Raw genomic sequence first — 144179 nt, forward strand, 5'->3', positions numbered from 1 at the left:
GAGCTTTAACCCTTAAAATAACGGAACCGGAGCCGTTTTAAAATTTAACCCCTATACAGTCCCAGCTATAGTCTTTGCTGAGACCCAACCAAGCCCAGAGGGGAATACAATACCAAATGACGCCTTCTAGAAGCTTTTTTAGTGATTCTTAGATCCTCACACATGCATCTGCATGCCCTGCTCTCCAAAAACAACTGCGCAGTAATGGCGCGAAAATGAGGCTCAGTCTATAACTAGAAAGGCCCCCTGACTGAAAAAGGTGTCCAACACAGTGCCTGCCGTTTTATAAACGTTCCCCAAGATTATAAATGCCAATTGTTAGCCTAAATCTGAATAATATGCCCAAATAAAGCAATCGATTTAGCCCATAAAAATGTCTACCAGTTTTTTAGCCCTTATTAAGCCCTTTATTCTTTTCTGTTTGACTAAGAAAATGGCTTACCGGTCCCCATGAGGGGAAATGACAGCCTTCCAGCATTACACAGTCTTGTTAGAAATATGGCTAGTCATACCTTAAGCAGAAAAGTCTGCTAACTGTTTCCCCCAACTGAAGTTACTTCATCTCAACAGTCCTATGTGGAAACAGCAATCGATTTTAGTTACTGTCTGCTAAAATCATCTTCCTCTTACAAACAGAAATCTTCATCCTTTTCTGTTTCAGAGTAAATAGTACATACCAGCACTATTTTAAAATAACAAACACTTGATAGAAGAATAAAAACTACATTAAAACACCAAAAAACTCTTAACCATCTCCGTGGAGATGTTGCCCGTGCAACGGCAAAGAGAATGACTGGGGTGGGCGGAGCCTAGGAGGGACTATATGGCCAGCTTTGCTGGGACTCTTTGCCATTTCCTGTTGGGGAAGAGAATATCCCACAAGTAAGGATGACGCCGTGGACCGGACACACCAATGTTGGAGAAAGATGCGCTATGGATAACATTAAAATCTGAGATGGGAAATAGGGAATTCCCAGATGCACTGTTCTGGGATACCATACCTACATTCAAATCAATCAACTTATACAACCCTACAAATACAAAAAAGGAACAGGCGCAGCCGCAACTCAAAACATTACTTTATTCAGTCAGACACCTGACAATAAATATTGCACTTACACAATAAACTAAACAAAAAGGCCTCAATGTTGCACTTATATGCTCCAAACCCTCCTGGCTGTAAATCTCCGTTTGATGTCAGTACGGACTGCCGTCAGTTGTTTAGTATGACACCGCTATGGGATTCTTGCCACAAACTGGAGATCACCCGGGTAATGAGTCAGCTTTGAGTATACTGCTACAAATATGCTCCTGGACGCGTTTGTCTACACCCGGGCAGACTTTTTCAACAGCTTATACAATCCCCCCACCACAGACACCTCAATTTATATATGGAACAAAGTAGTTAAAAAGATTAAACTCTTACCCGATAACCCTACACTAATGCCAATCAGATATCTACTAGATGAAGACTGCCGGAAACTCGTGAGTAAATGGGAGAATAAGGGATTATATAGGGTGGCAGATCTATTAGACAAAGGTTTGATTCTCACATTCTCACAACTACAATCCAAACTGGGAACACTCAAACTCCATTGGTTTTTATACCTACAAATTACGTCCTCTTTTCACAGGTTTTTTAAGAATATACATAACCATAATTCCACAACCATAGAAAATCTAAGCCTCTCACCCAACAGACCGAAACAAGCTATCTCTAGACTATATATCACCATTCAGAACACACAAGCCAAGGCCAAAACCACAAGTATGCTTAACTGGGAAAGAGATCTGGAAATTACTATGGAAAAGGAGGCGTGGGAAGACATATTTAGTGTACCCAATAAGGGACTTTTGAGCACGAATCTCAAAGAGAATTCTATTAAGAAAATGTTCTGCTGGTATCTGACCCCTATAAAAACCTCACATATGTCCCAAAATGTCTCCAGATACTGTTATAGGGGATGCAAATTGGGGACTTATAGAAACGTGGTGGGATTGCCATAAAATACAGACAATTTGGAAATCCCTATCTTCACTTATGAATTATTATATTATTATATATATATCAAACTTACTATTACACAAGCCCTTCTCCATGAACACATAAAAAATTACAATAATTCCATCAACACATTTATAAGGATTTTATGCATAGTCACCAGAGCCTGCATCGCAAAATATTGGAAAACAGGTACAATAACATGGACAGAAGTTGTAAACAAGATAACAATGACCCATACTATGTATGAATCGGCAACATGGTTCTTAGATAATAGAGAAACAGTTAACAAGATCTGGTTCTCAACATAAAGAGTATAATATACAGCGCCAGAAGAGTGTACACACAAGCTCATTTAAATGTAAAGGATTACCTAACTTAATCGGTAAAAATATATGAAGGGGGTGTAAAGGAGCGCCAGAGACCGGCTAAAGTGTGTAAACAGGAAATAGGTGATGCAATTGTAAAAGAATTAGTACAAAAAAACTGAAAAAAATATAGAAAAAAAATATATCTGAGGAAGTGTCCAAAATGGGTATAGTGTGTCCCAAAAATTGTATTCCAATATGAAGGGATACAATCCTGGAAAAAGGGAATATAGCGAGACCAGGAGTAAAACTGAAAGTAATGTCTATGTCCCGGAATAGAATAAATGAATTCCAAAGTGTGAGGCTAATGGAAGGGACGTCCAAAATGGATTAGGTGAGGTGTCCTTAAATGAGGTTTCCTTAAAAGACTTCTACTTATGGTGAATCTTTAGCTGCCTCATTTCTGACACCCTTAGTGTTTAGACACAGGCACTGTATTTCAACTGAGTTCACAGATTGTAGGCATGCTCCAGCAGATCATTACTGTTCACTTTTGCATTCTACCAAAACAATAATATATATAGATACAGCCATAGAAGGAAATGTGTAGGGGTATTTAGACCTTTGCAATTCGGAAACTAGAAAGAAAGGGTTAATGGCGAGGCACTGCAGTATACATTTGCAGGTAAAGTAATTAAAGTACATATTATTATATTTTGTCTCTATCCCAACTTGTTTTATGTCTCAGATTATTGTTATTATGTCCTGATGATTGTTATGTCCTGATATGTAAAACCATATAATTCAAGGAAGGTGTACTTTCTTTTTTGCATTACTGTATGTAAGATAGATTCTAGAAACATTTTAGGGTTTTATATGAATATTTCAGAATTTTAAGAGTTTATCAATCCTTTCACACCTTACTGAGACATTATACATTTTTCTAGTGAATTTGTTTCAAGTAAAAGAGTGCATTTTGTTTTAAGCTTTCAAACTATGTCACTGTCTGCAAGTGAAGCAATAGGAAAAAGATCAATTTATCAGCCAGTGGGCATTCAGGTATTAAAGAGACGCTGCAATTTTCTCTCCTTAATCTGTTCCTAATCCCTTTTTATACCAACTTCAGGTTATTGAATCTATCTATCTATCCATCATCTATCTATCTATCCATCTATCTGTCTATCTAACACACAAGAATAAGGATAGTGCACACTCACGCTGATGCACACAAGTTTAATTTAGAATTAAGAATTTGTTATAGCATTTGACAAAACAGTGATAGGCTTAGGCGCAACATTAAGGCCCCGCCATACTTGAGTCCCTATCCTATAGTAATACATCAAGCATGCTTTATATCAGAACAAGCCTGATGTTTGTGTACAACTTAAACCAAATGTACTAATGGCTAGAAATGGAACAAGATAAACTGGGCAGAATTAAAGGGACACTAAACCTAGGCCATTTATAGAGATAGTAAACTCTCCCACCTTCTGTTTATATTATTACCTTATACAAAATTTCCAACCAAATTTTTTCTTTTATGATTCAGATACAGCATACAATTTTAAGCAACTTTCTAATTTACTCCTATTATCAATTTTTCTTCATTCTCTTGCAATCTTTATTTTAAAAGCAAGAATGTAAGTTAAGAAGCCTTAACCATTTTTGGTTCACAACCTGGGTTGTTCTTGCTGATTGGTGGGTAAATGTCAGCCACCATTAAACAAGTGCTGCCCAGGGGCTGAACCAAAAATTGGCTGGCTCCTTAGCTTAGATGCCTTCTTTTTCAAATATAGATAGCAACAGAACAAAGAAAATTTGATAATAGGAGTAAATTAAAAAGTTGCTTAAAATGTCATGCTCTATCTGAATCATGAAAGAAAAAAATTGGGTTAAGTATCCCTTTAAGTTAAAATATAACTTTTATTAAAGCAATTAAAAAATGGAAACAAATTAAAAACACAAGGAAACTCAGCTGGATGTAAATTTTATATAAGGTAATAATATAAACAGAAGGTAGGAGAGTTTACTATCCCTATAAATGGCCTAGGTTTAGTGTCCCTTTAATTCTGCCCAGTTTATCATGTTCCAATTCTAGCCATTAGGAAATTTGGTTTAAGTTGTACAGAAACATCAGGCTTGTTCTGATATAAAGCATGCTTGATGTATTACTATAGGATAGGGACTCAAGTATGAAGGGGCCTTAATGTTGCGCCTGGGTCTAACACTGTTTGGTCAAATGCTATAACAAATTCTTAAAGGGACAATGAACCCAAATTTTTTCTTTTGTGATTCAGAAAGGGCATGCAATTTTAAGAAACTTTCTAATTTACTTCTATTATCAAATTTTCTTCATTCTCTTGGTATGTTTATTTGAAAAGCAAGAATGCAAGTTAAGATGCCGGCCCATATTTGGTGAACAAGTAAGTTAAAAAAGAGATTATAAGGAGCGCTCACACAGGCTAAAAACAAATTACTTTATTATTACCACACATAAAAATCATAAACTTTAAAAATAGAGTGCGCACTCTTAAACACAAATTGTATTGAAATTAGGTTACATAAATTATTCTTATTAAAATGTTCTATTAAATGACCTTTAAAATGACTCAGTCTCTTTACTCCCTTTATGTAAACAGCATGAAACTTTATAGGGAGGTTGAGCTTTATATCACTCAGTTCCTTGGACACAATTATGTCCTCTATTGGTCAATAGGATTTCTCTATTATCGTTGTTTGTTATATTCAAATTGTAACGTTTTTTTTCTAATTGAAACAATGTATTCCAAAAAACAGTGTTCGTTTTAAAGTATCCCAAATATGTTCTGCCTAGGACTTTTTTACCTTGATCTTTTAATCCTTTGTTATGCGAGCGTCACTCTGTTGCAGAACTTAACAGGGTAGGTTTTTGTTGCAGCTCTTAACAGCTGATTCGCTTTTATGTTTCCAATGCACGGCAAAAACACGATCCCTGCCTTCCGATGACAAAGAGTGTCTTACTTCTCTTTTGTCTCCAGGCTCAAAGAAGGATCTCTTTGCTCTCTCCTTAATTTGGGTAGGTTTTACTATTACCCCGCTCTAGTCCTCGATAGCCCGAACAGATCTTTCACAGCTCATATAGTATAGCTGTCGGCTCCGGGAAGTTCCGGTTTCTTTGCCCTTTACGTTCGGCTGGGTCTCTCAGTGTCAAGTTCTTTGTCTTATCATCAACGCGTTTCCGCTCACAATGAGCCTTTTTCAAGATGATTTCTTAGGGTGGATCTTACCTTTTTATAGCTTAGGTAATTGACTTCTAATTGCTTCCTTAAAGGGATATTTTTTAAGGTCGTATTTATTAAACCTGTGTCACATATAGATACATAACATAAAAACATTTTTCTATATATACTTAATTTAAAATAAGAAACTGAATTTTTTTTTTATAAAAAAGAGATAAGAAACAATCTAATATATACAGTGATTTTGCTCAATATTAAAATCTTTATATTCTACTTAAACCAATTATTTTACTTTTTTTTTAAAAATTAATTAAAGGGATATTTTTCTTTTCTTAAAGAGATTTTTTATATTAATAATCTATAATTCTGGGGATAATATTGCCAATTATTCTTTAAAAGACTTAAATTTTTATATAAAGAAATAATCTTAACCTAATGTATGGTATTATTATTTTTAATTTTATAAACTTTTAAAATTAGATATTAAAACATTATAGATATTATAAATAAATAAAAATTATATAAACAGTTAATAAGTCAGTTTAAAAAATTGTCAGTTTAAAAATTTTTGTTTAAAAAATTATTATTTAAAAAAATGTTTTTTTTATATATAAAATACTTTTAAAATGTCATCTTCTATGAATTAAAGGATTAATATCTAACTCTGCATTTAGTCCTAGGGGGTGAAGTGTTTTAAAATTATATATAAGTTCAGCTTCATTATATAATAAATCCTCTTCATGATTTCCTCCCCTCCAATTTTTCTTTACCAACTTTATGCCCCAAAATTTAAAACCTGATGTACTCTAATTGTGTTTTTCTTTAAAATGCTTTGATAAAAGATGTCCTTCAAATCCATTTTTAATATTGTTTAAATGTTCACCTATTCTGTCTCTTAATGGTCTGCTCGTTTGACCTAGGTACTGTTTTAAACATGAGCATTGGATTAATTAGATTACATCTTTGTCCCTACATCTAATCATGTCTTTTATTTTATATTCATGTCTTTTATTTTATATTCTTTAGACGTAACTGTTGATTTTACTTCTTTTGTTTTGGAACTGTATTTACAGGCTGTACATATATGACAGGGATAAAACCCTGATAGGCTTTTATTATATAAATCTACTTGTTTTTTAATATTTCTTTGTTTGAATTCACTTGGACATAATATGTTTTTAAAATTTTTTGCTTTCTTAAAAATTAATCCTATATCATAGGAAAAATTACTCAAATGGAAATTTTAACAAAGAAAAAAGATACACAAAATAAAAAGGAATCAAAGATATTTGTACCATTTATAACTACCTATAACAACCAACACAATATATTAAATAAAATTTTAAATAAACATTGGAATATTTTAAAAATGGACCTGATTATGGGGAAAGAACTGAATGATAGACCACAATTAATTTTTAAGAAAGCAAAAAAATTTAAAAACATATTATGTCCAAGTGAATTCAAACAAAGAAATATTTTATATAAATTTTGGGGCATAAAGTTGGTAAAGAAAAATTGGAGGGGAGGAAATCACGAAGAGGATTTATTATATAATGAAGCTGAACTTATATATAATTTTAAAACACTTCACCCCCTAGGACTAAATGCAGAGTTAGATCTTAATCCTTTAATTCATAGAAGATGAAATTTTAAAAGTATTTTATATATAAAAAACATTTTTTTAAATAATAATTTTTTAAACAACAAATTATTAACTGTTTATATAATTTTTATTTATTTATAATATCTATAATGTTTTAATGTCTAATTTTAAAAGTTTATAAAATTAAAAATAATAATACCATAAATTAGGTTATGATTATTTCTGTATATAAAAAGTCTTTTAAAGAATAATTGGCAATATTATCCCCAGAATTATAGATTATTAATATAAAAAATCTCTTTAAGAAAAGAAAAATATCCCTTTAATTAATTTTTTAAAAAAAGTAAAATAATTGGTTTAAGTAGAATATAAAGATTTTAATATTGAGCAAAATCACTGTATATATTAGATTGTTTCTTATCTCTTTTTTATAAAAAAAAAATCAGTTTCTTATTTTAAATTAAGTATATATAGAAAAATGTTTTTATGTTATGTATCTATATGTGACACAGGTTTAATAAATAAGACCTTAAAAAATATCCCTTTAAGGAAGCAATAAGAAGTTAATTACGTAATCTATAAAAAGGTAAGATCCACTCTAAGAAATCATCTTGAAAAAGGCTCATTGTGAGCGGAAACGCGTTGATGATAAGACAAAGAACTTTACACTGAGAGACCCAGCCGAACGTAAAGGGCAAAGAAACCAGAACTTCCCGGAGCCGACAGCTATACTATATGAGCTGTGAAAGATCTGTTCGGGGCTATCGAGGACTAGAGCGGGGTAATAGTAAAACCTACCCAAATTAAGGAGAGAGCAAAGAGATCCTTCTTTGAGCCTGGAGACAAAAGAGAAGTAAGATACTCTTTGTCATCGGAAGGCGGGGATCGTGTTTTTTGCCATGCATTGGAAACATAAGAGTGAATCAGCTGTTAAAAGCTGCAACAAAAACCTACCCTGTTAAGAGCTGCAACAGAGTGACGCTCGTATAAAAAAGGATTAAAAGATCAAGGTAAAAAAGTCCTAGGCAGAACATATTTGGAATACTTTAAAACGAACACTTTTTTTGGAATACATTGTTTCAATTAGAAAAAAAAACTTTACAATTTGAATATAACAAACAACGATAATAGAGAAATCCTATTGGCCAAGGAACTGAGTGATATAAAGCTCAACCTCCCTATAAAGTTTCATGCTGTTTACATAAAGGGAGTAAAGAGACTGAGTCATTTTTAAGGTCATTTAATAGAACATTTTAATCAGAATAATTTATGTAACCTAATTTCAATACAATTTGTGTTTAAGAGTGCACACTCTATTTTTAAAGTTTATGATTTTTATGTGTGGTAATAATAAAGTAATTTGTCTTTAGCCTGTGTGAGCGGTCCTTATAATCTCTTTTTTAACTTACTAGTTGGTATTTATTAACTGTATACAGGTTCAGTTTTATATGAGGAGTTTGACAATTTATTAACCTACTAAACGTTTTCTATAATTTATACACATTGCTTCTGACAGCCGCAGGGTTGACGGTCACCCCAGGCTGAGGATCACCTGGTAGTCACTGAAATGGTAGTCTTCGGCTATCAGCCAGCATGTTATATTCAATGTCTGCTTTTAACTGGATACTGATGTCAGACTAAATAGGAAAATGCTCATTGTAGTTAAACAAGATTTGTAGGTAACAGTAACGTATAATTGCATCTTCATACACCAATGTAACAGATTGCACGATATAGCAAAGCAGATATAGCAGATCTCTTCTGGCTCCAGTAAAGCATCTTTTGATCTCCGGTGTAGGCATATGCAGATATAACAGCACCACCCAATTTTAAATGCAATGCAATTTAATTCCTTTAGTAAACCCAAAGGGCTAGTCCATTTTTGCAAAGCCCTGCAACCGCTTAACACTGTATGCTCTGATCGTTTTGCTATAGCGTGCAATCTGTTACATTGGTGTATGAAGATGCAATTATACGTTACTGTTACCTACAAATCTTGTTGAACTACAATTTTCCTATTCAGTCTGACATCAGTATCCAGATAAAAAGCAGACCTTTAATATAACATGCTGGCTGGCAGCTGTTGACTACCATTCCAGTGACTACCAGGTGATCCTCAGCCTGGGGTCAACCCTGCGGCTGTCAGCAGCAATGTGGTAATTTAAGTCATCAGAAGCACAGTGGTCCCACAGCAGTTGGAGTTGTAAGAACTGCTGTGGGACCGCTGTACTTCTGATGACTTAAATTACCACTCCAACTGCTGTGGGACACTGGTGAGCCGCATAGAACAACAACTGCTATGGTACTGAGCGGTTTGTTTTCTTCCTGACTCCAAAATCGGCACTTTGCGCATGCGCGAAGCACAGGAACGAGCAGGATCGACTTGGAACACTCAGTGGAGCTGGAGGGTGACGTCAGGACAGGAGGGGTCAGGCGGCCATTTCAAAACGGCCCAAGGTGAAATAGTAAGTGGTTTTACTTGCAAACGATATTTAGATCATAATTGGCCTACAGTTTGCTGTTAACATCTTAAATACATTATCTAAATATGTAATAATAATTTTTAGGTTGACTTACCTAGTATGTCAGATAAAGACTGAAAGGTACCTGTTGCTAGATCATCTAGAAGTAGTTATATTCTTCAAACGTTGTAAAGAGAAATATATTATTAAGTGCACATTGCAAAAAAATAAAAAATAAAAAATCAGAAAAATAAATAATAATAATAATAATAATAATAATAATAATAATAATAAAAAGTGAATACTGAAGTAGTTACACTTTAATAACAGCAGTAACAAAGTAACTAAGTAAATGGCCTTGGACTTGATTTTTCAGGCAATATAAAATAAAGACAAGATGAAAACATTCTATTGGACTTGACGTGTGATACAGTATTATCACAGATCACATAGATTACATTGGAATTCCTGCAGGGGGTACAATTTGTATTTATAAATCACATGTGCCTGATTATACATATCTAACCCAAATTGAATGTACCCCACTTAAAGGGACAGTTTACACCAGAATTGTTATTGTTTAAAAAGATAGATAATGCCTTTACTACCAATTCCCCAGCTTTGCACAACCAACATTGTTATATTAATATACTTTATAACCTTTAAACTTCTAAATGCCTGCCTGCTTCTAAGCCACCAAAAGACAGCCTCTTATCACATGCTTTTTTATTTGCTTTTCTCAACAGAGGAGTGCTAGACAGTTCATGTGAGACATATAGATAACAGTGTACTCACTCTCGTGGTTTGTGGCAGACAATGCACTAATTGGATAAGATGCAAGTCAATAGATAATAAATAAAAAGGCATGTGATCAGGGGGCTGTCAGAAAAGGCTTACATACAAGGTAATCACAGAGGTAAAAAGTGTATTAATATAACCAAGTTGGTTATGCAAAACTGGGGAATGGGTGATAAAGGCATAATCTATCTTTTTAAACAATAACAATTTTGGAGTAGACTATCCCTTTAATGGTTAACATAAATATAACTAAAATGTGAAGCATTCCCTTTTTTGCACTGCCTCAGTTTTTGACAGATTAAGAATGAGTTGTAATTGTAATCAATAGATTTAGAATTAATCTAGACAGTCTAGGATTTCAGCAGGCTGTCCAGTAAAATCTATACAAAACAATGGAATATTTTGTATCATCTCCTGAGTAACAGTACACTTGTTCCTGCCCTGCTAATATTGGCTGCCCAACAAATCACTGGTTGATCTCCTGATAGTGTCCCTCCAGGTGTAATTTCCAAAAATGCTACTGCAAGGGAGGTGGAATCACTGGGTGTGTTACAACCAGAGGTAACATTAAACATTTAAGCCATGGATCGGTTGTGAAAATTATATGTGGCACAAACAATCAATAGTGGGGCCAAAGGTAGAGCTTTGGGGAGCGGCAATTTTGTGTCCCACACCTACAACCTGGGTCCAGTTATCTACAGCTCACCCAGTATTTTTTACTGGAGTCAAGCTATCAGACAGTTTAAAAATCCAAGTCAAGCTATCAGACACTGTTTTGGAGCTATCAGACAGGTTTAAAACAGTAGTCAGACACTTATTTGTTAGTACTTTCTTAAGACTATTAAAGGCTGTACCATACATATATGCTAATAAGAAATGTTTTAATGAATACCACAAGCATTTTTGTTATAAATGTCACTCAAATGTAAAAAAAAAAAGTCATATTCCAGCATTTCTCTAAGCGTTAAAAACAAAATTCCCTATTGTGCCACTACATTTTTTTTTTTTTTTATATATTTTTTATTGAGGTTCAGAATGAGGCATACATATAATGTAATAAACAAAACATCACAGTAAAAAATAACAGGTGGATTATGACATCTGTTTGAGAAGAACACAGTGCGTACCTGAAACAATAATGCAGACTGGTATTGTGAATGTACAATGCCTAGTAAACTGTAGGCTCCCTAGAAGGTAACAAAGGCCGCTCTTGGGCCACAGCCAGCAGTGTATGGTCATATATAGGGGGCTATTTCAAGTATAAAAGACCACTTTTGGATCTTCAGATGAGAACCTCTTTTTTTTTTTTTTTTTTTTGTGGAAATATAGTAGAATACGATAACAATTAACTGAAAAAAGGACACAATAAACTTGGTGTTAACCCTTATTGTATAAACAAACTGGTTGGTTAATGCAAAGATACTTGTTATGGACAAGGGATATAATTATGGTCCTGGAGATCCCAAATTTGACACTGGAGAATAAGGAGCATCTAAATTCCAAGCATATGGGCTTCATATGTTAAATGGGAATTTGAATTTACTTAAAATTTCTGGGGGACTGAGTAACTACTAGTCCATAAAGCATGTTAGTGAATGCACTGACTATTCCTGGGAAATTAACCCGCTGACCCTGGACTCTATGAGAAGGGTACAAATATTTTAGTGTACTCCCCTAAGTATATCTGACAATATATAGTTGACTGAACCTCCTTCATTAACAGTAATGGTCAAAAACCTTAAAAGATAAGATATACATATTACTCAGATCTGTTATAGGTGGTGCAAACCTCATATAGCTCAAAGGAGTGTAATATTTGAAGGACCAGCCTTCACTGAAAGGTTACATTATTATGAGATAACAGTTATAGTAGACCATATAAAAAGCTAGAGCTTCAGAGTACAAATCTCAGTGTATGCGATGTCAGAGCATAGTGAATACAGGACTGCAATAGATTCATATGTAATGGTGATTGGCAAATCAGTCTACCAGATATACAAACAGCTATACAGAGATACAACAGGTTAATGGAATATAAATACCCAGGAGAGATACATTATGTGCGATACTGTGTATAAACATAGTGTTCATAGCTAAAGTTTCAGAGGCTCTTATATGCGTGTGGCAGGAGCAGTAATTATAAAAACTAGAGCTTCAGAGTGCAAATCTCAGTATATGTAATTTCAGGACATAGAGAGTTTAACACTACAACAGATTCATATGTAATGGTGATTAACAAATCAGTCCACCGGATACACAAACAGCTATATAGCGATGCAACTGGTTAATGTAATATAAATATCCAGGAGAGATACTGCGTGTGCTGTGTTGAGTATAAACATAGTGTTCATAGGAAAAGTTGCAGAGGTTTTTATGTGCATGTGACAGGAGCGGTAAGTATAATTTGGAGTGGCGATATGTTGAAAAGTCACCTTATCGCTAAAGGAAAAGCAGTGTCCTCATTGCGCCAAGTCGTCAGCAGCCACCTTCCAAGGCTAAGAAATCTGAAAAGTGCCCCTCCAATACTCCCACAGAACGGAGGTCCCGGGTCCCAGGAGAGGCGTGGTTGCAAGTATGGCCATAATATTACAGGTCTATGCGAAGCTGTATCCCTTAGGAGCTCACCCTGTCTCATTACCTCTTGCATAGAAGGTACTAAATGCCGGGCAGGGGTCACATCGGCGCGGTTTAACTTGTGTCCTGAGAGTGAGTGGCGAGAGTTCTCAGCTATCTTCAGCTCCTGCTGTACTTCAGACCGGAACTTTTGCAGCTTGCTAGCGTGAGGTAAACTAGTAAGGGTCTGTAAAGTAAGCGCTGCTTCTAAGTCCGTCTTTACATCAGAGCATTCTGCTGCTCTCATAATCTCCGGCTCCCCATCTGTCACTGAAGTACCAAGGGTAGGGCATAGGCGCCGGGGCCCCAAAGCACCCACACCCCCCCCTTCTGCTGTGTGGGTCACGGGTCGGGAGTCCTTGTGGACCAATTCATTTTTAATACAGTCGAATGCCATAGCGAGCTCAGCTTCTAATGTAGCATGATGATTCCTAAGTAAGATGCACAGCTCCTCCATAAAGCTCGGCGGGAACTCCATAGTGAATAAGTTGTAGTTTACAACAAATAAAGATACAACAAGCAATGTAGCTCTAGGTATATATTGTGTCTTGCGAGAAAAGAAATATGCAGTGTCTTGCGGTGCTCACTGCTTCATAACGACAGAGGCACATCCATGCCCTGCCGGGGGGTTAGAATGATGATAGGCCGCAACCTCTAATTCACTCCGGTTCGGTAAATACTGTTGCTGTTCCAAAGATATTTACATATCCTGAGAGAACTGGCTTTACTGTATGTCCTCAACTCAAACTATATGTAGGATGGTATATTGGGAAGGAGATTTCACATAGATTCCTTTGTAGAGATGAAGGAGCTGATGATTAAGCGACCTGTCATGGCCGCCACCCGGAAGTTCCCCCGTGCCACTACATTTTAACCACAGCTAGTTCAAACAATGACCCCACTAAGATATCACAAAGTATGGAAACTTTTGAGTGTGGAATTTTAAAAATATAGGGCCCCAAACGCCCCTCAAATTGCAAAAATCATCACTTTCAAGCAATTTCACTTAGGGATAAAAGCAAAATCTCCCATTGTGCCACTACATTTTCACCACAGCTAGCTCACACAATGACTCCTCTACGATATCATAAATTTTGGAGAGTTTTTACTGTGGAATTTTAAAAATATTGGGCTCCAAATGTCCCTCGAATTGCATAAATTGGCCCTTTTCAGCAAATTCACTTAGGAATAAAAAAGAAATCTCCCATTGTGCCACTAAAATTTCACCACAGCTAGCTCACACAATGACCCCTCTACGATATCACAAAGTATGGGGTGTTTTTACTGTGGAATTTTAAAAATATTGGGCCCCAAATGTCCCTCAAATTGCAAAAATAGGCACTTTCCAAAAATTTGACTTTGGGATAAAAAAGAAATCTCCCATTGTGCCACTAAATTTCCATCACAGCTAGCTCACACAATGACCCCTCTACGATATCACACATTTTGGAGAGTTTTTACTGTGGAATTTTAAAAATATTGGGCCCCAAATGTCCCTTGAATTTCATAAATCGGCCCTTTTCAGCAAATTCACTTAGGAATAAAAAAGAAATCTCCCATTGTTCCACTAAAATTTCAACACAGCTAGCTCACACAATGACCCCTCTACGATATCACAAAGTTTGGAGACTTTTTACTGTGGAATTTTTAAAATATTGGGACCCATATGTCCCTCGAATTGCATAAATAGGCCCTTTTCAGCAAATTAACTTAGGAAAAAAGAAATCTCCCATTGTGCCACTAAAATTTCACCACAGCTAGCTCACACAATGACCCTTCTACGGTATCACTAAGTTTGGACCATTTTTACTGTGGAATTTTAAAAATATTGTGCCCCAAATGTCCCTCAAATTGCATAAATAGGCCATTTTAAGCAAATTCACATAGGGATAAAAGCAAAATCTCCCATTGTGCCACTAAATTTCCAACACAGCTAGCTCACAAAATGACCCTCTACAATATCACAATGTATGGGGTGTTTTTACTGTGGAATTTTAAAAATATTGGGCCCCAAATGTCCCTCAAATTGCAAAAATAGGCACTTTCCAAAAATTTGACTTTGGGATAAAAAAGAAATCTCCCATTGTGCCACTAAATTTCCACCACAGCTAGCTCACACAATGACCCCTCTACGATATCACACATTTTGGAGAGTTTTTACTGTGGAATTTTAAAAATATTGGGCCCCAAATGTCCCTTGAATTTCATAAATCGGCTCTTTTCAGCAAATTCACTTAGGAATAAAAAAGAAATCTCCCATTGTTCCACTAAAATTTCACCACAGCTAGCTCACACAATGACCCCTCTACGATATCACAAAGTTTGGAGACTTTTTACTGTGGAATTTTAAAAATATTGGGACCCATATGTCCCTCGAATTGCATAAATAGGTCCTTTTCAGCAAATTAACTTAGGAATAAAAAAGAAATCTCCCATTGTGCCACTAAAATTTCACCACAGCTAGCTGACACAATGACCCTTCTACGGTATCACTAAGTTTGGACCATTTTTACTGTGGATTTTTAAAAATATTGGGCCCCAAATGTCCCTCAAATTGCAAAAATAGGCACTTTCCAAAAATTTCACTTTGGGATAAAAAAGTAATCTCCCATTGTACCACTAAATTTCCACCACAGCTAGCTCACACTATGACCCCTCTACGATATCACACATTTTGGAGAGTTTTTACTGTGGAATTTTAAAAATATAGGGCCCCAAATGTCCCTTGAATTTCAAGAATCGGCCCTTTTCAGCAAATTCACTTAGGAATAAAAAAGAAATCTCCCATTGTGCCACTAAATTTCCACCACAGCTAGCTCACACAATGACCCCTCTAGGATATCACAAATTTTGGAGACTTTTTACTGTGGAATTTTCAAAATATTGGGCCCCAAATGTCCATCAAATTGCAAAAATAGGCACTTTCCAAAAATTTTACTTTGGGATAAAAAAGAAATCTCCCATTGTGCCACTAAATTTCCACCACAGCTAGCTCACACAATGACCCCTCTACGATATCACACATTTTGGAGAGTTTTTACTGTGGAATTTTAAAAATATAGGGCCCCAAATGTCCCTTGAATTTCAAGAATCGGCCCTTTTCAGCAAATTCACTTAGGAATAAAAAAGAAATCTCCCATTGTGCCACTAAAATTTCACCACAGCTAGCTCACACAATGACCCCTCTATGGTATCACTAAGTTTGGACCATTTTTACTGTGGAATTTTAAAAATATTGGGCCCCAAATGTCCCTCAAATTGCAAAAATAGGCACTTTCCAAAAATTTGACTTTGGGATAAAAAAGAAATCTCCCATTGTGCCACTAAATTTCCACCACAGCTAGCTCACACAATGACCCCTCTACGATATCACACATTTTGGAGAGTTTTTACTGTGGAATTTTAAAAATATTGGGCCCCAAATGTCCCTTGAATTTCATAAATCGGCCCTTTTCAGCAAATTCACTTAGGAATAAAAAAGAAATCTTCCATTGTTCCACTAAACTTTCACCACAGCTAGCTCACACAATGACCCCTCTACGATATCACAAAGTTTGGAGACTTTTTACTGTGGAATTTTAAAAATATTGGGCCCCAAATGTCCCTCAAATTGAAAAAATAGGCACTTTCCAAAAATTTGACTTTGGGATAAAAAAGAAATCTCCCATTGTTCCACTAAATTTCCACCACAGCTAGCTCACACAATGACCCCTCTACGATATCACACATTTTGGAGAGTTTTTACTGTGGAATTTTAAAAATATTGGGCCCCAAATGTCCCTTGAATTTCATAAATCGGCCCTTTTCAGCAAATTCACTTAGGAATAAAAAAGAAATCTCCCATTGTTCCACTAAAATTTCAACACAACTAGCTCACACAATGACCCCTCTACGATATCACAAAGTTTGGAGACTTTTTACTGTGGAATTTTTAAAATATTGGGACCCATATGTCCCTCGAATTGCATAAATAGGCCCTTTTCAGCAAATTAACTTAGGAAAAAAGAAATCTCCCATTGTGCCACTAAAATTTCACCACAGCTAGCTCACACAATCACCCTTCTACGGTATCACTAAGTTTGGACCATTTTTACTGTGGAATTTTAAAAATATTGTGCCCCAAATGTCCCTCAAATTGCATAAATTGGCCATTTTCAGCAAATTCACATAGGGATAAAAGCAAAATCTCCCATTGTGCCACTAAATTTCCACCCCAGCTAGCTCACAAAATGACCCCTCTACAATATCACAATGTATGGGGTGTTTTTACTGTGGAATTTTAAAAATATTGGGCCCCAAATGTCCCTCAAATTGCAAAAATAGGCACTTTCCAAAAATTTGACTTTGGGATAAAAAAGAAATCTCCCATTGTGCCACTAAAATTTCACCACAGCTAGCTCACACAATGACCCCTCTACGATATCACAAAGTTTGGAGACTTTTTACTGTGGGATTTTAAAAATATTGGGACCCATATGTCCCTCGAATTGCATAAATAGGCCCTTTTTAGGAATAAAAAAGAAATCTTCCATTGTTCCACTAAACTTTCACCACAGCTAGCTCACACAATGACCCCTCTACGATATCACAAAGTTTGGAGACTTTTTACTGTGGAATTTTAAAAATATTGGGCCCCAAATGTCCCTCAAATTGAAAAAATAGGCACTTTCCAAAAATTTGACTTTGGGATAAAAAAGAAATCTCCCATTGTGCCACTAAATTTCCACCACAGCTAGCTCGCACAATGACCCCTCTACGATATCACACATTTTAGAGAGTTTTTACTGTGGAATTTTAAAAATATTGGGCCCCAAATGTCCCTTGAATTTCATAAATCGGCCCTTTTCAGCAAATTCACTTAGGAATAAAAAAGAAATCTCCCATTGTTCCACTAAAATTTCACCACAGCTAGCTCACACAATGACCCCTCTACGATATCACAAAGTTTAGAGACTTTTTACTGAGGAATTTTAAAAATATTGGGCCCCAAACTTAGTGATACCGTAGAGGGGTCATTGTGTGAGCTAGCTGTGGTGAAATTTTAGTGGCACAATGGGAGATTTCTTTTTTATTCCTAAGTTAATTTGCTGAAAAGGGCCTATTTATGCAATTTGAGGGACATATGGGTCCCAATATTTTTAAAATTCCACAGTAAAAAGTCTCCAAACTTTGTGATATAGTAGAGGGGTCATTGTGTGAGCTAGCTGTGGTGTAATTTTAGTTGAACAATGGGAGATTTCTTTTTTATTCCTAAGTGAATTTGCTGAAAAGGGCCGATTTATGAAATTCAAGGGACATTCGGGGCCCAATATTTTAAAAATTCCACAGTAAAAACTCTCCAAAATGTGTGATATCGTAGAAGGGTCATTGTGTGAGCTAGCTGTGGTGGAAATTTAGTGGCACAATGGGAGATTTCTTTTTTATCCCAAAGTCAATTTTTTGGAAAGTGCCTATTTTTGCAATTTGAGGGACATTTGGGGCCCAATATTTTTAAAATTCCACAGTAAAAATAGTCCAAACTTAGTGATACCATAGAGGGGTCATTGTATGAGCTAGCTGTGGTGAAATGTTAGTGGCACCATGGGAGATTTCTTTTTTATTCCTAAGTTAATTTGCTGAAAAGAGCCTATTTATGCAATTTGAGGGACATATGGGTCCCAATATTTTTAAAATTCCACAGTAAAAAGTCTCCAAACTTTGTGATATCATAGAGGGGTCATTGTGTGAGCTAGCTGTGGTGAAATTTTAGTTGAACAATTGGAGATTTCTTTTTTATTCCTAAGTGAATTTGCTGAAAAGGGCCGATTTATGAAATTCAAGGGACATCTGGGGCCCTATATTTTTAAAATTCCACTGTAAAAAAACTCTCCAAAATGTGTGATATCGTAGAGGGGTCATTGTGTGAGCTAGCTGTGATGGAAATTTAGTGGCACAATGGGAGATTTCTTTTTTATCCCAAAGTCAAATTTTTGGAAAGTGCCTATTTTTGCAATTTGAGTGACATTTGGGGCCCAATATTTTTAAAAATCCACAGTAAAAATGGTCCAAACTTAGTGATACCGTAGAGGGGTCATTGTGTGAGCTAGCTGTGGTGAAATTTTAGTGGCACAATGGGAGATTTCTTTTTTATTCCTAAGTTAATTTGCTGAAAAGGGCGTATTTATGCAATTCGAGGGACATATGGGTCCCAATATTTTTAAAATTCCACAGTAAAAAGTCTCCAAACTTTGTGATATCGTAGAGGGGTCATTGTGTGAGCTAGCTGTGGTAAAATTTTAGTGGAACAATGGGAGATTTCTTTTTTATTCCTAAGTGAATATGCTGAAAAGGGCCGATTTATGAAATTCAAGGCACATTTGGGGCCCTATATTTTTAAAATTCCACAGTAAAAACTCTCCAAAATGAGTGATATCGTAGAGAGGTCATTGTGTGAGCTAGCTGTGGTGAAATTTTAGTGGAACAATGGGAGATTTCTTTTTTATTCCTAAGTGAATTTGCTGAAAATTGCTGATTTATGAAATTCAAGGGACATTTGGGGCCCAATATTTTTAAAATTCCACAGTAAAAATGGTCCAAACTTAGTGATACCGTAGAGGGGTCATTGTGTGAGCTAGCTGTGGTGAAATTTTAGTGGCACAATGGGAGATTTCTTTTTTATTCCTAAAGTAATTAGCTGAAAAGGGCCTCTTTATGCAATTCGAGGGACATATGGGTCCCAATATTTTTTAAATTCCACAGTAAAAAGTCTCCAAACTTTGTGATATCGTAGAGGGGTCATTGTGTGAGCTAGCTGTTGTTAAATTTTAGTGGAACAATGGGAGATTTCTTTTTTATTCCTAAGTGAATTTGCTGAAAAGGGCCGATTTATGAAATTCAAGGGACATCTGGGGCCCTATATTTTTAAAATTCCACAGTAAAAAAACTCTCCAAAATGTGTGATATTGTAGAGGGGTCATTGTGTGAGCTAGCTGTGGTGGAAATTTAGTGGCACAATGGGAGATTTCTTTTTTATCCCAAAGTGAAATTTTTGGAAAGTGCCTATTTTCGCAATTTGAGGGACATTTGGGGCACAATATTTTTAAAATTCCACAGTAAAACCACCCCATACTTTGTGATATCGTAGAGGGGCCATTGTGTGAGCTAGCTGGGGTGGAAATTTAGTGGCACAATGGGAGATTTTGCTTTTATCCCTATGTGAATTTGCTGAAAATGGCCTATTTATGCAATTTGAGGGACATTTGGGGCACAATATTTTTAAAATTCCACAGTAAAAACACCCCATACTTTGTGATATCGTAGAGGGGTCATTGTGTGAGCTAGCTGTGGTGGAAATTTAGTGGCACAATGGGAGATTTCTTTTTTATCCCAAAGTGAAATTTTTGGAAAGTGCCTATTTTTGCAATTTGATGGACATTTGGGGCCCAATATTTTGAAAATTCCACAGTAAAAAGTCTCCAAAATTTGTGATATCCTAGAGGGGTCATTGTGTGAGCTAGCTGTGGTGGAAATTTAGTGGCACAATGGGAGATTTCTTTTTTATTCCTAAGTGAATTTGCTGAAAATAGCCAATTTATGCAATTCGAGGGACATTCGGGGCCCAATATTTTTAAAATTCCACATTAAAAACTCTCCAAAATGTGTGATATCGTAGAAGGGTCATTGTGTGAGCTAGCTGTGGTGGAAATTTAGTGGCACAATGGGAGATTTCTTTTTTATCCCAAAGTCAATTTTTTGGAAAGTGCCTATTTTTGCAATTTGAGGGACATTTGGGGCCCAATATTTTTAAAATTCCACAGTAAAAATAGTCCAAACTTAGTGATACCATAGAGGGGTCATTGTATGAGCTAGCTGTGGTGAAATGTTAGTGGCACCATGGGAGATTTCTTTTTTATTCCTAAGTTAATTTGCTGAAAAGAGCCTATTTATGCAATTTGAGGGACATATGGGTCCCAATATTTTTAAAATTCCACAGTAAAAAGTCTCCAAACTTTGTGATATCATAGAGGGGTCATTGTGTGAGCTAGCTGTGGTGAAATTTTAGTTGAACAATTGGAGATTTCTTTTTTATTCCTAAGTGAATTTGCTGAAAAGGGCCGATTTATGAAATTCAAGGGACATCTGGGGCCCTATATTTTTAAAATTCCACTGTAAAAAAACTCTCCAAAATGTGTGATATCGTAGAGGGGTCATTGTGTGAGCTAGCTGTGATGGAAATTTAGTGGCACAATGAGAGATTTCTTTTTTATCCCAAAGTCAAATTTTTGGAAAGTGCCTATTTTTGCAATTTGAGTGACATTTGGGGCCCAATATTTTTAAAATTCCACAGTAAAAATGGTCCAAACTTAGTGATACCATAGAGGGGTCATTGTGTGAGCTAGCTGTGGTGAAATTTTAGTGGCACAATGGGAGATTTCTTTTTTATTCCTAAGTTAATTTGCTGAAAAGGGCGTATTTATGCAATTCGAGGGACACATGGGTCCCAATATTTTTAAAATTCCACAGTAAAAAGTCTCCAAACTTTGTGATATCGTAGAGGGGTCATTGTGTGAGCTAGCTGTGGTGAAATTTTAGTGGAACAATGGGAGATTTCTTTTTTATTCCTAAGTGAATATGCTGAAAAGGGCCGATTTATGAAATTCAAGGCACATTTGGGGCCCTATATTTTTAAAATTCCACAGTAAAAAATCTCCAAAATGTGTGATATCGTAGAGGGGTCATTGTGTGAGCTAGCTGTGGTGAAATTTTAGTGGAACAATGGGAGATTTCTTTTTTATTCCTAAGTGAATTTGCTGAAAATTGCTGATTTATGAAATTCAAGGGACATTTGGGTCCCAATATTTTTAAAATTCCACAGTAAAAGTGGTCCAAACTTAGTGATACCGTAGAGGGGTCATTGTGTGAGCTAGCTGTGGTGAAATTTTAGTGGCACAATGGGAGATTTCTTTTTTATTCCTAAATTAATTCGCTGAAAAGGGCCTCTTTATGCAATTCGAGGGACATATGGGTCCCAATATTTTTTAAATTCCACAGTAAAAAGTCTCCAAACTTTGTGATATCGTAGAGGGGTCATTGTGTGAGCTAGCTGTTGTGAAATTTTAGTGGAACAATGGGAGATTTCTTTTTTATTCCTAAGTGAATTTGCTGAAAAGGGCCGATTTATGAAATTCAAGGGACATCTGGGGCCCTATATTTTTAAAATTCCACAGTAAAAAAACTCTCCAAAATGTGTGATATCGTAGAGGGGTCATTGTGTGAGCTAGCTGTGGTGGAAATTTAGTGGCACAATGGGAGATTTCTTTTTTATCCCAAAGTGAAATTTTTGGAAAGTGCCTATTTTCGCAATTTGAGGGACATTTGGGGCACAATATTTTTAAAATTCCACAGTAAAACCACCCCATACTTTGTGATATCGTAGAGGGGCCATTGTGTGAGCTAGCTGGGGTGGAAATTTAGTGGCACAATGGGAGATTTTGCTTTTATCCCTATGTGAATTTGCTGAAAATGGCCTATTTATGCAATTTGAGGGACATTTGGGGCACAATATTTTTAAAATTCCACAGTAAAAACACCCCATACTTTGTGATATCGTAGAGGGGTCATTGTGTGAGCTAGCTGTGTTGGAAATTTAGTGGCACAATGGGAGATTTCTTTTTTTATCCCAAAGTGAAATTTTTGGAAAGTGCCTATTTTTGCAATTTGATGGACATTTGGGGCCCAATATTTTGAAAATTCCACAGTAAAAAGTCTCCAAAATTTGTGATATCCTAGAGGGGTCATTGTGTGAGCTAGCTGTGGTGGAAATTTAGTGGCACAATGGGAGATTTCTTTTTTATTCCTAAGTGAATTTGCTGAAAATAGCCAATTTATGCAATTCGAGGGACATTTGGGGCCCAATATTTTTAAAATTCCACAGTAAAAACTCTCCAAAATTTATGATATCGTAGAGTGGTCATTGTGTGAGCTAGCTGTGGTGAAAATGTAGTGGCACAATGGGAGATTTTGCTTTTATTCCTAAGTGAAATTGCTTGAAAGTGATGATTTTTGCAATTTTAGGGACGTTTGGGGCCCTATATTTTTAAAATTCCACACTAAAAAGTTTCCATACTTTGTGATATCTTAGTGGGGTCATTGTTTGAACTAGCTGTGGTGAAAATGTAGTGGAACAATGGGGAATTTTGTTTTTAACGCTTAGAGAAATGCTGGAATATGAATTTTTTTTTTACATTTGAGTGACATTTATAACAAAAATGCTTGTGGTATTCATTAAAACATTTCTTATTAGCGTATATGTATGGTACAGCCTTTAATAGTCTTAAGAAAGTTCTAACAAATAAGTGTCTGATAGCTTGACTACTGTTTTAAACCTGTCCGATAGCTCCAAAACAGTGTCTGATAGCTTGACTTGGATTTTTAAACTGTCTGATAGCTTGACTCCAGTGTATTTTTGAGGAAGATGTGAATAACATACTAATTACATGAACATTTGCAAACTTTCATTAGTCAGCTTTCTTCTATCCTCCACTAGTAAATGACAGAAGCAAAATTAAAATCCTGGTATACATATATTGTCAAAATAGGTTGTTACCCTCTGTGAAATCAGGATTTTGTGCAGTTATAGTGTAGGAATATTTGTCTAATTAGATATTTAAATATTACCCATTGCTTGCATACACTGCGTTAGCACTAAATTGCGCTCCATTCATAATCCAGCCTTTGTTTAATTTTTCAAGGGTTGTTTTGACTGGCAGACTGTGTTTTACTGACAAAGTGAAATGCATTAAGTAATTTTAAAAGTATGAGATTTAAGAAAAATGCTTTTAACAAGATCTCTGGTTAAGACCTAAATAACACCTGTCTGTATTTAAAAATAAAAAAATATATATACATAAAACATAGTGTAATTTACTGAGAACGTCCAGGTAGTTTACAAATATCAAACTTTCTCGTCAATTCCAATGCCTAGGCCCTCCACAAAACTAACTACAATTCCCTTAAGGCCCCACTGCTACGTGAACCAATAGCATAGTGCCTTATTTACCGACACACAGCCAATCTGACAGGAAAGTGCTGTCGGCAGGAAGTGACATCACTCGCCCCATGTGAACAGGCTTTGGATTGCAACACATGCAGCGGCGACTGAGAAAGAGAAGAGAAGCCGGTTTCTACGTCACAGCTGGGAGCCTGAGCCGCCTCCATTGAGATCAGACGCAGAGGGAGCGGTAGAGAAGCCGGCGATAGGGCACAGGTAATGGCCGCTGCTTGCTCGCATGGAATCTACATCTAATAGCGCGAGTTGCAGCTGGTATTGCCTGACTAACCGTTTGTCTTGTTTCTGCTGCACAGCGCGGCTGTAGAGAGCAGGAGGAGAGAAGATGGCGGACGACCCGAGTGCTGCAGATAGGAACGTGGAGATATGGAAGATCAAGAAGCTGATCAAAAGCTTGGAAGCGGCCAGAGGGTAAGCGAGAGAGTGCTACTTGTATTAGGTGTCGGGGCCGGTCTTGTACACATCTGGTAGTGAGTTTCCCACCAGCTAGCACGTTTGCCTATAAGGTTTAGCCGCCCTACTTCAGGCTAGAAGAGGCCACAGGCTGGGGCGGCGTGGGATTATTACAATGGTAGAGGACCGTAAATGTTAAATGTGGGAGTATCAGATAGTCTTGTCTATCTGCGATATAACTGTTGTCACTTGCCTAGTTAGGTGCAAGGCCTACTTAGAGTGGTTTCTCTTTCTGGAGTCATTTGCTAAACTCTTGTATTTTCATTTAAGTTTAATATCTTGTTTTTATTTTGATTCACCCTAGAAATGGGTTGCTTTTAAATTAACACCCATTTGTTTTTTTGTGGCAGTTCCATTATTTTTAATATTGTTATTGCTTATTTACTTTTCTGATCCCTCACATAAGTCATATTAAATTATTTATCCAGATACTTTTATTGAGGTAATTTGTGTGTGTATATATATGTGTGTGTGTGTGTATATGTATATATATATATATATATATATATATATATATATATAATGTGCTAAGAAGTGGAACAGAGATTTAAAGGGACATTAAATTCAACATTTAGTGTACTGGCATATGTTTTATGTCCAAATGTTGCATTGTCCTTTTTTGCTAGATTTTGCTCTTATGTTCAGAGAACTGTATTTTTTTTCCCCATCCCACAGAGAGAGACTGGAATTCATTTTGTGGAATACATAAATCATAGCCTACACAGTGGTTGATTAATCAGTGCAGAAGATAAATTACATTGGTCATTAAACCCTTCTCGTCGTTGGGACGGCTTGGACGTCCTATCCGTTTGGCTGTACTGAAGCCATCGGCGCTTTCTGAATGGGATCACATTTTGTAGGGCAAGCCTAGCATCATAGGCACTCCCCCCTGACCCAATCCCATCATTGAAATCACGTGATCGCATGAACAATTGCGTGATTTAAATTTTTACTTATTTGTTTACATCTGAACTTTGTTCCGATGTAGACAAGTCCAGACGGAAAGGGTTAATTGGCTACAGCAAAACAGATAGCGTAAACAATGCTTAAAGGGACATGGAACCCCACATTTTTTCTTTCATGATTCAAAAAGCATACAATTTTAACCCCTTAGTGACAGACCATTTTTTTTTTCAATTCTCTTACCATTAAGGACCCAGTGCTGTTTTTACATTTCTGCGGTGTTTGTGTTTAGCTGTAATTTCCCTCTTACTCATTTACTGTACCCACACATATATTTTATTTATATATATATATATATATATATATATACTGTTTTTCTCGCCATTTAATAGACTTTCTAAAGATACCATTATTTTCATCTCATCATATAATTTACTAATTTTTTTTTATAAAATATGATTAAAAAATGTAAAAACATTTTTTCTAACTTTGACCCCCAAAATCTTTTACGCATCTACAACCACCAAAACCACCCATGCTAAATAGTTTCTAAATTTTGTCCTGAGTTTAGAAATACCCAATGTTTACATATTCTTTGCTTTTTTGTAAGTTATAGGGCAATAAGTACAAGTAGCACTTTGCTATTTCCAATTCATTTTTGTTTCTCTCAAAATTAGAGATAGTTACTTGTAACACTGATATCTGTCAGGAATCTCTGAATAACCCTACACCCCCACACACACACCCACCCACACATAGTGGCCCTCTCTGCATCGGTTACTGCTTAAAGGTTATTGCACAATGCCTCACTATCGAGGCATCGCTGCAATACCCTGAGAGCGGCTGGAAGCAATTTTGATCGCTTCCAGCTCTCAATTTGACAGAGGACGTGCCAGGTACGTACTCAGTCGTTAAACAACTTTCCCATTTACTTCAAATGTGTCTCATTCTCTTGGTATTCTTTGTTGAAGTAGCAGCAGTGCATTGCTGGTAGCTAGCTAAACAGAGCTGATAAGCCAGTGATAAGGCATATATGTGCAGCCATCAATCGGCAGCAAACTCCCAGTAGTGTATTGCTGCCCCTGAGCTTACCTAGGTATGTTTTTCAACAAAGATTACTAAGAGAACAAGGCAAATTAAATATTAGAAGTACATTGTAACGTTGTTTAAAATTTTGTGCTCTGCCTGAATAATCAAAGGCAAATTTTTTATTTTATATCCATTTAAGACATCTTAAAGATGTATATCTGTGTTCTGCAAAACAGTGAAATGTTTGCTAAAAATGCCTTTTAAAATGTCTTTAAAAACACATTGCTTAATTTATCATTTTTATTAGTCAAAAATAAAAAATCACTAATTCTTGCTGCACTTTAACCCTTTCGTGACTGGGTTAAAGTGTCTACATCGGAACAACTGTTCCGATGTAGACAAATTGAAACGATCGCGAGATTTCAATTATGGGATCGGGTCTGTGGGGCGTCCCTTGGACGCTAGGAACGCCCTCCAGACCGCAATCAAATCATGCAAGCGCAGTAGGCTTCAGGACAGCCTTTGGCTATGACGTTGTAGTCCGTCATAACAGCTTTAAAGCCCAGCGCCGTTGTGATGGAATGCAACGGCGGGAAAGGGTTAATATGAAATTATGTATGCTGAAGCAAAACTTGTAAAAAAAACAGGAAATATATGCAATTTTTATAATTCACAAATTTATACTTTATTAGACCACAAATATATTTTGTAGAATTGTACGTGGGTGTAATAAATCTACCATGAAAAGGATAAAAAATATAAGAAAAAAATTAAGTTCATGGTTCTGTGGAAATAATTATCTGGTATATTGACAACATAGCAACAATAGGTAATTTACATTCAAATAGAAAAAAACCCAGTTTGAAATAAGATTATAGTAGCCATGGATTATTGTAAAGTCTGTTTTTAAAGCAGTGTTTTATTTGCATGTATTTCTTGAATTAGCAATTTTATTAAAGGGTAGGAAAGGAGCAATGTGCTAGCATTTCATTATTTCAGTGGCTTGAACAGAGCTACTTGTTTAATTCCTGTTAATGGGTTAAACCACACATTTAAATGGATTTGAAAGTCAAACTGAAACTTTCATGACTCTGCATTCAATTTACTGTTTATCACACTTTCTTTGGTCTTTTTAGTATCCTTTCTTGAAAGTCATACATAGGTTTAGGAGCAACTGCTGATTGGTTCAAATAATTGGGGAAATTATAAATTACTCTAGCACATTGGAGCACAATTTTATTAGTGGTCCTTTTTTATATTCTTTTAAATATTTTATAAGGCTTAATCTTTCTATAATGACATAACGGTAACAGTGTCCATAATGTGATTTTAACTTACAGGGACAGTGTGCTGTAAAAATTTCACTACATCGATGTGTTCACAATGATCCATTTTACTTACTGGAGTGTATTAAATTGTTTACAAATAGCTCCTTTACATTTAGTTTGGCATTGAAATAGCTGATTTTTGCTTGTTGAATTTGCGGTCTATGCTGAATCTATTGGCTATAGATAAGTAATGTAAACACTGCCTGCAGAAGAAATTGCACTCCCAGTGCGTGTGGTAGTCTTATGTACTAAAATGTTATTTTTCAACTGTTGGTATAGATACAGAGATAAGGTAAGGAAGCATTTCTGCTCTTAGAAAGTGATCATTTATTGGGCTGTGATCTCAAAAGAGCAAAATAAAAAATGTATGTACAAAATTCATCCTTATGAAACAATTTTACTATTCGTGTATACACTGCTGCTGCTATAACAAGTCACTAGAAACACTAACTTTAAGCAATATTGCTCGGTTACTGATTTAATTTTAATTGTTTGGATTGAAAGCATCCAGTTCTCTTAAAGTGTAGATCAATGTATGTGGATCAGACCTTTCATTTTCATGATTCTGGCTCAATCCAGCCTTTGCCACCTTCCTGTTTATAGTCTGGGAGCTGTTCTTGCTGCAGGAAAGGGGTGGTTACAGTAAGACTAACATTTCCCTTTTGTCTTTCCTACACTATACTATTTAAAATATTAGACATTACTGTACTTTATTGGTTCATCTTACTTGTAAAAAGAAACACCTTTTACTAACAGCTGAAAATAAACAAAAACGGGTCTCTATTCTAGTGACAAGTTAACATTATTCATTCATTTTTTTTTTTTTTTTTTTTTAACAGGTTAGCTGTTAATCATTTTTCAACAATCGCACACTAATCTTAAAACTTTACATATCAGTCGTTGTTACAGCAGATCTGCATTTCAGTTAGACAGTATTAAAATCATTATGCTCCAATTATTATTATTATTTTTTTTTATTTATTTTTTAGCAGTGATGGAGTGACGTGTGAAGTGCTTTTGAAGTAACATGTGTATAGATTCATCTGCTGCCTCATCACATAAAATGGAAACTTTAGATGTGAGAATGATCTAAAATGTTCACACTTTTTGGTGCTAAACTGCAGCCAAAACCTTTTTCTGCCAGGATGAACAAATTTACTATCAATAATTAAAACCACAGAGAAGATAACTGCTTTATGAGGAACACTCAGCATTTTAATCAAAATAAATCATAGCTCAGCAATATTACATCTTGGAATACAATTTTATTCATTTTGTATATATATATATATATATATATATATATATATATATATTTTTCCAGACATTGGATTACATAAATATATTGTTTCATAGCAGATAATTACTAAGTTTGAAACATCAATAAAATTGATCGAGACAATGAGAGAAAAATAATTAATTTTATTTTTTTAAATAATATAAATAAATCCATTGTTACATGTTTTATTTATTTTTATGAACCTTTTGGGTGGTTCCTAAGTGTTGCATGAATTTGTCAACCACTGGTACAATCCTAAACAAAGCTAAATGTATAAAAAGTAGGTGTTGTGGCTCATGAGGTTTTTTCAAGCCCTGGGGTTAATGTGTTTCATGAATGTAAATGGATCTATGATGAACAATTTATTAATGACAAACTGTATACAAGGTTTAGAGGTTCTTGAATTAAATGTAAGCTAATCTGTATCTGGTAATTATACATAGAGCAACAGTGAAATTATATTTTTCCTAACATTAGGGCTTGACACAACCAGGCGCCAGGTGGAGCCTTAAAATTAAGACCTGGTTTAGATTTCCAGTGGGCACCCCCACTTAGCTTAGTGCAGCTTGATCATTTTTAGGCCTCTGAGATTTGAAATATAATTGCATCTTTTGTGTTATTGCTAATAAATATAAATTGGTATATTTGTTTTTTCTGGCTCGTCACATTTATGGGCTATCCAAGATTTTCAACAAATTTGTCAAGGACCGCCTAATATAGCACTGCAGGAAACTTCAATTTGTAATTTTGAATTGGATATAGCACACATTCAAATGACACTTTTTTTTTTTTTTTTTTTTTTCTTTTTTTTTTTTTTATAGCAAGTTTTTAAGTCTCAACAAAACTGTAAACTAAAGGGGCTACCTATATGATGGGTAAATTAAATTAGATGATTACCAATCATGCATTTATCCTTTTTTTTTTTTTTTTTTTATATATATATAATTTAAAATAATCTAGAATGCTTTTCTAAATAAGCCACTATAGTGTCCTGATTTGACTATTTTTTGTCATGGGACCATTACATTCTTTCCAAATGTTATCCTTGCAGATGATGTGTTTTTTTTATTTTTAGGTTTAATAACTTATATTTCAGTACAAAATGTATCAACTCAAAAGTGGAGCACACTTTTTTATTACAGGAAAAATGTCCAGTATTTGTGAACACAGCCAATAGATTGCTAAAATAATGACAGCAGTACATAAAGTTGAACCCACTTTTTTTTTTTCTTACTTTAGGTTTAACATTTTTATTATATTTTATATGGATTTTCTATTCAAGTGAGGGCCAGCTGCCTAACACATTGGGGTGTCGGGAACAGATCAATATTTTGAAAGGCTTAAAGGGACAGTAATTTGCAGTTTGCACTATTGGTACCCTGTAACGTTATTAAAATTTGGCACAGTGCCGTTAAACATTTTTAGGAAATGTCTGTGTTTAGAAGCCATACATTAATATGTAGCTCTTTAAGGGACATAATAAGTAACCGGGATAGTCTTTCCTTTTTAAAAAATATATTAAAAAATTGCATTAGGCCGCTAAGAGGTTTTTTTTTTTACCTCGGAAGTTCTGACATTCTCTCTTCGGTGCAGCAGCACCTTTTGTAACCAAGTGTTTGCTTATCAAATTTTATTTAACATAGTCAGAAACTTGATAAACTTGTCCTTTTTCATGTTTGGAGAATAACTAGGTTTTGCGGCCTGTGATCTTACATGCACAGATGCTGGTTGGTCACCTGTCTTAAAGTGCCATAAAACAGGTTGATATCTGTCCATATCCTAAAAGGGTTAATTAATTTAAAATAATTTGCATAAAAAATGTTTAAAAATTGGTGGCAAGTATTTTAAAATAATTTTCAAAAATAAGCAAAATTACATAGCTAAGCTGCCTGGAGCAGCTAACTCCACCCCTCTTATCAGTGTGAAGACACAGGCATTGTATTTCAACTGAGTTCACAGCTTCTAGGCATGCTCCAGCAGATAATCCCTATTCACTTTTGCATTTTACCAAAAGAACAATAAACATAGATACAGCCATAAAAGGAATTGTGTGGGGGGAGATAGAGCTTTACAATTCAGAAACTAAAAAGAAAGGGTTAATGCCGAGGCACTGCAGTGTAAATTTGCAGGTAAAGTAATTAAAGTACATATTATATTTTGTCTCTATCCCAACTTGTTTTATGTCCCTTTAAGACAGTGAATAGAGTCTGTAGTTAAAATTAGGAATATTGTTATCAAAAAATAAACTGCTCTAATCAAAGAGCAAAGTCCCCATAGCCTAATGTTTAACCAAAGAAATAGCCACTTAGAATACTAAGGAACCATTTATACATTTTTATAGTAATGTATGCATAAAATAGTAGCCAGAGCTAGAATTTTAGGAGCCATGCTGTAGTCTCCATGTATTTTACAAGCCATTGTTTAACCCTTGCCTAAATGATTAAAGGGATATGAAACACAAAAATATACCATTTTCAAAAAGTTTCCAATTTACTTCTATTACCAAATGTTGCTTAATTCCCATGGTATTCTTAGTTGGAGATACCTAGGTAGGTGTCTGGAGCACTATATTGTACTGCCATCTAGTGCTATTGCATATGGATAACATTTTGCAAAACTGCTGTTGTATAGTGCTCCAGGCACGTGTGCTCGCCTAAGCTAATGTCCCTGTTTTTCAACAAAAGTTACAAAGAACTGTGAACATTTGATAATAGAAGATGTTAATTATAAAGTTGTTTTAAAATGTTATGCTCTATCTGAATAATGAAATAAAAATGTTGGGTTTTGTGTCACTTTAACAACACATGCTACATTGAAAAGGATTTGTGTTGATCATTTAACAGCTGCAGTGGCTCCCTAGTGCACTTTTTTTTTTTTTTTAACCCTATAGCTTTAACAATATAGATCCATATGTCCCTCTAACTTATTTGATATATAGTGTTGCTTTGGAATTGGTATTTTCTAGATGTTAAACTGCATATTTAATGTTTTATAACTTTTTAGTAATATTTTCAAGTTGTCCTAATCCATATATTCAATGTTGCTGGAAACAACCAGTTGAGTTGATGATCCCTTTTTTTTTTTTTATTTAAAAAAGATATTTGAAATGATGATCATATGACTTTGGGCTAAAACCTAGGGAATAAGATTACTGTAAAAAAGGCAAGCATGTGTGAATCTTTATCATTGTACATAAATTGTGACATATGAATAGGAATCTACTTTTTCAAATACAATTTTTTTTCTTCTGCTTTGGAAAAAAAATATTTTTTATTTTTTTAGAATACAGGTCTTTTAATTAGAAATTTTTTTCTTTTTTTGGAAATACAATATAATTCTTTTAGAAGTACATTTTTATTTTTTTTTATTTTTTTTTTTAAACAGTTCAATCATGTGTCAACACTGTCAAACATAAATCCAGTTCCCATTTTGCTAAAGGACTTGTGATGTCACAGCATTCAGTTCAGAAGTTTGCCTGGGAACTATCTAACTCGATAATCCTTAGTTTATTATAAAACAAGGCAGAATAATAAGCACTTTGGGCATGTTTTATGGTAAAGCAAAAAAAAAAAAAGACCACATACTAACTAAAAGTGAGTGTTTGTTGCTACCATATAAACTGTAATTGAAAAAAGCAACTCTGTGTAGTGTTGTATGATGCGAATAAGAATAATCACTTCTGGTATGTTAAAGTGAATGTAAATTTTGATGCTAAAGTGTCCGGTTTTTAAAAATTAGATTAAAAAGAGGGGTACTTTAATTCAATTTTACATTTCACTCGTGTTGTGAAAAAAAACCTTACCTTTTACTCTTGACAGCAGCTCCAGCTTCCACCCGTCTCAAAGCCTCTTCCTGGGTCTAAAATGATGAATCCGGCTTCCTCCAATCGCGGCATTGAATCAGACACTGATTTCCCCCGGGGGGGAAGCCGTGATTGAAGGATGACCTATCCATTTCTGACATCAGAAATGACTTATGACGAACGGAGGAAGCTGGAGCTGCTGTCAAATTTAAAAGGTAAGTATTTCTTCACAACGAGTGAAATGTAAATTTTGATGCCCCTGTTTTTAATCTAATTTTTAAAAACCGATCCCTTTAGCATCAAAATTTACATTCACTTTAAGCTTTTGTTGTACGCTACTTGATAAATGTTAAAAAGTTTACCTGAGATGTTGATGTGCTGGGTTGTCAGCTATTTCTCCACATTTAATTGAAAGCAAAAGAACAGCTAGTTTCCAGGTAAGCTACTGAACTGAATGCTGTGACATCACAAGTGCTTTAGCAAAATGGGAACTAGAATATTTGTTTTTTTTTTTTTTTTTTTGACACATGCTAGAAGTACAATTCCAAAACAGATTGTACTTAAAAAAATTTTTTATTTGTAATTTAAACCCAATTATCAAAAAAAGAAAAATTAGATTTGTATTCATACATCACAATTTATGTAAAATAACGAGTCGCACACGTACTGAGCAGGACGTGGTGAGTAAATGGCTACTATACATACTGCATAACAGTGCTACACACGTTTTTGACAGCACTCTTATTCCATAAACCCAGCACTTGGAGCTATGTCAAACAATACTAATTGACAGCTCCAAAAAGCAGAAACAAATATATCTTTTTAAAAAAAAATAAAAAATTGGCTTTATTGTAGCTAAAACTATCTCAATTAATTGTATGCTTTTAGATTAAATGCAATATATCTATACAATCAAATAGTATGGATGCAAGTAAAAGATAATGTGTCTGTCTGTAACCTTAAATCATCTAAAACATCAAATTATACATTAAAATGATGCATGCATGGCCAGAACTCAATCCACACACATCGTTTCAGGGCTCATCCCCCTTCAATCAGGCGTGTTAAGAATGACAAGGTTTGTTTTTTTTAACATTCATCTTAATTTCACCAAAAAGTACCACTAAACCGAAAATTTCAGTTTTTGACTATTATTACATGCTGAACAGTAATTGGTAGGAATTTTGAAAAAGAGTGCTCCCAATCCTCTGTTTAAGGGATCCAATAATAAACGCAGCCAGCAGGCAGAAAACTGCTTCAAACAGGTAGGTAGATAAAAGCGAAAATGTATTTCTCCAAGTGCAGTGTCACAGCGTTACATCCACAGCAATGACACATAGTATTGGCACATAATTAGAAAGACAGGCAGCTGTATGGTCAAACTGGTTTAGTATGCTAACTAACTTTATCAACGACCATGTTAAAGGGACAGTTCGATGTAAACTTGTTTTTCCCTGAATGTGTTCCACATGACTTGTTATACCAGCTGCAATGTATGAGAAATTGCTCATTTATGCTTTTTTTTTTTTTTTGTGTGGGGAATTAATAGCTGTATTTGCTCTTTGAAACCACAGCCCATCAAAATAGGCTTGGTTTGCTGACAGATCAGATTTAGTTATGATTCAAATGCTTCCCTTATCTCTGTCTCTCTACAATATTTGGAAAGAACAATTGAAAATAAACATTTTAGAGCTTTCTCTTCCACCTCCTACTGTGAGTGTACTTTCTTCTGCCGGCGATGTTTACATATTTTCTCAATAGCATGTACCTAGATATAGAAATGTTCAGTATATGTAGGCATAATACCGGCTGATATTTAAAATGCCAATATAAAGGCTAAGGAGCAGTTTGTAAACAATGTAATTACACTCCAGCAGGTAAAATGGATCTTTGGGAACAAATTAAAAGAGAGAGAGTTTTTTTTTTTGGTTAATCCGTCTCTTTAAATATTGCTACAATAGGAGGGGGGTGGGGTGGTGGTGGTGGCTTTGTCCAGGACATCTAATTAGACATGGAATGGTAACAAAAGACAAACACCGTTTTGGTTTAATTTAAAAAAAAAAAAAAATGTTGCTTGTCCCAAGCTTCCTAGGAACCAAAAAGCAAACTGTATGTGTAGGAAATAATTAGCCAGTTTAGTCGATTTGTAGCACTTTGGAAAGTTGTTAAAGATTTCGCTATATTTAACACAGAACAAAATGTGAATCAGATTACATGTCTGCAAAAGGAGGTACCCTGTGCCCACAGTCTGTGAGATGATCTGACCCCCTATTACTGTATGTGTGTGTGTATGTATGTGTGTGTGTGTGTGTATGTATATATATATATATTTATTTAACCCCCCCCAGTACTGTATATAGTAAGTTAGTGACACAGTCTGTAATCTGCCAGTGAGATGGCCTGACCCTACCCGCCCAATACTTAATAAAGTGACCACAGTAGTCAGTGACATGGTCCACCCCCCCCATACTGTATATAGTGGTACTGTATAGTGACACTGTTTACCCCCTGCCCCCATGCTGTAGTAACAAGGTCTGTAATTTGCTGGTTCCACAAACATACACATACATGCATAAATATACACACTGTCACATACATACATACACACACACACACACACACACACACACACACACACACACACACACACACACACACACACACACACACACACACACACACACACACACACACACACACACACAAACAACAATGGGTAAAACAGAAACACTAACCCCTGTAGTCATGTCACACTCACATGATATCAGTGCAGGCAGTGGTAGGTTAGGGTTTTTTTTATTAAAAAAAAAAATATATATATATATTTTTTTTAAGCTAGGGGCCCAGTCACACCTGCAACCTCTGCACCCCCTGTAGTTTCGCCCCTGCTGGTGCATTTTTTTTTTAAATTTTTATATTGTAAATTTTACATCTGAAGGGGATGTGGGCAAAAGCAGCCTTATAAATAGGTCAAACATTAATAGGAGCCCCAAATATGCAGCAGCATTCTGAAAAGTCATAATTGGACATCCATGATTGATTTAGACAGAGCATACATTTTTAAACAACTTTCCAATTTACTTCTATTATTTAATTTGCTTGGGAATTGGTCATATGTGCAATAAAAAAATCTTGTGTCTAGAGACCTCTAATAAAGCTTATTTTCTGGTAGACCAGTCTCTCTCTCAAAAAACAATATGAATTTGTCTGACAATAACTCTCAAAAGCCTGCATATGCCCCTATTTCACATGTAGACAATTAGGGCTGCAACATAATCGATTAATCGGCCGATTTTTTTTTTTTTTTCCGATTAATCGACTAATCGGATAAAAAGAGAATCAATAATAGTTTTCTATGTTTTAAATAAAATCCACATAATGAGTGTTAAAAATATAAACTTCAAACTAAAACTTTACATTAACACAACTGTTTCTTCAATTTTTATGCAGCAGAGCACAGTTTTATAATTAAACAAAACCACAAACTGTTTGAAAAGAGGTAGAATTAGAAAGAGTTAACTATCACTGTTAATAACATTCTGTTATTCACTCTTTCAGAAACTTTGCATTGAAATGCAAAAATCTCAACATGTCCACATGCTTCTAGCTAAGGCTGGTTCTCTGTTTGCAGCTATATTTCCTGCAGCAGAGAAAAGGCTGTTGAGGTGTATAAGTAGGGTTTTGCCAATTTCACCAAAGTGGGATATTTATCTTTGTTAGCTCTTCACCAATGCTAAGTGTTTTCTACCTTGGCAAGGGGTCTCTCAATAAAGTAACCCTTGACTTCATTCTAACATAAAAATATCTTGAATATCTATATGCAATGGTAAATAACCAGCTATAAAGTTAGGGGAAATATCTAGTCCGCTCTAAAAATAACGAATATATACTTATAAAGGTTGAATCTGGTACATATCACAATTTATTAAAAATATAAAAAAACAATAAAAAACAAAATCAAAAGCGCTAAGGACTGTATATCAATAACAGGACAAAGCCTTACACATTTATTTATACAGTACATATAATCGGCAATAGCAAGCAATACGCTAATAATTGTGCAAACAGATAATAGTGCACATCAATTTAAATAACTCCCATCAATCTAGGGGTAAGGTGTAAACGACAAAATTGGCACTATATCATGAAAAGCATAGTTCCAAATCACCAGATTTAATATAAACAATCCAAATGATGACTATTATATCTGGGTTGCACATAAGCCAGGGGTAGTTTTAAAAGTATACTGTCCTGAAAAAGTGAAAAGTAGACGTCCTTTAGGCTAAGGTCATAACCATAAAACACAATACCATATGCAGGAGTTCATTGGAGTGAAGCAGCTCGTGTTGTGCACAGACCAACTAATTGCAAACCAACTAATCGATTATGAGATTCGTTGACAACTATTTTCATAATCGATTATGACGATTAGTTGTTGCAGCTCTATAGACAATTTAGTAAGATGGTCACTTGGCCATTTTCAATATTTAATAAAATCTAAGCAAAATTTTTACTTTTTTAATTTATTTATGGGCCAAGATTTTTTTTTTTTTTTTTAGTTTATATATGAACTTATACATATAATATAGCATATTGTGAATCTCCTGGGCTTGCCGGAAAAAAAACACTATCATTTGTGTAGGTCACTTACTAAAATTTAACTTTTAGTATAGGGTTTAAATGTAGGTAACAAAAAGGCTCAACATTGGTTAAGTACTCACTATTGGTTTCACCTTAATTGTCAACTCTCTTGTTAAGTGCACCCATACATATTACACACCATTTTATTGTTTTTAAACAGGCCTTTCCAGTGATACCCTTTATGGGTATGTAAAATAACAATAGATAGGTTTTATATTTAAGAGGGGGGGGGGGGGGCTTTTTTGCAGTTTTCTTTATAATTATATATAACAAAACTAGCATAGCTAGTATCTAGCCTCCATTTTAAGTATACAATCACTGTGACTAACTGTTGCAGTGATTGTATACACAGTAACTGTCATGCTGGTTAGCCTCACATGCAGGCTTCCAGCAGCAGTGTGTGTCTTGGGAACGGATGCACACCCTGTGATTGCTAGCCTGGAGTATCCTTCATTATGCTATTTCTGCACTGCCTCACTCTGGAGGCATGCAGGAATAGTGTACAGCACTGGTCCTTAAGAAGTGCTAAACGACCTGTCACGCATCCTGTACGCGCTGGCCGTTAAGGAGTCAAAATATGACTGTTCTTAAAGGGACACTGAATCAAAAAAATTTTCTTTTGTGATTCAGATAGAGCATGCACTTTTAAGCAACTTTCTAATTTTCTCCTATTTTTCTTTGTTCACTTGCTATCTTTATTTGAAAAAGAAGGTATCTAAGCTTTTTTGTTTCAGAACTCTGGACCGGACTTTTTTATTGGTGGATGAATTTATCCACCAATCGGCAAGAATAAACCAGGTTATTCACCAAAAATGGGCCGGCATCTAAACTTAGTCTTGCATTTCAAATAAAGATACCAAGAGAAGAAAGAAAATTTGATAATAGGAGTAAATTAGAAAGTTGCTTAAAATTGCATGCTCTATCTGAATCGCAAAAGAAAAATTCAGTGTCCCTTTAATTAGATATTTGCAAGTAGTTAGTCATGTTAATAGCAACACACTGATACATTTTGTTGAGCAGTATAATATACAGTCAATTGGATATCAATATTTTAGAATTTATTTAAAAATAAATTTATATTTTTCTATCCCACAGCAATGGCACCAGTATGATATCGTTGATCATTCCTCCCAAAGACCAGATTTCACGAGTGGCAAAGATGTTGGCTGATGAATTTGGTACAGCATCAAACATCAAGTCTCGGGTGAACCGCCTTTCTGTACTTGGAGCAATTACATCTGTCCAGCAAAGGCTTAAACTGTACAATAAAGGTAAGGAGCACTCTTACCTAGGGCAGTCTAGGGTAAAACTATGCTTAAGTGCATTGTAATTGCAAGCAAGACTTTTTTTTTTTTTATTCAATTTTTTTCTAGCAATATTTAATTACAGAAAGGAAAAAAAATATACAAAAGAACAATAATCGGACATAATAATGTAATCCCAAAAAATTCCAACCAGCCAATCCTGGAGGTTGTTACATACTTAACAAACTTAAATAATCTAGATACACATTTCATATCAGGCCAAAAACTTTATGAATCAGGTACATATTTTATATCGACTAATTGGCCTGGTGTAATTCAAATATACATTTTACATTTCACAAACTTTATGTAGCCCCCATATATGTTTCAAATCATACGGTTGGCCTTATAATTGAGTAAGGACTGATAATTAATTACCAAGGAAAGGGGGGAAGGAGAGAGAGAAAAAACCCCACAAAACTTGTTGCATCTAACTAGTTAGACCACGATACTGGAAATTTATCATTAAGGATGTTTAATTGGAAATAAACAGTTTGACGATGTTTGAATGACCCTAAACCATTTAACAAAAAAAAACTATCTGCTTCTCATTAAAACTTGTCACATTATATTGTTTTATTATCATTTGTGTTTCTATTCGTTTGACAAACTCTGCAATGTTAGGGGCAACTCTGGCCTTCCATTTTTCTAAAATCAGGATTTTACCTATTATAATTACGGCATTAATTAAAGGGATATTCTTAAGCTTTTTATCTGATTTGACAAGAAATAAAATATATTGGGGTGTTGGCCTAAGCTGAGGATCTAGGAATTTATTAAGCCAAAAACTGATTTTCAGCCAGAACTGTCGTATTTTCGGACACTGCCAAAAGCAATGTAAAAGATCTGCCTGATCGAAACTACATCTGGAACATAAATTCCCAATTGAATACCATTTTGCTATTTTTAGTGGAGTAATATATATCATGTTAATTAGTTTGAATTGTGATTCTTTGCATGCGTTGGAGGTCTTTGTTTTCTTGGTCAAAAAAAAGCTTAGTTAAATATAATCAGTTACCTCTGGGGAAAAAAACGTATTCCATTTTTGTAGCAGAACGTTCATTTGTTGCTGTCCTATGTGGAGTACTAAGGTGGTGTAAAACTTGGAAATGGAAAAGTTCCCTTTCTTATAAGCTTTGATCGTTTCTTCTAAATTTCCAAGGGACCAACCCGTTCCATATGTCGTTCTAATCATTAGAGCATAGTGGCGCGTAATTGGAGATATACGCAAAAAAAAATCTAATCTCGAGATTCCATATTCTTCTACTATCTGATAAAATGGTTTCATATAAAAGGTTAGTGGTTCGAGCACCTGAATAATATAGTAAAGGCCTTGGTTATTCCACTTTTGAAAATTCACTGAGCGTAGCCCAGCTGGGAACTCTGGGTTACCAGAAATAGGTAAATACACGAAGGTTAATGGTATAGAAGCCCACTTCTGAACACATTTTATGTCAGCCTCGAATAATGTTAGCAAATGATACCATACTAATATTAGACTGCAGTTTAGCTACCGGACAGTGTAAAATTGCATTTAAGGAAAATGGGAAAAAACTAAATCTGATTCTATGTCCCAGACCCAGAACTTTTTTTCACTTTCTGTGATGAGATTTTTTTTTTTTTTTTTTTGTTGAAAAAAAATTGAGCAGGTTATTCTGAAATTTAATACAGTTTAATAGGCCGTCACACTTAAGCACTAGCTCATTTAAAATGTGTTTATTTACTCCACAATGGCAAAATTTCTGAATTCTGCATTTGCTTTCAATAGGTCAGGTTAGAAGATGGTAATATTTGAATTATATGTATCTATATCTCTATATATAATCATTGTTAATTGAACTGAAAAATATATTTTTGTATTAAAATGTACATGAATGATGATTAATTTTAAAGAGCAGATCATTTACAAATAACAGACTCACTCCTGCAAGTTACACTTCAGTGATTACAGGAAAAACACAGGGCTACACTCCCTCCCACATAACCTACTGCCCTCATAGATAACATTTGGAGACAACTTAACCCTATGATTGGCAAAAAGGGTTATACTATTGCAGCATTCTCTTTGTTAAACTGTGTTTTACCTCCAGTGGACTGAGCTTGCCCAGCTCAAAATAAGCAGCAGACAGGAGAGGGGGAGGAATCGTCCTGGGATTCTGCTGTGCTCACTGCTAGAGTGCAGCTTCCTATGATCTCCATGTGCTCTGACAGGCAGACACCGGCAATGAAAGTAAACAAAAAACAGGGCAGAGGCTAAATCTGACAGACCAGATGGATTCAAGATAAAAAATAAATAAAAATATCTATCTATCTATATCTGTCTCTCTAGCTATACTGTGCACTTTCTGCTGGTGTCTTTTGCCTTGCCATATAAAATGGGAGCATAAATGATTAAACAAACATATCTTTCCTAGATAATAAAAGGGGCAAATGTTGAAGCAGATATAGTAATTTGGGAAATAGATCTACTTTAATGTGACTTGTGCTGAAAAAGAGAGGTAAATTCACACAACTATCCAATTTCCTCTTAGAATATTCAAAGAAATTGGGGAAATAAAGTGCATACCATTGTTCACATTTAGCTGAGTGACCTGTATAACCCCCATATAATGCTTTCTGTCAGCTCATCATTAGCATTTTTTTTGTTTAAAAAATAGCTCTTTCTAGCTTTGATTTGGTATGTTTATCCCAGGTTTGTTGGGTGTTGAAATATAAGCTTTATAACTATTCTTAAGACTATTGGCTAATTGGAATTCCCTGTGTTTATTTTTCTGTTTCCACTTACACATAAAAGCTTTAATTTCCCCTCTTTAAAAACCTCTTTGCCGTCTTCCAAAAAAATGTCTGAATTATTTATATAAGCCTTATTGAAATGATAAAACTCAAACCACTTAGCTTGGAGACCATTTTTAAATTTGTTATCGAGTAAATGTTTGGGGGAAAAGAAACTGGAAAGGTTATTTGATTCCTTTTCCAAATTATATTTAATGACCAGAGTTAAGATTGCATGATCTGATAGGATATCCAATATGTATGTTACTATCTTTAACCCACACATTTTGATTAGCAATCAATAAAAAATTGATTCTTGAGAGTGTCTTATGACTTTTGAATTTGCATGAGTCCGAATCTGGATTTTGTATACGCCATATATCTTTAACAGCTAGTAAATTACAGAAGTTTCGAAATATCTTAGCTTCTTTACTCCTTCTATTCTGAGATCCTCCTTCAAATCTATCTAGCTTAAAGTGAGGGGCCATGTTAAAATATCCAGCTATAATTACAATTGTATATTTTAAGCTGAGATCATTCCAGAACTCCTTATATAATGAATTGGGGCCATACACATTACATAAGATTAATAGTGAGTTATTAATTTCAATTTTTATTATTTGAAATCTCCCCTCGAGGTCCCCCTCAGTATGTAAGATATTATACGCTAATTTTTTATTGAAAAAAATGGCCACACCTCTTTTTCCACAAGGGGTCGCTATCACTTCACCAACCCATTTTGTTTTTTATTTTGGGTATTTCTGGAGATTTAAGGTGGGTCTCTTGCAAAAAAATGATCTGGGTTGAGTTTCCCTGCTTGCATTAAAATGTATTTCCGTTTAATGGGGGAGGTGATACCTCCCACATTCCATGATTGCTTTATAAACCATCGCTTTTTGTGAAATAAAACTGAGGGGGCAAAAAAAGGGACCACACTTTTTTGCAATCTTGCAATTACTTTTTAGTGACCAAATGCGCCCCACACACACACACTCACTACTTGCCACAGTGGCATTGCTAGCAGAACTTCTATTTTGCAGTTCCTCATTTCATCAGCTCTGCATAAGCTAATTAGGGGCATGTTTGTGGCAAGATTAGGCTTGTGAAATCTGTAGTGTGCACCTCCAATGCTCAGATTTAGGAAAACCAACACTTTTCAGAGTTTAATTACAGGAAAAGGGTACAAAATAATTGTTGCAAAGTTTTGTTAACTATGCATAATAAACACTTTGAGATTAAAAATGTTTACTGGTTCTTTGCAGGGGTAGAGTCTCTCCCAAAATGCATGTTAGTACGTGGTCAGTTATTGTACCATAATTATGTCTGCTTTTGCATCACAGGAGGGGGACTTGTTCATGTTTTTTTATTTTTTATTATCCATTTGCTGGCGTTGAATACACAAAGAAAATTGAATTTTGTTTTGAAACACACACAATTTTATTTGTACACTAGAATGTTTGTTTTATTTAAAGTGACAGTAAACACCTTGTAATAACAATACATTTCTTTTGTTGTTGCTATAGAATGACATCAGCCAAGTCAAATATTTTTTAAAAACAAATTAAGATCCTTTTTAATACAATTTGGTTTTCAGTAACCAAACTTCACCCACTATTTGCCGCCTTAGTAGCTGCCAATCAGGGCTTTTGCCTGTAGACAATAAGGCTAGCCAGGGTAATTTTGAATGTGTTCTCTGTTAAGGCCAGTTAGGTAAAGATATGTAGCCTTGAGGAGTCAGCAGCGTGCATTTCAAGTTATGAGAATTAAATAAATCTCCCATTTTTAGAGCTAAAGTACATGAAAGGGAGGCAAAATTAAATTTTGGAAATTTTAAATTGTTTTGGGGTTTGTTTTTTTACATATAATTAAACATTTTAAAATGTCAAGGTGTTTACTGACCCTTTTTTTTTTTTTTTTTTTTTTTTTTTTTTTTAATTGTGTTTTTTCCTCCATAAAAAAAATATCTATTCAATTCACTTTTCCTGTAATTTTAAATTTGAAAAATGTTTTTTTTTTATCAGTGCAGAAGCTAACAAGTTGAGCTAAAAAGATCAGCTCTACAAAGGGACCCTCAAGTCAAAATTAAACTTTCATGATTCAGAAAGAGTACACTATTTTAAGAATCCTTTCAATTTACTTTATCTGGTTCTTCAATTCGATTTTGCAAAATTTGACAAAAGGTATAGTGTAAAATTTTAAAATGCTGGTAGAAATGATACAAGACTCGAAGTATGTACAAGAGAAACAAAGTATTATGAAATTATAGTATAGTGCCTTTTTTTTTTTTTTTTTTTTAAGGGTCACTAAAGTCTAAATTCATGATTCAGATAGAGCATGCAATTAATTAAAAAACAAAAAAACTTTCCAATGTACTTCCATTATCAAAACTTGCACCTTTTTAATATGCGCACTCTCTGACTACAGCTAGCATGTGCAAACATACAGAATATCGCGCATACTTCTGCATTGGGATCCGAATGCACATACCTATTGCATTGTCTTTTTGTTGTGTATTTGCCAATTATTTAATTCTACTCTATTTAACCCCTTCACGCCGTTAGGACATTCCATGCCGTCCTATCAGCGCTGGGCTTTAACGGTTTTAGGATGGCCTTGAAATCACGTGATCGCATCGACAATAGTGTGATTTCATTTTTACTTATAGTGTTTACATCGGAACTTTGTTCCGATGTTAACACCATTGTACTGCCACAAAGGGGTTAAAAACCTTTAAAGAGTTTGTCAATAGCATACCATTGTACTTGCTGAAAATTGTGTGTTGGTGTTTGTTTTGTTTGTTTTTTATAATTTATAAATGTAATATTTGTATTTTCCAGTACCTCCCAATGGGTTAGTTGTTTACTGTGGAACAATAGTAACAGAAGAAGGAAAGGAAAAGAAAGTCAACATTGATTTTGAGCCTTTCAAACCAATCAACACATCTTTGTATTTATGTGACAACAAATTTCATACAGAGGTATTCTGTTTCTTGCTTATATTTGTAGTAGGATAATTGAGTCCGTGCAAGTACGGTAGTTGTGCACACTAGAATGTAACAGTGTAATTTACCTCGTCAATAAAATATAATATCTACTGATAAATAATTTTGTATCTAAATTACACCAGAGTTAATACAAGTTATCTTTTTCTGAATGAAGTATTATTGAATTTAGGTACAAAACTAAATCAATGTTGTTTAACAGGCTCTCACAGCTCTGCTTTCTGATGATAGCAAGTTTGGATTCATTGTAATAGATGGCAGTGGAGCACTTTTTGGCACTCTTCAAGGAAATACAAGAGAAGTTTTGCACAAATTCACTGTTGATCTCCCAAAGAAACATGGTATATATATATATATATATATATTTTTTTTTTTTAAATATATATGGATTTAGAATGCTGCATTTCTGGAAATAGGCATTACCCTCTGTCCAGTTAGGGTAAACACTGCTTAATAAGTCAGGGCCACTTATCTAGGGATCGAGGAAGAATATACAGAATTTGTTAAATATAAAATAATTTAAAAAAAAGTTTATGATCTAATTACGTTATTTTTTTTTTGTTTTAAATAGCCTCATTCTGCAGTTGATAAACAGGTCGCAATTGCCCCTTTACAATGTTCGCTGTAAATGTATGTTGCCATGCATAAGGTCTTACCCATGAGTTACCTTCTGCATTGTATGTCAAACTTATGCAAAATATTTTTCATTTGAAAGGTAGAGGAGGACAGTCTGCATTGCGTTTTGCTCGTCTACGAATGGAAAAACGGCACAACTATGTAAGGAAAGTAGCCGAGACAGCAGTACAGCTGTTTATTTCCGGTGATAAAGTGAATGTAGCTGGTCTTGTATTGGCTGGATCAGCTGACTTCAAAACTGAACTAAGTCAGTCAGACATGTTTGATCAGGTAAGCATTTTATGCTGTTATGAATATATGCAGTTTATTTTAATATTACAATCAATTCCTATCCCTGTGTGTATGTATTTACATTACCAGGCTGAATTACTATTTTTAAATTGTTCCAAACAAATTCTTCATATAGTTATTGAAGCGCTTATGTTTTTATGAAAATTTAAGATACAACAATAACTCTTAAAACCAATGTAACTACTGACTATAAAGAACAGTGCAAAGGAAAATTTAGGATGTAATATCTTAACTTGTTTAAAGGTAAACTTTTCACATTCGTTATAGAATGAATTAAAAAAAGTCACATTTCCTTTTTTGTTTTTTTAGCGATTGCAATCCAAAGTTTTGAAGCTAGTAGATATCTCATATGGTGGTGAAAATGGTTTCAATCAAGCAATTGAGTTGTCAACAGAAGTCCTTTCAAATGTGAAATTCATTCAAGAAAAGAAACTAATAGGTATGCATTCTTAAAATTCTTTTAAATATGTGCTTACTGGCCATGCCCTTGTCTTCTTCTTCTCTTTTTTTTTTTTTTTTTCCTCTCTCTCTCTCTCTCTCTCTCTCTCTCTCTCTCTCTCCATATTATTGCATTCTTTTTAATTGTTGTTTCAGGGAGATACTTTGATGAGATCAGCCAAGATACTGGAAAATATTGTTTTGGTGTTGAAGATACACTGAAAGCACTGGAAATGGGTGCTGTTGAAATTCTTATAGTATATGAGAATCTTGATATCATGAGATATGTTTTACGATGCAATGGGTCTGAAGGTAATTTTTTATTTTAAAAGAAAAAAAAAAAAAATTGGGCTTAATGAAAAATATAAACTTCTCTACCTGTCTGTTTTTATGTACACTTTTATAGCTGACACTTGATACCTGTATTTTAGGTTTTTACAGTTTATAAGCATTTTGAAAATGTATAGAATCATTGGTCAATAACTTTCTAATCTAAATAAAATTTTGTATATGTGTTTGTGTGTATGTATATATGTATGTGTATATGTATGTGTATATGTATGTATGTATGTATATATATATATATATATATATATATATATATATATATATATATATATATATATATATATATATATATATATATATATATATATATATATATATATATATATATATATATATATATATATATATATATATATATATTTGTTTATTTCTATCATCAAAAATGAACGGCACTCGCCGGGTACCACCGGTATGTTTTTTGACAAAGGGGGAGACCCCGAAACGTTAAAATTGCAATAAATTGTCTTATATAAGACCCAGCGAGTGCCGTTCATTTTTGATGCTATATGACTACCTACTGTGCACCCTGGGCATTTTGAATTTACTCATGGATACCTGGAGTGCTTAACCAAACTTTGGTGTGTGTATGTGTATATCTATATCCATCTATGGATACCTGGAGTGCTTAACCAAACTTTGGTGTATGTGTGTGTGTGTATATGTATATATGTGTATATATATATACGTTGATTGGAGTAGCCATGTTAGTCCAGAGATTTAGATATCAAAATAACAAGAGTATTGCATTGAGCAATGATACTTTTTTTATTGGACTAACTATACATTTATAAGATGACAAGCTTTCGGAAGAGTTCCTTCCTTTATCAAGTCTGAAGCAATACTAACCAATTCAATGGAATTTACAGATTGTATCTTAAAACACAGAATAGCTAAGAAGACAGTGCAGGGAGAGGAGGAGGTGTCGTAAAAATCATGAGGGGGGCTTAGGTAACAGGCAGACAGTGTCCAGTGTAGGAGAACAGACAGGGGAAATATATAGCGTTACATAGAGCATATACTGACATAAAGTTATATATCAACATTGAATCAATATCTATAGAGATGTGAAATTGTATATACAGGGGGAATACAAAAGTTAAGAAAAGACAAAAGTGTGGACATAGGCTTACCTGTGTACCTATGTATAAAGAATGTGGAATATACAATGTAATTGACTAAATGAAAGTACATTACAAAAAATTTTGATAATGTGTTAAGAATCCAGAGTCCACATTTAGTCCAGAATTAAACAGGTTGAAGTGCATTATCATTTTCATTTCAAAGGTTTTTCTTTCCATGGTGTTATTGAAGTTGCCTCTGAGAATTTTGATTTTGAGGTTTTGGATGGAGTGGTCAGGTTGGGTGAAATGGTGACCAACAGGGGTGCAGTATTTTGTTTCACAGTGGTTTTTGATTGAGTGTCTGTGTAAGTTCATTCGAAGGTGCAGTTTTTGGCTTGTTTCTCCAATATAGCATCCCATTTCACATGCAGTGCAATGTATCATGTATACCACATTTGCAGATATACATGAATATGCCCCTTTAATGTTGTAAGATTTATTATTGTGATTTACTGTGCTGCTTTCACAAACGTGTTGACACAGTTTGCAGCGAGCTTTATAGCAGCACTTGGTTCCATTCTGAGTGTTCTTTTTCTCAAGGGGTAGCTTCCTATGTACCAGTTTCTGCTTTAGGTTAGGTGCTTGTCTGTATGCCAGGATTGGGGGTTTTGGAAAGATTTTTTTGAGTGTGGGATCCTCTAAGAGTAGTGGCTGTAAGTCTTTTATGATTTTTCGTATCCCTTCCACAGCAGGGTTGTATTTGACTACTAGTGGTATACGTGATATATTTTTCTTCTCCCTGTATTGTAGTAAGTGTTCACGTGGGGTATTGAGGGCAGAGTTAATTTTTTTATTTATAATCCTTGTTTTGTAACCTTTTTCTCTGAATGATTGGGACAATGTGATGAGGTGTTTGTCACGGTCCTTGGTATCTGAACAAATTCTGTGGTATCTTGTAGCCTGACTGTAGATTATGGATTTTTTAATGTGATTGGGGTGGGAGCTGGAGCTGTGGAGGTAGCTGCATCTATCTGTTGGTTTCCTGTATACAGATGAGTGCAGTTTGCCATTTGTGATGGATATTGTTGTATCCAGGAAGTTGACACAGTCTCTAGAAAAGTTCATTTTAAGCTTGATTGATGCATGAAATAGATTAAATGATTTATGAAAATGTTCAAGGTTTTTTTCTCCTTCTGTCCATATGATGAAAATATCATCGATGTAGCGAAAGTATTTGAATGGTTTGTGAGGGTGAGTGGCTAGGAATCTCTGTTCTAAGTCAGCCATGAAGAGGTTTGCGTACTGTGGTGCCATTTTGGTGCCCATGGCTGTTCCCATGATTTGTAAGTAGATGGAGTGGTTGAAGATGAAATAATTGTGAGTAAGTATAAATTCTGTAAGTTTACTGACTGTAGAAGCACTATATGTCTGGTTAAGGCTGTTGCAGGAAAGAAAGTTTAAGCAGGCATCAATACCATCTTTATGTGGAATATTGCTGTACAGGGATTCCACATCCATTGTCACAAGTATAGTATCCTCTGGCAATTCTGTTATCTGGCTGATTTTGTTAAGAAAATCAGTGGTGTCTTTTATAAAGCTAGTGGTGTTAATAACTAAGGGCTTAAGAATATTCTCCACTAGGCCCGATAGTTGCTCAGTCAGAGTGTCCATGCCTGTTATTATTGGTCTTCCTGGGTTCCCTGGTTTGTGGATTTTTGGGAGCATGTAGAATGTCCCTATGCTTGGGTTAGAGGGCACCAGTTTGTCCAGTTTATGTTGCGTGTGTTTAGGGAATACAACAATATCCATCACAAATGGCAAACTGCACTCATCTGTATACAGGAAACCAACAGATAGATGCAGCTACCTCCACAGCTCCAGCTCCCACCCCAATCACATTAAAAAATCCATAATCTACAGTCAGGCTACAAGATACCACAGAATTTGTTCAGATACCAAGGACCGTGACAAACACCTCATCACATTGTCCCAATCATTCAGAGAAAAAGGTTACAAAACAAGGATTATAAATAAAAAAATTAACTCTGCCCTCAATACCCCACGTGAACACTTACTACAATACAGGGAGAAGAAAAATATATCACGTATACCACTAGTAGTCAAATACAACCCTGCTGTGGAAGGGATACGAAAAATCATAAAAGACTTACAGCCACTACTCTTAGAGGATCCCACACTCAAAAAAATCTTTCCAAAACCCCCAATCCTGGCATACAGACAAGCACCTAACCTAAAGCAGAAACTGGTACATAGGAAGCTACCCCTTGAGAAAAAGAACACTCAGAATGGAACCAAGTGCTGCTATAAAGCTCGCTGCAAACTGTGTCAACACGTTTGTGAAAGCAGCACAGTAAATCACAATAATAAATCTTACAACATTAAAGGGGCATATTCATGTATATCTGCAAATGTGGTATACATGATACATTGCACTGCATGTGAAATGGGATGCTATATTGGAGAAACAAGCCAAAAACTGCACCTTCGAATGAACTTACACAGACACTCAATCAAAAACCACTGTGAAACAAAATACTGCACCCCTGTTGGTCACCATTTCACCCAACCTGACCACTCCATCCAAAACCTCAAAATCAAAATTCTCAGAGGCAACTTCAATAACACCATGGAAAGAAAAACCTTTGAAATGAAAATGATAATGCACTTCAACCTGTTTAATTCTGGACTAAATGTGGACTCTGGATTCTTAACACATTATCAAAATTTTTTGTAATGTACTTTCATTTAGTCAATTACATTGTATATTCCACATTCTTTATACATAGGTACACAGGTAAGCCTATGTCCACACTTTTGTCTTTTCTTAACTTTTGTATTCCCCCTGTATATACAATTTCACATCTCTATAGATATTGATTCAATGTTGATATATAACTTTATGTCAGTATATGCTCTATGTAACGCTATATATTTCCCCTGTCTGTTCTCCTACACTGGACACTGTCTGCCTGTTACCTAAGCCCCCCTCATGATTTTTACGACACCTCCTCCTCTCCCTGCACTGTCTTCTTAGCTATTCTGTGTTTTAAGATACAATCTGTAAATTCCATTGAATTGGTTAGTATTGCTTCAGACTTGATAAAGGAAGGAACTCTTCCGAAAGCTTGTCATCTTATAAATGTATAGTTAGTCCAATAAAAAAAGTATCATTGCTCAATGCAATACTCTTGTTATTTTGATATCTATATATATATATATATATATATATATATATATATATAGATATAGAGATAGATATAGAGATAGATAGATAGATAGAGATAGAGATATATATATATATATAGATATATATATTTTATATATATATTTTATATAAAATCTATCTCTATCTCAAGAAATATACAGTGGGGAAGCAACTGCTAGGAGTTAATTTCATATATATAGGTACCTTAAACAAGGAAAAGCCTATGTTAGGATACCGTACAAGTAAAAAATGGTGCAGACCCTTATAATAATATGTAATGGATTTGATTAGAAAGAAAATCCTGAATTATAATTCAAAATAAGACGGGGAATTCAGCACTCTTTATCATTTTTTTTTTATTTAACTCACATATAGAAATGTACCCTAGGTATGCTTAGGCCGCAAATTAGAGGAAAACGGTACCTACATACAATATGCATAATGACTAAACACCTAAATTAATGTATACAAGAATGCAGAAAGTGTAACGTGTGAAAATATCATACAGCGTTTACAGATGTTAATTCAAACCTGAGCGGTCGGGGATCTGCGTGAGTACACTGAAAATAATTGCATATATCGACAATTAGAAAAAGTATAACGGAGGTTATTTGTTAGCCCTTTTACACCTTACTGCTCTCAGTACCTCTCAGAGGAGGCCTCTAGTTATTGAGATCAATACAAATTTATTTAGGTATAAAGAGGTTAATAACTGTCCTCAATGGCAACAGCAAGGGTACATACATCGGTATGTGTAATTTTGTACATATAAGCGTAGTGTGTGTATGTATGTGTGTGTGTGTGTGTGTGTGTATATATATATATATATATATATATATATATATATATATATATATATATATATATATATATATATATATATATATATATATATATATATACACACATATACATATACACATATATACACACACACACACATTATATATATATATATATGCCGATACCAAGAATTCGCATGAGTACTTGTACTCGTGCAAATGCACCGATACTTAAACCGATACCTTCAATTCCTACCCATACACCATCTTGTGGCGTTTTCAAACTGTATGTTCCCATTTCCTTTTAAGCTGGAGTGGAGACTTAACTAAAAATTGTTCACTTCTGTTCTGCCAATACAAATTGCTGTTATTTGTATTATTTTACATCAGAGCAGTGCTTTTAAAAGCTGCTACTTTACAGCTGGAAGCCTCTCATCTTGCACAATTATGCTTAAAATAATACTGTACTCTGAGGAACACCCTTAGCCAGGGCTGGACTGGGAATTATTATTATTATTATTATCGGGTATTTGTAGAGCGCCAACAGATTCCACAGCGCTAGGAATAAAAAGCAGCCCTGGAAAAATATGAAGACCAGCCCTATTTTCTGTTGAGTCGGTAGAATACAAATGCCCCATTCTTCTCAAAGGGGATTACTGGGACACTCCTTCCCCAATATTATTTTCAAAATTAAATGATACGACTTTGTATTAAGTACAAGTGTCAGATTTATCAGTTATATAGGCACCCTACAACCCAATTGCATCCAGTAATCGCCCCTTTAACTTGTAGCTTTCCAGCCCCAGCTGCTGCAGCTGTTTTTTATTATTATGTTATTGTAGTAATTTAATTTATAAACATGTTCTGCGAACTTTGTGACAAGCACATAAAACTGTTTTATTATTTCAAAATGTCTTTTGAGATACAGTTCATAATTATAAAGAAGCGATCTTAAATCATTAGTCTGTATTGTGCTTGGTAAACTGTCATGACATTAAAAAAAAAAAAGTATCGGTTATTGGTATCGTGAGTATTTGAAAAAAAGTATCGGTACTTGTACTCGGTCTTAAAAAAAAAATGGTATCGGTGCAACCCTAAAATATATATATATATATATATATATATATATATATATATATATATATATATATATATATATATATATATATATATATATATATATATATATATATATATATATATATATATATATATATATATATATAATATTTTTTTTTTTTTTTTTTTTTTTTTTTTTTTTTGAAAGAAAGTGCACTCCACGGACTTACTTGTTAATCCACTTTAATGTGAACATTTTCGAGCCTTATATATATATTATACATACGCACCTCTCATAGGAGGCTCTAAGCAGTCAATAGGTATGTTTTCCATTAGATATGTACAATGTAGCTGAAAATGGTAAGGCGCAGGTGAATCAGTATGGAAACTATTTGATAACATTCAATCTTCAATGGTATCAGTAAATTGACATACATCGGTATGTAAAGATATAGTACATATAAGCATGGTATATACAGGGGGAGCACCACTCAGACTACTACACCCTACTGCAAACGGCACCTCTCATAGGAGGCTTCTTACCGAGCAGGTTAACATAATTGGGATCTAAGTAGTCACTAGGGTCGTTTCCCTTGGATATGTACAATGAAGTTGAAACAGTAAGGCACAGATGAATCAGCACTGATACAGTTAAATAGCATTCAATCTTGCTGAACCAGTAAGGTCGTCAGATGTAAAGGCTGCAAAGTTCATTAGAAAGAGCATGCAAGCAGTAGCAGATCATATCCTAGACATAAGCAGAATGCAGAAAAGCACAAGAAGCAGCTTGTCAGTCTAAGTGCATATTTCATTCATAGCATATCGCTAGAGTTATTGAAGTAATATTGTGGGTCCCCTCGACAGGGTGGCTCAATGCACTTGTATCTTTGCTCAAGTGAGTAGCAATCAGGCATCAATCAATGAAAGCAGCCATAAAGAGAGATACAACCTTAAATCCTGTAGTGCAGATTTCTTTCATGTAATTAGCAAGAGTCCATGAGCTAGTGACGTATGGGATATACATTCCTACCAGGAGGGGCAAAGTTTCCCAAACCTCAAAATGCCTATAAATACACCCCTCACCACACCCACAATTCAGTTTTACAAACTTTGCCTCCGATGGAGGTGGTGAAGTAAGTTTGTGCTAGATTCTACTTTGATATGCGCTCCGCAGCAAGTTGGAGCCCGGTTTTCCTCTCAGCGTGCAGTGAATGTCAGAGGGATGTGAGGAGAGTATTGCCTATTTGAATGCAGTGATCTCCTTCTACGGGGTCTATTTCATAGGTTCTCTGTTATCGGTCGTAGAGATTCATCTCTTACCTCCCTTTTCAGATCGACGATATACTCTTATATATACCATTACCTCTGCTGATTCTCGTTTCAGTACTGGTTTGGCTATCTGCTATATGTAGATGAGTGTCCTGGGGTAAGTAAGTCTTATTTTCTGTGACACTCCTAGCTATGGTTGGGCACTTTGTTTATAAAGTTCTAAATATATGTATTCAAACATTTATTTGCCTTGACTCAGAATGTTCAACTTTCCTTATTTTCAGACAGTCAGTTTCATATTTGGGATAATGCATTTTAATTTAACATTTTTCTTACCTTAAAATTTGACTTTTTCCCTGTGGGCTGTTAGGCTCGCGGGGGCTGAAAATGCTTCATTTTATTGCGTCATTCTTGGCGCAGACTTTATTGGTGCAAAAATTCTATTTCCGTTTCCGGCGTCATACGTGTCGACGGAAGTTTGCGTCATTTTTTGACGTTATTTTGCGCCAAAAATGTCGGCGTTCCGGATGTGGCGTCATTTTTGGCGCCAAAAAAGCATTTAGGCGCCAAATGTGGGCGTCTTATTTGGCGCGAAAAAATATGGGCGTCACTTTTGTCTCCACATTATTTAAGTCTCATTTTTTATTGCTTCTGGTTGCTAGAAGCTTGTTCTTTGGCATTTTTTCCCATTCCTGAAACTGTCATTTAAGGAATTTGATCAATTTTGCTTTATATATATGTTGTTTTTTCTCTTACATATTGCAAGATGTCTCACGTTGCATCTGAGTCAGAAGATACTACAGGAAAATCGCTGTCAAGTGCTGAATCTACCAAAGCTAAGTGTATCTGCTGTAAACTTTTGGTAGCTATTCCTCCAGCTGTTGTTTGTATTGATTGTCATGACAAACTTGTTAAAGCAGATATTTCCTTTAGTAAAGTACCATTGCCTGTTGCAGTTCCTTCAACATCTAAGGTGCAGAATGTTCCTGATAATATAAGAGATTTTGTTTCAGAATCCATAAAGAAGGCTATGTCTGTTATTTCTCCTTCTAGTAAACGTAAAAAATCTTTTAAAAACTTCTCTCCCTACAGATGAATTTTTAACTGAACATCATCATTCTGATTCTGATGATTCCTCTGGTTCAGAGGATTCTGTCTCAGAGGTTGATGCTGATAAATCTTCATATTTATTTAAAATGGAATTTATTCGTTCTTTACTTAAAGAAGTACTAATTGCTTTAGAAATAGAGGATTCTGGTCCTCTTGATACTAATTCTAAACGTTTAGATAAGGTATTTAAAGCTCCTGTGGTTATTCCAGAAGTTTTTCCTGTTCCTAATGCTATTTCTGCAGTAATTTCCAAAGAATGGGATAATTTGGGTAATTCATTTACTCCTTCTAAACGTTTTAAGCAATTATATCCTGTGCCGTCTGACAGATTAGAATTTTGGGACAAGATCCCTAAAGTTGATGGGGCTATTTCTACCCTTGCTAAACGTACTACTATTCCTACGTCAGATGGTACTTCGTTTAAGGATCCTCTAGATAGGAAAATTGAGTCCTTTCTAAGAAAAGCTTATCTGTGTTCAGGTAATCTTCTTAGACCTGCTATATCTTTGGCTGATGTTGCTGCAGCTTCAACTTTTTGGTTGGAAACTTTAGCGCAACAAGTAACACATCGTGATTCTCATGATATTATTATTCTTCTTCAGCATGCTAATAATTTTATCTGTGATGCCATTTTTGATATTATCAGAGTTGATGTCAGGTTTATGTCTCTAGCTATTTTAGCTAGAAGAGCTTTATGGCTTAAAACTTGGAATGCTGATATGGCTTCTAAATCAACTTTACTTTCCATTTCTTTCCAGGGTAACAAATTATTTGGTTCTCAGTTGGATTCCATTATTTCAACTGTTACTGGTGGGAAAGGAACTTTTTTACCACAGGATAAAAAATCTAAAGGTAAAAACAGGGCTAATAATCGTTTTCGTTCCTTTCGTTTCAACAAAGAACAAAAGCCTGATCCTTCATCCTCAGGAGCAGTTTCAGTTTGGAGACCATCTCCAGTCTGGAATAAATCCAAGCCAGCTAGAAAGGCAAAGCCTGCTTCTAAGTCCACATGAAGGTGCGGCCCTCATTCCAGCTCAGCTGGTAGGGGGCAGGTTACGTTTTTTCAAGGAAATTTGGATCAATTCTGTTCACAATCTTTGGATTCAGAGCATTGTTTCAGAAGGGTACAGAATTGGTTTCAAGTTGAGACCTCCTGCAAAGAGATTTTTTCTTTCCCGTGTCCCAGTAAATCCAGTAAAAGCTCAAGCATTTCTGAAATGTGTTTCAGATCTAGAGTTGACTGGAGTAATTATGCTAGTTCCAGTTCCGGAACAGGGGATGGGGTTTTATTCAAATCTCTTCATTGTACCAAAGAAGGAGAATTCTTTCAGACCAGTTCTGGATCTAAAAATATTGAATCGTTATGTAAGGATACCAACGTTCAAGATGGTAACTGTAAGGACTATCTTACCTTTTGTTCAGCAAGGGAATTATATGTCCACAATAGATTTACAGGATGCATATCTGCATATTCCGATTCATCCAGATCATTATCAGTTCCTGAGATTCTCGTTTCTGGACAAGCATTACCAATTTGTGGCTCTGCCGTTTGGCCTAGCTACAGCTCCAAGAATTTTTACAAAGGTTCTCGGTGCCCTGTTGTCTGTAATCAGAGAACAGGGTATTGTGGTATTTCCTTATTTGGACGATATCTTGGTACTTGCTCAGTCTTTACATTTAGCAGAATCTCATACGAATCGACTTGTGTTGTTTCTTCAAGATCATGGTTGGAGGATCAATTTACCAAAAAGTTCATTGATTCCTCAGACAAGGGTAACTTTTCTGGGTTTCCAGATGGATTCAGTGTCCATGACTCTGTCTTTAACAGACAAGAGACGTCTAAAGTTGATTGCAGCTTGTCGAAACCTTCAGTCGCAATCATTCCCTTCGGTAGCCTTATGCATGGAAATTCTAGGTCTTATGACTGCTGCATCGGACGCGATCCCCTTTGCTCGTTTTCACATGCGACCTCTTCAGCTCTGTATGCTGAAGCAATGGTGCAAGGATTACACGAAGATATCTCAATTAATATCTTTAAAACCGATTGTTCGACACTCTCTAACATGGTGGACAGATCACCATCGTTTAATTCAGGGGGCTTCTTTTGTGCTTCCGACTTGGACTGTAATTTCAACAGATGCAAGTCTCACAGGTTGGGGAGCTGTGTGGGGATCTCTGACGGCACAAGGAGTTTGGGAATCTCAGGAGGTGAGATTACCGATCAATATTTTGGAACTCCGTGCAATTTTCAGAGCTCTTCAGTTTTGGCCTCTTCTGAAGAGAGAATCGTTCATTTGTTTTCAGACAGACAATGTCACAACTGTGGCATACATCAATCAAGGAGGGACTCACAGTCCTCTGGCTATGAAAGAAGTATCTCGAATTTTGGTTTGGGCGGAATCCAGCTCCTGTCTAATCTCTGCGGTTCATATCCCAGGTGTAGACAATTGGGAAGCGGATTATCTCAGTCGCCAAACGTTGCATCCGGGCGAATGGTCTCTTCACCCAGAGGTATTTCTTCAGATTGTTCAAATGTGGGAACTTCCAGAAATAGATCTGATGGCGTCCCATCTAAACAAGAAACTTCCCAGGTATCTGTCCAGATCCCGGGATCCTCAGGCGGAGGCAGTGGATGCATTATCACTTCCTTGACAGTATCATCCTGCCTATATCTTTCCGCCTCTAGTTCTTCTTCCAAGAGTAATCTCCAAGATTCTGAAGGAATGCTCGTTTGTTCTGCTGGTAGCTCCGGCATGGCCTCACAGGTTTTGGTATGCGGATCTTGTCCGGATGGCCTCTTGCCAACCGTGGACTCTTCCGTTAAGACCAGACCTTCTGTCACAAGGTCCTTTTTTCCATCAGGATCTGAAATCCTTAAATTTAAAGGTATGGAGATTGAACGCTTGATTCTTAGTCAAAGAGGTTTCTCTGACTCTGTGATTAATACTATGTTACAGGCTCGTAAATCTGTATCTCGAGAGATATATTATAGAGTCTGGAAGACTTATATTTCTTGGTGTCTTTCTCATCATTTTTCCTGGCATTCTTTTAGAATACCGAGAATTTTACAGTTTCTTCAGGATGGTTTAGATAAGGGTTTGTCTGCAAGTTCTTTGAAAGGACAAATCTCTGCTCTTTCTGTTCTTTTTCACAGAAAGATTGCTATTCTTCCTGATATTCATTGTTTTGTACAAGCTTTGGTTCGTATAAAACCTGTCATTAAGTCAATTTCTCCTCCTTGGAGTTTGAATTTGGTTCTGGGAGCTCTTCAAGCTCCTCCGTTTGAACCTATGCATTCATTGGACATTACATTACTTTCTTGGAAAGTTTTGTTCCTTTTGGCCATCTCTTCTGCCAGAAGAGTTTCTGAATTATCTGCTCTTTCTTGTGAGTCTCCTTTTCTGATTTTTCATCAGGATAAGGCGGTGTTGCGAACTTCTTTTGAATTTTTACCTAAAGTTGTGAATTCCAACAACATTAGTAGAGAAATTGTGGTTCCTTCATTATGTCCTAATCCTAAGAATTCTAAGGAGAAATCGTTGCATTCTTTGGATGTTGTTAGAGCTTTGAAATATTATGTTGAAGCTACGAAATCTTTTCGTAAGACTTCTAGTCTATTTGTTATCTTTTCCGGTTCTAGAAAAGGCCAGAAAGCTTCTGCCATTTCTTTGGCATCTTGGTTGAAATCTTTAATTCATCTTGCCTATGTTGAGTCGGGTATTACTCCGCCTCAGAGAATTACAGCTCATTCTACTAGGTCAGTTTCTACTTCCTGGGCGTTTAGGAATGAAGCTTCGGTTGACCAGATCTGCAAAGCAGCAACTTGGTCCTCTTTGCATACTTTTACTAAATTCTACCATTTTGATGTATTTTCTTCTTCTGAAGCAGTTTTTGGTAGAAAAGTACTTCAGGCAGCGGTTTCAGTTTGAATCTTCTGCTTATGTTTTTCGTTAAACTTTATTTTGGGTGTGGATTATTTTCAGCAGGAATTGGCTGTCTTTATTTTATCCCTCCCTCTCTAGTGACTCTTGTGTGGAAAGATCCACATCTTGGGTAGTCATTATCCCATACGTCACTAGCTCATGGACTCTTGCTAATTACATTAAAGAAAACATAATTTATGTAAGAACTTACCTGATAAATTCATTTCTTTCATATTAGCAAGAGTCCATGAGGCCCGCCCTTTTTTTGTGGTGGTTATGATTTTGTATAAAGCACAATTATTCCAATTCCTTATTTTATATGCTTTCGCACTTTTTTATCACCCCACTTCTTGGCTATTCGTTAAACTGAATTGTGGGTGTGGTGAGGGGTGTATTTGTAGGCATTTTGAGGTTTGGGAAACTTTGCCCCTCCTGGTAGGAATGTATATCCCATACGTCACTAGCTCATGGACTCTTGCTAATATGAAAGAAATGAATTTATCAGGTAAGTTCTTACATAAATTATGTTTTCTTAGGTTATTCAGTGTCAGTCCACACTTGATAAACCTCCTTGGTACTTATTTAGTAAAACCATTTCCAGCCAAAAACTTGCTAAGACAGTATTGTTGCAATAACCTCCAGTACAAACACAGATCACATGTTCCGGTCGGCTGGACCAATGGTATTCTCTGATTCTTGTTTTTAATGTCCTGGTCGTTTGTCCTAAGTATTGTAAATCGCATTTTACATTGTATGAGATATATTACGTTAAGTTTAACAATCAATGCATGGACATAGCCTTCTATTTTGTTGCCCTTTAACCCTTTCGTGTCAGGGTTAAAGTGCCTACATCAGAACAACTGTTCCGATGTAGACAAATTGAAACCACGCGATCGTGATCGCATCTGGGGGGCGTCCCTACAACCCTAGGAACGCCCCCAAGACCGCAATCATAACGGCTTTAAAAGGTTAAATCTTGATCTTGCAGATTATGGTTGTCTCTACTTTTGAATTCGCTTGGAGCTAATATATTTTTTTATTTTTATTTTTTTTGTAGATAATTTGTTTTTTTACTTTTTGTCCCGGAATGGGATCTTTTCTCATAAATGTTAATGAATAATTTTCTTTCCTAAGATAGGGAGAGTCCACGGCTTCATTCCTTACTGTTGGGAAATACAACACCTGGCCACCAGGAGGAGGCAAAGACACCCTAGCCAAAGGCTTAAATATCCCTCCCACTTCCTCACTACCCCAGTCATTCTTTGCATTCCGTTGACATTAAATTGTTATCTTGGAAGGTTCTCTTTTTTTTTTAATGGCTTTTGCCTCTGAGATCTCTGCTTTGTAATGTGCGTTCCCTTATCTGATTTTTCATGCAGATAAGGCAGTTTCCTGTACTAAATTAGGGTTTCTTCCTAAAGTTGTGTCAGATCGCAACATCAATCAAGAGATTGTTTCCTTCCTTGTGTCCTAATCCTTTACTTCACCATTTGGATGTGGTTTGCACCTTGAAGTTCTTTCTTCAGGCTACTAAGGAGTTTAGACAATATTCCTCTTTGTTTGTTGTCTATTCGGGGAATTGTAAGGGGCAGAAGGCTACTTCGACTTCCCTTTCTTTTTGGTTAAGGAGTGTCATCCGCTTAGCTTACGTGACAGCGGGACATCGTCCTCCTGAGAGGATAACTGCTCATTCCACTAGAGCAGTGGCTTCCTCTTGGGCCTTTAAGATTGAGTCCTCTATGGATCAGATTTGTAAGGCGGCTACCTGGTCCTCCTTACATACTTTTTCTAATATTTACAAGTTTGATGGGTTTTTTTCGGTTGAAGCAGCTTTCGGGAGAAAAGTGTTGCAGGCTGTGGTGCCCTCATAATGGGGTCTGCCTCTTCCTTTTTGTTCCCTCCTGTTATTCATTTAGTGTCCTCTGGAGCTTGGTTATAGTTTTCCCAACAGTACGGAATGAAGCTGTGGGCTCTCCCTATCTTAGTAAGGGAAACATAATTTATGCTTACCAGATAAATTCCTTTCCTTCCGGATAGGGAGTGTCCATGGCCTCCGTCTTTTTTTTTTTTTTTTTTTCTTGTCAAAGGGCGGAAAACTATTTATCTTATTCTTCTGGCACCATTTATACCCTGATATTTTTCCTACTTTTCCTTGTTCCCTCGGCAGAATGACTGGGGTAATGAGGAAGTAGGAGGGATATTAAAGCCTTTGGCTGGGGTGTCTTTGCCTCCTCCTGGAAGCCAGGTGTTGTATTTCCCAACAGTAAGGAATGAAGCCGTGGACTCTCCCTATCCGTAAGGAAAGGAATTTATCTGGTAAGCATAAATTTGTTTATCATAAAAAAAACTTAGTGCTATAAAACAGGTTGAGATCTGTGCATATCCTGAAAGGACTAATTAATTTAAAATAGTTTGCATAAAAAATTGTTTAATTACATAGCTAAACTGCCTGGAGCAGCTAACTCCACCCCTTTTATCAGTGTTTAGACACAGGCATTGTATTTCAACTGAGTTCACGGCTTCTAGGCATGCTCCAGCAGATAATCCCTATTCACTTTTGCATTTTACCAAAAGAACATTAAACCCAGATACAGCCATAAAAGGAATTGTGTGGGGGGAGTTAGAGCTTTACCATTTAGAAACTAAAAAGAAAGGGTTAATGGCGTGGCACTGCAGTATAAATTTGCAGGTAAAGTAATTAAAGTACATATTATATTTTGTCTCTATCCTAACTTATGTCCCTTTTTAATGTGTCCATTAAAGTAATGCATCCTCTTTGTTTTACGTAAATTGTAGTACTGCTAGGTGCGTAATATGCCTGTACAGTAAGGGGTTTACATGTCTTCAATAAAATCAGTGTTCTTGAGTTGTGTTTTTTTTTTTTTTTAACAAATCCTCTTAGGATCCAGAGGTAAAAGTCGAGAGAGAGAATCAAGTCAGATGCATATTTGGACAAATATCACCAGGTGTTAGGCTGTCCAAACTTCTAAGTTTTTTGATTCATTTAAAAAAAATCTCACTGTTCTTGAATTTCTTTCCAGGTCTTCATTAGTCAATTATACAGTTTTTGGATGGGATGCTCTGTCATTGCAATCACATGACAGTCCAGGATGTTTTGGGTTATCTTATGACTTACTATGATGGTGAATAGTTATATCAGGAGTTCAGTATCACACTCTTAGCAGGCAGTACTTAGGAGCTTTGCATTTATTAGCTTTTTTTTTTTTTTTAATCCAGTTTGTTTCCACTAGCACTAATTTATATCAGTGTCTTAGTTGTATCTGCTGGACATTATATTTTTTATTTTTTTCTCTCTCCCCAGTAGTAAAATGGACATAGTACCAGTACCATAGTATCAGTATATACTGTATTTGCAATGTGGAACTTTGAAACGGAGATCCTTATAGTGTGTGTTAAATTCTCCCTTAAAGTGATAGTTGGATTTAGCAGCTCTGTAAATAAAGGGGTCTTTCAGTCATGAAGTATAAAAAAAACTCCTGCTGAAAGTATCTTTTTATTTACAGCAAATTTATGCCAAGCTGAGCGCACCCGGCTTCCCATGGCAAAATGCTATTTCCTAAATGAGGTGGTGTTTCCACCTCTTAGCCAATAGCGTGCTAGCCATCCACCATAATGCTGATCGGCTAGCACAGCTATTAGAAAGAGGTGGAAATGTCACCTCATTGGAAAAAATAGCGTTTTGCTGTGGCCGAACGGAGGTGGTCAGTGCTACAAACCCAGTGGCAGAACTTTTAATTGATTATATGTATCAAATACTATGTAGAAAGCAGTAGAGTTAAAGCAAAAAGACTGGCTAGTAGATTAGTCATCCTTTTGATGTTTCTACTTTTCATTCTGAAAGACAACTGTTACATGTTAACACTCCAGGCACTTTTCCATTTTATGTCCCAATTAGTTTTTAAAGAGTGTGCCTTGAAACAAATACAACCATACCATTTTCATATTTAAAGTGAACATTTGCTTTATAAAGCCAGTAGTGTATCCCACTGTTATTTGTCTAAACATATGTATATAATTTACTAATAGCGAACACATTTTATAAAAACAGTCATAGTTTGTTTTCTGAATGCAATAACATCTTGTTTGCTGCAGATGTTTTGCAGTAGCTAAACTCAACACACCATTTGCCTTATTTGGAGGCAATTGTTTGTTACTGGAGTAGACGCAGCTTTCCAGTGTTTGTGTGTTTTTAAAACTTGCATTGAGTTGCAATATCTTGTCTTCTTTCTAAAGCCAATTTCTCTTAAGTGTATCCAGTCCACGGATTATCCATTACTTGTGGGATATTCTCCTTCCCAACAGGAAGTTGCAAGAGGATCACCCACAGCTGCTATATAGCTCTTCCACTCACTGCCATATCCAGTCATTCTCTTGCAACTCTCAACAAAGATGGAGGTAGTAAGAGGAGAGTGGTGTATTATAGTTAGTTTCTTTCTTCAATCAAAAGTTTGTTATTTTTAAATGGTACCGGAGCGTACTGTTTTATCTCAGGCAGTATTTAGAAGAAGAATCTGCCTGCGGTTTCTATGATCTTAGCAGAAGTAACTAAGATCCACTGCCGTTCTCACATATTCTGAGGAGTGAGGTAACTTCAGAAGGGGAATGGCGTGCAGATTTTCCTGCAATAAGGTATGTGCAGTTAACATTTTTCTAGGGATGGAATTTGCTAGAAAATGCTGCTGATACCGGATTAATGTAAGTTAAGCCTAAATGCAGTGATTTAATAGCGACTGGTATCAGGCTTATTAACAGAGATACATACTCTTATAAAAGTGCAATATAAAACGTTTGCTGGCATGTTTAATCATTTTATATATATGTTTGGTGATAAAACTTATTGGGGCCTAGTTTTTTTCCACATGGCTTGCTTGATTTTTGCCTAGAAACCGTTTCCTGAGGCTTTCCACTGTTGTAATATGAGTGGGAGGGGCCTAATTTAGCGGGTTTTTTTGCGCAGCAAAAATTACAGACAGAGACATTCAGCTTCCCTCTGCATGATACAGGACATCTCTGAAGGGCTCAAAAGGCTTCAAAAGTCGTGTTTGAGGAAGGTAACAGCCACAGTAAAGCTGTGGCAGTTGTTGTGACTGGTTTTAAAAACGTTTTTGTCATTTATTATTCCGTTTTTGGTATTAAGGGGTTAATCATCCATTTGCAAGTGGGTGCAATGCTCTGCTAACTTGTTACATACACTGTAAAAATTTCGTTAGTGTAACTGCCTTTTTTAATTGTTATTTCAAATTTTGTCAATTTGTTTTTCTTAAAGGCGCAGTAACATTTTTTTATATTGCTTGTTAACTTGGTTTAAAGTGTTTTCCAAGCTTGCTAGTCTCATTGCTAGTCTGTACAAACATGTCTGACACAGAGGAAACTACTTGTTCATTATGTTTAAAAGCCATGGTGGAGCCCCATAGGAGAATGTGTACTAAATGTATTGATTTCACCTTAAACAGTAAAGATCAGTCTTTATCTATAAAAGAATTGTCACCAGAGGGTTCTGTCGAGGGGGAAGTTATGCCGACTAACTCTCCCCACGTGTCGGACCCTTCGCCTCCCGCTCAAGGGACTCGCGCTAATATGGCGCCAAGTACATCAGGGACGCCCATAGCGATTATTTTGCAGGACATGGCTGCAATCATGAATAATACCCTGTCAGAGGTATTAGCCAGATTGCCTGAATTAAGAGGCAAGCACGATAGCTCTGGGGTTAGACGAGATACAGAGCGCGTAGATGCTGTAAGAGCCATGTCCGATACTGCGTCACAATATGCAGAACCTGAGGACGGAGAGCTTCAGTCTGTGGGTGACATCTCTGACTCGGGGAAACCTGATTCAGAGATTTCTAATTTTAAATTTAAGCTTGAGAACCTCCGTGTATTGCTTGGGGAGGTATTAGCTGCTCTGAATGACTGTGACACAATTGCAGTGCCAGAGAAATTGTGTAGGCTGGATAAATACTATGCAGTGCCGGTGAGTACTGATGTTTTTCCAATACCTAAAAGGCTTACAGAAATTATTAGTAAGGAGTGGGATAGACCCGGTGTGCCTTTTTCCCCACCTCCAATATTTAGAAAAATGTTTCCAATAGACGCCACTACACGGGACTTATGGCAGACAGTCCCTAAGGTGGAGGGAGCAGTTTCTATTTTAGCAAAGCGTACCACTATCCCGGTTGAGGACAGTTGTGCTTTTTCAGATCCAATGGATAAAAAAATTAGAGGGTTACCTTAAGAAAATGTTTATTCAACAAGGTTTTATTTTACAGCCCCTTGCATGCATTGCGCCTGTCACTGCTGCGGCAGCGTTCTGGTTTGAGGCCCTGGAAGAGGCCATCCATACAGCTCCATTGACTGAAATCATTGACAAGCTTAGAACTCTTAAGCTAGCTAACTCATTTGTTTCTGATGCCATTGTTCATTTGACTAAACTAACGGCTAAGAATTCCGGATTCGCCATCCAGGCGCATAGGGCGCTATGGCTTAAATCCTGGTCAGCTGACGTGACTTCACAGTCTAAATTACTCAACATTCCTTTCAAGGGGCAGACCTTATTCGGGCCTGGTTTGAAAGAAATTATTGCTGACATTACTGGAGGTAAGGGTCATACCCTTCCTCAGGACAGGGCCAAACAGTCTAATTTTCGTGCCTTTCGAAATTTCAAGGCAGGTGAAGCATCAACTTCCTCTGCTTCAAAACAAGAGGGAACTTTTGCTCAATCCAAGCAGGCCTGGAAACCTAACCAGTCCTGGAACAAGGGCAAGCAGGCCAGAAAGCCTGCTGCTGCCTCCAAGACAGCATGAAGGAATGGCCCCCTATCAGACAACGGATCTAGTAGGGGGCAGACTTTCTCTCTTCGCCCAGGTGTGGGCAAGAGATGTTCAGGATCCCTGGGCGTTGGAGATCATATCTCAGGGATATCTTCTGGACTTCAAAGCTTCTCCTCCACAAGGGAGATTTCACCTTTCAAGATTATCTGCAAACCAGATAAAGAAAGAGGCATTCCTACGCTGCGTGCAAGACCTCCTTGTAATGGGAGTGATCCATCCAGTTCCGCGGACGGAACAAGGACAGGGTTTTTATTCAAATCTGTTTGTGGTTCCCAAAAAAGAGGGAACCTTCAGACCAATTTTGGATCTAAAGATCTTAAACAAATTCCTCAGAGTTCCGTCATTCAAGATGGAAACTATTCGAACCATTTTACCCATGATCCAAGAGGGTCAGTACATGACCACAGTGGACTTAAAGGATGCCTACCTTCACATTCCGATTCACAAGAATCATCATCGGTTCCTGAGGTTTGCCTTTCTAGACAGGCATTACCAATTTGTAGCTCTTCCATTCGGGTTGGCTACAGCCCCAAGAATTTTTACAAAGGTTCTGGGCTCACTTCTGGCGGTTCTAAGACCGCGAGGCATAGCGGTGGCTCCTTATCTTGACGACATCCTGATACAGGCGTCAAGCTTTCAAATTGTCAAGTCTCATACAGAGATAGTTCTGGCATTTCTGAGGTCGCATGGGTGGAAAGTGAACGAAGAAAAGAGTTCTCTATCTCCTCTCACCAGGGTTTCCTTCCTAGGGACTCTTAAAGATTCTATAGAAATGAAAATTTACCTGACGGAGTCCAGGTTATCAAAACTACTAAATGCTTGCCGTGTTCTTCACTCCATTCCGCGCCCCACGGTGGCTCAGTGCATGGAAGTAATCTGCTTAATGGTAGCGGCGATGGACATAGTGCCATTTGCGCGCCTGCATCTCAGACCGCTGCAATTATGTATGCTCAGTCAGTGGAATGGGGATTACACAGATTTGTCCCCTCTACTAAATCTGGATCAGGAAACCAGAGATTCTCTTCTCTGGTGGTTATCTCGGGTCCATCTGTCCAGGGGTATGACCTTTCGCAGACCAGATTGGACTATTGTAACAACAGATGCCAGCCTTCTAGGTTGGGGTGCAGTCTGGAACTCCCTGAAGGCTCAGGGATCGTGGACTCAGGAGGAGAAACTCCTCCCAATAAATATTCTGGAGTCAAGAGCAATATTCAATGCTCTTCTAGCTTGGCCTCAGTTAGCAACACTGAGGTTCATCAGATTTCAGTCGGACAACATCACGACTGTGGCTTACATCAACCATTAAGGGGAAACCAGGAGTTCCCTAGCGATGTCGGAAGTCTCCAAGATAATTCGCTGGGCAGAGTCTCACTCTTGCCAACTGTCAGCGATCCATATCCCGGGCGTAGAGAACTGGGAGGCGGATTTTCTAAGTCGTCAGACTTTTCATCCGGGGGAGTGGGAACTCCATCCAGAGGTGTTTGCTCAATTGGTCCATCGTTGGGGCAGAAATAAAGGTCTTTTAATTATTGGTGGCTGGAACAAATTATTTCATTGCTTGGAGTGCTTGCAGGATAACGCAGATCCTGGGTTCCGTGCCCCATAAGCCACATATCTCTTGGTGCTGTTTTCCACACTTTTCTTTGAGAAATAAAGGTCTTTTAATTATTGGTGGCTGGAACAAATTATTTCATTCCATCGTTGGGGCACACCAGAACTGGATCTCATGGCGTCTCGCCAGAACGCCAAGCTTCCTTGTTACTGATCCAGGTCCAGGGACCTAGAAGCGGCGCTGATATGCTCTAGCAGCTCCTTGGTTCTTCAACCTGGCTTATGTGTTTCCACCGTTTCCTCTGCTCCCTCGACTGATTGCCAAAATCAGACAGGAGAGAGCATCAGTGATTCTGATAGCGCCTGTGTGGCCACGCAGGACCTGGTATGCAGATCTGGTGGACATGTCATCCTTTCCACCGTGGACTCTGCCTCTGAGTCAAGACCTTCTAATACAAGGTCCTTTCAATCATCCGAATCTAATTTCTCTGAGACTGACTGCATGGAGATTGAACGCTTGATCCTATCAAAGCGTGGCTTCTCCGAGTCAGTCATTGATACCTTAATACAGGCACGAAAGCCTGTCGCCAGGAAAATCTACCACAAGATATGGCGTAAATATCTTCATTGGTGTGAATCCAAGAATTACTCATGGAGTAGAGTTAGGATTCCTAGGATATTGTCCTTCCTCCAAGAGGGTTTGGACAAAGGATTATCAGCTAGTTCTTTAAAGGGACAGATTTCTGCTCTGTCTATTCTTTTACACAAGCGTCTGGCAGAAGTTCCAGACGTTCAGGCATTTTGTCAGGCTTTAGTTAGAATTAAGCCTGTGTTTAAACCTGTTGCTCCTCCATGGAGCTTAAACTTGGTTCTTAAAGTTCTCCAAGGGGTTCCGTTTGAACCCCTTCATTCTATTGATATCAAACTTCTATCATGGAAAGTTCTGTTTCTGATGGCTATTTCCTCGGCTCGAAGAGTCTGAGTTATCTGCCTTACATTGTGATTCTCCTTATCTGATCTTTCATTCAGATAAAGTAGTTCTGCGTACAAAACCTGGGTTTTTACCCAAGGTGGTTTCTAACAAGAAAATCAATCAAGAGATTGTTGTTCCATCATTGTGTCCTAATCCTTCTTCAAAGAAGGAACATCTTTTGCATAATCTAGATGTAGTCCGTGCCTTGAAGTTTAACCTACAAGCTACTAAAAATTTTCGTCAAACATCTAGCCTTTTTGTTGTTTACTCTAGACAGAGGAGAGGTCAAAAGGCCTCGGCAACCTCTTTCTTTTTGGCTTCGGAGTATAATCCGTTTAGCCTGAAAGAATTACAGCTCATTCTACTAGAGCTGTGGCTTCCACCTGGGCCTTTAAAAATGAGGCTTCTGTTGAACAGATTTGCAAGGCTGCGACTTGGTCTTCGCTTCATACCTTTTCAAAATTTTACCAATTTGATACTTTTGCTTCTTTGGAGGCTGTTTTTGGGAGAAAGGTTCTACAGGCAGTGGTTCCTGCCTTGTCCCTCCCATCATCCGTATACTTTAGCTTTGCTATTGGTATCCCACAAGTAATGGATGATCCGTGGACTGGATACACTTAACAAAAGAAAACATAATTTATGCTTACCTGATAAATTTATTTCTCTTGTAGTGTATCCAGTCCACGGCCCGCCCTGTCCTTTTAAGGCAGGTCTAAATTTTAATTAAACTACAGTCACCACTGCACCCTATGGTTTCTCCTTTCTCTGCTTGTTTCGGTCGAATGACTGGATATGGCAGTGAGGGGAGGAGCTATATAGCAGCTCTGCTTTGGGTGATCCTCTTGCAACTTCCTGTTGGGAAGGAGAATATCCCACAAGTAATGGATGATCCGTGGACTGGATACACTACAAGAGAAATAAATTTATCAGGTAAGCATAAATTATGTTTTTGTGACCAATATGTAGCATAGCTAGGCTTGAAAGGGACAGATTCTCCTAAATTTATCTCCCCTTTAATTTATCAATGATACATTTTGCCTGACTTAAGTGTATTAACTTGTTTACAAATAGCCAGTTTACCATTTTAAATAGCTGGTTTAGCCTGCGGTATCCCTACCTTTATACTGAATATTTCTTTATTTAAATGAACAGTCAAGTCAAAATTTAAACTTTCATGATTCAGATAGGGCATGCAATTTTAAACTTTTTCCAATTTACTTTTATCAAATTTGCTTTGTATTCTTTGTTGAAAGCCTAGGTAGACTCGTATGCTAATTTCTAAGCCCTTGAAGGCCGCCTCTTATCTAAGTGAATTTTGACAGTTTTTCACAGCTAGGCGGCGCTAGTTCATGTGACATATAGATAACGTGCTCACTCCTGTGGAGATATTTGAGTCAGCTCTGATTGGCTAAAGTGCAAGTCTGTCAAAAGAACTGAAATAAGGAGGCAGTCTGCAGAGGCTTAGATTCAAGGTAATTACAGAGGTAAAAAAATATATTAATATAACCGTGTTAGTTATGAAAAACTGGGGAATGGGTAATAATGGCATTATCTATCTTTTTAAACAATAACAATTCTGAGACTGTCTGTTTAAAGGGACACTGTACCCAAATTTTTTCTTTTGTGATTCAGATAGAGCATGAATATTTAAGCAACTTTCTAATTTACTCCTATTATCAAATTTTCTTTATTCTCTTGGTATCTTTATTTGAAATGCAAGAATCTAAGTTTAGATGCCGGCCCATTTTGGTGAACAACCTGGGTTGTCCTTGCTGATTGGTGGGAAAAAAAATCCATCCACCAATCAAAAAGTGCTGTCCAGAGTTCTTAACCCAAAAAAGCTTAGATGGCTTATTTCAAATAAAGATAGCAATAGAAAGAATAAAAATTGATAATAGGAGTAAATTAGAAAGTTGCTTAAAATTGCATGCTCTATCTGAATCACAAAAGAAAAAAAATTGGGTTCAGTGTCCCTTTAAGTATAAGCTATTGACAAGCTATGTAAACATTGCCACCAAAAGAAATTGCTCTCCCAGTAGGGTGTAGGACAGATGAGTAATGTTAATTTTATTTCTAATGGTAGTGAGCGTCCACAAAATCCATTCTGACATATGGGAATTGCATCACCTGGCCACTGACACCCCACTTAATTATCCCTCCTACTTCCCCTTCAATCCCAGTAGCTCTTTGCCTCATCTAGGAGGTAGGCAGAGCAAGTAGTGCTCTGCAGACATTTCTTAGAAGCAAAACTCTCAATGGATAGTTCCTAGAAGAGAAGGTAGGTGAGTCCTTTGCCGTCCTTATTAAGCCTCATAGTTTGAGTGTAGGACTAAGCAGACCTGGGGTCGCAGGAAAGTTCCCTAGCCGCCTCCTGTTGGCCATGAGGTACTTCTATGTGTCCTAATCCTGGCAGTTTTTAGTGTGAGAGGACCTGAATGCTAAGATCTGCAGCAGGGTAAGTAATTCTTTATTTTTGCCCTACATGCAGGCTACGAGCTTTTAGTATGTTGAAAGGTGAAGCCCTATCTTTACTATACTGCGCTGTAGGGATGTTTTTCTCTCCTAACAGTATGGCTAGTGCCTTCATAGTTAGGCGTGGTGTGTAGCGTCAGTGTAGGCTATCTTAGAGCTATGCTTAAGCCCTTTTTTCCCATTTTAAGGTAGATTGAGTGTATTAGAGCAGTGTATCCTGTTTGGTCACCAGTATCAAGCACCTCTTCCAGTTTATCAAAATCCATGTTGGAATGGTAGGTGTGTGTGTGTAGAGAGAGATGTATTTTTTCCCCTTCTGCAGTTGTAAAATGTCTGCTCCATTCCTTTTCAGCTGTTCAAGGGACATTAAAGTCAAAATAAATCTTTTATGATTTGGAGCATGCAAAACTTTCCAATTCTATTATCTAATACAATTGATTTAATAAAAGTCTGTCGAACAATAAAGATGTAAGTTAATTACTGCACATATAAATGTTATAAAATTTGATTAGGGAAAGGCAAAATTTGCAATTGTTGGAACTTTAACATGTTTAAATAGAACTTTATAATTTGCATAATAGAACGCTGTTGTTTATTTTTCCTTGTTTTTGTAGATTTTACATTTCTTTTCTTTCTTTCCCCCCCAGAGGACAAGATTCTTTATCTAACACCGGAACAAGAAAAGGATAAATCCCACTTCACTGACAAAGAGGTATAAATGCATTATGCTTTTATTACTGACAGATTCTGTGTAGCTTACAAGTGTTTTTTGTTTTGGTTTTATAACTTTGTATTTTTGCTTTTGTATTTTGAATTCTTATTTACTTAACCGTATGTGTATGACATATTGTGCAACGGAAGTTAACCAAAAGGCAGGGAAGCGATTTGTAGAACTTCTCCTACTAAAGTTTTCACTTTGTCTAAACATCAGATTGCTTACACTCGGGTAACACAAGTATGCGTACACTCAGGGACACAAGTCAAATTTAAATTTTCATGATTCAGATACAGCATATAATTTTAAACAACTATCCAATTTACTTCCATTAAAAAAAAAATTTGCACATTCTTTTATATTTACACTTTCTTTCATGTAATTAACAAGAGTCCATGAGCTAGTGACGTATGGGATATACATTCCTACCAGGAGGGGCAAAGTTTCCCAAACCTTAAAATGCCTATAAATACACCCCTCACCACACCCACAAATCAGTTTTACAAACTTTGCCTCCAAGGGAGGTGGTGAAGTAAGTTTGTGCTAGATTCTACGTTGATATGCGCTCCGCAGCAAGTTGGAGCCCGGTTTTCCTCTCAGCGTGCAGTGAATGTCAGAGGGATGTGAAGAGAGTATTGCCTATTGAATGCAGTGATCTCCTTCTACGGGGTCTATTTCATAAGGTTCTCTGTTATCGGTCGTAGAGATTCATCTCTTACCTCCCTTTTCAGATCAACGATATACTCTTATATTTACCATTACCTCTACTGATTCTCGTTTCAGTACTGGTTTGGCTTTCTACAAACATGTAGATGAGTGTCCTGGGGTAAGTAAGTCTTATTTTCTGTGACACTCTAAGCTATGGTTGGGCACTTTATTTATAAAGTTCTAAATATATGTATTCAAACATTTATTTGCCTTGACTCAGAATGTTCAACTTTCCTTATTTTCAGACAGTCAGTTTCATATTTGGGATTATGCATTGAATTATCATATTTTTCTTACCTCAAAAATTTGACTTTTTCCCTGTGGGCTGTTAGGCTCGCGGGGGCTGAAAATGCTTCATTTTATTGCGTCATTCTTGGCGCGGACTTTTTTGGCGCAAAAATTCTTTTCCGTTTCCGGCGTCATACGTGTCGCCGGAAGTTACGTCATTTTTTGACGTTATTTTGCGCCAAAAATGTCGGCGTTCCGGATGTGGCGTCATTTTTGGCGCCAAAAGCATTTAGGCGCCAAATAATGTGGGCGTCTTATTTGGGGCGTCGCTTTTGTCTCCACATTATTTCAGTCTCATTTTTTATTTGCTTCTGGTTGCTAGAAGCTTGATATTTGGCATTCTTTCCCATTCCTGAAACTGTCTTATAAGGAATTTGATCTATTTTGCTTTATATGTTGTTTTTTCTCTTACATATTGCAAGATGTCTCACGTTGCATCTGAGCCAGAAGATACTACAGGAAAATCACTGCCTGCTGGATCTACCAAAGCTAAGTGTATCTGCTGTAAATTTTTGGTAGCTATTCCTCCAGCTGTTGTTTGTAATAATTGTCATGACAAACTTGTTAAAGCAGATAATATTTCCTTTAGTAATGTACCATTGCCTGTTGCAGTTCCCTCAACATCTAAGGTGCAGAATGTTCCTGATAACATAAGAGATTTTGTTTCTGAATCCATAAAGAAGGCTTTGTCTGTTATTTCTCCTTCTAGTAAACGTAAAAAGTCTTTTAAATCTTCTCTCTCTACAGATGAATTTTTAAATGAACACCATCATTCTGATTCTTTGGACTCTTCTGGTTCAGAGGATTCTATCTCAGAGATTGATGCTGATAAATCTTCATATTTATTTAAGATGGAATTTATTCGCTCTTTACTTAAAGAAGTACTAATTGCTTTAGAAATAGAGGATTCTAGTCCTCTTGATACTAATTCTATACGTTTGGATAAGGTTTTTAAAGCTCCTGCGGTTATTCCAGAAGTTTTTCCTGTTCCTAATGCTATTTCTGCAGTGATTTCCAAAGAATGGGATAAATTGGGTAATTCATTTACTCCTTCTAAACGTTTTAAGCAATTATATCCTGTTCCGCCTGACAGGTTAGAATTTTGGGACAAAATCCCTAAAGTTGATGGGGCTATTTCTACCCTTGCTAAACGTACTACCATTCCTACGTCAGATGGTACCTCGTTTAAGGATCCTTTAGATAGAAAAATTGAATCCTTTCTAAGAAAAGCTTATCTGTGTTCAGGTAATCTTCTTAGACCTGCTATATCATTGGCTGATGTTGCTGCAGCTTCAACTTTTTGGTTGGAAACCCTAGCGCAACAAGTAGCAAAAATCGTGATTCTCATGATATTATTATTCTTCTCCAGCATGCTAATAATTTTATCTGTGATGCCATTTTTGATATTATTAGAGTTGATGTTAGGTTTATGTCTCTGGCTATCTTAGCCAGAAGAGCTTTATGGCTTAAGACTTGGAATGCTGATATGGCTTCTAAATCAACTCTACTTTCCATTTCTTTCCAGGGAAACAAATTATTTGGTTCTCAGTTGGATTCTATTATTTCAACTGTTACTGGTGGGAAAGGAACTTTTTTACCACAGGATAAAAAATCTAAAGGTAAAAACAGGGCTAACAATCGTTTTCGTTCCTTTCGTTTCAACAAAGAACAAAAGCCTGATCCTTCGTCCTCAGGAGCAGTTTCAGTTTGGAAACCATCTCCAGTCTGGAATAAATCCAAGCCTGCTAGAAAGGCAAAGCCTGCTTCTAAGTTCACATGAAGGTACGGCCCTCATTCCAGTTCAGCTGGTAGGGGGCAGGTTACGTTTTTTCAAAGAAATTTGGATCAATTCTGTTCACAATCTTTGGATTCAGAACATTGTTTCAGAAGGGTACAGAATTGGTTTCAAGATGAGACCTCCTGCAAAGAGATTTTTTCTTTCCCGTGTCCCAGTAAATCCAGTGAAAGCTCAAGCATTTCTGAATTGTGTTTCAGATCTAGAGTTGGCTGGAGTAATTATGCCAGTTCCAGTTCCGGAACAGGGGATGGGGTTTTATTCAAATCTCTTCATTGTACCAAAGAAGGAGAATTCCTTCAGACCAGTTCTGGATCTAAAATTATTGAATCGTTATGTAAGGATACCAACGTTCAAGATGGTAACTGTAAGGACTATATTGCCTTTTGTTCAGCAAGGGAATTATATGTCCACAATAGATTTACAGGATGCATATCTGCATATTCCGATTCATCCAGATCATTTTCAGTTCCTGAGATTCTCTTTTCTAGACAAGCATTACCAATTTGTGGCTCTACCGTTTGGCCTTGCTACAGCTCCAAGAATTTTCACAAAGATTCTCGGTGCCCTTCTGTCTGTAATCAGAGAACAGGGTATTGTGGTATTTCCTTATTTGGACGATATCTTGGTACTTGCTCAGTCTTTACATTTAGCAGAGTCTCATACGAATCGACTTGTGTTGTTTCTTCAAGATCATGGTTGGAGGATCAATTTACCAAAAAGTTCTTTGATTCCTCAAACAAGGGTAACCTTTCTGGGTTTCCAGATAGATTCAGTGTCCATGACTCTGTCTTTAACAGACAAGAGACGTCTAAAATTGATTACAGCTTGTCGAAACCTTCAGTCTCAATCATTCCCTTCGGTAGCCTTATGCATGGAAATTCTAGGTCTTATGACTGCTGCATCGGATGCGATCCCCTTTGCTCGTTTTCACATGCGACCTCTTCAGCTCTGTATGCTGGACCAATGGTGCAGGGATTACACGAAGATATATCAATTAATATCTTTAAAACCGATTGTTCGACACTCTCTAACGTGGTGGACAGATCACCATCGTTTAATTCAGGGGGCTTCTTTTGTTCTTCCGACCTGGACTGTAATTTCAACAGATGCAAGTCTCACAGGTTGGGGAGCTGTGTGAGGATCTCTGACGGCACAGGGAGTTTGGGAATCTCAGGAGGTGAGATTACCGATCAATATTTTGGAACTCCGTGCAATTTTCAGAGCTCTTCAGTTTTGGCCTCTTCTGAAGAGAGAATCGTTCATTTGTTTTCAGACAGACAATGTCACAACTGTGGCATACATCAATCATCAAGGAGGGACTCACAGTCCTCTGGCTATGAAAGAAGTATCTCGAATTTTGGTTTGGGCGGAATCCAGCTCCTGTCTAATCTCTGCGGTTCATATCCCAGGTGTAGACAATTGGGAAGCGGATTATCTCAGTCGCCAAACGTTGCATCCGGGCGAATGGTCTCTTCACCCAGAGGTATTTCTTCAGATTGTTCAAATGTGGGGGCTTCCAGAGATAGATCTGATGGCCTCTCATCTAAACAAGAAACTTCCCAGGTATCTATCCAGATCCCGGGATCCTCAGGCGGAGGCAGTGGATGCATTATCACTTCCTTGGAAGTATCATCCTGCCTATATCTTTCCGCCTCTAGTTCTTCTTCCAAGAGTAATCTCCAAGATTCTGAGGGAATGCTCGTTTGTTCTGCTAATAGCTCCGGCATGGCCTCACAGGTTTTGGTATGCGGATCTTGTCCGGATGGCATCTTGCCAACCATGGACTCTTCCGTTAAGACCAGACCTTCTGTCGCAAGGTCCTTTTTTCCATCCGGATCTGAAATCCTTAAATTTAAAGGTATGGAGATTGAACGCTTGATTCTTAGTCAAAGAGGTTTCTCTGACTCTGTGATTGATACTATGTTACAGGCTCGTAAATCTGTATCTAGAGAGATATATTATAGAGTCTGGAAGACTTATATTTCTTGGTGTCTTACTCATCATTTTTCTTGGTATTCTTTTAGAATTCCGAGAATATTACAATTTCTTCAGGATGGTTTAGATAAGGGTTTGTCCGCAAGTTCCTTGAAAGGACAAATCTCTGCTCTTTCTGTTCTTTTTCACAGAAAGATTGCTATTCTTCCTGATATTCATTGTTTTGTACAAGCTTTGGTTCGTATAAAACCTGTCATTAAGTCAATTTCTCCTCCATGGAGTTTGAATTTGGTTCTGGGAGCTCTTCAAGCTCCTCCGTTTGAACCTATGCATTCATTGGACATTAAATTGCTTTCTTGGAAAGTTTTGTTCCTTTTGGCCATCTCTTCTGCCAGAAGAGTTTCTGAATTATCTGCTCTTTCTTGTGAGTCTCCTTTTCTGATTTTTCATCAGGATAAGGCGGTGTTGCGAACTTCTTTTGAATTTTTACCTAAGGTTGTGAATTCCAACAACATTAGTAGAGAAATCGTGGTTCCTTCATTATGTCCTAATCCTAAGAATTCTAAGGAAAAATCGTTACATTCTTTGGATGTTGTTAGAGCTTTGAAATATTATGTTGAAGCTACTAAATCTTTCCGAAAGACTTCTAGTCTATTTGTCATCTTTTCTGGTTCTAGAAAAGGCCAGAAAGCTTCTGCCATTTCTTTGGCATCCTGGTTGAAATCTTTAATTCATCTTGCCTATGTTAAATCGGGTAAGACTCCGCCTCAGAGGATTACAGCTCATTCTACTAGGTCAGTTTCTACTTCCTGGGCGTTTAGGAATGAAGCTTCAGTTGATCAGATTTGCAAAGCAGCGACTTGGTCCTCTTTGCATACTTTTACTAAATTCTACCATTTTGATGTGTTCTCTTCTTCTGAAGCAGTTTTTGGTAGAAAGGTACTTCAGGCAGTGGTTTTGGTTTGAATCTTCTGCTTATGTTTTTCATTAAACTTTATTTTGGGTGTGGATTATTTTCAGCAGGAATTGGCTGTCTTTATTTTATCCCTCCCTCTCTAGTGACTCTTGTGTGGAAAGATCCACATCTTGGGTAGTCATTATCCCATACGTCACTAGCTCATGGACTCTTGTTAATTACATGAAAGAAAACATAATTTATGTAAGAACTTACCTGATAAATTCATTTCTTTCATATTAACAAGAGTCCATGAGGCCCACCCTTTTTTGTGGTGGTTATGATTTTTTGTATAAAGCACAATTATTCCAATTCCTTATTTTATATGCTTCGCACTTTTTTTCTTATCACCCCACTTCTTGGCTATTCGTTAAACTGATTTGTGGGTGTGGTGAGGGGTGTATTTATAGGCATTTTAAGGTTTGGGAAACTTTGCCCCTCCTGGTAGGAATGTATATCCCATACGTCACTAGCTCATGGACTCTTGTTAATTACATGAAAGAAATGAATTTATCAGGTAAGTTCTTACATAAATTATGTTTTTTGCGTCACCAGCTCCTACTGAGCATGTGCAAGAATTCAATGACTATACGTATATGCATTTGTGATTGGCTGATTGCTATCACATGGTACAGGGGGAGTGGAAATGGACATAACTTTGCAATTTGTTAGAAAAAAATCTACTACTCATTTGAAATTCAGAGTAAATGCTATTGTATGATCTTGCATTTGTTGATTATGCAAATCTACTGTGTTGAATGGTCCTTTAATGAGCATCTAACATTGAAATTCATTAGTGGTCTAATACAATCCATTTTTGAGTCACCAGCTCCTACTCAGCATGTACAAGAGTTCACAGAATATACGTATATGCATATGTGATTGGCTGATGGCTGTCACATGATAACGGGGGAGTGGAAATAGACATAACCATGAAACTTGTCAGTCTTAAAGGGACGTAAAACCCAATTTTCTTTCTTTCATGATTTAGATAGAACATAACATTTTAATCAACTTTCTAATTTACTTATGATCATATTTTCTTCTTTTTCTTATTTGTAAAGCAGAAATGTAAGCTCAAGAGTGTGTGCACGTGTCTGCATCACTATATAGCAGCAGTTTTGCAACAATGTTCTACATTAGCAGGAGCACTAGATAGCAGCACTATTTCCTGTCCTGTAGTGCTTCAGGCATGTGCACGCTACCTACCTTGGTATCTCTTTAACAAAGAATAACATGAGTGAAACATTTTTGATAATAGAAGTAAATTGGAAACTTTTTAAAAATTGTATTCTCTATCTGACAGAGAGAATTTTTGGGTTTAATGTCCCTTTAACTTGAAAAGGGAAGATTTTTTTTTCTCTAAGTGCTTTTGCATTGTCTATTTATCATGCATTTGTTCATTTTGCAAATTTACTGTATTTACTGATCCTTTGATATTAAAGGGGCATTAAACCCAAATTTCTTTCATGATTCAGATAGAGCATGCAATTTTAAGCAACTTTCTAATTTACTACTTTTATCAATTTTTCTTCGTTCTCTTGCATCTTTATTTAAAAAGCTGGAATGTGATGCATAGGAGCTAGCCCATTTTTGGTTGAGAATCTGGGTTATGCTTGCTTATTGGTGGGTAAATGTAAGCCTCCAATAAGCAAGTGCTATCCATGGTGCGGAACCTAAAATGGGCTGGCTGCTAAGATTTATATTGCTGCTGTTAAAATTTAGATAGCAAGAGAACGAAGAAAATTGATAATAGGAGTAAATTAGAAAGTTGCTTAAGATTTCATGCTCTATCTGAATCATGAAAGAAAAAAATTTGGGTTCAGTGTCCCTTTAAGCTCTTTAAGATACACATTGCAGGGTAATCTTATTGTGTTCATGTTTCTCTAATTGCGTCACCTTTTAATAAGAGTTAGAAGTTAATTTTTTGATTTAAAAATAGTTTTTATAACCACTTTTATTTCCCCCCCCCCCCAGACTGGACAAGAGCATGAATTAATAGATAGCATGCCACTACTAGAATGGTTTGCTAATAATTACAAAAAATTTGGAGCAACACTGGAGATCGTTACAGATAAATCACAAGAAGGATCTCAATTTGTCAAAGGATTTGGTGGGATTGGAGGTAAATGTTAATGTTTTTATCAAACCAGCAAGGATTGTATTTTAATCTTTTATGAGATTGCTTTACTTGCTATTCTGAACATTTTACTTTTCTTGGTTATCTGTCGGTAAGAATTAATACAATTATTAATTATAGAATTATCTGCTGCTGCTTTTTTCCAACACATTCACTAGTGCCACTAATTTGGTGTTTGTTAGAGAAATATACATATATACCCTTTACAGGCAATAAACATTCAAGAGGCTACTCGAATGCAACCTGCCTTTATACAAACTCAGTCAGAATTTGACGACATATGTTTTAATTTTCTTAAAAAATGTTTTCTCTTGTTAAGTGTATCCAGTCCACGGATCATCCATTACTTATGGGATATTAACTCCTCCCCAACAGGAAGTGCAAGAGGATTCACCCAGCAGAGCTGCTATATAGCTCCTCCCCTAACTGCCATTCCCAGTCATTCTCTTGCACCCAACGAATAGATAGGATGTGTGAGAGGACTGTGGTGATTATACTTAGTTTCATACCTTCAATCAAAAGTTTGTTATTTTATAATAGCACCGGAGTGTGTTATTCCTTCTCTGGTAGAATTTGAAGAGGAATCTACCTGAGTTTTTCTATGATTTTAGCCAGAGTAGTTAAGATCATATTGCTGTTTCTCGGCCATCTGAGGAGAGGTAAACTTCAGATCAGGGGACAGCGGGCAGATTAATCTGCAAAGAGGTATGTAGCAGCTTATTTTTTTCTGACAATGGAATTGATGAGAAAATTCTGCCATACCGATATAATGTAAACTCAGCCTTAAATGCAGTAGCAGCAACTGGTATCAGGCTGTCATGTTATGTATATTTTACACTTCAGTATTCTGGGGAATGGCACTTCACTGGAATTATACTGTATGCATAAAACTTTAGCCTAATTTGCAGGGACTAGCAACAGGCTTTTTAATAACACTCAATTTATTAATGTTAAACGTTTTTTGCTGGCATGTAAAATCGTTTAATTTTCTGAGGTACTGGGTGAAAAAATGTTTTGGGCACTATTTTTTTCCACTTGGCAGTCGTTTTATTTAATTTATGACAGTTTACTGATCTCTCTCACTGTTATGTGTGAGGGGGAGGGGCCTTTTTTGGCGCTTTTGCTACGCATCAAAAAATTCAGTCAGAAGTTTGTCTTCCCTGCATGATCCGGTTCATCTCTACAGAACTCAGGGGTCTTCAAAACTTGTTTTGAGGGAGGTAATCACTCACAGCAGAGCTGTGAGATTGTAGTTGACTGTGATAAAAAAACGTTTATTTCTGTATTTTTTTTTTTTTTCTGCTATCAGGGTTAGTTATCCTTTGCTAATGGGAGCAATCCTTTGCTAAAATTGTGTTTTTTACAAAGATTTGATGCTATAACTTTTCAGTTTATTAATTTTCAACTGTCATAACTTTTTCTGTGCTTCTTATAGGCACAGTACGTTTTCATATTATAGTAAATTACTTGAAAAGTATTTCCAAGTTGCTAGTTTATTTGCTAGTGTGTTAAACATGTCTGATTCAGAGGAAGATATCTGTGCTATATGTGCTAAAGCCAAAGTGGAGCCCAATAGAAATTTATGTACTAACTGTATTGATGCTACTTTAAATAAAAGTCAATCTGTACAAATTGAACATATTTCACCAAACAACGAGGGGAGAGTTATGCCGACTAACTCGCCTCACGTGTCAGTACCTGCATCTCCCGCTCGGGAGGTGCGTGATATTGTAGCGCCGAGTACATCTGGGCGGCCATTACAAATCACATTACAGGATATGGCTACTGTTATGACTGAAGTTTTGGCTAAATTACCAGAACTAAGAGGTAAGCGTGATCACTCTGGGGTGAGAACAGAGTGCGCTGATAATATTAGGGCCATGTCAGACACTGCGTCACAATTTGCAGAACATGAGGACGGAGAGCTTCATTCTGCGGGTGACGGTTCTGATCCAAACAAACTGGATTCAGATATTTCAAATTTTAAATTTAAGCTGGAAAACCTCCGTGTATTACTAGGGGAGGTGTTAGCGGCTCTGAATGATTGTAACACAGTTGCAATACCAGAGAAAATGTGTAGGTTGGATAAATATTTTGCGGTACCGGCGAGTACTGACGTTTTTCCTATACCTCAGAGACTTACTGAAATTGTTACTAAGGAGTGGGATAGACCCGGTGTGCCGTTCTCACCCCCTCCGATATTTAGAAAGATGTTTCCAATAGACGCCACCACACGGGACTTATGGCAAACGGTCCCTAAGGTGGAGGGAGCAGTTTCTACTTTAGCTAAGCGTACCACTATCCCGGTGGAGGATAGCTGTGCCTTTTCAGATCCAATGGATAAAAAGTTAGAGGGTTACCTTAAGAAAATGTTTGTTCAACAAGGTTTTATATTGCAACCTCTTGCATGCATTGCGCCTGTCACGGCTGCAGCAGCATTTTGGTTTGAGTCTCTGGAAGAGACACTTGAATCAGCTCCATTAGATGAGATTACACACAAGCTTAAAGCCCTTAAGTTAGCTAACTCATTTATTTCAGATGCCGTAGTACATTTAACTAAACTTACGGCTAAGAATTCCGGATTCGCCATTCAGGCACGCAGAGCACTGTGGCTAAAATCCTGGTCAGCTGACGTTACTTCTAAATCTAAATTGCTTAATATACCTTTCAAAGGGCAGACCTTATTCGGGCCCGGGTTGAAAGAAATTATCGCTGACATTACAGGAGGTAAAGGCCATGCCCTGCCTCAAGACAGAGCCAAACCTAAGGCTAGACAGTCTAATTTTCGTTCCTTTCGTAACTTCAAAGCAGGAGCAGCATCAACTTCCTCTGCACCAAAACAGGAAGGAGCTGTTGCTCGCTACAGACAAGGCTGGAGACCTAACCAGTCCTGGAACAAGGGCAAGCAGGCCAGGAAACCTGCTGCTGCCCCTAAGACAGCATGAATCGAGGGCCCCCGATCCGGGAACGGATCTAGTGGGGGGCAGACTTTCTCTCTTCGCCCAGGCTTGGGCAAGAGATGTCCAGGATCCCTGGGCGTTAGAGATCATATCTCAGGGATACCTTCTAGACTTCAAATTCTCTCCCCCAAGAGGGAGATTTCATCTGTCAAGGTTGTCAACAAACCAAATAAAGAAAGAGGCGTTTCTACGCTGCGTACAAGATCTTTTATTAATGGGAGTGATCCATCGGGTTCCGCGGTCGGAACAAGGACAAGGGTTTTACTCAAATCTGTTTGTGGTTCCCAAAAAAGAGGGAACTTTTAGGCCAATCTTGGATTTAAAGATCCTAAACAAATTCCTAAGAGTTCCATCGTTCAAAATGGAAACTATTCGGACAATTTTACCCATGATCCAAAAGGGTCAGTACATGACCACAGTGGATTTAAAGGATGCTTACCTTCACATACCGATTCACAAAGATCATTACCGGTATCTAAGGTTTGCCTTTCTAGACAGGCATTACCAGTTTGTAGCTCTTCCATTCGGATTGGCTACGGCTCCGAGAATCTTCACAAAGGTTCTGGGTGCTCTTCTGGCGGTACTAAGACCGCGAGGAATTGCGGTAGCTCCGTACCTAGACGACATTCTGATACAAGCTTCAAGCTTTCAAACTGCCAAGTCTCATACAGAGTTAGTACTCGCATTTCTAAGGTCGCATGGATGGAAGGTGAACGAAAAGAAGAGTTCTCTCTTTCCACTCACAAGAGTTCCCTTCTTGGGGACTCTTATAGATTCTGTAGAAATGAAGATTTAACTGACAGAAGACAGGTTAACAAAGCTTCAAAATGCATGCCGTGTCCTTCATTCCATTCAACACCCGTCAGTAGCTCAATGCATGGAGGTGATCGGCTTAATGGTAGCAGCAATGGACATAGTACCCTTTGCACGCCTACATCTCAGACCGCTGCAATTGTGCATGCTAAGTCAGTGGAATGGGGATTACTCAGACTTGTCCCCTACTCTGAATCTGGATCAAGAGACCAGAAATTCTCTTCTATGGTGGCTTTCTCTGCCACATCTGTCCAGGGGATGCCATTCAGCAGGCCGAACTGGACAATTGTAACAACAGACGCCAGCCTACTAGGTTGGGGCGCTGTCTGGAATTCTCTGAAGGCTCAGGGACAATGGAATCAGGAGGAGAGTCTCCTACCAATAAACATTCTGGAATTGAGAGCAGTTCTCAATGCCCTTCTGGCTTGGCCCCAGTTAACAACTCGGGGGTTCATCAGGTTTCAGTCGGACAACATCACGACTGTAGCTTACATCAACCATCAGGGAGGGACAAGAAGCTCCCTAGCAATGATGGAAGTATCAAAGATAATTCGCTGGGCAGAGTCTCACTCTTGCCACCTGTCAGCAATCCACATCCCGGGAGTGGAGAACTGGGAGGCGGATTTCTTAAGTCGTCAGACTTTTCATCCGGGGCAGTGGGAACTTCATCCGGAGGTCTTTGCCCAAATACTTCGACGTTGGGGCAAACCAGAGATAGATCTCATGGCGTCTCGACAGAACGCCAAGCTTCCTCGTTACGGGTCCAGATCCAGGGATCCGGGAGCGGTTCTGATAGATGCTTTGACAGCACCTTGGACCTTCGGGATGGCTTATGTGTTTCCACCCTTCCCGATGCTTCCTCGATTGATTGCCAGAATCAAACAGGAGAGAGCATCAGTGATTCTAATAGCGCCTGCATGGCCACGCAGGACTTGGTATGCAGATCTAGTGGACATGTCATCCTGTCCACCTTGGTCGCTACCTCTGAAACAGGACCTTCTGATCCAGGGTCCCTTCAAACATCAAAATCTAATTTCTCTGAAGCTGACTGCTTGGAAATTGAACGCTTGATTTTATCAAAACGTGGTTTTTCTGAGTCAGTTATTGATACCTTAATACAGGCTAGGAAGCCTGTTACCAGAAAGATTTACCATAAGATATGGCGCAAATACTTATATTGGTGCGAATCCAAGAGTTACTCATGGAGTAAGGTTAGGATTCCGAGGATATTGTCTTTTCTACAAGAAGGTTTAGAAAAGGGTTTATCCGCTAGTTCCTTAAAGGGACAGATTTCAGCTCTGTCCATTCTTTTACACAAACGTCTGTCAGAAGTTCCGGACGTTCAAGCTTTTTGTCAGGCTTTAGCTAGGATCAAGCCTGTGTTTAAAACTGTTGCTCCACCATGGAGTTTGAACTTAGTTCTTAATGTTTTACAGGGGGTTCCGTTTGAACCCCTTCATTCCATTGATATCAAGTTGTTATCTTGGAAAGTTCTGTTTTTAATGGCTATTTCCTCGGCTCGAAGAGTCTCTGAGTTATCTGCCTTACATTGTGATTCTCCTTATCTGATTTTTCATTCAGACAAGGTAGTTCTGCGTACTAAACCTGGGTTCCTACCTAAGGTGGTCACTAACAGGAATATCAATCAAGAGATTGTGGTTCCATCTTTGTGTCCTAATCCTTCTTCGAAAAAGGAACGTCTGCTACACAATCTAGATGTAGTCCGTGCCCTGAAATTTTATCTACAGGCAACTAAGGATTTTCGACAAACGTCTTCCCTGTTTGTCGTTTATTCTGGTCAGAGGAGAGGTCAAAAAGCTTCGGCTACCTCTCTCTCCTTTTGGCTTCGTAGCATAATACGGTTAGCCTATGAGACTGCTGGACAGCAGCCTCCTGAAAGAATTACAGCACATTCTACTAGAGCTGTGGCTTCCACTTGGGCCTTTAAGAATGAGGCTTCTGTTGAACAGATTTGCAAGGCTGCAACTTGGTCTTCTCTTCATACTTTTTCCAAATTTTACAAATTTGACACTTTTGCTTCTTCGGAGGCTGTTTTTGGGAGAAAGGTTCTTCAGGCAGTGGTTCCTTCCGTATAAAGAGCCTGCCTGTCCCTCCCGTCATCCGTGTACTTTAGCTTTGGTATTGGTATCCCATAAGTAATGGATGATCCGTGGACTGGATACACTTAACAAGAGAAAACATAATTTATGCTTACCTGATAAATTTATTTCTCTTGTAGTGTATCCAGTCCACGGCCCGCCCTGTCACTTTAAGGCAGGTAATTTTTCCATTAAACTACAGTCACCACTGCACCCTATGGTTTTCCTTTCTCTGCATGTTTTTGGTCGAATGACTGGTAATGGCAGTTAGGGGAGGAGCTATATAGCAGCTCTGCTGGGTGAATCCTCTTGCACTTCCTGTTGGGGAGGAGTTAATATCCCATAAGTAATGGATGATCCGTGGACTGGATACACTACAAGAGAAATACATTTATCAGGTAAGCATAAATTATGTTTTTTCTTTCCTATGACATGGAGAGTCCACAACGTCATTCCAATTACTAGTAGGATATTCAACTCCCGGCCAGGAGGAGGAGGAGGCAAAGAGCACCCTAGCAAATCTGTTAAGTGTAACTTATCTTACCCATAACCCCCAGTCATTCTTTGCCTCTGTCAATGGAGGTTGTGCGAAGACGGTGTCTGAAGATATTTAATCCTTTTATGGGTACTTTTCCCTTCAAGCAAGGATTAGGGGCTATGCTTTGTCCATGTCAATCTCTTTAGTAAGAGTAATGGTGGCTATTAGCAGTTAGAAAGCAGTGAGGTTATCTGCTTTGTTTCTAACATTATTGCTACCCCTTTGTTGAAAGTCAGGGTTGGTTACTCTTAGTTCTTTTACCTTCAGGTCCATGTCAGCGGTCGAATCAGGCTAACAAACCTGAAACTGCTGTAACTGCTCCACAGCAGAAAATCCTGGAGGGCAAGTGCTGTATTATTTATTTCTTTAAACATTGAAATAAAGAGGACCAGACAATCAGGGACCTGTCACCCTTAAGGAGGGTTTGTATTTTATGAATGTCCCTAAAATTTGGGAGATCTTGCGGCGTAGCAGATTCCTGGGGTAATCCAGTGAAATATAAATTAGATTTGAAGCCGCCTCTAGAGCCTTATCAAGGGTCAGGTAGTATAGAGACCCAGGCTTATAAAGTATGGGGGTACGTGTGTAACTCTGACACCCTGGATTATACACGTTTTTTTTACCTTCTCTGAAGTTAGGGGTTTTATTCCTATTTCATTCTAAGGAATTAGGAGCCTCCTTTCTAAATTTACTTAGTTGCCTCTGATCTCCTACACGGAGATATGATTTTTAGACCGGACATTTTTAGCACGCTTTTTAAATAGTGGCACACTTCTCCTTAGCCTTTTTCTTGGTAAGATCGGACGTGAGGTTTCATTCCTGCATTATAATTATAATGCAGGTATTTCATGTCGGTAATTTCTTTAGAAGTACTGAGGATAGTTTTGCTATAGAATGTGTCTTTAGTTTTTTATGTACTATCCTGTTTGTTGATTGAACGGTTACAATATGGCGGCTTGAACTTTTATGTAACTGTTCATCTAGCCGACTATCTCTACAGAGTATTATTTTGAGGTCTGTCTCTCTGATATACATCGGCTTTTTCAGATATGTTGACATTACAAGGTAAGAGGTTACGCTTTAATGAACTTTAATGTTTATTGGAGACCAGAGTTTTTTGTATACTCTTACTGCCAGCTTCTCCGGACCAAGCTGTTTTTCAATTATGGAGGTGAGCGGTCTTTTTCCATAGGTATATGTAAACAGTGTAGCTTCTAGAGCTTCGATTATCTCATTCCCCCTCTTTTTTGTTTTTTATATAGACAGTGGAATGTGTCAGTGTCTGACTAGCTAGAGTGCAGGACATAAAAATGCTGCACTGTGGTTGTTTAGTTTTTTTAAACTTAGTGTATTTGACGCTTCAAATGAAGAGAGTGCGAGATTCTTTCTGTGAGGTTTTTAGACATATCTCTTCTCAGAGATTTTTGAGTAATTAGATTTTGCAAAGGCTAAACCTTCATAGTTTTACCGTCATCTACTTATTTCATGATAATACTTTGACTTTTTAAAGTATATACTTTTGCATTCAATCTTTCGTTTGGTGAGATTTCTGCACTATGGGGCATGTAGAATGGAAGTGGACAAACTTATGTCCAAAGTGCCCTCAAGATGTTTTTAAGAGTAAACATAGGGTTGTTTATTGGTTTCCCTCATGTTACAGGGACTTCCCCTGTTTAAAAAAAAAAAAAAAAATGTTCCCTGTTGCTGATTCCATTTGGGACTCATGGCGTACTGTACCTAAGGTAGAGAGAGATCTCTACTCCTGCTAAAAGAACTACCATTCCTGTAGAGGATAGTTGTTCTTTAAAGGATCCAATGGATAAGAAGCTGGAGGCTTGCTTATGAAAGGATGTACATCCAAGGATTACAGTGGCAACCTGCGGCAAGTATTGCCACGGTTGTGAGCAGCATCCTATTAGTGCGATGCCCTATCTGATTGCCCTACGGTAGAGGAGATTCAAGATGGGATCAATGCTTTTAAACTGGTCTATTTCTTTTTCTGTGATGCCAACATGTAGGTAATTAGACTAGGAGCTAGATTTCTAGCGTCACTGTTCTAGCTCACAGAGCTTTGTGGCTAAAAATCTTGGTCAGCTGATATATTTTCTTCTTAAACGGGAAGAGTCCACAGCTGCATTTATTACTTTTTCAGAACCTGGCCACCAGGAGGAGGCAGAGACACCCCAGCCAAAGGCTTCAAATACCTCCCCCCACTTCCCTCATCCCCCAGTCATTCTTTGCCTTTTGTCACAGGAGGTTGTCAGAGAAGTGTCAGAAGTTTGAGAGTCTCTTATGGAGGGTAGTACTCTTCGCAAATGGGACTGGAGTTTTAAGTAGTCCTATCAGCCTCTCAGTGAGAGCATGGATGAAGGTTAGAGTCCAGAGATGCAGCGAGAGCCTTTCTGCAAAACCATCCCGACTATATTAACAGCTTCTTGGCAATCAGCGTTGACGAGTTTCGCTGCCTGCCTATATTCACTCAAGTCTATGTCACACTTGAAGGGCCGTGTTCCTGTTCCACTGTATGGATTCCAGTAAGATTGTTTCATTTTACTTCATTATGTGAATGTGATGTTAACAAGAAGGTAGGGTTCCAGTGGGACTCCTTTTATCTTAAAATAGGAATCATGGGTTAATATCCTCTGAGGGGGGTTATTGAACAATACTTCCGTATGCTGACTGTGTGGTGACAGTCTGCTCGTTGGTTGTCTGGTTCACAGGAGGTGGTGAGTGACCCAGCCATTGGGGGTGTAAAAAGGTGCCACTTAGTGTTTGTCATTTTTATAATCCCAAGATGGCGGGTTCTGTTTTTATTTATTTTTTTTTTTATTTTTTTTTTTGACACGGATGTCTCTGATGCAGAGAATGTGTCTTGTGATGAATATGAAATGACCCGGGTTATCCATGCCCATCAGTTATGTTCCGATTGCCATTCCAGAGTACTCTCTTCTCCCGATTCAGGGTCCTCAGTGTGTTGAGCTATCCGCCCCGAGGATTCTAGGGTTCTGTGAGGTGCGGGTCCCATAACTTTCCTTTGCTATGCAAGCAGGTGTCCCTATGGCCTTTACTCCTCCGGAAGGTGGCTTGTTTCCTCCAGAGGTTACAGCACGGTTCCGCATGGCCATATCTATGGCACTGGCTCATTTGTAGCTCCCAAGTGAAATATTTTTTTAGATACTGTCAGTGTTCTGTCAACCAGGGGCCGTCGGATGTGGGATCGCACAAATCGGTTCGGCCTCCTGGGGAAACGTGGGCCTCTGAGGCTTCAGGGGCCCCCACCTTGGGGCCGGAGTAGTTTGTCGATCCGGCGAGGGATAATTTTGCCTTCCGTTATAGGTTGGCACGTCTTCGTGTCCTAATAAGTCATGTTTTGGCTTTACTAGAGGATCCCAGTCCAAGGGGTCCGAGGCCTTAGATGCTGTATTGCAAACTGGGTTAGATGCTTGGGGATGAAGCAAATCTCCTTTTGACGTCTCAGTTTTTCTTTCTTTTATGTATCGGTTCCAGTTCTGAGCTTGGGTGAAGGGGGGCCTCTGATGGGCTGGTCCGGTTGGCGTACCTTTTTTCCTTGGGGGTTAACCCACGGTTGCTGCCTTACTTTTATTTTTAATCCGGATAGGTTGTATTTGATTTGTTTGTTTAAGTTCACATCTGATATAACTTCTGTTTTGGGAATGTTCTTTCTCTGGAAGTGATACTTGCGATTTTGTGGTTGCATGGGCACTTCCTCGGAATTTCCGCATTTTGGTTAAGACCGAGGTTATGTTTTCTAGTTCATATTATCGAACTTTCAGGTCGATTTTTTTTTTTCTTGGACCTTAGACAGTTCTGGAGTGTTCTTGTACCAAGCCAGGTCTGTTTTCTTTTATTCATGTCACCCTCATGGTGCTGATTATTCTTTCAGATTTTAAAGAATTAAAAAAAAGTCTTATGGACTCTGGGCTCGGATCCTATTACTAAGCATAGGCCCTAGGGCATAGATCTAATGCTTCTGGTAGGAACGTTGTGAGCACCGATATATGAGTTGGTTCTTTCTGGCAATATTGCTTGAGATGCGTGACCGATTTTTTTTTTTCAGACGTCATAGTGGTTCCTAGGGTCCCTGGGGACTCGGAACTGTAGGTTTCCATTCCTTTTGGAGTCTGGAGATGGGATTGACTTCTGGAGGTCTAGTATTTGGTGGACGATTTGCGTCTTGCTGTATCTCTGGATGACAACTCTGTGGCCTAGTTGCGATATTTCCTTCCCACCCGTCTTGGGTTGGGTCATTTGTTCTGGATGTGCGGGCATGTCCTGGGTGAGGAAAGGGTTTTTACGTCCTCTCCTGGATTGGGAGGTACCTCAGTATCTGTAAAGGACCCGTGGGTCCTGATTTTCTTGCCTCGTAGGGTTTTTCCCCCTCTTGCGTTCTCAGAATCATGGAATGAATTCTGGTATTGGAATGCTGTGGGTCACAGTACTTTCTGTTCCTTCTATATGGAAGTCTATGTAGGGGTCCTTGGGACCCGTGCATGAGGTTCCTGTCATGGTTCAGGATAGCCTACCAGTTTGGTCAGGGTTCTACTCTGGGGGTTTGATTCCTCGTAGATCCATCCTTTTTCTTCCAAGGGTCTGAGACTCTTGTTTTTAGTCTTTCACTAGCCTTTGGATTGGGACCGTTATCCTGGAAGGAAGGCCGGGGATCAGTCTGATTTTTGCAGTATGGACCAGTTTGCTGGTATTGAATCTGTCCACCTCTTTATTGGGGGGACTCTTTGTGCCTATCTCTATACTGTTGACGTCTGCTGCTGGAATGGAACGCTCTTTGGAGGGAGCTGTTGTCAAGATTATTGGCACTTCTCGGTGGGATGTGTCCCACGATGGCTCAGGACAGCTTTGCTGTCTGGTGATTGGTTATCGTGAGTTTTGCTCACAGGTGGCTCTGTGCCCTCTTGGAGAGCTCTTCTTCTTTTTTTTTTTTTTTAACTGCTGGGACAGTTTTTCTGTCTCTGCTTGTCTAGCCTGACAGGTTTTGACTTGTCTAGGTTGCAAGGGGGAAGTCGCGGTTTTCTGGAACACCATGGCTGGTATGGTGTCAGGGATATGAGGGTGACTTTCCGGTCATCCTAGTGATGTTTTCTCCTGACTATGGACTTCTCTTCTGGTCCTGTCCTCTTAAGGAATTTGTTTCCCTGGACAGCCGTCCTGTTGCAACCTTGGTTTGCTCTAAGCTGGATTGGGCCCTTTTGGCTATCTCATGGGGTCTTCTATTCTCCCTCTCGAGTGGTAGATAGGGATTTTTGACCAGTTTGTCTTGAGCCTGTGTTGGATGGTCCTTAGGATCTCTTCTGGGTTCCTCTACTCTCCCTCTCGGGGTTGATAGAGGTATTTTGGTTTTAGGTCAGAAATGTTTTCTGTGGGAGTTGAGTGCTGCAGGGCTGACTCCTTGGAACCCTTGTGCTCAGCAGACACTGGGTCTGAGTGGTCTCTAGCACGGCTTTGCAGGTTGCGTAACTGATGAGTGGTTACCCCAGGCTTCCGTTTTTTTGTGGGGTTTCAGGTAATTTCAGGCTGTGGTGCCTTTCGAAGGAACCACATTTTACCACATTTTATGTACTCACCCTTTTGTTTGCATTCAGTGTCCTCTAGCTTGGATATTGTTTTTCCAAATGTAATGAATGCAGCCGTGGACTCTCCCCGTTTTAAGAAGAAAAACATAAATAATGCTTACCTGATCATTTTCTTTTCTTCTGACTGGAAGAGTCCACAGCTCCCGCCCGCGCCTTATCTATAGGGCGGCAGTACTTTTTTGTTCTTCTGGCAACATTTTTCACCCTGATATTTCTCCTACTGTTCCTTGTTCTCTTGGCAGAATGACTGAGGGATGAGGAAAGTGGGGGAGGTATTTGAAGCCTTTGGCTGGGGTGTTTTTGCCTCCTTCTGGTGGCCAGGTTCTGAATTCCCAAAAGTAATGAATGCAGCTGTGGACTCTTCCCGTCAGAAGAAAAGAAAATGATCAGGTAAGCATAATTTGTTTTTAAAAGGCCAGGTTTTTGGCTTTACCTTTATATGGGTAAAACTCTCTTTGGTCCTGGTCTGGCATAAATCGATTCCGATATTCGGGTGGAAAGGGGATCTTTCCTACCTCAGGACAAGAAAGATAGACATAAAGGTCGTCAGATTTCTAATTTTTGTTGCTTTCGTAACTTTAAAGGTCAGAAGTCTTCCTCCTCCTCTTCCAAACCAGAGCAATCCAGGACCTCTTGGAATAGGGGGAAGCAATACAGGAAGCATTCCACTGATTCTAAATCAGCATGAAGGGTCCGCCCCTGATCCATACTTGGTTCAAGTGGGGGGCAGACTTTCTTTTTTCAGCAAGCTTGGGTACGCAATGTCCCAGATCCATGGGCTGTGGAAATAGTATCCCACGATTACAAAATAGGGTTCAAGTCTTGCCCTCCAATGGGGCAGTTTTCACCTGTCAAGACTATCCTCAAACCAGGTAAAGAGGGAGGCCTTCTTATATTGAGTAAAGGACCTATCCTCCCTGGAAGTTATCATACCAGTCCTCCTAGAGGAACAGGGTCTAGGATTTTATTCAAATCTGTGGTTCCCAAAAAGGAGGGAATTTTTCGTCCCATCCTAGATCTAAAATGCCTCAACAAATTCCTCAGGGTTCCGTCCTTCAAGATGGGAAACTATTCGTTCCATTGGCTCAGTAAGGTCAGTTCATGATGACCATAGACCTGAAGGACGCATACTTGCATGTTCCCATTCACAGGGATCATTACCAGTTTCTAAAGTTTACCTTTCTGGGCGAGCATTTCCAGTTTATTGCACTTTCGTTTGGTCTTGCCACAGCTTCCAGAGTATTCACAAAGGTTCTGTGAGCTCTATTAACAGTGATTAGATCTCAGGGCATTGCAGTGGTGCCTTATCTAGACGACATCTTGGTTCAAGCAGTCTTTTCAACTAGCATGATCTCATATAGAGATGTTATTGTCTTTTCTACGTTCCCATAGGTGGAAAGTAAATCTGAAGAGAGTTTTCCATTCCCATCTACAAGAGTGTTTTTTTTTTTTTTTTGGGACAATCTTAGATTATCTGCCCATGAAGATTTTCCAGAAAATCCAAACTTCTTGCCTCTCCCTCCGTTCTGCCTTTTCGTCCATCAGTGACTCAATGCATGGAGGTGATTGGTCCAATGGTGGCTTCCATGGACGTCATTCCTTTTGCTCGGTTCCATCTACGACCGCGGCAGCTTTGCATGCTCCATCAATGGAATGGAGACAATATAGATTTGTCACACAATAAATCTGGATCCCCTAACAAAAGACTCTCTTGTGGTGGATTTCTCAGGAAAATCTGTCTCTGTACTTTTTTCCTGAGATCCTGGGTGATCGTGACTATGGACGTCGGGCTGGGTAGCTGTTTGGGGTTCTCTGAATGCTCAGGGTTTGTGGCCTCGGGAATAGTCTGCTCTTCCCATAAACATCTTTGAGTTGAGAGCAATTTTTAATGCCCTGTCAGCTTGGCCTCAATTGTTTTTTGTCCGGTTTATTAGATTTCGGTCGGACAACATCACCTCAGTGGCTTACATCAACCACCAGGGAGGAATTTCGGAGTTCCTTGGCCATGAAGGAGGTGTCTCGCATTCTGCAGTTGGCGGAAGTCTATCTGCCATCCACATTCCGGGAGTGGACAATTGGGAGGCAGATTTTCTGAGCAGACATAATTTTGAACTTGGGTAGTGGGATCTCCATCCGGAAGTGTTCTCTCAGATAACTCTCAAGTGGGGGGTTCCAGAGTTGGCTCTGATGTCCTGCCAAAACGCCAAGGTTCCAAAGTACAGTTCAAGGTCAAGAGATCCTCAGGCCTTTTCTGATAGATGCTCTACGGTTCCTTGGACATTCTCTCTGGGTTACTGTATGTTTCCTACATTTGCTCTCCTTCCACAAGGTATTGCTTGTATCAAACTGCAGAGAACATTGATAATCCTAATAGCTTCTGCATGGCCTCGAAGCATTTGGTTTACGGATCTAGTAAGGATGTCATCTCTACCTCCTTGGAGGTTACCTCCAAGAAATGACCTAGTTCAGGGTCTTTTCCTCCATCCAAACTTGGATTCTCTGAAGCTGACTGCTTGGAGATTGATCGCCTAGTTCTGTCTAGGCGTGGTTTTTCCGAAGTGGTCATTGATACTATGCCTCAGGCTTGCAATCCTGTTACTTGCAAGATTTTACCATAAGGTATGGCGTAAATATCTTTATTAGTGCGTATATCAGGGTTTCTCCGGGTGAGGATTCCTCAGATTTTGTGTCTTCTTCAGGATGGCCTGGAGAAGGGTTTGTCGGTCAGTACTCTGAAGGGTCAGATTTCTGCGTTATCTATCCTTTTGCACAAGATTTACGGCAGTCTTCTGCCCTGTTTGTTGTTTTCTTTGGAAAACGTAAGGGTCAGAAGGCCACTTCTCCTTTCTCTCTGGTTGTGGACTCTCCATGTCATAAGAAAGAAAACAAAATGTATGCTTACCTGATTTTTTTTCTGGACATGCAGATTCCACTACCCCGCCTTTTTTAAAGATTATAATTCTGCAGTTTTTTTGAGTAAACCTCAGGCACCTTTTCACCCTTGTGTTTCTTGTTTTTCCATTCTCCTTCGGCTGAATGACTGGGGGTTATGGGTAAGTGAAGTTACACTTAACAGATTTGGGGTGCTCTTTGCCTCCTCCTGCTGACTAGGAGTTGAATATCCCACTAGTAATTGGAATGACATTGTGACATATCCATGTCCGGAAAGAAAGAAATTGATCAAGTAAGCATACATTTTTTTTTTATTTTTTTTTTAATTAATTAACTAATCAGCTGCTTTAGTTCCACATCTGAGTTGTGTGACTAGGGTTGCTGATCGGATAAGCTGCAGTTTCCACTCTGTACCAGCAGTGCTCTGTGTCTTTAACCCCTTTGCAGGGGGGGGGGGGTAGAGGGGTCTAGGGTTGATAGTCTTAAATTTAAATGCTCTAACAATTTATAGCATGTAATTATATTTTTTTAATTTTTTTTACTGTAAAGGCCCTTTTAAAGGGGTGTTATTATTAAAAAAGGCATACTCGGTGTATAATTGTAGCACTGTCAAGTCTGTGTTTAGCCCTGTCAAAGGGCCTAAATATATAAAGAACTGCTCTAGAGCCACAGAGCAGACACATCTGGTGAACCAGTCAGCTGTGTCAGTCACAGAACTGTCTGGGTCATATGTGCTAATATTTACATGCTCCGACAAATTAGAACATGTCATTTTTGCACTATAATGTTCCTTTACAGTTTTAGGCTACAGTTTAGTGAAGGGGTATAGGTTATTGGTAAGAATACATTTCTTAAAGGAGTTTCAACTAATCCTTTTTTATTTTTTTATTACTACACAGGTATCTTGCGGTACAGAGTAGATTTCCAAGGAATGGAATACCAAGGAACAGATGATGAATTTTTTGACCTGGATGACTACTAGGTAGTCGACATGGGTCTGGCGAAATGTGCCTAACCCTCCAGCATCCAACCCAAGCAGCAGTTTCCTGGTGAAAACCAAACAGATCCCTGCCTTAGAATTGGAACATTTCCGGAACTTGGTCTATAAGCATTGGATATGAAAATTAAAACACATTGTTTTGTCATAGTGTACAATGCAACTGCAAGGCTCCCAAATGCCACTTTGGACTAATTTCACAGAATCACAATTTTTACTTTTACTTACCAAGAAATTGTTTGCTCTTGTATTTTAAGAAGTGTTTTTTTTAATCTTTGTACACAAGCAACACTTTAACTGCTTCAGACATTCATGCAAGTTAATACATTGATTTGCTCGTTTATTTTCTTTCTACTTAATGGAACAAATACTGCATTGTTTGACCCATTTACTTGGCATTATCTGTTTAATTTGCACAGAAAATAACATTTTTAAGAACAGATAGAAAATGGTTTATAAAAGTATTTGTAGACAATAAAAAGACAAAGGAATAGACAATCTTTTTGTACTATACCCGTGCTATAAAAAAAAAGAAAAAAAAAAAGTGACCGTTCTTTCTCTAACAAAACTTTTAGCCTGAGCATGGAGTCTGGATGCTGTGGCCTTCCTGTTTCTTTGTCGTCATTGTGTTAACTTACCCAAAATACTTTATAATGCACATGGACTAACATTTCCCAAAAACTTTTTTAGCAAAAAATTCTTACCATGTGCTATTTGTGCACAATTAAAAAATGGCAATCGCATTCTCTTTTATAACCTACCTTCTATGAGCTGGTTTCCATTTTACTTCAATTTCCAATGGTATTTTTCTCACGAGAAGAAAAACAAAATGGATGAATTCCTACCCAATCAACCCTAGTTTTGTGTAAATTTTGTATTTGTTGTGGCCCAGTGCCTTGAGTAAGCTAAAATATGCTAAGCTTATGTAGTAGTATTTCTCATTTCAGTAGAGAAAAAGTTATTATAAAACACTTTATGAAATAGTTGGGTCCAAGAAATGTCTGCTCTCCTTTTCCCCACTTTGGTCCAGTGAGATTGTTGGTTTGTATTTGAAAATTATACATAAACTAAAACACCTTTCACATTCTGTAGTGAAATGACTCCATTGCAAAAGGCTTAGATTTTGCCATTTTAAGTGGGTCTAATGTGATAAGGCAGTTATACAAATTGAATTGGATGTAAATTTGCATTTATTTTGGAAACTATCGCTTGTTGTTTTCACATGATACATTTAGAATATTCAACTTTTTGGTAGCTTTTATTTTTACTATTTAAGTTTGGAAACGATGCCAAATTTTTTTGTATTTCTTTAATCAATGTGTTTTCTTCAGTGGCACATCATATACATATATACATATATGTATATGTATGCATAAAATGGGATACAAATCTTAGCCTTTACATACTATATATAGCCTCAAATGAGAGTTCCCAAGCAGTGATAACTTGGTGTTGTGATGTACAGAAATGGAGAAAAGTATTAAACCATATTTAAGAATATACTTATGTTTTTTTCTTTTTTTGTGTATGTGTAATACTTTGAGTGCATAACACTTAATATAATAGTGTAGCATTTGGGTACAAGCAGAGATGGGAAATTTTATTTAAAATAACATAAATAAGATGTTGGTGTAAAATATGGTTGTTAAGCCATATATCCTGACATTTTCTATTATGTAGATCTGAGACTGGCAAAAGGGTTGCAAATTTCAGAGTGTGCAAAGATTGGGATGGACCCATAGTATATGAAAAAATATGGTTAAAACTGTATTCTTAGTCTGAACAAAGCACTTTGTATGATTTGTTGAGACATTTAAAATGTAATGTCATTTATTTATCTGCCTTTTTAATTTCATAATCCAAAAAACGAAGGTGTAGGATTAACAATAATCAAACTGTCAGTTTTGTAAGTTTTTAGAGATCACCGCTTGAATGGCCTGTATGTTGACTGATCCCTTTTTACAATGCTAATAGGTAATATTTATTGATCTAACCTGTTATGGTTCAAAAACCATAGAGATGCTTGTGTGTGTTGTTTTTTTTTTTTTTTTTTTTATGGGATTTAGACAGACGTATTATAGGTATCCTGGACATTTTTTTGCTGGGTTATTAATTTGCTTTTTATTAGTCTAAAAGTGCTTAATAATGTTATAATTTTAAAGGGACATGAAACCCAAAAATAATTTTTCTTTTACAAGATACTATGAGTCCACGGATTTCATCCTTACTTATGGGATATCGCCTCCTGGTCAGCAGGAGGCGGCAAAGAGCACCACAGCAGAGCGCTGTGTATATATAGCTCCTCCCACCCCAGTCATTCTCTTTGCCTGTGTTAGTGATGGGAAGAGGTAAAGTGAGGTGTTAGTTTAGATTCTTCAATCAAGAGTTTATTATTTTTAAAATGGTACCAAAGTGGGCAAACTTGCTATATCAGAACTGGCTGTACTTTGCCTGTTGGGGATTTACATAGGCTCTCTGGAGAAGGTCTTTCCCTGCTAACGGAGTGTGGGTTGCATGTCCGTGTACTATATCTGGCTAATGTCAACCGACACTGAAGCTCTTCCTTTTTATGTAACTAGAAGCAGACAGCTTCACAAGGGGTTAATGGTTAACGTGGCTGGCGCTGGGGATTGTTACCGGAGCCTCCGCTTTACGTGTTTCGTGGCACTAAGGGGATTTTTATTGCAGAGATGCAGAGTTTGTCCCTGACTACAAACATGTTTATGGCAGCTTATACATATTATGGGAGGCAAGGGGGCGGCGGAGTTTTCTCGGGCTTACATGACGCCCACGAAGGGCGGGGCTTCCTTTTGGCACGCTGGGGATGGAAAATAGCCGCGCAGCGTCTGTTTCATTTCCAGAAGGTTCTTCCTGTCTAGGTAGGAGCCGTTGGCAGCGACGCCACGACCGCATGGTTGTGGGTTAAGCAGGCGTCTTACACTTCAGAGGATCGATCCGGATCTTGTGCAAGACTGGTCGGTGGCCGTGGGGGCAGGTAGGTGCCTCAGCAGAGCTGTTGAGGTAAGGTGCTCCTTCCTTACTTGTACTGAACACTTATGATTGATTGTTTTCATTTTACAAACACAGTACTTTGTCAGAATTAATTGCTGTGATCAGTTAAACTGCATATATTTTGGCCATATTAATTTAAAGAGACAAAACCAATTTCTCTTGTAAAGGTGTATCCAGTCCACGGGTTCATCCATTACTTGTGGGGTATTCTCCTTCCCAACAGGAAGTTGCAAGAGGACACCCACAGCAGAGCGTTCTATATAGCTCCTCCCCTAACTGCCACCCCCAGTCATTCTCTTGCAAGCTCTCGACAAGAAAGGAAGTATCAAGAGAGATGTGGTGAATTAGTGTAGTTTTTTTACCTTCAATCAAAACTTTATTTTTAAACGGTACCGGCGTTGTACTGTTTTTACTCTTAGGCAGAAATTGGAAGAATTCTGCTTGGAGGTTTGATGATCTTAGCGGTTTGTAACTAAGGTCCATTGCTGTTCTCACACATAACTGGAGTAAGGAAAGAAAACTTCAGTTGGGGGGACGGTCTGCAGATTGCCTGCTTTGAGGTATGTTCAGTATATTTTTTCTCTTGTAAGGTGTATCCAGTCCACGGATTCATCCATTACTTGTGGGATATTCTCCTTCCCAACAGGAAGCTGCAAGAGGATCACCCACAGCAGAGCCGTCTATATAGCTCCTCTCCTAACTGCCACCTCCCAGTCATTCTCTTGCAGCTCTCGACAAGGGAAGTAGCTAGAGAGATGTGATGAATTAATGTAGTTTATCTTTAATCAAAAGTTTATTATTTTCAAATGGTACCGGAGTTGTACTATTTTGGCTTCAGGCAGAAAGGGAAGAAGAGTCTGCCTGAAGTTTTTTGATGATCTTGGCAGTTTGTAACTAAGGTCCACTGCTGTTCTCACACATAACTGAAGAGATGGGTAACTTCAGCTGGGGGAATAGCGTGCAGGGTTTCCTGCTCTGAAGTATGTGTAGTTTTAATTTTTCTAGAGAGATGATAAGCTAGAAAATGCTGACAGTACCTGATTTATTTAAGGTAAGCCTGATTACAGTGATTTAATAACTTGTATGCTTGCTGTAAAGGGTAATATTTTTGTTATTTACTCTCATTACTTAATAGATATAACGTTTGCTTGATGTATGTAAACGTTTACTACAAATGGTGATAAAACTTTATTCTGGGGCCCAGTTTTTCTACATGGCTGACTAGATTTTGCCTAGGGATAGTTTTTTTTAAGGCCCTCTCATTGTGAGTACATGTTGGGAGGGGCCTATTTTCGCGCCTTAATTGCGCAGTTTTTGCAGCTTGAGACATCCAGCTTCCCTGGAGTCCCTTGACATATAGGACCCCTCTACAGGGTTTTTGTGCCTTCCAAAATCGTTGTATGGGCAGGTAGGAGCCACAGTAGAGCTGTGGCAGTTGGTTGCGACTGTTTAAAAACGGCTATATCGTTTTTTTTATCCGGTTTTGAAACTGGGGTTAATCATCCATTTACAAGTGGGTGCAATGCTATTTCAGTCCATTATACACATTGTAAAAATTTCATAGAAGTTACTGCTTTTTTCACTGTTTTGCAGTTTATGTGATTGTTTTTTTCTCTTAAAGGCACAGTACCGTTTTTATTTTTTGCTTGTTCAGTTATTAACGTGTTTTCCAAGCTTGCTGGTCTCATTACTAGTCTGTTAAACATGTCTGACATAGAGGAAACTCATTGTTCATTATGTTTAGAAGCCATTGTGGAACCCCCTCTTAGAATGTGTACCAAATGCACTGATTTTACTATAGATTACAAAGACCATATTCTGGCTTTAAAAAATTTATCACCAGAAGAAATTGACAAGGAGGAAGTTATGCCGTCTAACTCTCCCCACGTGTCAGAACCTATAACTCCCGCTCAGGGGACGTCAAGTACATCTGGCGCGCCCATTGCATATACCTTACAAGATATGGCGGCAGTTATGAATCATACCCTTACAGAGGTATTATCTAAACTGCCAGGATTGCAAGGAAAGCGAGACAACTCTGGGACTAGAATAAATACAGAGCTCTCTGATGCTTTAGTGGCTATGTCTGATACACCCTCACAATGTACTGAAGCTGAAGCAGGGGAGCTTCAATCTGTGGGTGATTTTTCTGATTCAGGGAAGATACTTCAACCTGATTCTGATATGTCTACATTTAAATTTAAGCTTGAACACCTCCGCATATTGCTCAGGGAGGTCTTAGCAACTCTGGACGACTGTGACGCTATTGTAGTCCCAGAGAAATTATGTAGATTGGATAAATACTATGCAGTACCTACTTACACTGATGTTTTTCCAATCCCTAAGAGGTTTTCTGAAATTATTACTAAGGAATGGGATTGACCAGGTGTACCGTTCTCTCCCCCTCCTGTTTTTAAAAAGATGTTTCCTATAGACGCAGCTACACAGGACTTGTGGCAGACGGTCCCTAAGGTGGAGGGAGCAGTTTCTACTCTAGCTAAGCGTACCACTATCCCTGTCGAGGACAGTTGTGCTTTTCTGGATCTAATGAATACAAAATTAGAGGGTTACCTTTAGAAAAATTTTATTCAACAAGGTTTTATTCTCCAGCCTCTCCCATGCATTGCTCCAGTCACTGCTGCTGCGGCTTTCTGGTTTGAGTCTCTAGAGGAGGCTCTACAGGTTGAAACCCCGTTGGAAGATATTATTGACAAGCTTAAGGTCCTTAAGCTTGCCAATTCATTTGTTTCTGACGCCGTTGTTCATTTATCCAAGCTAACGGCTAAAAATTCAGGTTTTGCTATTCAGGCGCGTAGGGCGCTATGGCTTAAATCCTGGTCAGCTGACGTGACTTCAAAGTCTAAACTTCTCAACATTCCCTTCAAAGGACAGACCCTATTCGGGCCTGGACTGAAGGAGATCATTTCTGACATCACTGGAGGAAAAGGTCACGCCCTTCCTCAAGACAGGTCCAACAAATTAAGGACCAAACAGTCTAGTTTTCGGCCCTTTCAAAACTTCAAGAGTGGCGCAGCTTCAACTTCCTCTAACACAAAACAAGAGGGAACTTTTGCCCAGTCTAAGCCGGTCTGGAGACCTAACCAGGCTTGGAACAAGGGGAAACAGGCCAAAAAGCCTGCTGCTGCCTCTAAGACAGCATGAAGGAGCAGCCCTCGGTCTGGAAACGGATCTAGTAGGGGCAGACTCTCTCTTCGCCCAGGCTTGGGCAAGAGATGTCCAGGATCCCTGGGCATTGGAAATTGTGTCCGAGGGTTATCTTCTGGAATTCAAAACCTCTCCCCCCAAAAGGGAGATTTCATCTCTCACATTTATCTGCAAACCAGATAAAGAGAGAGGCATTCTTACATTGTGTTCAAGACCTCCTAGTTATGAGAGTGATCCACCCGGTTCTGCAGGAGGAACAGGGGCAGGGCTTCTATTCAAATCTGTAGTTCCCAAGAAAGAGGGAACATTCAGACCAATCTTAGATCTCAAGATCTTAAACAAATTTCTCAGAGTCCCATCCTTCAAGATGGAGACTATTCGAACCATCCTTCCTATGATCCAGGAGGGTCAATATATGACTACTATAGACTAAAAGGATGCTTATCTTCACATCCCGATACACAAAGATCATCATCGTTTTCTCAGGTTTGCCTTTCTAGACAGGCACTACCAGTTTGTGGCTCTTCCCTTCGGGTTGGCCACGGCACCAAGAATCTTTACAAAGGTTCTAGGGTCCCTCCTAGCGGTCCTAAGGCCGCGGGGTATAGCAGTAGCCCCTTACTTAGATGACATTCTGATACAGGTGTTGACTTTTCAAATCGCCAGGTCCCATACGGACATTGTTCTGGCATTTCTGAGGTCCCATGGGTGGAAGGTGAACGAAGAAAATAGTTCTCTATCACCTCTAACAAAAGTTTCATTCCTAGGGACTCTGATAGATTCGGTAGAAATGAAGATTAACCTAACTAATGCCAGATTGTCAAAACTTCTAGACTCTTGCCGTGTTCTTTATTCCACTTCTCGTCCTTCAGTGACTCAGTGTATGGAAGTAATCGGTTTAATGGTAGCGGCAATGGACATAGTACCGTTTGCCCGCCTACATCTCAGACCGCTGCAACTTTCCATGCTCAGTCAGTGGAATGGTGATTACACAGATTTGTCCCCTCTACTAAATTTGGATCAAGAAACAAGGGATTCTCTTCTCTGGTGGCTATGTCAGGTCCATCTGTCCAAGGGGATGAGCATCCGCAGGCCAGATTGGACTATAGTAAAGACAGATGCCAGCCTTCTGGGCTGGGGTGCAGTCTGGAACTCCCTGAAGGCTCAGGGCTCGTGGACGTAGGAGGAGGCACTCCTTCCGATAAACATTCTGGAACTAAGCGATATTCAATGCTCTTCAGGCTTGGCCTCAGCTAGCTGCGGTCAGGTTCATCAGATTTCAGTCGGACAACATCACGACTGTAGCCTATATCAACCATCAGGGGGGAACAAGGAGCCTCCTGGCAATGTTGGAGATTTCAAAGATAATTCTATGGGCAGAGGTTCACTCTTGCCATCTCTCAGCTATCCATATCCCAGGAGTAGAGAACTGGGAGGCGGATTTTCTAAGTCGGCAGACTTTTCATCCGGGGGAGTGGGAGCTCCATCCGGAGGTTTTTGCCCAGCTGATTAAACTATGGGGCAAACCAGAACTGGATCTCATGGCGTCTCGTCAGAGCGCCAAACTTCCTTGTTACGGGTCCAGGTCAAGGGATCCCCAGGCAGCGCTGATAGATGCTCTAGCAGCGCCCTGGTCCTTCAGCCTGGCTTATGTGTTTCCACCATTTCCTCTGCTCCCTCGTCTGATTGCCAAGATCAAGCAGGAGAGAGCTTCTGTGATTTTGATAGCTCCTGCGTGGCCACGCAGGACTTGGTATGCAGATCTGGTGGACATGTCATCCTTTCCACCATGGACTGTGCCGCTGAGGCAGGACCTTCTACTTCAAGGTCTCTTCAAACGTCCAAATCTAATTTCTCCGCGTCTTGACTGCTTGGAGATTGAATGCTTGATTTTATCAAAGCGTGGCTTTTCCGAGTCGGTCATTGATACCTTAATTCAGGCTCGAAAGCCTGTCACCAGGAAAATCTATCATAAGATATGGTGTAAATATCTTCATTGGTGTGAATCCAAGGGTGACTCATGGAGTAAAGTCAGGATTCCCAGGATATTATCTTTTCTCCAAGAAGGATTGGAGAAGGGATTGTCAGCTAGTTCCTTAAAGGGACAGATTTCTGCTCTGTCTATTCTTTTGCACAAGCGTCTGGCGGATGTTCCAGACGTTCAGGCGTTTTGTCAGGCTTTATTTAGAATTAAGCCTGTGTTTAAACCTGTTGCTCCGCCATGGAGTTTAAATTTAGTTCTTCAAGGGGTTCTGTTTGAACCTCTGCATTCCATAGATATCAAGCTTTTATCTTGGAAAGTTCTGTTTTTGGTAGCTATCTCTTCGGCTCGAAGAGTTTCAGAGTTATCAGCCCTGCAGTGTGATTCCCCTTATCTGATCTTCCATGCAGATAAGGTAGTTTTGCGTACCAAACCTGGGTTTCTTCCTAAGGTGGTATCTAATAAGAATATCAATCAGGAGATTGTTGTTCCGTCACTGTGTCCTAATCCTTCTTCAAAGAAGGAACGTCTATTACACAATCTTGACGTGGTTCGTGCTTTAAAGTTTTATTTACAAGCTACTAAAGATTTTCGTCAAACATCTGCATTGTTTGTTGTCTACTCTGGACAGAGGAAAGGCCAAAAGGCTTCAGCAACTTCTCTCTCTTTTTGGTTAAGAAGTATAATCCGCTTATCTTATGAGACTGCTGGCCAGCAGCCTCCTGAAAGAATTACAGCTCATTCCACTAGAGTGGTGGCTTCCACATGGGCTTTTAAGAATGAGGCTTCTGTTGAACAGATTTGTAAGGCGGCGACTTGGTCTTCGCTTCATACTTTTTCTAAATTCTACAAATTTGATACTTTTGCTTCTTCGGAGGCTATTTTTGGGAGAAAGATCTTACAAGCAGTGGTGCCTTCCGTTTAAGCACCTGCCTTGTCCCTCCCTTCATCCGTGTCCTATAGCTTTGGTATTGGTATCCCACAAGTAATGGATGAATCCGTGGACTGGATAAACCTTTACAAGAGAAAACAAAATTTATGCTTACCTGATAAATTTATTTCTCTTGTGGTGTATCCAGTCCACGGCCCGCCCTGTCATTTTAAGGCAGGTGTTTTTTATTTTTAAACTACAGTCACCACTGCACCCTATAGTTTCTCCTTTCTCTTGCTTGTCTTCGGTCGAATGACTGGGAGGTGGCAGTTAGGGGAGGAGCTATATAGACAGCTCTGCTGTGGGTGATCCTCTTGCAGCTTCCTGTTGGGAAGGAGAATATCCCACAAGTAATGGATGAATCCGTGGATTGGATACACCACAAGAGAAATAAATTTATCAGGTAAGCATAAATTTTGTTTTTCGAGAGAGATAAGGTCTAGAAAATGCTGACAGTGCCTGGTATATTTGAGGTAAGCCTGATACAGTGATTTAACAGCAACTGAGATCATGCTTGCAAAAAAGGGTAATATTCATGTTAATACTCATATTACTTAGTGTAAAAACGTTTGCATGTTTTATAGTATAAACTGAGGTTCCAGACGTTCAGGCGTTTTGTCAGGCTTTAGTTAGAATTAACATAAATAAAATGAGAGAAGCGCTCAACCTGGGAACGAACAATAGCATAATAGCTTGTTCTAAGGCTAGTTACCACCCTAGAAGCAGCCTCTTTTTGCTCCATATGTGCCTTTCACAGAAGAACTTTCCTGTAGCATATCAGTCTGATCCTGACTTCACAGTACAGTCCAGCCCCGAAATACCAGGCAATCCCTCTCTGAACAAGAGAAACCGCAAAACCCCAGACGTACGTTTCGGCCTATTGTGGGCCTCGTCAGAGAGGTGCAGCCATATCCCTCTAGGCACACTGAGCAACGGGTCCACGTCTGGTTTCCCGCATCACACTTAGGGAGACTTCCCTAAGTGTCATAATTTGCATAAATAAAGAGAGAAGCGCTCAACCTGGGAACGAACAATAGCATAATAGCTTGTTCTATGGCTAGTTACCACCCTAGAAGCAGCCTCTTTTTGCTCAATATGTGCCTTTCACAGAGAAGAACTTTCCTGTAGCGTATCAGTCTGATCCTGACTTCACAGTACAGTCCAGCCCCGAAATACCAGGCAATCCTTCTCTGAACGAGAGAAACAGCAAAACCCCAGACGTACGTTTCGGCCTATTGTGGGCCTCGTCAGTGAGGTGGACCCGTTGCTCAGTGTGCCTAGAGGGATATGGCTGCACCTCACTGACGAGGCCCACAATAGGCCGAAACGTACGTCTGGGGTTTTGCTGTTTCTATCAATCAGAGAAGGATTGCCTGGTATTTCGGGGCTGGAATGTACTGTGAAGTCAGGATCAGACTGATATGCTTCAGGAAAGTTTTTCTCTGTGAAAGGCAAATGTTGAGCAAAAAGAGGCTGCTTCTTGGGTGGTAACTAGCCATAGAACAAGCTATTATGCTATTGTTCGTTTCCAGGTTGATCGCTTCTCTCTTTTTATTTAGTTAGAATTAAGCCTGTGTTTAAACCTGTTTCTCCGCCATGGAGTTTAAATTTAGTTCTTAAGGTTCTTCAAGGGGTTCCGTTTGAACCTCTGCATTCCATAGATATTAAACTTTTATCTTGGAAAGTTCTGTTTTTAGTGGCTATCTCCTCGGCTCGAAGAGTTTCAGAGTTATCTGCTTTACAGTGCGATTCCCCTTATCTGATTTTCCATGCAAATAAGGTAGTTTTACGTACCAAACCTGGGTTTCTTCCTAAGGTAGTATCTAATAAGAACATCAATCAGGAGATTGTTGTTCCTTCTTTATGTCCTAATCCTTCCTCAAAGAAGGAACGTCTTTTACACAATCTTGATGCGGTTCGTGCTTTAAAGTTTTATTTACAAGCTACGAAGGCTTTTTGTCAAACATCTGCTTTGTTTGTTGTCTACTCTGGACAGAGGAGAAGCCAAAAGGCTTCGCAACTTCTCTATCTTTTTGGCTAAGAAGTATAATACGCTTCGCCCCCTCACGGTATTTGAACGGCTCTGTATATCTAAAGAGGAAATAAAAGGAATAATTTCCAAGTTATACAAACTTATCTTAACACTCACTTATCCAGATCTTCCATCCTACACTAAGAGATGGGATAACGAGTTGCACCTAAGTACATCAACAGAGACATGGTTACACAGATTCTCGAACCTCTCACATTCAGTACACTCAGCTCATGCAAAGGAAACCAATATCCAACTATTGATGAGGTGGTACTTAACGCCAGCTAGAATTAAATACATATTCAAACAAACCTCAGGTTCATGCTGGAGAGGTTACCCCAAGGAAGGGCACCTATCCCACATTTGGTGGGAATGCGAACAAATTAAACCATACTGGTCTAGTATTTTTAGGATCATTAATAAAACCTTAAACACTCAAATACCACCCAGCCCAGAGCTGATAATGCTAAGTCAACCACCGAAGGTTACTTGTAAAATAAGAAAACATTTATTTTGCATCATGCTAAATGCAGCCAACCAGATAATACTGAAAAAATGGAAATCGGCAGTCACACCTACCATATCAGATTGGATTGACTTAGTCAATAAAAACTTAATACTAGAGAGACTATACTATCTAAAACTAGATCAACTATCATTATATCTGGACATGTTGTTTTTGTGGGAATCTTTTCAATATAATAATCAGAGCATATAATGTACTTGCGCAGTAACATACGCAACCAAAGTGATATAGAAAGTATGGTATTCATAAATGTCTAAATGTTTTTCTTTTTTCTTTCATGTAATTAGCAAGAGTCCATGAGCTAGTGACGTATGGGATATACATTCCTACCAGGAGGGGGGCGAAGTTTCCCAAACCTTAAAATGCCTATAAATACACCCCTCACCACACCCACAATTCAGTTTTACAAACTTTGCCTCCCATGGAGGTAGTGAAGTAAGTTTGTGCTAGATTCTACGTTGATATGTGCTTCGCAGCAGGCTGGAGCCCGGTTTTCCTCTGAGTGCAGTGAATGTCAGAGGGATGTGAAGAGAGTATTGCCTATTTGAATTCCATGGTCTTCCTCTAGGGTATCTATTTCATAGGTTCTCTGTTATCGGTCGTAGAGATTTCTTCTACCTCCCTTTTCAGATCGACGATATACTCTTATATACCATTACCTCTACTGATTCTCGTTTCAGTACTGGTTTGGCTATCTACTATATGTAGATGAGTGTCCTGGGGTAAGTAAGTCCTATTTTTTGTGACACTCTAAACTATGGTTGGACACTTTATATGTAAAGTTCTAAATATATGTGTTTAAATTTATATTTGCCATGATTCAGGATATTCAGTATTCCTTCATTCAGACTGTCAGTTTCATTATTTGGGATAATGCATATGAATTAATATTTCTTTCATGTAATTAGCAAGAGTCCATGAGCTAGTGACGTATGGGATATACATTCCCACCAGGAGGGGCAAAGTTTCCCAAACCTCAAAATGCCTATAAATACACCCCTCACCACACCCACAATTCAGTTTTACAAACTTTGCCTCCGATGGAGGTGGTGAAGTAAGTTTGTGCTAGATTCTACGTTGATATGCGCTCCGCAGCAAGTTGGAGCCCGGTTTTCCTCTCAGCGTGCAGTGAATGTCAGAGGGATGTGAGGAGAGTATTGCCTATTTGAATGCAGTGATCTCCTTCTACGGGGTCTATTTCATAGGTTCTCTGTTATCGGTCGTAGAGATTCATCTCTTACCTCCCTTTTCAGATCGACGATATACTCTTATATATACCATTACCTCTGCTGATTCTCGTTTCAGTACTGGTTTGGCTTTCTACAAACATGTAGATGAGTGTCCTGGGGTAAGTAAAACTTATTTTCTGTGACACTCTAAGCTATGGTTGGGCACTTTGTTTATAAAGTTCTAAATATATGTATTCAAACATTTATTTGCCTTGACTCAGAATGTTCAACTTTCCTTATTTTTCAGACAGTCAGTTTCATATTTGGGATTATGCATTTGAATTATTCATTTTTTCTTACCTTCAAAAATTTGACTCTTTTTTCCCTGTGGGCTGTTAGGCTCGCGGGGGCTGAAAATGCTTCATTTTATTGCGTCATTCTTGGCGCAGACTTTTTTGGCGCAAAAATTCTTTTCCGTTTCCGGCGTCATACGTGTCGCCGGAAGTTGCATCATTTTTTGACGTTATTTTGCGCCAAAAATGTCGGCGTTCCGGATGTGGCGTCATTTTTGGCGCCAAAAGCATTTAGGCGCCAAATAATGTGGGCGTCTTATTTGGCGCTAAAAAATATGGGCGTCGCTTTTGTCTCCACATTATTTAAGTCTCATTTTTCATTGCTTCTGGTTGCTAGAAGCTTGTTCTTTGGCATTTTTTCCCATTCCTGAAACTGTCATATAAGGAATTTGATTTATTTTGCTTTATATGTTGTTTTTTCTCTTACATATTGCAAGATGTCTCACGTTGCATCTGAGTCAGAAGATACTACAGGAAAATCGCTGTCTAGTGCTGGATCTACCAAAGCTAAGTGTATCTGCTGTAAACTTTTGGTAGCTATTCCTCCGGCTGTTGTTTGTATTAATTGTCATGACAAACTTGTTAATGCAGATAATATTTCCTTTAGTAAAGTACCATTGTCTGTTGCAGTTCCTTCAACATCTAAGGTGCAGAATGTTCCTGATAACATAAGAGATTTTGTTTCTGAATCCATCAAGAAGGCTATGTCTGTTATTTCTCCTTCTAGTAAACGTAAAAAATCTTTTAAAACTTCTCTCCCTACAGATGAATTTTTAAATGAACATCATTCTGATTCTGATGACTCTTCTGGTTCAGAGGATTCTGTTTCAGAGATTGATGCTGATAAATCTTCATATGTATTTAAAATGGAATTTATTCGTTCTTTACTTAAAGAAGTATTAATTGCTTTAGAAATAGAGGATTCTGGTCCTCTTGATACTAATTCTAAACGTTTAGATAAGGTATTTAAATCTCCTGTGGTTATTCCAGAAGTTTTTCCTGTTCCTAATGCTATTTCTGCAGTAATTTCCAAAGAATGGGATAAATTGGGTAATTCATTTACTCCTTCTAAACGTTTTAAGCAATTATATCCTGTACCGTCTGACAGGTTAGAATTTTGGGACAAAATCCCTAAAGTTGATGGGGCTATTTCTACCCTTGCTAAACGTACTACCATTCCTACGTCAGATGGTACTTCGTTTAAAGATCCTTTAGATGGGAAAATTGAATCCTTTCTAAGAAAAGCTTATCTGTGTTCAGGTAATCTTCTTAGACCTGCTATATCATTGGCTGATGTTGCTGCAGCTTCAACTTTTTGGTTGGAAACTTTAGCGCAACAAGTAACAAATCATGATTCTCATGATATTATTATTCTTGTTCAGCATGCTAATAATTTTATCTGTGATGACATTTTTGATATTATCAGAGTTGATGTCAGGTTTATGTCTCTAGCTATTTTAGCTAGAAGAGCTTTATGGCTTAAGACTTGGAATGCTGATATGGCTTCTAAATCAACTCTACTTTCCATTTCTTTCCAGGGTAACAAATTATTTGGTTCTCAGTTGTATTCTATTATCTCTACTGTTACTGGTGGGAAAGGAACTTTTTTTACCACAGGATAAAAAATCTAAAGGTAAAAACAGGGCTAATAATCGTTTTCGTTCCTTTCGTTTCAACAAAGAACAAAAGCCTGATCCTTCGTCCTCAGGAGCAGTTTCAGTTTGGAAACCATCTCCAGTCTGGAATAAATCCAAGCCTGCTAGAAAGGCAAAGCCTGCTTCTAAGTCCACATGAAGGTGCGGCCCTCATTCCAGCTCAGCTGGTAGGGGGCAGGTTATGTTTTTTCAAAGAAATTTGGATCAATTCTGTTCACAATCTTTGGATTCAGAACATTGTTTCAGAAGGGTACAGAATTGGTTTCAAGATGAGACCTCCTGCAAAGAGATTTTTTCTTTCTCGTGTCCCAGTAAATCCAGTGAAAGCTCAAGCATTTCTGAATTGTGTTTCAGATCTAGAGTTGGCTGGAGTAATTATGCCAGTTCCAGTTCCGGAACAGGGGATGGGGTTTTATTCAAATCTCTTCATTGTACCAAAGAAGGAGAATTCCTTCAGACCAGTTCTGGATCTAAAAATATTGAATCGTTTTGTAAGGATACCAACGTTCAAGATGGTAACTGTAAGGACTATCTTGCCTTTTGTTCAGCAAGGGAATTATATGTCCACAATAGATTTACAGGATGCATATCTGCATATTCCGATTAATCCAGATCATTATCAGTTCCTGAGATTCTCTTTTCTGGACAAGCATTACCAGTTTGTGGCTCTACCGTTTGGCCTAGCTACAGCTCCAAGAATTTTTACAAAGGTTCTCGGTGCCCTTCTGTCTGTAATCAGAGAACAGGGTATTGTGGTATTTCCTTATTTGGACGATATCTTGGTACTTGCTCAGTCTTTACATTTAGCAGAATCTCATACGAATCGACTTGTGTTGTTTCTTCAAGATCATGGTTGGAGGATCAATTTACCAAAAAGTTCTTTGATTCCTCAGACAAGGGTAACCTTTCTGGGTTTCCAGATAGATTCAGTGTCCATGACTCTGTCTTTAACAGACAAGAGACGTCTAAAATTGATTGCAGCTTATCGAAACCTTCAGTCACAATCATTCCCTTCGGTAGCCTTATGCATGGAAATTCTAGGTCTTATGACTGCTGCATCGGACGCGATCCCCTTTGCTCGTTTTCACATGCGACCTCTTCAGCTCTGTATGCTGAATCAATGGTGCAAGGATTACACAAAGATATCTCAATTAATATCTTTAAAACCGATTGTTCGACACTCTCTAACGTGGTGGACAGATCACCATCGTTTAATTCAGGGGGCTTCTTTTTTGCTTCCGACCTGGACTGTAATTTCAACAGATGCAAGTCTCACAGGTTGGGGAGCTGTGTGGGGATCTCTGATGGCACAAGGAGTTTGGGAATCTCAGGAGGTGAGATTACCGATCAATATTTTGGAACTCCGTGCAATTTTCAGAGCTCTTCAGTTTTGGCCTCTTCTGAAGAGAGAATCGTTCATTTGTTTTCAGACAGACAATGTCACAACTGTGGCATACATCAATCATCAAGGAGGGACTCACAGTCCTCTGGCTATGAAAGAAGTATCTCGAATTTTGGTTTGGGCGGAATCCAGCTCCTGTCTAATCTCTGCGGTTCATATCCCAGGTATAGACAATTGGGAAGCGGATTATCTCAGTCGCCAAACGTTGCATCCGGGCGAATGGTCTCTTCACCCAGAGGTATTTCTTCAGATTGTTCAAATGTGGGAACTTCCAGAAATAGATCTGATGGTGTCTCATCTAAACAAGAAACTTCCCAGGTATCTGTCCAGATCCCGGGATCCTCAGGCGGAGGCAGTGGATGCATTATCACTTCCTTGGAAGTATCATCCTGCCTATATCTTTCCGCCTCTAGTTCTTCTTCCAAGAGTAATCTCCAAGATTCTGAAGGAATGCTAGTTTGTTCTGCTGGTAGCTCCGGCATGGCCTCACAGGTTTTGGTATGCGGATCTTGTCCGGATGGCCTCTTGCCAACCGTGGACTCTTCCGTTAAGACCAGACCTTCTGTCTCAAGGTCCTTTTTTCCATCAGGATCTGAAATCCTTAAATTTAAAGGTATGGAGATTGAACGCTTGATTCTTGGTCAAAGAGGTTTCTCTGACTCTGTGATTAATACTATGTTACAGGCTCGTAAATCTGTATCTAGAGAGATATATTATAGAGTATGGAAGACTTATATTTCTTGGTGTCTTTTTCATCATTTTTCTTGGCATTCTTTTAGAATACCGAGAATATTACAGTTTCTTAGATAAGGGTTTGTCCGCAAGTTCCTTGAAAGGACAAATCTCTGCTCTTTCTGTTCTTTTTTACAGAAAGATTGCTATTCTTCCTGATATTCATTGTTTTGTACAAGCTTTGGTTCGTATAAAACCTGTCATTAAGTCAATTTCTCCTCCTTGGAGTTTGAATTTGGTTCTGGGGGCTCTTCAAGCTCCTCCATTTGAACCTATGCATTCATTGGACATTAAATTACTTTCTTGGAAAGTTTTGTTCCTTTTGGCCATCTCTTCTGCCAGAAGAGTTTCTGAATTATCTGCTCTTTCTTGTGAGTCTCCTTTTCTGATTTTTCATCAGGATAAGGCGGTGTTGCGAACTTCTTTTGAATTTCTACCTAAAGTTGTGAATTCCAACAACATTAGTAGAGAAATTGTGGTTCCTTCATTATGTCCTAATCCTAAGAATTCTAAGGAGAAATCGTTGCATTCTTTGGATGTTGTTAGAGCTTTGAAATATTATGTTGAAGCTACTAAATCTTTCCGAAAGACTTCTAGTCTGTCATCTTTTCCGGTTCTAGAAAAGGCCAGAAAGCTTCTGCCATTTCTTTGGCATCTTGGTTGAAATCTTTGCCTATGTTGAGTCGGGTAAAACTCCGCCTCAGAGGATTACAGCTCATTCTACTAGGTCAGTTTCTACTTCCTGGGCGTTTAGGAATGAAGCTTCGGTTGATCAGATTTGCAAAGCAGCAACTTGGTCCTCTTTGCATACTTTTACTAAATTCTACCATTTTGATGTATTTTCTTCTTCTGAAGCAGTTTTTGGTAGAAAAGTACTTCAGGCAGCGGTTTCAGTTTGAATCTTCTGCTTATGTTTTTCATTAAACTTTATTTTGGGTGTGGATTATTTTCAGCAGGAATTGGCTGTCTTTATTTTATCCCTCCCTCTCTAGTGACTCTTGTGTGGAAAGATCCACATCTTGGGTAATCCATTATCTCAGTCGCCAAACGTTGCATCCGGGCGAATGGTCTCTTCACCCAGAGGTATTTCTTCAGATTGTTCAAATGTGGGAACTTCCAGAAATAGATCTGATGGCGTCTCATCTAAACAAGAAACTTCCCAGGTATCTGTCCAGATCCCGGGATCCTCAGGCGGAGGCAGTGGATGCATTATCACTTCCTTGGAAGTATCATCCTGCCTATATCTTTCCGCCTCTAGTTCTTCTTCCAAGAGTAATCTCCAAGATTCTGAAGGAATGCTAGTTTGTTCTGCTGGTAGCTCCGGCATGGCCTCACAGGTTTTGGTATGCAGATCTTGTCCGGATGGCCTCTTGCCAACCGTGGACTCTTCCGTTAAGACCAGACCTTCTGTCTCAAGGTCCTTTTTTCCATCAGGATCTGAAATCCTTAAATTTAAAGGTATGGAGATTGAACGCTTGATTCTTGGTCAAAGAGGTTTCTCTGACTCTGTGATTAATACTATGTTACAGGCTCGTAAATCTGTATCTAGAGAGATATATTATAGAGTATGGAAGACATATTTCTTGGTGTCTTTTTCATCATTTTTCTTGGCATTCTTTTAGAATACCGAGAATATTACAGTTTCTTAGATAAGGGTTTGTCCGCAAGTTCCTTGAAAGGACAAATCTCTGCTCTTTCTGTTGTTTTTCACAGAAAGATTGCTATTCTTCCTGATATTCATTGTTTTGTACAAGCTTTGGTTCGTATAAAACTTGTCATTTAAGTCAATTTCTCCTCCTTGGAGTTTGAATTTGGTTCTGGGGGCTCTTCAAGCTCCTCCATTTGAACCTATGCATTCATTGGACATTACATTACTTTCTTGGAAAGTTTTGTTCCTTTTGGCCATCTCTTCTGCCAGAAGAGTTTCTGAATTATCTGCTCTTTCTTGTGAGTCTCCTTTTCTGATTTTTCATCAGGATAAGGCGGTGTTGCGAACTTCTTTTGAATTTTTACCTAAAGTTGTGAATTCCAACAACATTAGTAGAGAAATTGTGGTTCCTTCATTATGTCCTAATCCTAAGAATTCTAAGGAGAAATCGTTGCATTCTTTGGATGTTGTTAGAGCTTTGAAATATTATGTTGAAGCTACTAAATCTTTCCGAAAGACTTCTAGTCTATTTGTCATCTTTTCCGGTTCTAGAAAAGGCCAGAAAGCTTCTGCCATTTCTTTGGCATCTTGGTTGAAATCTTTGCCTATGTTGAGTCGGGTAAAACTCCGCCTCAGAGGATTACAGCTCATTCTACTAGGTCAGTTTCTACTTCCTGGGCGTTTAGGAATGTAGCTTCGGTTGATCAGATTTGCAAAGCAGCAACTTGGTCCTCTTTGCATACTTTTACTAAATTCTACCATTTTGATGTATTTTCTTCTTCTGAAGCAGTTTTTGGTAGAAAAGTACTTCAGGCAGCGGTTTCAGTTTGAATCTTCTGCTTATGTTTTTCATTAAACTTTATTTTGGGTGTGGATTATTTTCAGCAGGAATTGGCTGTCTTTATTTTATCCCTTCCTCTCTAGTGACTCTTGTGTGGAAAGATCCACATCTTGGGTAATCATTATCCCATACGTCACTAGCTCATGGACTCTTGCTAATTACATGAAAGAAAACATAATTTATGTAAGAACTTACCTGATAAATTCATTTCTTTCATATTAGCAAGAGTCCATGAGGCCCGCCCTTTTTTTGTGGTGGTTATGATTTTGTATAAAGCACAATTATTCCAATTCCTTATTTTATATGCTTTCGCACTTTTTTATCACCCCACTTCTTGGCTATTCGTTAAACTGAATTGTGGGTGTGGTGAGGGGTGTATTTATAGGCATTTTGAGGTTTGGGAAACTTTGCCCCTCCTGGTGGGAATGTATATCCCATACGTCACTAGCTCATGGACTCTTGCTAATATGAAAGAAATGAATTTATCAGGTAAGTTCTTACATAAATTATGTTTTTTTTTTCTCACCTTGAAAATTTTCAATTGACTTTTTTGCCTGCGGGCTGTTAGGCTCGCGGGGCAGAAAATGCTTCAATTTATTGCGTCATTCTTGGCGCATATTTTTTTGGCGCAAAAATTTTGTCATTTCCGGCGCTGTAGTTGACGCCGGAAGTTTGTTTGCGCCAAAAAATGTGGGCGTCGTTTTCGGCGTCAGAGGACGTGGCGTCATACTTGGCGCCAAAAAATATGGGCGTTGTACTTGGCGCCAATAATGTGGGTGTCATACTTGGCGACAAAAATGTGGGCGTCATACTTGTTCACCACTTCTCACATTATTTAAGTCTCACTTTTTTGTTGCTTCTGTTTGCTAGAAGCTTGTTTATTTTGCATTTTTTCCCATTCCTGAAACTGTCATTTAAGGAATTTTGATAATTTTGCTTTATATGTTGTTTTTTTCTTTTACATATTGCAAGATTTTCCATTCACTGTTCCTGGATCAGAACATGCTGAGGGTTTCTTGTTGACTGAGATCAGTCCTACCAAATCTAAGTTCATTTATTTTAAATGTTATGAATGTTTATCTTTAGCTATGGTTTGTAATAAGTTATCATGATATACTTTTACATGCAGAATCCATTAGTATTTATGCTTTATATATTGCTATTCTTTCTACATCTCATGTACAAGATATACTTAGAAATTTATAAGAATTTTTTTCTGATTCTATTTTAAAGGCTTTGTCTGACATCCCGCCTTCTAATAATTTTTTAGGTCTTTTTCAAACTTCTTTTTTAGTTGATGAAGTTTCAAATGACCAACAACATATTGAATTATCCTTCTCTGATGGTGTTTTTTTTTTCTCATTCAGAATTTTTCTTCATCAGATATTGACACTAACAAATCTACTTTTTTATTTTTTAAATAGAGTACATTTGTTCTTTGTTCAAAAGGTGTTGATTATTTTGGATATTTAAGTAACTAGTTCTTTGGATTTTAAAGACTAGCTAACATTTAAATTCTGCTTATTTATCTTCTGTGATTTCTTCAGAGGCTTTTTCCAGTTCCTGATACTAGGAAATGGAATAGGCTGAGAATTTTCTTTTAGTCCTTATTTAAGGTTTTTAAATTGTATTCTTTGCCGGCAGTTAGTTTTGAGGAAAGATTCCCCAAGTTAATGGGGCTATCTCTACTCCTGCTAAATATACTATTATTCTTATAGCAAATAGTATTTATTTTTTTCCTTCAGATGGTTGTATCTTATTTAAGGAAAATTATTTTCAGGTACTTTTCTTAGACCTGTAATTTATTTGGCTGATGTTGCAATTGCTTCATCTTTCTGGTTGGATACTTTAAGATCAAGTATCGGATTATGATTTGTTTAGCATTGTTAAAAGGACAAAATCTACTACTCATCTGAGGTTCAGACTAAGTGCTATTGCATTGTCTTGTTTTCTTGCATTTGTTGTGCAAGTCCAGTGTGTTGACAGGTCCTTTAACTTAATTAACATGCTAATAATTTCATTTGTGTTGTCATTTTATTAAATATTTTCGCAAATGAGGTTTAATATATGTCTTTAGCTATTTTAGCTAGAAGAACTTTGTGATTTCAATCTTGGAATGCTAATTTGATTTCTAAAATCCATATTTCTTTTTTCCAAGGTAATCAATTATTTGGTTCATAATTGGATTCAATTCTTTAACTGTTACTATGGGCTTCAAGATTGAGTTCTAAGACTAAAACTTTAAGCTTATATTAGTTTTCTGTTCTTACTAAAGAATGGAGTCCTGAATTCTTCCCCAAGTAACATGTTTATAATTGGAAGTTTTTTTTTCATCATTCAATTAAGCGTTTTTTTAAGTCGGCTCCCCAAATTTGCATGTAGGTGCGGTTCTTATTCCAGCTTGGCTGGTAAGGGGCAGGTTGAGACTTTTGAAATTTGTTTGATTCTATTCAGTCCAAACTTCTTAGACTTTGGGTACAGAATAGGATTCAGAGTAAAACCATCTGTGAGAAGTCTTTTTTTCTCTATCGTATTCCAGCTATTTCAGTAAGACTAACACTTTCCTGAAGTGTATTCAGACCTATATGTTTTGGGTACTGGTGAAGCGCGGCTGGTCACCTGTTGGGGCTCAAGCGCTGCTCAGACCTGGAGTCTTCTGGGGTATTTATTCCAGTTCCATCTCTAGGAACTGGGTTTTGGGGTTTTATTCAAGACTATTCATTGTTCCAAAGATAAAAAAATCTTTTTGAATTGTCATATAAGTGTACCATCTTTTAGAATGGAGTTTATATGGTCTATTCTGCCTTTTTGGTCAGTGATGGCATTATTTGTTTACAATGGATACAATAGATGCATATCTTCATTTTCTGTTTTCATTCAGATTATTTTATTTTCTGAGATTCTCTTTTTTTGACAAGTATTACCAATTTGTTGCTTTTCCTTCTGGTATAGCAACAGCTCTAAGAATCTTTTCTAAGGTTCTCAGTGTTCCTTATTTGGACGGTATGGTGGTACTGGTTCAGTCTTTTCATTCTGTGGAATCTCATACGATTCAACTTTGTTGTCTCTACAAGACATGGTTAGAGGATCTTCTTATCAAAAGCTCCTTGATTTCTCACACAAGGGTCACCTTTTTTTAGGTTTCCAGATTAATTGTGTCAATGTTTTTGTCTCTAACAGACAAGTGACAAGTTTATTGGGTTCCGTTTGTCGGAATTTTCAGTCTCTATTATTTCCTTCAAGTTGCTATATATGCATGGAAGTTTTAGGTTTCATGGCTGCAGCATTGGATTTGATTCCCTTTGCTCATTTAGGAAACCTTTCCAGTTTTCTTATGCTGAATAATGGTACAGGGATTCTAGGATATCACTTTTTATATCTTTTGAATCCTAATGTTTAACTATCTTTGATTCAGTGGTTAAGATCACCATCATTTAGTTCTATAGGTCTCTTCGGTTCTTTCAACCTGGACCATGATCTGCAGATGCGAGTCTTTTAGGTTGGGAGGCTGTCTGAGGATCTCTGTCAGCACAAGGGGTTTGGAAATCTCAGAAGGCGAGATTACCATTTCATATTTTTGGAACTCTGTGCATTCTCAGAGTTCTTCAGTTTGGTTTCTTTTTGAAGAAGAGACATTTATTGTTTTCAGACAGATATTGTCACAACTGTGGCGTATGTCAACTATCAGGGTGGGACTATCAGTTCTTAGGCTGTGACATAAATATCTTGGATATTTGCTTGGGCTAAATTCAGCTCCTATCTAATTTCTGTGGTCTTTTTCCCCAGGTATAGACATTGGGAACCGGATTATCTCTGTTAATCAAGCTTTACATCCGGGAGAATGGTCTTTTTACCCAGATATGTTTTTCAATTTTTCAGATGTGAGGGCTTCCAGTAATAGATCTGTTGGCATCTCATCTAAACAAAGAACTTCCCAGGGGCCTATTCAGATTCGGGGATCCTCAGGCGGAAGTAGTGTATGCATTGACACTTCTTTGGAATTATCAATCTGCCTATATTTTTTCATCTCTGGTTCTTCTTTTAAAAAGTGATTTTCAAAATCATCAGAGAGCAATCTTTTTAGTGTGGCTGGTGGCTTTAGCATGGCCACACAGGTTTTGGTATATAGTTCTTGGTCAAATGTTCAGTTGCCAATCTTGGTTACTTCCATTATAGCCAGACCTTATACCTTAACTTTCATTTTTTTCATCAGGAATTCAAATTATTAATTTGATGGTATGAAAATGTAATGCTTAGTACTCATAGGAGTTTCTCTGACTCAGTAAGTAATACTATGTTGCAGGCTCATAAATCTGTGTCTAATAGGATTTATTATCGAGTTTGGAAGATTTACATCTCATGATGCTCTTCTTATGAATTCTCTTGGCATTCTTTTAGAATTCCTAGGATTTTATAGTCTCTTCATAAGGTTTTGTCTGCATGTTCCTTGAAAGGACAAATCTCTGCTTTTCCTGTGCTGCTTCACAGTAAGAATTGCTAAATCTTTCTAATATTCTTTGTTTTGTTCAGGCTTTGGTTCGTATCAAGCCTGTCATTAAGTCAATTTCTCCTCTTTGGAGTCTTAATTTGATTCTGAAGGCTTTACAGGCTCTTCTGTTTGAGCATATGCTTTCTTTGGACATTAATTACTTTTATGGAAAGTATTGTTCTTTTTAGACATCTCTTCAACTAGAACAGTTTTAAATTATCTGTTCTTTCTTGTGAATCTCCTTGTTCTGATTTTTCATCAGGATAAGGTGGTTTTTCCTCATTTCAATTTTCACCTAAAGTTGTGAATTCTAACAACATTAGTGGAGGAATTATTGTCTTTTCATTGTGTCTTCATCCTAAGAATTCTTTGGTAAGATTCTTACATTCTTTGGATGTGGTAAGAGTTTTGAAATATTATGTTGAAGCTATTCAGATTTCAGACAGACTTCTAGTCTATTTGTTATCTTTTCTGGTTTTAGGAAAGGTCAGAAGGCTTCTGCCATTTCTTTGGCATCTTGGTTAAAGCTTTTGATTCATCATGCTTATTTGGAGTCCGGTTAATCCCCGTCTCAGAGGATTACGGCTCATTCTACTAGGTCAGTTTCTACTTCCTGGACTTTTAAGAATGAAGCTTCTGTTGATCAGATTTGCAAAGCAATGACTTGGTCTTCTTTGCATACTTTTGATAAATTCTACCATTTTGATGTTTTCTCTTCTTTAGAAGCAGTTTTTGGTAGAATGGTACTTCAGGCAGCTGTTTCAGTTTGATTCTAATGCTTATAATTTCAGTTTTTTCAAAAAAGCAGAAACTTGTTCAGAGATTTGAGATCTAAAATAGGACGGAACGTTCCCTCCTTTTTGGGAACCACAAAACCGATTTGAATAAAACCCCTGCCCTTGTTCCAGCACCGGAACAGGACATATTACTCCCATGGAGGAGAGGTCTCTTACACAGCGTAAGAACGCTTCTCTCTTTATCTGGTCTGCAGACAATCGAGAAAGAAGAAACCTTCCTCTGGGGGAGGAATTTCTGAACTCCAACTGATACCCCTGAGACACAATTTCCAGTGTCCAGGGATCCTGAACATCTCTTATCCAAGCCTGGACAAAGAGAGAGAGTCTGCGCCCTACTAGATCCGGTCCCGGATCTGGGGACGACCCTTCATGCCGACTTGGTAGTAGCAGTAGGCTTCTTGGATTGTTTACCCTTGTTCCAAGACTGTTTGGGTCTCCAAGTGGACTTGGCTTGTGAATAATTCCCTTCCTGTTTAGCGGAAGAGGAGATTCCCTTGAAATTTTGAAAGGAATAAAAATTACTCTGTCGCCATCTCTGTTTGGATTTCTTATCCTGAGGGAGGAGATAACCCTTGCCTCCCGTGATGTCAGAAATCATTTCCTTCAAGTCAAGCCCAAATAGGGTCTTCCCCTTGTAAGGAATAGCCAACAGTTTAGACTTGGATGACACATCCGCAGGGCTTTATGACAAATTTTACAAATTTGATACTTTTGCCTCATCCGAGGCTGTTTTTGGGAGAAAAGTTCTTCAAGCAGTGGTTGCTTCCGTTTAGTTTCCCTGTCTTATCCCTGTCTTATCCCTACCCTTTCATCCGTGTACTATAGCTTTGGTATTGTATCCCATAAGTAAGGATGAAATCGGTGGACTCATCGTATCTTGTGAAAGAAAAGGAAATTTATTCTTACCTCATAAATTTGTTTTTTACGATACGATGAGTCCACGGCCCACTCTGTTTTTGTATGACAGGTCTATATTTTTGTTAAACTTCAGTCACCTCTGCACCTTGGCTTTTCCTTTCTCTTCCTAACTTCAGTCGAATGACTGGAGTGGGAGGGAAGGGAGGAGCTATATATACAGCTCTGCTGTGGGGCTCTTTGCCTCCTCCTGCTGACCAGGAGGCGATATCCCATAAGTAAGGATGAAATCCGTGGACTCATCGTATCGTAAAAGAAACAAATTTATCAGGTAAGAATAAATTTCCTTTTCTTGATAAACATAGAGTATGCTATTTTAAACTACTTTCTAACTTGCTTCTATTGTCAATATTTCTTACTTCTGTTTCTTTTGTTGAAAAGCAGGAACATATCAGTAGTACTATAGTATATGGCAACAGTTTTGCAAGAATGCTATCCATTTACAAGAGCTCTAGATGACAGCACTATTTCTTGCCTTATAGCGCTTCAGACACCTATCTAGGTAAGTCAACACATTTCCATGGAACTAAGCAAATTTGATAATAGAAGAAAGTTGGAACCTCTCCTTTAAAAAAAAAATAAAAAAAAATAAATAAATGGTATGCTCTGCCTGACTCACGAGAGAATATATTTTTGTAATGGTAGTTGAAAGTCCACAAAAATCCATTTTTTAATGTGGGAAATACATCAACTGGCCAGATGCAGGCACCCCAACCAGAGCATTTAACTATCCCTTGTACCTCCCCTTCCCTCACAGTAGTTTTTTGCTTAGTCTAGGAGGTAGGCAGAGTTAGTGGTGCTCTGCAAAAAAAAATACTTTTATAAACAAACCTTTAATGGATAGTACCTAGAAGAGAGGGTAGGGGAATACCTTGTACAGTCCTTTTGAATACCTCATAGTCTGAGGATTGGGTTAAGCAGACCCGGGGTCGCAGGAAAACTCCTGTTGGCTGTTAAATAGCTCCTCCTTTCCATCCCACCCCAGTCATTCTCTTTGCCTACGTTAGTGATAGGAAGAGGTAAAGTGAGGTGTTAGAAAAGATTCTTCAATAAAGAGTTTATTATTTCTTTCATGTAATTAGCAAGAGTCCATGAGCTAGTGACGTATGGGATATACATTCCTACCAGGAGGGGCAAAGTTTCCCAAACCTCAAAATGCCTATAAATACACCCCTCACCACACCCACAAATCAGTTTTACAAACTTTGCCTCCTATGGAGGTGGTGAAGTAAGTTTGTGCTAGATTCTACGTTGATATGCGCTCCGCAGCAGGTTGGAGTCCGGTTTTCCTCTCGGCGTGCAGTGAATGTCAGAGGGATGTGAGGAGAGTATTGCCTATTTGAATTCAATGATCTCCTTCTACGGGGTCTATTTCATAGGTTCTCTGTTATCGGTCGTAGAGATTCATCTCTTACCTCCCTTTTCAGATAGACGATATACTCTTATATATACCATTACCTCTACTGATTCTCGTTTCAGTACTGGTTTGGCTTTCTACTACATGTAGATGAGTGTCCTGGGGTAAGTAAGTCTTATTTTCTGTGACACTCTAAGCTATGGTTGGGCACTTTTATATAAAGTTCTAAATATATGTATTCAAACATTTATTTGCCTTGACTCAGGATGTTCAACGTTCCTTATTTCAGACAGTCAGTTTCATATTTGGGATAATGCATATGAATAAATCAATTTTTTTCTTACCTTAAAATTTGACTTTTTTTCCTGTGGGCTGTTATGCTCGCGGGGGCTGAAAATGCTTCATTTTATTGCGTCATTCTTGGCGCTGACTTTTTTGGCGCAAATTTTTTTTTCTGTTTCCGGCGTCAAAGTTTTTTACTTTTTTTGCGCCAAAAGTGTCGGCGTTCCGGATGTGGCGTCATTTTTGGCGCCAAAAGCATTTAGGCGCCAAATAATGTGGGCATCTTTTTTGGCGCTAAAAAATATGGGCGTCACTTTTGTCTCCACATTATTTAAGTCTCATTATTTATTGCTTCTGGTTGCTAGAAGCTTGTTCACTGGCATTTTTTCCCATTCCTGAAACTGTCATTTAAGGAATTTGATCAATTTTGCTTTATATGTTGTTTTTTCTATTACATATTGCAAGATGTCCCAGATTGACACCGAGTCAGAAGATACTTCTGGAAAAACGCTGCCTGGTGCTGGATCTACCAAAGTTAAGTGTATCTGCTGTAAACTTGTGGTATCTGTTCCTCCAGCTGTTGTTTGTAATGAATGTCATGACAAACTTGTTAATGCAGATATTTCCTTTAGTAATGTTACATTACCTGTTGCGGTTCCGTCAACATCTAATACTCAGAGTGTTCCTGTTAACATAAGAGATTTTGTTTCTAAATCCATTAAGAAGGCTATGTCTGTTATTCCCCCTTCTAGTAAACGTAAAAGGTCTTTTAAAACTTCTCATTTTTCTGATGAATTTTTAAATGAACATCATCATTCTGATTCTAATAGTGGTTCCTCTGGTTCAGAGGATTCTGTTTCAGAGGTTGATGCTGATAAATCTTCATATTTATTCAAAATGGAATTTATTCGTTCTTTACTTAAAGAGGTCTTAATTGCATTAGAAATAGAGGATTCTGGTCCTCTTGATACTAAATCTAAACGTTTAAATAAGGTTTTTAAATCTCCTGTAGTTATTCCAGAAGTTTTTCCTGTCCCTGATGCTATTTCTGAAGTAATCTCCAGAGAATGGAATAATTTGGGTAATTCATTTACTCCTTCTAAACGTTTTAAGCAATTATATCCTGTGCCATCTGACAGATTAGAATTTTGGGACAAAATCCCTAAGGTTGATGGGGCTGTCTCTACTCTTGCTAAACGCACTACTATTCCTACGGCAGATAGTACTTCCTTTATGGATCCTTTAGATAGGAAGATTGAATCCTTTCTAAGAAAAGCTTACTTATGTTCGGGTAATCTTCTTAGACCTGCTATATCTTTAGCGGATGTTGCTGCAGCTTCAACTTTTTGGTTAGAAGCTTTAGCGCATCAGGTAACAGATCATAATTCTCATAGCATTGTTAATCTTCTTCAACATGCTAATAACTTTATTTGTGATGCCATCTTTGATATCATTAGAGTTGATGTCAGGTATATGTCTCTAGCTATCTTAGCTAGAAGAGCTTTATGGCTTAAAACTTGGAATGCTGATATGTCTTCTAAGTCAACTTTGCTTTCTCTTTCCTTCCAGGGTAATAAATTATTTGGTTCTCAGTTGGATTTTATTATCTCAACTGTTACTGGAGGGAAAGGAACTTTTTTACCACAGGATAAAAAATCTAAAGGTAAATTTAGGTCTAATAATCGTTTTCGTTCCTTTCGTCACAATAAGGAACAAAAGCCTGTTCCTTCACCCACATGAGCGGTGTCAGTTTGGAAACCATCTCCAGTCTGGAATAAATCCAAGCCTTTTAGAAAACCAAAGCCAGCTCCCAAGTCCACATGAAGGTGCGGCCCTCATTCCAGCCCAGCTGGTAGGGGGCAGATTACGATTTTTCAAAGAAATTTGGATCAATTCAATTCATAATCTTTGGATTCAAAACATTGTTTCAGAAGGGTACAGAATTGGCTTCAAAATAAGGCCTCCTGCAAAGAGATTTTTTCTTTCCCGTGTCCCAGTAAATCCAGCGAAGGCTCAAGCATTTCTGAAATGTGAAAAAAAAGGGAGAACAAATGATGCAAACAATGAATGAGCAAGCGTTAGTGGAGACCGCTGTTACTATCGCAACGTGCAGAGTTAGTAAAAGTCTTGAAGGGTTATAACATATTAGTGCTTGTATCACGATCCAAACATCTAAAGCATGTGTAATATGTTATATTATAGTAGTAGTAAGCAGACACAGCAGCAAACGAAGGATTTATGGCAAGTGAGAGGTTAATCAAGCTGTGTATATCAGGAAAGCCAGGTCCTGCATATTCAAATGCTCGCATAAGTGCTCAAAAATAACCAATCAATCCATATGACCTTATACATATATTTATGCTGAAAAAATATGTGTGAAACATATAACATGAAACATATAATCCTCTTCAGGGCAGGTCATAACCATCTATCCAGTCGCTCACTTTTAGGTGATAGGTGTTGCAGATGCTCATGAAATGGATGAAAAAGTGTAACAAGCAAGCATAGGAAAAAGTCCTTACGCTAGGGTAGGATATAGATATTAGGCTGAGAAATGCTCAAACAAAATTGACTTAACAGGGTTCCGATGTGGTTAAGTTACCTGGTATCCGCAAATGAGCCACAAGCCTTAATAAAGTGTAATGAATGGTTACTCACTACCCATAGCGTGACCTCCGTCCGATGAGATCCACTTGTGCGTCTCTGTCTGGAACTCCGTAGCTCCGTAGTAGTTCCTTGCTTCAACTCTGCTCAGCTGGTCTCCACGCTGACACGCTGCTCGACTCCTCCTCCGGTCGTGACGTCACCCGGCTAGGCAATCCAGTGTCGCCATGAACAGTGTAATAGGATTGGAGTCCCAGTACTCCAAGTAAAATGATAGCAAATAGATCCAAGAATGTGTCCAGGCAGACAAGAGAGTTGTAGAAAAATAAAAGTATGCTTTATTAGGATAATTTAAAAACGAAAAAATAGGCAGACTCCAATGAACATTGGGAGTGAGAAAGGTCTGACCGGTTTCAGCCTAACAGGCTGTAGTCATAGACATGTTGCACCTGTGCAGGTGCACTCTATTTAAAACTCTTAGCTCCTCCTAGAGGAGGTGATAAAAGAACAGAAGAACTGACTCCCAATGTTTAACCCCTTGAGGGAAAAATAAATAGAGCAATATATATACATGCATATAAAAAGAACAAAAATAGACAACTAACATTAAATGAACACATAACTGTCAAAAATTAGTAGCGCCTATTAGCTCAGCAGCCGCAACAAATCAAGTGTATTCAAATAATGAATATAATAACATTTCATTAGTGCAAAAGCAAGCTCTAGTGTTTTTTGTACTTAAGGGCAACCTAGCTAAAATACTGAGTAATATCTAGCTAATGTATATATATATAAGATGAATAAAGAGCTCTATATACTTAGTTTTAAGGACATGAAGTTATTTAGGATGTGAATGGTGAACGTGTATGTAACAAATGGCGTGTAGAAGTATATAAGACTTAAATATTTAAAGTCTAATAATGAACTATTTTAAATATATATGGATAGATTGTCTAACAAAGGTATTGATATTCTCAAAAGATATAACCAGATATACATGTCTATCTAAATTTACGAAACAGAATGTGGGACCATAGTCAGAATATGGGCTTAGTCTAAAGTAAAAAGTAAAATGCCTCCATGAGCTGATGTATACATAGTTTTGCAAAGATGGGCACATAGATACTTCAACATAAACTATACGCTTGGAGTAATAAGAACTATTAGTGTTGCCAGTAATTGATGATGTCAAATTCAGAGTTGAATCCCCTTGGTAAAAGGCAACCGAGCTTATGGATCCAATAAATCTCCTGACGGCATAAGATGCCAAATTTGTCACCTCCCCTAGGGGGTCTGACAATCTGCTCGATTGCCTGCCACCTAAAGGATCCAACTCGGCCTTGGTGTACCTCCAAAAAGTGTTTAGAGAGAGCAGAAACTGCTCTTTCATGGGAGATGTGGGCTAGATGCTCTTTGATACGTGTCCCCACTGCTCTGGTGGTCCTACCTACGTACTGTTTGTGGCATAGGGTACACTCTATGAGGTATACCACAAATTTACTACCACATTTAACACAGCCCTTGGTCTCAAAAGATTCTGCCCCAGAAGCTGACGTAAAGTGAGTGGCTACTTTAATGTGGTCACAGGACCCGCAGGACCTCTTTCCACACCGGAAAGTGCCCTTGAAATGTAACCAAGAGCTCCTGCTTGGTTCTTCCCTTAACTGGCTGGGGGACAACAGATTGCCTAGGGTCAGATTTTTCCTGTAAACAAAGTTACAGCCACCCTTAATGACATCACGTAATGATTTATCTCCCCGCAGAATTGGAATGTTCTTCCTAATTATATTACAGACCTGATGGTATTGGTTCGAGTAGGCTGTAATAAGGGTAGGAGTATTACGTGTCAATACTGTCTTGATACTTTCATCTGCTGGGTTAATGGTCCTGGGGAACAAGCCTGACCGATCCATCTGATCTACCTCATTACGTGCTCTCCAAATAGTTTTAACAGGATAGTTCCTATCTCGTAGGCGCTTTTCCAAATCCTCACTCTCTCTGTCGTAGTCCCCACCCCGGGTACAGTTACGTTTGACACGCATAAACTGGCCTTTAGCAATCCCCCTAAACACATGCTTAGGGTGACTGCTATTAGCGTGCAATAATGTATTGCCGGAGATAGGCTTACGGTAGAGAGAAGAAATGATCTTATGGGTGTCTGAATCACCCGTCAGAGTAACATCCAAATAACTCATAGTGCTGTGATGCCACTGATAGGTGAATCTGAGACCCACTTCATTACAATTCAATTGGTCCACCCATTCCTTTGCTTGTATCTCCCCTGAGGACCAGATGATCAATAGGTCATCTATGAACCTCAGGTATTTATGGATGGATCCAGTGAATGTATTACTACCCCCATAGACGTGGAACCGCTCCCACCAGCCCATAAAAAGGTTGGCGTAGGAGGGGGCAAATTTTGCCCCCATGGCGGTTCCACGCCTCTGGAGGTAGTAAGTGTCGGAAAACTTGAAGAAGTTATGTTGGAGCAGGAACCTAATAACCCTCAAAACAAAATCTTTGTGTTGAGAATCCAGGTCTGTGACCATATCCAGAAAAAATTCCACAGCCTTGAGTCCAGATTCGTGGGGAATACTGGAGTATAGAGCCACCACGTCGATAGTTATCCAACTATAGTTAGACTCCCATCTAATCTGTTCCAGTTTTGATAAGACGTGAGCAGTGTCTCGTACATAACTGGGTAGTCTGTGTACCATAGGTTGCAAGAAGTTGTCGACCCATTTAGATAGTGGCTCTATTAAAGAGCCAATACCTGCCACAATGGGTCGTCCCTGGACATTTTCAAGACTCTTGTGGACCTTCGGGAAGTGGTGGAAGATGGGCATCACTGGATTTTCAACCAACAAACAGTCAAATGTATGTCTATCGATGATGCCCATCTCCAGACCATCATCCAGGAGATCCTTCAAGATATGTCCAAAAGATGTAGTGGGGTCCCTAGGTAAGACGGAATAGGCCTCATGATCACCCAATTGTCTCAAGGCTTCCGCGACATAGGAATCCCTGTCCATGACAACTACACTACCACCTTTGTCGGATTGACGAATCACAATGTTGTTGTTATTCTGTAGTTTGGTAACGGCTTCCCTTTCTTGTCTAGTCAAATTTGAGTTGTAATTAGAATTGGTCTGGGAAAGAGTGGTGAGGTCCTCCATGACTCTTTTATGAAACACTTCAAGACTCTTACCCCTAATATGTAAGGGGTAGAAGTTTGATGCAGACTTTAATCTATGTTGACCAGTAGTGTCCCTAGATGTTTGACCTATGGACCCTGATAAGTCCTCCAGGTTAGTGAGTGCACAAACATCAGCAAAATACATATTATCAACATCAAAATTTGAGTTTTCTACTGGTGGATGAGTGGTGGGGGGTAATCTATTTGTGTCTGTTTCTGAAAAGAATTTTCTCAGTGTTAGATCCCTCACTAATCTGTTCACGTCAAGAATTGTCTGGAACAAGTCAAAGTTCCTAGAGGGGACAAATCCTAACCCATAGCTCAGTACTTTCCTTTCAAGGTTGGTAAGATTATAGGTGGATAGATTTATGACAGAGTTATCCGTCGTTGGGGTATGTGTTATTGGTACCTGTGTCGTGGAGTACCCCTGTTCTCTCTCAATTGGTATCTCTGTTGTTGGAAGTCCCCAGTGGCAGATATCTGTCTGTTGCCCCGTCCCCCTCCCCTGGGTCGTCTCGGGCCCCACTGAAAAACCTGCTGTGTAGTGTCAGAGTTATCGTCAGTGCCCTGGGGGTTGGAGGTCATATGATAATGAGTGTTACCTCTTCTCTTACGCCTACCCCTTTTTGGGATAGCCCCTGGGTTTACATGTTCCTTAAGTATACCTCTTGTTGGTTTATCGCTCACTGTATTAGACCCCAAGCTTACTTGGTTGGTTGGAGTTCCCTCATCCCCTTCAGAGCCGGAGTAACCATCTGATTCAAAACTGGAGGCAAACCTCTCTTCGTCTGTTAACTCCGGCTCTGAATCGGAAAAGGCAACCTTCTTGGTAGCCCTCATTTTAGGTTGTTGTGTTCTTTTAGGTGGATGGTCTAATTGTCCCCCCTGCCCTATGGTCTGGTGGCCTGATTGATTATGTTGTACCTGGGACCAAATCCTACTTCTATCTTTGCGTTTCCAAATGTATACTGTGCCCTTAGAATAATCTTTTTGGTCCCTAAGGAACTTGGTGTGTTTAACCTGGATGATTAATTTTTTTGCCTCCTCAATCACCTTCCTAAGTGTCTCATCGAATTGAGGGTAAATTTCATGTTGTTTAAACAAATTCATATCTGCTTGTAGCAAAATAATCCTATTTTTAACCTCTTTGAGTAACATATCCTTATATTCAATAAGTAAAGCAATGAGTTTTAAGGAACAGTCAGTGAGAGTCTGGTTCCAGCGTTCAATAAAGTCCACATCCTTGATATCGTAGGTAGGGAATTTATTGATCCTTAGTCCCCTGGGTACCATTTGCATATTGATATACTTGGAAAGGATCCACTTGTCCCATTTTAGTCTTTGTTCCTTCAGTTTCAGTGTTTCCATGTCATAAAAGTGATCCCCTAATTTAGTACTGGGTGTATCACGATCAAAAACATCTTGTAATTCCAATAAGTCTAAGTCCTCATCATCAGATTCTTTAAGGGAATAAAAGGAGTCTGTAGCTGCCATATTGTCCATATATAAATGATAATTATAACTCTCAGTTAATCAAAAACCTGTATTTACAGATATTGATATGTATGCCGGGCTGCCAATAGATCCAACAGAAAAATTGGCTTAAACTTTGTCCCTCCAGAAGAAGAAAAAGGTGTATAGGTAATAACACAAACCGTGTATATACACCTATTGTAGCATCAATCCAGGGAAGAAGAATGAGAAAAAAAAGGGAGAACAAATGATGCAAACAATGAATGAGCAAGCGTTAGTGGAGACCGCTGTTACTATCGCAACGTGCAGAGTTAGTAAAAGTCTTGAAGGGTTATAACATATTAGTGCTTGTATCACGATCCAAACATCTAAAGCATGTGTAATATGTTATATTATAGTAGTAGTAAGCAGACACAGCAGCAAACGAAGGATTTATGGCAAGTGAGAGGTTAATCAAGCTGTGTATATCAGGAAAGCCAGGTCCTGCATATTCAAATGCTCGCATAAGTGCTCAAAAATAACCAATCAATCCATATGACCTTATACATATATTTATGCTGAAAAAATATGTGTGAAACATATAACATGAAACATATAATCCTCTTCAGGGCAGGTCATAACCATCTATCCAGTCGCTCCTACGCCAACCTTTTTATGGGCTGGTGGGAGCGGTTCCACGTCTATGGGGGTAGTAATACATTCACTGGATCCATCCATAAATACCTGAGGTTCATAGATGACCTATTGATCATCTGGTCCTCAGGGGAGATACAAGCAAAGGAATGGGTGGACCAATTGAATTGTAATGAAGTGGGTCTCAGATTCACCTATCAGTGGCATCACAGCACTATGAGTTATTTGGATGTTACTCTGACGGGTGATTCAGACACCCATAAGATCATTTCTTCTCTCTACCGTAAGCCTATCTCCGGCAATACATTATTGCACGCTAATAGCAGTCACCCTAAGCATGTGTTTAGGGGGATTGCTAAAGGCCAGTTTATGCGTGTCAAACGTAACTGTACCCGGGGTGGGGACTACGACAGAGAGAGTGAGGATTTGGAAAAGCGCCTACGAGATAGGAACTATCCTGTTAAAACTATTTGGAGAGCACGTAATGAGGTAGATCAGATGGATCGGTCAGGCTTGTTCCCCAGGACCATTAACCCAGCAGATGAAAGTATCAAGACAGTATTGACACGTAATACTCCTACCCTTATTACAGCCTACTCGAACCAATACCATCAGGTCTGTAATATAATTAGGAAGAACATTCCAATTCTGCGGGGAGATAAATCATTACGTGATGTCATTAAGGGTGGCTGTAACTTTGTTTACAGGAAAAATCTGACCCTAGGCAATCTGTTGTCCCCCAGCCAGTTAAGGGAAGAACCAAGCAGGAGCTCTTGGTTACATTTCAAGGGCACTTTCCGGTGTGGAAAGAGGTCCTGCGGGTCCTGTGACCACATTAAAGTAGCCACTCACTTTACGTCAGCTTCTGGGGCAGAATCTTTTGAGACCAAGGGCTGTGTTAAATGTGGTAGTAAATTTGTGGTATACCTCATAGAGTGTACCCTATGCCACAAACAGTACGTAGGTAGGACCACCAGAGCAGTGGGGACACGTATCAAAGAGCATCTAGCCCACATCTCCCATGAAAGAGCAGTTTCTGCTCTCTCTAAACACTTTTTGGAGGTACACCAAGGCCGAGTTGGATCCTTTAGGTGGCAGGCAATCGAGCAGATTGTCAGACCCCCTAGGGGAGGTGACAAATTTGGCATCTTATGCCGTCAGGAGATTTATTGGATCCATAAGCTCGGTTGCCTTTTACCAAGGGGATTCAACTCTGAATTTGACATCATCAATTACTGGCAACACTAATAGTTCTTATTACTCCAAGCGTATAGTTTATGTTGAAGTATCTATGTGCCCATCTTTGCAAAACTATGTATACATCAGCTCATGGAGGCATTTTACTTTTTACTTTAGACTAAGCCCATATTCTGACTATGGTCCCACATTCTGTTTCGTAAATTTAGATAGACATGTATATCTGGTTATATCTTTTGAGAATATCAATACCTTTGTTAGACAATCTATCCATATATATTTAAAATAGTTCATTATTAGACTTTAAATATTTAAGTCTTATATACTTCTACACGCCATTTGTTACATACACGTTCACCATTCACATCCTAAATAACTTCATGTCCTTAAAACTAAGTATATAGAGCTCTTTATTCATCTTATATATATATACATTAGCTAGATATTACTCAGTATTTTAGCTAGGTTGCCCTTAAGTACAAAAAACACTAGAGCTTGCTTTTGCACTAATGAAATGTTATTATATTCATCATTTGAATACACTTGATTTGTTGCGGCTGCTGAGCTAATAGGCGCTACTAATTTTTGACAGTTATGTGTTCATTTAATGTTAGTTGTCTATTTTTGTTCTTTTTATATGCATGTATATATATTGCTCTATTTATTTTTCCCTCAAGGGGTTAAACATTGGGAGTCAGTTCTTCTGTTCTTTTATCACCTCCTCTAGGAGGAGCTAAGAGTTTTAAATAGAGTGCACCTGCACAGGTGCAACATGTCTATGACTACAGCCTGTTAGGCTGAAACCGGTCAGACCTTTCTCACTCCCAATGTTCATTGGAGTCTGCCTATTTTTTCGTTTTTAAATTATCCTAATAAAGCATACTTTTATTTTTCTACAACTCTCTTGTCTGCCTGGACACATTCTTGGATCTATTTGCTATCATTTCTGAAATGTGTTTCAGATCTAGAGTTGGCTGGAGTAATTATGCCAGTTCCAGTTCTGGAACAGGGGCTGGGGTTTTATTCAAATCTCTTCATTGTACCAAAGAAGGAGAATTCCTTCAGACCAGTTCTGGATCTAAAAATATTGAATCGTTATGTAAGGATACCAACATTCAAGATGGTAACTATAAGGACTATCCTGCCTTTTGTTCAGCAAGGGCATTATATGTCCATAATAGATTTACAGGATGCATATCTGCATATTCCGATTCATCCAGATCACTATCCGTTTCTGAGATTCTCTTTCCTAAACAAGCATTACCAGTTTGTGGCTCTGCCGTTTGGCCTAGCAACAGCTCCAAGAATTTTTACAAAGGTTCTCGGTGCCCTTCTGTCTGTAATCAGAGAACAGGGTATTGTGGTATTTCCTTATTTGGACGATATCTTGGTACTTGCTCAGTCTTCACATTTAGCAGAATCTCATACGAATCGACTTGTGTTGTTTCTTCAAGATCATGGTTGGAGGATCAATTTACCGAAAAGTTAATTGATTCCTCAGACAAGGGTAACCTTTTTAGGTTTCCAGATAGATTCAGCGTCCATGACTCTGTCTCTGACAGACAAGATACGTCTAAAATTGATCTCAGCTTGTCGAAACCTTCAATCACAATCATTCCCTTCCGTAGCCTTATGCATGGAAATTCTAGGTCTTATGACTGCTGCATCGGACGTGATCCCCTTTGCTCGTTTTCACATGCGACCTCTTCAGCTCTGTATGCTGAACCAGTGGTGCAGGGATTACACAAAGATATTTCAAATAATATCTTTAAAACCGATTGTACGACACTCTCTGACGTGGTGGACAGATCACCATCGTTTAGTTCAGGGGGCTTCTTTTGTTCTTCCGACCTGGACTGTAATTTCAACAGATGCAAGTCTGACAGGTTGGGGAGCTGTTTGGGGGTCTCTGACAGCACAACGGGTTTGGGAATCTCAGGAGGTGAGATTACCAATCAATATTTTGGAACTCCGTGCAATTTTCAGAGCTCTTCAGTCTTGGCCTCTTCTAAAGAGAGAATCGTTCATTTGTTTTCAGACAGACAATGTCACAACTGTGGCATACATCAATCATCAAGGAGGGACTCACAGTCCTCTGGCTATGAAAGAAGTATCTCGAATACTGGTATGGGCGGAATCCAGCTCCTGTCTAGTTTCTGCGGTTCATATCCCAGGTATAGACAATTGGGAAGCGGATTATCTCAGTCGCCAAATGTTACATCCGGGCGAATGGTCTCTTCACCCAGAGGTATTTTTTCAGATTGTTCAAATGTGGGGACTTCCAGAAATAGATCTGATGGCCTCTCATCTAAACAAGAAACTTCCCAGGTATCTGTCCAGATCCAGGGATCCTCAAGCGGAAGCAGTGGATGCATTGTCACTTCCTTGGAAGTATCATCCTGCCTATATCTTTCCGCCTCTAGTTCTTCTTCCAAGAGTAATCTCCAAGATTCTGAAGGAATGCTCGTTTGTTCTGCTGGTGGCTCCAGCATGGCCTCACAGGTTTTGGTATGCGGATCTTGTCCGGATGGCCTCTTGCCAACCGTGGACTCTTCCGTTAAGACCAGACCTTCTGTCGCAAGGTCCTTTTTTCCATCAGGATCTCAAATCCTTAAATTTAAAGGTATGGAGATTGAACGCTTGATTCTTAGTCAAAGAGGTTTCTCTGACTCTGTGATTAATACTATGTTACAGGCTCGTAAATCCGTATCTAGTAAGATATATTATAGAGTCTGGAAGACTTACATTTCTTGGTGTCTTTCTCATCATTTTTCCTGGCATTCTTTTAAAATTCCGAGAATTTTACAGTTTCTTCAGGATGGTTTGGATAAAGGTTTGTCTGCAAGTTCCTTGAAATGACAAATCTCTGCTCTTTCTGTTCTTTTTCACAGAAAGATTGCTAATCTTCCTGATATTCATTGTTTTGTACAAGCTTTGGTTCGTATAAAACCTGTCATTAACTCAATTTCTCCTCCTTGTAGTTTGAATTTGGTTCTGGGGGCTCTTCAAGCTCCTCCGTTTGAACCTATGCATTCATTGGACATTAAATTACTTTCTTGGAAAGTTTTGTTTCTTTTGGCCATCTCTTCTGCTAGAAGAGTTTCTGAATTATCTGCTCTTTCTTGTGAGTCTCCTTTTCTGATTTTTCATCAGGATAAGGCGGTGTTGCAAACTTCTTTTAAATTTTTACCTAAGGTTGTGAATTCTAACAACATTAGTAGAGAAATTGTGGTTCCTTCATTATGTCCTAATCCTAAGAATTCTAAGGAGAGATCATTGCATTCTTTGGATGTAGTTAGAGCTTTGAAATATTATGTTGAAGCTACTAAGACTTTCCGAAAGACTTCTAGTCTATTTGTTATCTTTTCCGGTTCTAGGAAAGGTCAGAAGGCCTCTGCCATTTCTTTGGCATCTTGGTTGAAATCTTTAATTCATCATGCTTATGTCGAGTCGGGTAAAACTCCGCCTCAAAGGATTACAGCTCATTCTTCTAGGTCAGTTTCTACTTCCTGGGCGTTTAGGAATGAAGCTTCGGTTGATCAGATTTGCAAAGCAGCAACTTGGTCTTCTTTGCATACTTTTACTAAATTCTACCATTTTGATGTGTTTTCTTCTTCTGAAGCAGTTTTTGGTAGAAAAGTTCTTCAGGCAGCTGTTTCAGTTTGATTCTTCTGCTTATAATTTCAGTTTTTTTCATTATAAGATTTAAACTTTATTTTGGGTGTGGATTATTTTCAGCGGAATTGGCTGTCTTTATTTTATCCCTCCCTCTCTAGTGACTCTTGCGTGGAAGATCCACATCTTGGGTAGTCATTATCCCATACGTCACTAGCTCATGGACTCTTGCTAATTACATGAAAGAAAACATAATTTATGTAAGAACTTACCTGATAAATTCATTTCTTTCATATTAGCAAGAGTCCATGAGGCCCACCCTTTTTGTGGTGGTTATGATTTTTTTGTATAAAGCACAATTATTCCAATTCCTTATTTTTTATGCTTTTGCACTTTTTTCTTATCACCCCACTTCTTGGCTATGCATTAAACTGATTTGTGGGTGTGGTGAGGGGTATATTTATATGCATTTTGAGGTTTGGGAAACTTTGCCCCTCCTGGTAGGAATGTATATCCCATACGTCACTAGCTCATGGACTCTTGCTAATATGAAAGAAATGAATTTATCAGGTAAGTTCTTACATAAATTATGTTTTTTAAAGTAGTGCCAGAGTGTGCTGCTTTGTTATAGGGTGTAGCCATAGTCCATATCAGTCTCTACAGTAGAGCTTTGGTGGCTTTAGAGCAATGGGAACTTATGGGACATAATTCTCACTGCGCCTCCCATACTGATGCTGCCCTGACTAAGAAAACCTGAAGGATTTTTACTCAGGTCTTTCGTTTCTTTCCAGGTCCATGGGAGGTAGAGGACTTCTTAAACCTGGGAACTGCCTTGATGCCAGGCAGACAATGAGGTAAGTGCTAACCTTTTTTCTGGGGGTAGAGGATCTCAGAGAAAGTTTGGGCACTTTATTACATTTCCATCTATCCTCATTATACTTGGATTCAGTCTCTCCTAGTTTTAGTAGGGGACATTTAAGGCAGTTAGGACGCAGGCACAGGCATGTCTTTCATTCCCAGGTCTAATAATGAGGCTGCCTGGGTGAAAGAGACAGTAATGTTTTTTATTTGCACACTGAAATTTGCATATGGGTTTGCATTGCGGGTGTGCTCTTAGGCTTGTAGACAACTCCACATGTCTAAGGGGCTGACGAATTAGAATCTGTGCAACGCTTATTATGTATCGTCAGATGCACAGAGGAGACTCTGCTAACAGTGGAATCGGACTGAGCAGCTGTTTAGACATTCTTAACATCATATGCATTCTCAGTCTGCTTGATTCTGGTGGCTATAGTTAGAAATGGCGACCGGGATATTACATGTTGATTTTCTCTTGTAGATGTATCAAGTCCACGGATTCATCCATTACTTGTGGGATATTCTCCTTCCCAACAGGAAGTGGCAAAGAGAGCACCCACAGCAGAGCTGCCTATATAGCTCCCCCCTTAACTCCACCCCCCAGTCATTCTCTTTGCCTACTCTAACTGCTAGGAAATGGTAATGAATGTGGTGACAAAAATGTTAGTTTTTTATTTTCTCAAGCAAAAGTTTGTTATTTTAAATGGTACCGGTGCGTACTATTTACTCTCTGGCAGAAAAGGGATGAAGATTTCTGCAAGGAGGATTATGATCTTAGCCCTTTGTAACTAAGATCCACTGCTGTTCTCACAGGGGCTGAAGAGTACAGGAAAAACTTCGGTTGGGGGAACAGTTTGCATGCTAAGCTGCATATGAGGTATGTTCAGGCTATATTTTTCTAGACAGACTGTGTTCTAGAAAAAGCTGGTAATATTCCCATGAGGGAAGGGTAAGCTGTATTTCATTTGATTTACTTTGATTAAAGTCATAGAAGTTTCAGCTTACTTGAAGGGCTTGTTTGTTTGTTACTGGTGACACCATTTTTAAAAGATAAAAACGTTTTTATTTTTCAAAAGGAAAGCATTTTTAAACGTTTTTTGTAAGGGACTGAGGGGTCATTGTGGCTTGTGTTTGGGTTTTTTAACCCACATAATTATTTAGAAAACTCTCAGGTGTTTTCTTTTACTAGGCCTCAAAAAATGAGTGAGGTGGGAGGGGCTTATTTTCGGCCTCAGTTGTGCAGTTTTCTTTTTCTCTGAGTCATCCAACTGCTTCTCCAAGGGTTCCTGCTATGTTAGAGGGTTGTAAAGGAGGTTTTTTCCCCCACAAATCATTCTGAAGGGCAGGTAGGAGCCACAGCAGAGCTGTGGCAGGGTGCTGAAAGTCTTTTTTTTACTGGTTTTGATGTTTTTTCAATCCGGTTTTGCCATTAAGGGGTTAATTGGTTATTTGCATAGTTGTGCAAAGTTACTAAGGCTGTAGGATGCTACTGTAAAATGTCATTAAGTTTACTGCTTTTTTACACTGTTTTGCAGAACTTGTACAGCTTTTTTTTCTCTTAAAGGCACAGTACCGTTTTATTTCTAAGTGTTTTTTACTTTGATTAAAGTGTTTTCCAAGCTTGCTTGTTGCATTGCTATCCTGTTTAACATGTCTGACACCAAGGAAAATCCTTGTTCAATATGTTGGAAGTCATTGTGGAACCCCCTCTTAGAATGAGTCCCACATGTACTAATATGTCTATAAATTAGAAGGATCATATGTTAGCATTTAAAAATAGAGCTTTAAATGATTCTCATTCAGATGCAAATGAGGGTTCGCCTTCTAGCTCTCCACAAGTGTCACAACCAGTAACGCCCGCACAAGTGACGCCAAGTACCTCTAGTGCGTCAGGTTCATTTAGTTTGCATGACATGGCCACAGTTATGAATACAACCCTCACAGAGGTTTTATTCAAACTGCCTGGTTTATAAGGAAAGTGGGATAGTTCTGGGTTAAGGAAAAATACTGAGCTATCTCACGCGTTAGTAGCCGTATCTGATATGACCTCACAATGCTCTGAAGGGGTGAGGGATTTGTTATCTGAGGGAGAGATTTCTGATTCAGGAAAGACGCTTCCTCAGACAGATTCTGATATGACGGCCTTTAAATTTAAACTTTAACACCTCCGTTTATTGCTTAAGGAGGTATTAGCAACTCTGGATGATTGTGACCCTATAGTAGTTCCAGAGAAATTGTGTAAAATGGATAAGTATTTAGAGGTTCCTGTTTACACTGATGTTTTTCCAGTCCCTAAGAGGATTGTAAATATTATTGCTAAGGAGTGGGATAAACCAGGTATTCCGTTCTCTCCCCCTCCTGTTTTTAAGAAAATGTTTCCTATATCTGACACCTTGCGGGACTCATGGCAGACTGTTCCTAAGGTGGAGGGAGCTATTTCTACTCTGTCTAAGCGTACAACTATACCTATTGAGGACAGTTGTGCTTTCAAAGATCCTATGGATAAAAAATTAGAGGGTCTTTTGAAGAAAATATTTGTTCATCAAGGTTTTTCTCTTCAACCTATTGCTTGCATCGTTCCTGTTACTACTGCAGCTGCTTTCTGGTTTGAGGCTCTAGAAGAGGCTCTTCAGATGGAGACTCCTTTAGAAGAGATTTTGGATAGAATTAAGGCTCTTAAGTTGGCTAATTCTTTTATTACAGATGCTGCATTTCAACTGGCTAAATTAGTAGCAAAAGGTTCAGGTTTTGCCATTTTAGTACGCAGGGTGTTATGGCTTAAGTCCTGGTCTGCTGATGTGTCATCTAAATCTAAGCTTTTGAACATCTCTTTTAAAGGAAAGACCCTTTTCGTGCCTCAACTGAAAGAGATTATTTTAGACATCACTGGAGGGAAGGGTCATGCCCTTCTTCAGGATAGATCAATTAAGACAAGGGCTAAGCAAAATAATTTTTGTTCCTTTCTGAACTTTAAAAGTGGTCCCATTTCAACTGCCTCTACTTCAAAGCAGAAGGGAAATTTTGCACAATCCAAGTCAGTCTGGAGACCTAACCAGACTTGGAACAAGGGTAAACATCCCAAGAAGTCCGCTGCTGCCACCAAGAAAGCATGAAGGGGTTGCCCCCGATCCAGGACCGGATCTAGTAGGGGGCAGACTCTCTCTCTTTGCTCAGGCTTGGGCAAGAGATGTTCACGATCCCTGTGCTTTAAAAATTGTGTCCCAGGGATATTTTCTGGAATTCGAGGACTCCCTTCCAAGGGGGAGATTTCACATTTCTCGATTGTCTGCAAACCAGACAAAGAGAGAGGCATTCTTACGCTGTGTAGAAGACCTATATACCATGGGGGTGATCCGCCCAGTCCCAAGAGAGGAGCAGGGGCTAGGATTTTACTCAAACCTGTTTGCGGTTCCCAAAAAGGAGGGACTTTTCAGACCAATCTTGGATCTCAAGATTCTAAACAAGTTCCTCAAAGTTCCATCTTTCAAGATGGAGACCGTTCGGACTATTCTTCCTCTGATCCAGGAAGGTCAATATATGACTACCGTGGATTTAAAGGATGCTTATCTACAGATCCCTATTCACAGAGATCATCATTAATTTCTCAGAATTGCCTTTCTAAACAGGCATTACCAGTTTGTGGCCCTTCCCTTCGGGTTGGCCACGGCTCCCAGAATTTTCACCAAGGTGCTAGGATCCTTTCTGGTGGTTCTTCGTCCACGGGCATAGCAGTGGCGCCTTATCTTGACGACATCTTAATTCAGACGTGAACTTTCCAGCTGGCCAAATCTCATACGGACACAGTGTTGGCTTTTCTGAGATCTCACAGGTGGAAGGTGAACATAAGGAAGAGTTCTCTCTTCCCTCAAACAAAAGTTTCCTTCTAGGAACTCTGATAGACTCGGTGGAAATGAGGTTAGAAAATCGAAGATCTTAACCACTTGCCGAGCTCTTCATTCCATTCCTCGGCCATCAGTGGCTCAGTGTATGGAGGTAATCGGTCTCATGGTAGCGGCAATGGACATAGTTCCTTTTGCCCGCCTACATCTCAGACCACTGCAGCTAAGCATGCTCAAACAGTGGAATGGGGATTATGCAGATTTTTCTCCTCAACTGCATCTGGACCAGGAGACCAGAGATTCTCTTCTCTGGTGGTTGTCTCAGGACCACCTGTCTCAGGGAATGTGTTTCCACAGGCCAGAGTGGCTCATAGTAACGTCAGATGCCAGCCTGTTAGGCTGGGGTGCAGTCTGGAACTCCCTGAAAGCTCAGGGTTTATGGTCTCGGGAGGAATCGATTCTTCCGATAAACATTCTGGAACTGAGAGCGATTTCAATACGCTTCAGGCGTGGCCTCAGCTTGCTGCAGCCAAATTCATCAGGTTTCAGTCGGACAACATCACGACTGTAGCTTATATCAATCATCAGGGAGGAACAAGGAGTTCTCTAGCGATGATGGAAGTTACCAAAATAATTTGATTGGCAGAGGATCACTCTTGCCATCTATCAGCGATCCACATACCAGGAGTAGAGAACTGGGAGGCGTATTTCCTGAGTCGTCAGACTTTTCATCCGGGGGAGTGGGAACTTCATCCGGAGGTGTTTGCCCAGCTAATTCAGCTATGTGGCACGCCAGATTTGGATCTGATGGCGTCCCGTCAGAATGCCAAACTTCCTCGTTACGGGTCCAGGTCTCGGGATCCCAAGGCGGTGCTGATAGATGTTCTAGCAGTGCCTTGGTTTTTCAATCTGGCTTATGTTTTCCCACCGTTTCCTCTCCTCCCACGTCTGGTTGCCAGAATCAAGCAGGAGAGGGCTTCGGTGATCCTGATAGCTCCTGCGTGGCCACGCAGGACTTGGTATGCAGACCTAGTGGACATGTCCTCGGTTCCACCGTGGACTCTGCCAATGAGGCGGGACCTTCTAATCCGGGATCCGTTCTCGCATCCAAATCTAATTTCTTTGCGTCTGACTGCTTGGAAATTGAACGCTTGATTTTAGCAAAGCGTGGTTTATCTGAGTCAGTCATTGATACCCTGATTCAGGCTAGAAAGCCTGTTACCAGGAAGATCTATCATAAGATTTGGAGCAAATATCTTTATTGGTGTGAATCCAAAGGTTACTCTTGGAGTAAGGTTCGGATTCCTAGAGTTTTGTCTTTTCTCCAAGAGGGTTTGGAGAAGGGATTATCAGCTAGTTTTCTAAAGGGACAAATCTCTGCTTTGTCTATTTTACTACATAAACGTTGAGCATTTAGTCAGGCTTTGGTCAGAATTAAGCCTGTATTTAAATCGGTTGCTCCGCCTTGGAGCTTAAATTAAGTTCTTAAGGTTCCTTAAGGGGTTCCTTTTGAATCCATGCATTCCATAGATATTAAGCTTTTATCTTGGAAAGTTTTGTTTCTATTAAGAATATCAATCAAGAGATTGTTGTTCCTTCTTTGTGTCCTAATCCTTCATCAAAAAAGGAATGTTTATTGCACAATCTTGATGTGGTTCGTGCTTTAAATTTTGACTTACATGCAACCAAAGATTTCCGTCAGACATCTTCATTGTTTGTTGTTTATTCTGGTAAACGGAAAGGTCAAAGGGCTACGGCTACCTCTCTTTCTTTTTGGCTGAGAGGTATCATCCGTTTGGCTTATGAGACTGCTGGACAGCAGCCTCCTAAAAGAATTACTGCTAATTTTACTAGAGCTGTGGCTTCCACATGGGTTTTTAAAAATGACGTGTTTTTTGAACAGATTTGTAAGGCGGCGACTTGGTCTTCGCTTCATACTTTTTCCAAATTTTCCAAATTTGATACTTTTGCTTCTTTGGAGGCTATTTTTGGGAGAAAGGTTCTTCAAGCAGTGGTGCCTTCTGTTTAAAGGTCCCTGTCTTGTCCCTCCCTTCATCCGTGTCCTAAAACTTTGGTATTGGTATCCCACAAGTAATGGATGAATCCGTGGACTCGATACATCTTACAAGAGAAAACATAATTTATGCTTACCTGATAAATTCATTTCTCTTGTGATGTATCGAGTCCACGGCCCACCCTGTTTTTTCTAAGACAGGCATTTGTATTTTTATTTTTGAAACTTTACCACTGCACCCTATGGTTTCTCCTTTTTCTTCCTAGCCTTTGGTCGAATGACTGGGGGGTGGAGTTAAGGGGGGAGCTATATAGGCAGCTCTGCTGTTGGTGTTCTCTTTGCCACTTCCTGTTGGGAAGGAGAATATCCCACAAGTAATGGATGAATCCGTGGACTCGATAAATTCATTTCTCTTGTGATGTATCAGGTAAGCATAAATTATGTTTTTTTCTTTATGTATATGGAAGTGTCAGTGTGAGCGGTGCTTCCGCGATAACAGCGGTGTAGCATCGTTTAATTTGAGTAGAGACCAATTCAGTGAGGTCTAGTCTTTTGCTCCCGGTGCCTTTACTCAGACTGGCGACCGGGAGCTGACTTGGGTAATGCCCACGAGGGACGAGGCTGCTCACCGGCGCCATGATTTTCTCTCTTTCCTCCTGACAGTTCTGTGGATATAGCACTAGGAGGGGAGGATGGCGCCGTATTTGAAATCTTTCTTCCTGTCACTTCCGGTTATCGGAAGACACAAAGGAATTCTTGCATAACTGCTTGCGCTTCAGCCGGCGCTGTAATACGTACAGTTGTTTGTATAGACGGGGCTGTCTGTCGCTTCAGCTGGGTCAAGCTAAGGTATAAATAGTGTTCTGACAATTCCCTCATACATCTTAATGACTTAGTAAAAAAAATAGATATTTTACTTTTAACATTTAAAGTGACAGTGTCACTTGCTATATATTGGTTTTTATTAGCAACTAGTTAAGTTTTTATTTAATTATTCTGCTATATGTGAGGCAGGTTGATTAAAGAAGTGTACATTAATTTTTCTATCTCACATGCAGTGCCCTGCGTTTCCTTGCAATTTCCATCTGGAATTGCTGCACAAGACATTGCTTCTTTAATGTCATGGCGATACTATGAACAGCAATGTTGGCATGCTAATTTGCTTGCTTCTGCACTCGGAAATAAGAAATTACCTTTAATATTTAAAGAGACAGTAACGTTTTTTGTCAATTTAAAAGAAAAATTCACTTTTTTTCTGAACCTACTCCTTCTAGGAAGCTTGCTGCTTCGGAGTCTGTTGACAAATGTCTCCTTTAGTGTCCCACAAAATTTTATGGCCCACTTGCAGTACTCTGCGCTTCCTTTCACAATCCACCCGGGGTTTCTCTGCATTTCATGCATTATGTTTTTCCTACGTGGCAGAAGACATTATTAGAGGAATTATTTTCAATCGTTTAGGGTGATTGATTCAGTAGATGCTATTTCGAATGGTTCTTCCCTGTTACCTGAAAGAGGAAGATATTTCTGGATTATCTGGGAGGGAGAATTCTCAGACTCAGATGAAGAATATCTTTATTTGATCCTGAGGTTGTTTTTCTTTCAGATTTTTAGCTTGAACACCTCTATTTGTTACTTTGGGAGGTTTTAGCTACCCTGGGCGACTCCGACACTACCGGTGTAATCTATCCTACTGCCTCCGGTAAGTTATAGGAATGGAAGATACCGCATTCCCTATATTTAAAAGAGATGTTTCCTATAGCTGACTCAGCTAAGGAGGCTGGGAAAACATTTCCTAGGGTGGAAGGAGTAGTTTCCAGCTTAGCTAAGAGAACTACTATACCCTTAGAGGATAGCTGGATTTTGCAAAGGTCCTATGGACAATAATTAGAAAAGGATGTACACCAGGGTTTACCATGGCAACCAGCTGTGTACTTTGCTACCGTCACGGCATATTGGTTTGATGCGTTGTCTGATACTACTAAGTCAGAATCTCCCCTGGATAAAATCCAAGATAGGATAAAATCTTTCAAATTGGCTAATTCCTTTATTTCAAATTCTTCCCTTCAAGTTTTCAAACTGGGAGCATAGTTTTCAGGTCTCTCTGTTCCTGATCAGTGCCTTCTGGTACGAGCTTTGTTCTACGGATGTATACTCTACGTCTAAGCTTTTTATCGGTTCCTTACAAGGGGAAGACCTTGTTGGGACCTGGCTTGATGGAAATAATCCTTTTTGAAATTAAAAAAAAAAAAAAAAAAAAATCCAAATAGCCTGCTGTTGAATCAAGGACAGCATGAGGGACATGCCTCCGATCCGATATCGGATCTTGGAGGGGGCAGACTTTCCGTCTTTGTTCAGGCTTGGGTTTGAGATGTTAAGGATCCCTGGGCAATAGAAAATAGTGTCTTAGGGATACAAATTTGAGTTTAAAAGTGTTCCTCCCAGAGGCAGGTTTCTGCTTTTAAGA

General features: G+C 38.4%; 1 protein-coding gene across 1 annotated transcript; it reads left to right on the top strand.

The window, feature by feature from the left end:
- Window positions 1-24097: 24097 nt before the first annotated feature.
- ETF1 (eukaryotic translation termination factor 1) lies at window positions 24098-96499 on the top strand. Its single transcript, XM_053718554.1, has 11 exons — window positions 24098-24252; window positions 24351-24465; window positions 38585-38760; window positions 44403-44542; window positions 44769-44907; window positions 45282-45472; window positions 45803-45932; window positions 46088-46243; window positions 71200-71264; window positions 78929-79076; window positions 94902-96499. The coding sequence occupies exons 2-11, from the start codon at window positions 24380-24382 to the stop codon at window positions 94982-94984; spliced, it is 1314 nt and encodes a 437-aa protein (XP_053574529.1). The 5' UTR covers window positions 24098-24252; window positions 24351-24379; the 3' UTR covers window positions 94985-96499.
- The last annotated feature ends 47680 nt before the right edge of the window (window positions 96500-144179 follow it).

This window comes from Bombina bombina, chromosome 6 (assembly GCF_027579735.1).
Source record: "Bombina bombina isolate aBomBom1 chromosome 6, aBomBom1.pri, whole genome shotgun sequence".
Classification (NCBI taxonomy): domain Eukaryota; kingdom Metazoa; phylum Chordata; class Amphibia; order Anura; family Bombinatoridae; genus Bombina; species Bombina bombina.

What these genes read in the sequence shown, in the direction of transcription:
- ETF1 (XM_053718554.1), top strand. Translation starts at nt 24,380, where the DNA reads ATGGCGGACGACCCGAGTGCTGCAGATAGGAACGTGGAGATATGGAAG. An exon ending in AGTCAGACATGTTTGATCAG is followed by an intron (nt 45,473 to 45,802) that starts GTAAGCATTTTA and finishes TTGTTTTTTTAG; the next exon opens with CGATTGCAATCCAAAGTTTT. An exon ending in ACGATGCAATGGGTCTGAAG is followed by an intron (nt 46,244 to 71,199) that starts GTAATTTTTTAT and finishes TTTCCCCCCCAG; the next exon opens with AGGACAAGATTCTTTATCTA.